Source organism: Rhamphochromis sp. 'chilingali' (assembly GCF_963969265.1).
Source record: "Rhamphochromis sp. 'chilingali' genome assembly, chromosome: 12".
Taxonomy (NCBI): Eukaryota; Metazoa; Chordata; class Actinopteri; order Cichliformes; family Cichlidae; genus Rhamphochromis; species Rhamphochromis sp. 'chilingali'.
Window position 1 is genome coordinate 29,912,012 of NC_137939.1, and position 123,539 is coordinate 30,035,550.

A 123,539-nucleotide genomic window follows, 5' to 3' on the forward strand; every position below is an offset into this window, starting at 1 on the left:
CACACACACACACACACACACACACACACACACACACACACACACTCTGACTCACTCACTGGCCTGCACCAGTTACCAGTCACTTTGTGGAGCATTGGACTGCCACCACCTCATAAGACTTTGTTGTTATACTATCTCTTACTGTACATTACTAAATCTCCATTTGCACTATTTGCCTATTTGCACTACTCTGCCTGGTTTACACTCAATGTCATTTACCCTTACCTGAATACTGTATATTGTATATTGTATAGCTTTCTTGTTAATTTGTATTGTATTTATTTAAATTTTTACTTTTTAATTATTTTATTTGCATTTTTTAATCACTCTCTTATATTTAAATGTTCATTGCTATTTCATCTAGGGTTTGAGAGTAACGAAATTTCTATTCTCTGTATGTCCTGTACATGTGGCAGAATTGACAAATAAAGTTGACTTTGACTTTGACTTTTTGACTTTAACATTTAAGTCTTCACAATGTTAATAAGTGGTATTCAGATAAAAGGACAACAGCAACATAGTGTGATTTTTCTCATTTGACTGCCTCCTTTAAAGGTTCCCACATCTACCTATAGCTACCCCAACCCTAGCATTGTGCTATGTCCTCCTTTTACCCATGAGTCTCCTCTGTGGTATTCTTCATTTCCTCCTTCCTGGGAGCTCCATCTTCAACATCCTTTATCCACTGTACCCAGCATTCCTCACTACAGGTGTATAAAAAATAATCTCAACCTTGCCTCTCAAATTTGTCTCCGAACTACTTTACCTGAGCTGTCCTGTTTACTCTTGCTGCTATTCTTCTGTCACAAATCATCCCGACACTCATCTCCAACTGCTCCATCCTGCCTGCACTTCTCTTCACCCATCTCATGCACAGTCTGTTGTTCTGGGTGGTTGACCCAAGTTATTTAAACTCATCTAGCTTCACTTCCTGCTCTTTGCATCTTTAAATTTCAATCTGTTACCCTCCCATTCATGCACACCTATACTGTCATGTTTATACTGGCTTTCATTCTTCTTCTCTTCAGGGCATACCTCCACCTCTCCAGGCTCTCTTCCACCTGCTCACTACTCTCAAGACAGATCACAGTGTCGTCTTTGAACATCATAATTCAAACACCCTTCCTGCTTCCATCCTTCCCACTTCATCCTTCCTGACCTCATCTGTCAACCTATCCAACACCACTGCAAACAAAAAGCCAATCCTTGAAGTAATCCCACCCCACCCCACCTTAAACTATCTATCACTCCTGCTACATACCTCACCACTGTCTCGCTGTCTTCATGTGTTCTTCACCACCCTCAAATGCTTCTTTCCCACTATTGACTTCCAGATGCAGTACCATAGTCCCTGTCTGTCATATACTTACTCCAGATTCACAAAAGCACTCCTTCTGACCTCCTCTATTCTTCTCTAGCAACAATCTGAGATCAACCATGTCATCTGTACTGTTCTTTCTCTGCATGAAGCCATACTGCTGCTCACTAATCGTCACCTCTCTTCTAAATCTAGCCTTCTCATGTCTTCATGGTGTAGCTCATCAGCTTTATCCCTCCGCAGTTACTTTACAATACACTACACTACCCATGTTCTTTAAACTCTATACCAGTAGCTATTCTCATTTCCTCCAGGATCCTCTCACTCCCTAACATTAGAAATACTCCACACTGCCCTCTCTCCCAGTCTTCTTCCATACCCCCCACATGTGTGTAATCTGGAACAACCTGCTTTCCACTCTTCATCCCCTTTATCACTGCCCTTACTTCCTCATTACAAGCAAAGAAAGAAAAATGTATTTTCACTGTAAAATGGGAAACTTTATTTTCAAGGATTTATGGGGAAAGGAATAGCTGGTTGTCTACAATCAATGGCATTCTTTTCATACCAACTGCATGCATGGTTGACAGACTGATGGTCAGGCCCAGCATCTGTGGACTGTGACATAATGGCTCAACAGTTTGTTTCAAGGAATAGTTTAACTGTGCAATACACAAGAAATGGTTAAAATGTATCAAAACAGAAATGTACTGCACTTCCAAATACAGTACACAGGCCTACAGTTGTTTTCATTCTTAAACTGGAGCATTTAGTATAAATACGCTCAGCCTCAAAGTCATTCATAATCACAAAATGCAAACAAAACTAGTGGATAAAGTCCACAAAATGTATTTGGCACACTAAAAATGATCCTTATCTTAGTTTATTTAAGCCGGGAACACACTACATAAAAAAAGAACTTGAAATAACTGATTTTACAGTGAAACCTCAAATACTGTGCAGAGTATGCATAGCTCAGTGACCAGTGGTGACAGCTTGTGTTGTAACTTAACTTTTGTGATGCAGACATCTTGCATCACAGCTGTCCCAAATATTTGGTTTTGTAAGACTCGACTCGTTCAGATGGGGTGATTTTAAGCCTTTTAACGGCATTTTATGCAAATCACTAAACATGCAAGGCTGATTCATCTCTTACACTGAGTTTCCTTTAAAGTGCGTCGTGTATTCCCGGCTGTTGGCAGATTTTGCCTTTGCAGGCAAGATTTAAAATCAGCAAAACACCCAAAATGCAATGTAAACTAATCCACATCATGCAGCCATTACGACATGCATGTTTTAAAATCTTTGTAAACTCTCAGCAGAATCATTAGCTGTCTAGTAGTCCACATCTTCTAAAGTGAATTTTGTAAACAAATAGGGCCTCAAACATACATTAAAACAGCAGGAACTGTGCAACACATTATACAGTACATCAATGTTTCCAGAAGTTATAAGAGGTGATCTGATGCGATTGGTCCCCACTCCTGTGCTCTTGCGCCTGATATCCGACTCAAGGTAATGCATTAGATGGCATACAATCCTTAGAGTGTCCCTTCAGAAGAAAGAAAGGGGAACGCTGGGCTCAGTTATCTTCCTCCTCTTCATCCTCTATGGAATCTAGGAGGGGCCTGTGCTTCAAGCAGGTCTGGAGGTAGTTCACCACTGTCCGCTGGAAGTGTTTGATGCTGCGGGGCTCTCTCAGGATGTGGCCTTCATCTGGGTACAGCTGCAGAGAGTAGTTGGCCTCCACCTTTACCAGACGGCTCAGGAGCTCAGCGCTGTGCTGGAAGTGTACTCTTGCTTTGGATGAATACACACAAACCCACAAATAATGTAAGGAAAATTTACCCCTCAAAAATATAGCTGTCACATTTTTCATAAAATGAACATGATCTCACCGTCTGCAGTTCCATGCAGAATGAGGAAGTTCTCATCTTTCAGCTTGTTAACCTCCTCCAGCATGGAGGCAGTCTGAAAAGATTGCAAAAGGGGATGAGATATTGGGTACACCTAAGCGAAATAATAGCAGTCTATCACACTGGCTCCGCAGTAAATCCCTCCTTGACAAAAAAAAGTTTCAATGTTTAGTATTGGTTTAACTCTCTACCCCTTGAAAGTAGACTAGAAGTAACCCTTAAACGACCTAAGCTCTTTTCTGAACCGAACAATCAGTTTCTGGGTTTCTGTCATATTTCAGGGTTGCTTACATAGCAAAATTACTGTGTCTATATGAGAAGTAAGTGAGGGTGGTCTTGACGGCTATCTTTGAAAAAAACAAACAGTAAAAACTAATCTAATGGTCATCAAATCATGTATTTATTGATACATATCATATACTGAAATGTCAAAACTCATAATTAAGGTTACTGGTGAGGTCGTTAAATGTCGTCTTAATAGGGTAAAAAGTTAAAGGGTGGTTATTCAAGTTTGAAATCTTACATGAGGCTGTGGTTTTTTGTTCAGGACAATTCTATCATCAATGTATTTATAATATTTCGCACCATTCATAAATCAGTGAGGGAACACAGTACAATTCAACAGCTCTGCAAACTAAAGTCTCAAAAATGACCATAAATTGTTATTAACAACTTGGTAAAATGGTTTAGTTATTAGTGATTAACTTGCAATCAACTTCAAGTTATCTCTTAACCCATCAAAACACACTGAGACTCCTGAATGTCTCAGTTCTAGACTAACTTTAGAGTCTCACCAAGTAAGCATGTTCCTCCTTTGCAGGAAGTCCAAGGTACCTCTCCGAGAATGCAGCACCTTCAAACAGTAGAAAATTTTTTCTCTGATAAATTAACAGCCTCTGAGCTGTGACACAATTTTCGTAGCCCGGTTACATGAATAGTTAATGACAAGATCTCTGCTCACTGTAAAGCCTGAAGTCAGTTATTGGTGCCACAGCAGCTGAGCACTGGAAGAGCTTATCTGTTGCTGCCAACATCTTGAGAGTTAAATAACCACCAAATGCCTGTATTGAGAAAATGAAATGTGTTAACATCAATTATATCTGCGATGAGTTTCATCCAAAGGAAATAAATGTCTAAAATGAAAAGTGCCATAACCTTTCCATAGAGGGCCATCCGGCGATCGTCTATATAAGGCAGCTGCATTAACAACCTGCGGAAACAACGTAAAAGACCTTTAGTTTTTCAATTACCAAGATTTATTTTTATATTTAATCTATAAATGCTTCTGTTTTAGCATAACTGGACTGACTCTATAACTGCCAGATAATCTTTGACTCTCATTGAGCCAAGTTTGCGCGGATCCACAGCAGTGGTCTTCTGTCCACGGCCAACCCCGCTCCTGCCATCCACCCGGGCCAAGGCCACATTGTGCATGCTGGAGAAGACCTGAGGCCAGTCGAGGGCAAACTCCTCCGTTACAGACTGACTGCCAGGAATGCCATCTCTGAACAACAAGAGGAATAAGATCAGCAAGTGTGGCGAAATCTGTTAGTCTCGGACGAGCGATCAAAAGATTAGGGGTCACAGGTTGCAAAACAAATGGCAGCTGACATTTATCAAGCTTGTTTAATGATACTTACACAATGATGAGGAGAGGGTGCAGGTTGGCCTCATACCCCTGAGGCAGAGATAGCTTCAGGTGCAGATCTACAGAAAGGAAACGGGGCTTGAAGAAACACATTTGTCTGCATTTATTTTTTTAGTTACTAATTACATCCCAACCGAAGGACATTTTTACTATCACTCACAAACAATTAAAACGAATTACTGCTTTGGTCAATACTTAACTACAGTTGTCCCTTCCAGGCTGAGATTCTTGTTCTGCCAGTGCTCCATTGTTTCTAATGATATTAACTGATTGCTTAAGTATACTTCTTCAAACAGAGTTTAACAAATAAGTGCAGCGGTGTCTTTGCGGTACCATGGTTATCTGCTGAGAGTGTCCTGAACAGAGTCTCAGGGAGTCGTTTGTCCTCCAGAGCTTTAGACAGACGGCTGTTATCTTCCAAGACGACATACCCTGTGGAGATTAAAAGACAAACAAACCCCCCCCCCCAATACTGTCTTAATGTTTTTCCCCCATCAAGACAGCCGCAGCATGCCACCTGGTTCCATATCATCTTCACATAAATGGCTCTAACTGAGAGCCACAAGCAGAGGGCAGTGTTCACAAGCATGACAGTAATGGATTTACACTTAGGCTCTGCTTGAATGTATTGCTCTCTGTAGGCTGTCTGGGGAAACTGCAGACAGCCGGTGTGTATGTGTATATGTGTGTATTACTTTACCATTACTGAGACAAGAAGATCTAACACTCACTGGAGGGTTCCTTTGTACTGTGAACCGTCACTTTAGGGATTCCCGGGCCTGTGGATTTTTCAAATTGACATTATAAAACCAACTGTCTGAGCAATGCAAGCCTGTATGTGTATAAATATGCACGTGCGTGGGTGATTTACCCAAACAGTAGAGTGTAAAGTGGGTTTGATTGGGGCTGAAAACGGCTTTATAGAAACGGCATCCATCTATGAGGTTACAGGTAATGCACTGGCGCTGAAACACTCCATCTAAGTCCACGCTTTGAAAAAAAGAGAAGAGATTATTGATCACACTTCAAAAGAACAGGAAAGTCTAAAGCAGTTTGATTTGCTCCAGGAGTGGGACAAATGACTGGGGCAATATAAAGGAAAATGTCAATGTCAAGAGACAGACTGTTCACAGAGTTGACTTTTCAGAAACAAATGGGGTTCAATAAGGTTAGACGTAAAAGTCGTTATACAGATTGCTCTGTTAGGCAGTGTTGAGTCTCTAAATGTCTCTCCACCACAGTGCTTACAAATTTCATACAGTATTAATCATAGACAAAGTTTAAGCAAGCCATCTTCCCTTCTCTATAATGGTGAAGCATTTCCCCAAGCCCGAAGGTATGTAAGCTCATAAAAAAGATATGAAAGCTAGGAGGCTGATGAGGGAACAGACAAGTGGTTTACCATAGGTGAGATCATCTGTCTTAAATGACTCTGGCCCAAGCAGCTGGTGTGGCTCATATACAGCTGATGCAAAAATGTGCAGCTACTCTTTCTTAGCTTTATTTGATAATTTTATAGAAACATTAATGACCCCCACATGATATCCTGCTAACATTCCCACTAAACATCACACCACTTTCTTTGGTTTTAAGTAAAGTATCTTGACAGCTATTGCCCGGATTGTGATAAAGTTGGCTTAGACATTTATGTTGCATTTGAGATAAATTAAAATTACTTTGGTCATCCTCTAATTTCTCATTTAGCAACATCCTGAGGCAAAAATAAAAAATTAAGTCTGTCACGGTTTATGGCCAAGTTCCCAGAGCATTAATGACATTTCCATCAGCCTCAGCTGCACTTTGTGTTATCTTCTAATTAGCAAATGTTAGCAAATAAGAACAGCCTCACAGAGCTGCTAACAGAGCAGCAGACTATAGGTCTAATTATATGTTAGAACAAGTAATGTTAATAAGCTAAATATCTAATTACCCTGACTACTGCCACAATGTTGCACAAAATCTGCATCAGGTCAGTGTCTATGACAAGCAATTTTAACACTTAAGTGACCTTTTTGTAGTTTCATTTTATGTATCAATAACTGCATTTCTCCTAATGCAACGTTTAATCTTGAAGGTTCCACAATAACATGACTTGCTATAGCAATATAAAGTACTGTAAAGTAACTTTTATATTTTTGGGTGTATTTTCGACATCCTGAATTAACATTCTGTACCTAGACATAGAAAAACAGGTCTTTGGGCAAGAGTCAGGTACTTATTTTTAAGCACTTTGAAAAACAACAGAAGTTGACCAATATGCCCTCCAGCTGAAAGAGCAACAGTAATGAATAATAAGAAAAAAGTAAAACAAAGGTCTGATGGGAGTTAAAAGATCAGAGAGGTTAGGAGGTGCTAATTCATACAGTGATTTTACAAACAGGCAATAAAATCTTTACATCAATACTAAGATCACCTGTGAGGAAATGCAGAGAGGTGAATATAGATAATACGTCTTAATTAAATATGCATTTTTTAGGTGACTGCAAAGACTAGCTGCCACGTACATAAAGAATTATACAGCCAGTGTGAAATGAATGAGGGAACCACCTTCTTAAAGTCAGAGAAGGAAATGAAGCTAAGAAAATGATTCTGACAACTGATAAGTTTATTTTCATTAAATGAAAATATTTTTTTTTGCAAAGGATTAATGGTAGCCAAGGTCACCACAAGGCATGAGACAACAAACAATGTTAAAAGCAGGTTATTCAAAACAGCCAGAAGTGAGGCTGCGAAATTTTAGTTGGTTTTGGAGTACATCTCTAATTAGTAGTTGAGCTGAGAACTACTCTTTGTGTTTTTGGAGTGGTTTTTAATCTTTCATTCATCTTTCAATGGTTTCAAACATCACTTTAAACAGAGGCTCCGTATCAAGGTCTGCCTACCCTTTGGGTCCCTGGGCCTTTACCCCCATTCAAACCATTATATATCATAATCCATTACAAACCATAATTACAATTTCAGATCAAACATTACCTGTAAAGGTGTCTGCTCTGTCTGGATTCCTCTGTGCTCAGGAAATAGCTGAGGAGGACAAAAACAAATCATAGTTATAGCACGTTACTCACAGTATAGTCCTAGCACTGCAGATAACATCTGAGAGCCCCTGCTTCATCCTAATTATTCCAGATATCAATAATTCATGACAAAAATCTATTTACAGCTATTTACATACTCCAGCATGTAATAAAAAATCAGCCATATTTATTTTCTAAGGCAGAATTAGAAATGATGATTTTTCTCACAGTACAGTATTTCTCATGCTTACCATCCACTCCTGTATAAATGTAATCATAGGATTGTACACTTGTGTCAAATGTAAGTAGAACACTGTAAGTCAGAACTACTTGTCTTCAGGCACAAAGCAGCTACCTGGGGGCTTTGAGACTGAAAATAACTGCCTTTCTTTGCTTGTCTGCCATGCTCACACCTCAGTCAATCAGCTCATGTGGGGTTTCTGGCCCCAGCAGGATAAAGACAGATTTAAGCCATAATCTGCTCTGGTCCAGTCTAAGTAAACCTTTACGCTCTTCAGATTCGATGCAATGCCTTCCAAAGTCAGAGTTAAAGCTGTTTCCTTTGGGGTATTTAACCGAGATCAATCCTACATGTTAAAATGGCATTTTAGTTATTTTTAATTACAATCACGTGTGTTTAGCCTGATAAAAGAGCCTGCTCCCCAGAGGTTGACACATCTAGAACTTATTCTCAGCTCACAGAGCATAATTATGGCCAGTGTTCGACTCTACTATACCCGCTGTCACTTCATGGTAAGAAACAGAGCACTGATAAAGCCGTATTCGCCCCAGCACCACACACTGTGGCTCACACATACATTTTTCCAGCCTTCTCGTCTAGGGCGCAGAGCATGGTGACGTCCCAGCTCCCTGATGTCAAGAAGCGAGGAGGGACAGAGGGGATGGCAAGCTGCGTTAGACAGAGACACAGAGATGAAGAAGTAGACACCTTCGCTGACTAAAAATAGGCAGAAGGATACAGCAAGAATGCGCCAGAAGACGACAACAAACACGAAGAAAGGGTCATGAAGTTCAATCGAAGAAACTGACACAGAGGGAGGTGCAGGCAGAGTACTTATAATTATTACGTTTTTTTGGGGAACTAAAGTTAAAGAGATATAGGAGAGAAACCTCAGAATATGAGCCCAAAAACTACAAAGGTGTTAACTTTGAAAAGATAATTTTCTCCTGCATAGTTTATGTTTCTTATAAAGCATCATTAAACATGTTTAATTACCCTGCTCAAGATGAATGAGCTGTAAAATGGAAATAAACTGCAAAGATAAAAACAGCGAAGGACCAAGAAAATATTAATCTGCAAAATCACTCCGGGGATAAAGACTCAATTGTTTGTATAATTAGGGGGAAAATAAATGCAATCAAATAGCTTTGCCTGTGAAAGAAATGGAGGAGACGGTGAGAAAAACACACTTTAGCTTCTATGCTGAAGAGATTAGCAATCACAGTGCGTTTATGTGACCTCCCCCAAAATGTTAACAACAGCTTATTTTAAAAACCTCCCAAAACTGACCTGGGCTGCAAGACCAGCAATGTGGCGAAACTCTCCACGAGCACCTTGTTTTGCTGGCAGGATGGTATAGAAAACAGAGCCGTCTGCTGAAAACAGTGGCACATCCTGCCAAGGAAAGGACATAGTCAAAAGAGAGACAGAAGAAGAGGAGTGAACAGATTTCATAGGACAAAAGAACAACATACCTGTCGCTGGTTTTGCATTATGTCCATGGCCATCTTGTGTTTCTGTGAATTTTAATTTCAGATAAGGTAGAAAAACATTAGTTATATGAGTTATAAAGTGCTTTATACCAATAAAAGTGAACTAAAGCAAATGAAAATAGCGTAAAAATAGAAATTGTTGTGGGTTAGGGTTCAGCTTTTATTCTTTAGACTTTTTAATTGAATAGAGTTACCCGAGGCTCTCAGTGTAGAGATAGATAATAGTAGAGGAGAGGGCAGTAAACACTGAACAAATATGGATTCCATTCTTTCAACTTTTCTCTAATGTTTACTGTTTTTTCTTCAGCCTTCAGGATTAGTCAATTCTGTTAATGTGTTTTTATTATTGGGCTCCAGTACAGCGTGCTTTAGCGCAACCTCTGATAACACATCGTCTGACTGTCACACACAAGTCATTCTAGCTCCCTTTCCTCTTCCTTTAAGCCAGCTTTCTTTTGATTGCTTGCCCCTCACAAACACAGGGTCTGAACTGTATGGGCGGGGCTTTTGTGCTCACACAGAAAAAAAACTTCGAGAAACCAAGCATTTAGAGCACTCTAGTACGTCAGGATTTGGCTTCCAGGGCTATGCAAAAGTCTTGAGCCACCCCTCAATTCCTCATATTTTTCTGGGAAAATGGGAAATAGATGCAGCAATGTACTGAAACATGCAAACATAAATAGAAATACAGTATATATGTCAAAAACATAATTTGTTCTGTTATTGAATGGTGGATCAAAATCTGTACTTTTCTGTGTTCATAATTCATTTTCGATAAGATCTCCAACAACCCTGGCTGAAGGGCAGCCCAAAACCATGACGAGGCCTTCACTGTGTTTTATAGCTGCAGACAGTCACTGTTTGATCTCTCACATGACCCCTTCTATACATACTGATGACAATACAAACCAAATATTTTGAATTTGTCTTCATCAGTCCACAACATGTTCTCACTCCCAAAGCTTAACATTTTACGCTAGGTGACAAATCGTCAATATATTACGCTTCTGGCCACCCAACACGTCCCTGGATTACGTGACTGGAAAAATGAGGAAACATGAGAACCGCTTGGAATGAATCTACACATTTACATTTGTTTTACTTAAATGGCTTTGGGAAACACTATCTAACATCGTTAAAGTGCTGTTTAAGGTTAAGGATAAGGTTATGGTAAGGGCTGGAATACATGGCTGGAACGTATATTACTGCGGAGTGTCATTCTACTGGATTACATCCATAACTCGGCGCGTAGCCTGAGAACGCGGACGGACACCTTTCACGTTCCTCAGGAACACCACGGGACGTGACAAATCGTCATTATATTACACCTTGGGAGTGAGTCCCATTTCTTCTATAACTATCAGACTGTAGTGATGATGATTTGAACCAAAATTTTCAAAATCGAATCCACTGGTTGTAACTTGACAAACCTCAGACTTTTTCCTCTTTTTCTGTTTCCTTTCCTTAAAAAAAAACTCTTGACAGCCACCCTTCCACTGAGACCATTTCTGATGAAGCTTCAGTGAACAGTAGATGGATGAACTGAAGGGCCAGATAGATCTCTTAAGTCCTGTGTCAGGAGTTTGCTGGATTTTTCCCCACAATTTCCTAAGTACATGACTTTCTGTTCATCTTCTGTAGATGGGAAATGAGAACAAATTGTGCTTCTCGGGACAGGCTGCTAGTAGGAAAGTCCCCAGAGATACAAGTAAATTTGTTTATTTGCTAAGTTGTATGCTATGTGTAGACACAGCAGTGGTTCATCCCTTGAATTAGATGCCGCTTTTATGCTCGAATGATTCATCGTTCTGTGTTACTTGCCTTAACAAACAAACAGAGATTCTTCTGAAAACGGTCAGGTACAAGGATCGAACGGAAAATGAGGGAAAAAGCCGCCAATGTCCAAAGAAAAACTTTAAAAGACATTACTTTGAAAACCTGGAGAACTCTTGCTCAAGACCTCTTCAAAAAGGTACAAGCGAGTCTGGCGCCTTGGAAGCAAAATGAGGCCTCGCTTAACATTTTTTTCACAGTACTGTATACATGACAAGAAGGAAATATTAAAATAGGTCCCCTTTAATATAATATTTTGGAATATTGAAGTGAGATCTGTGAGGATTTATAGAAGAGCAGCAGGACTAAAATACTGCAGTACATCACTGAATATTCTTCTCATGCAGCAAATGACCTTAAATATTAATCCAGTCAGTGGAGATTTGGGAGCTTAAGGAAATCAATCTTAACTCCCAACACTGTGTAAATGAAGCAAAAAATTCTATTACAGCTGTATATTGCAGCAGAAGGTGCTCAGATTACTAATGTGGAACAAGTGATGACCGCTCACCTCTGAGCATGCCCCTGTGGTAGCCTCGCAAACACAGAGCACAGATTGGTTCTGTGCACGATTCAGCCAACGAACTGCGAGCCGGGTGCTGCTGATCCAAGTCACCATGGATATGTAGTTGTCTCTGAAGAAAAAAAAAAGGATACATGAAGAAAGTATTAGAAAGTGGTGCAAAGAAACTGAAAGAAAAAGGAAAACAAGCAAGAAAACTTTGGACACGTGTAGTAATTTCAGGTGTGCTTTGAATCCTTTAAGGCTTATTCTGTTTCAGCATTTACGAAGGTGTGCTACCTGGCTCTGAGGGAGTCCGGAGGCATCATTTCCAGAGTGTGAGCTGGACCATACAGATTCACCACAAACAGACTGACTGATGGGATACTTGAGCCAGCCTGTGAAGAAAACCCCCCCCAGATAAAATAAACTTAAAAAATATGAAATGAATGCTCTTTATAAAAGCAAATCTTTTTAGTCATGCAAACAGCAAGAGACCTACTGCACTACTTGTCAGTCCGCTATTTTGGTTCAGGCTGAGGCACAGCTGCTTCAGAAAGACCCTTTGTTTTCCCCTTTATAGTTTATTTTATAGTTTTGCGAACTCAACTTCAAATGATGAAACAGTGGCATTTTTCTAAACTGCCTACACTTGGTGACTGCAAAGTGCTTAGCTGTTTTCACCTTAGGGTAAGGGAAGAGCACATTGGAGGGGTAGAGACCACCTAAGAAATGAGTTATTTCCATCACAGGTGTAACAGAGTTGTTGATGCTGAGGTATGCAAGGCGGGCACCATCCACAGACCACCAGTGGGTGGCATATTGTAGCAGCACCTCCTCTGTTTTGGAAGAAAGAACTATTGTAATATCAAAGTAAAAGTATGAATCTGGAGAGTCAGCAGATGAACTACATTTTACCTTCATAAGTCCAGTCAGAGAGGCCGTTCACCACGTATTGCTCCTGGTCAGTGGATGTAAGACGCAGGGGTTCGCTGGTCACACTTGGTTTGTAGTAGATATCTCCGTCAAACACAAAGGCCTGGCATGAGCAGCACAGACAGAAAGCACCGCCAATCCATTATCAAAGACAGCAAGGTTGCAGACTTCATTGCTGGCTCCATGATTCGAGAAGCGGACACCCTCCAAGAATGAATGAATCATTGGCTAGCACACACACGGGTGGGAGCCAATACATCTTCACTTGCCAGTTAATAAGCTGCAGATGAGCACTGACATAGCAGCAAAAGCCAATTACATTGCAGGTCAGGTAGATGAATTATATATGTATTATGAGCACAAAACCCCATTACAGTGCAACAGCCACTTCAGGTGGAGTTCATTGTATAAGATATTGTACCTTTGACGTTATGATGAATAAAATTATGTCAAATGGAGGAGGCATTCAGCATTATTATGGATTTTAAAGGGTGATAAACACTTCCACCATACTGACAGTTTTAATTGATGCAGATGACAACACATGAGTAAGGCCCTCACTTACCAGCTGGTTCCCCTGAGGTCCCCAGGAAGCGTACTGTAATGCTGCCTTCTGCCCCTCTGGAGGGCTGAGTTCAAGCAGATCCCTGAAACACATACAAAAACTCAAACATAAGCCCTCCATTAGGGAACACTCTCCTCTTTGAAGCCATCCAAGGTCCATCCAAGCCCTGCCCTTGAGGGAGCTACTGCACTGTGAGAACAAAGGGGCAAGATGCAGAGAGGGAAAATGAAACAGAGAACGGGGCTGATTCATGCAAGAGTGCAACATTTCTTTTTCTATATTTCTAGCCACAATTTTTTTTTTATTTCCTTAGGACAGGCAAACATTTTTCTCCAAGGCATACTCGGGCAATATTGCAGGTCCTCCAGAAATCCTTTTCAGAATAACTCCTTAGAATTTCAAGGGATCACTCACAGCTACCAAAGAGTTTTTTTTCCCAGAGATAATGCTGAATATGATTCTCAGGCAGTGAAATCTGAAGTACAATACAAACCTTATAGAGCCTGGAAAGAACACTGACAAATGAATGGACGTCTGAAAGAAACATGAAATACTGATTCAAATGAAACACGCTTTGGGGAAAGTTTTTTTTTTTTTTCCAATCTGCAGGTCTGCTTGCATTGGTAACGCTCATGCCCAGTGCAGCCCATGCATTAGCAGTGATGATTCCACCTACCCATTAGCCACACTGTAGATAGCATAGGAGGCAGTGAAGGACTGAGAGAACACCTGAAAAAGGTAGAGGATATCATGCACAAAGGTGTGCCGCACATAGATGAAAACACATACTTTAGTGCTCACACATGCACCTGAGCATGTACAATTAAGGTTAAATGCAAATGAGACAAATATTATGACAAAAAAATTTACAGTTAAGCATAAGCAACAAGGAGCTGTGTTTGCATCATCTAAGTGCTTCTGAAATCACTGCAAAGACTGAGTCGAGTGGCTTATTACCTGGCAAAAAGGAGCAGCATAATTTTATTCCAAAATTACAAAGGTAAAGGTTTAGTGAGCCTATAAATATTTCACTGATAATAGTTATATTTAATATTATTCTTTCACCTAAGCTAGAATGGAAGTGGAAAATTGCTTCGTGCTGTAAGTATTTGCATATGCAATCATTTTTAGTAGATGGTATTTTAACACTCCCCTACTTTTTATTGAGCCAATCACATCTTTACGTCTTAGTGATATTGCCTTAATTTGCAGGAGTCATTAAACTACTGGCAGCAATTTCATCCATATTACATCATAACTGAGATCTCAAGTGAATAAGAGAAAGTTGGACCTTCAAGACTGAGCAAAAGAGACAAAACCAAAGACATGGCATGTGAAAGAAAAGCACAAAAAATGAAGACAGACATTCCCATTAAACAGCATCGTTAAGGTTAATATCCTTCACACTGAGCTCTATAGTGGCTGGCAGCTGTGTCGCAAACCTTAGAAAAGCATCAGAAGCTCTGAATAATTAAATTAACACGTGTGTGAACGAATTTGTGCATGTAAGTGTGTCTCTTAACTGCAACTGATCAAAGCAATAGCTAATGAATTCAAGGCAAAATATTGATTTGCACACCTCTTTTTTCAAGCAAAGAGTTGGAAGCAGCATTTGCCCACTGGCCACTAAGGGCCCCAGCCACCTGGAAAACCAATCCCTAAAGAAATTAAATGTCACATCCTCTATACAACACATTTAGTAGTGAAATTGGATTTTTTTTTCCCCCTTCTTCAGTGCTGTCTGTTGTTAGAAAATGCATGAATGGAATGACACAGCGCTAAAGCTGCAGGGATAAAGGAGTGGAAATAAATTTTAAGGCTATCTAAATGAAATCGAAATCTGATTGTAGCATAACGGCTGCGCATGAGGGGCTATGCATTAGGTGGAGCAGAAAAAGAGCTGTTCACAACACAAAACAGGAGCAAGAAAAGGAAGAGGATAACATGAAGTGGTGGACACAAAAGGGAAAGTGAGGGAAGAAGATAGAGTGAAAGGAGCCGCGACAGGACGTTAAAGGGGGGTATCAGTCTTCAAGACCAAAGGGGGCAGCACTGCTGTCAGCACCATACCAAATCAGCTATTTGTGATTTGTTTAGAAACCAAAAGATTCTGCTTGTGATTTAACATCACTGGCAGATTCTGTGTTATTGTGTGTTTGTGTGATAAATAGAAAGAGAGAGTGAGAGCATCTGTCATAAAGAGGCAGAGTGAATTCTAATGTGGTTGCCAGTAACATATCATAAATCCTCCAGATCGTGCTGCCTGTCAGCCTCCCTTTTACTACCCACCCCCTCCATGCTGCCAAATAGGGGGGTATGGGCACAACACATGATTACATTCTCAGAAGATATTGCTGGATAATGTGACAAAGACTGCGTATAGAGATTACAGCACCCTTTGCAGGAGCACAGTTATTAGAGGCTTTTGTACAACGTAAAACTCACAATGCGGAGATAATAGCATCCTTCCTTCTCAACATTGTTCCTGCCTCACATGCATTACTTAGCAGCCCCACAATGCGCTGCCTTTGATACAAGCACCCATCAGGGTTTGCTGCAGAGTGCAGACCCAACTCCCTTTGCTTTTTATTTGTCCCGAAACTACACTGTCTTGGCAGGCACCGGTTCATTTGCCTCCGCTCATCAATCCTGGTAACCTCCACCGCCGCTGAACTATTTCAACATCACTCATTTGAAAATATGTACGTCCTCTCTTTTTTGCCTTTCTGCTCTCACACACACAGAAAAGAAACTCTTAAGGCAAACCTCTTTAATTCAAATAAGCTTTAAGAAAAGATATTTTCCTGTAGGAAACCTGCTTTCTCTTGTTCCTATGTGTGGAAAAATTCCCTAACTGACTTATGCACATACTCTCTTATCAAAATCCATTTATTTTCACTCACGGGGCACAACTCTCCCCTAAAGCCTCTAGAGGTAGTACAAAATCCAAAGAAGCCTTTTAACTTTACACATAGCCTGCACACACATTTCTCTCTCTACTACAGCTCTCTCCTTCTAGTATCTCGGACATTTTTGGGTATTCTTTCTGACTAATTTCAACTGGGCATTGTATCTAAGGTCAAGCGATGCATATCCCATTTGCAAACTCCTCCATCGTTACTGCCTTTCCCCACTGCTTTCTGTGTTTTTTCCTCTCATTCCCTACCACTATCTGCTCTTCTGAACGGCAAAGCCGCTGCCTGGCGCAAACTGCTTCAGTCAGCACAAATCCCCCCAGAGATAGACAGAAAAAAGTGAGTGAGAGTGAGGAAGATGAAGCAGGAGAAAGAAGGAGGCAGCCACAGAAAAGAGGAGCATGGAGGAGGAATAGCCCCCGCGCACACTGACAATATGCCAGCCATGCTAACACAGAAATTTATTTCTAAATAAACAAACGATTCCAGGTGCCATGCCTATTGTCTCTGATTTCTTCGAGTATGCGCACACTCTGAGCATACAGATTAGACAGGACATTTCCTGCTGATATCAAAGGAAGTATGCTAATGACATAGAGTACGATCAACCAAAGCAACCCACAATCTGGGCACGGATCTGAGCCCTTTCTCTATAGAAATGTGTGAAAGCTGATTGAATCCCCACTAACCGCTCAATAATTTAGTTAGAATGGATGCACTGTGTTTGTGATGATGCTGTAACACAGCAACAGGCTCATTCGTTCCCCCCACACAGAGAAAATATGATACGCAGTGATTAGAGCAAAAGCAGGTCTCTAAAGGAAACCCAGAGAAATGGAAAAGGCTGTGAGATTGAATAAAGAAGAGACCGAGAAAGCATAAAAATCTGTTTAAAGATTGTTAATAAAAACTCAGGGAAATGTGCTGAGAGCCTTCATTTCCTCCTAATTCTGTTTTCTTGCCTCATCGATTACTTGCACATTACACAACTTGCCTTCCCTTTGAAGAAAGATTCACCTATTTATTAACCATGAGGGCATTTAGAGAGCGAGGTGGCTGGTGGGGGGTGGAGACACAGAGCTACGCGGTGTTAAAAGTAAAGTGAGCAAAAGATCTGTGTTTTGTCCACCCCAGCGCTGATCTGAAACCACCTGCAATCGAGATTCTCGTCAGATTCTCATTAAAATTCCCCCCCCCCCGAACAGGCAGAGGTGATTTCATTACTGCAGCTCCAACTTCACCTCTTCATCTCCTTGATCTCCCCATCCCCCATTTGCACTTGTGTGCTAAACTCTTCACGGCAATCACATTCAAAGCTTTCGTCAACTCCCTGCACGTCGTGCCATCAGCCAGTTTAAATATTCAGCCCCTCATATGTTAACCCAGTCATCGAGCAAGTGGTGTTATGGAGCTGAAGATTGCTGCAGTTGCATAAATGAGCTCACTCACACGCTCTTTTCTCCTCACACTCCTTCTGTTCTTGCTCTTCTCCTCGTTTTTTCATTGAGGCTCTGATCAGGATGCATGTCACAATTGTTTTGCTTGTCACTAGTGGCCTGTCAGACATATGGTGGTCTGTGAGTCATAACAGCTTGTCTTTGATACTAGTGGATAATTCATGACCCTGGATAATTTCTGGATAAGATTGATGATTCTTTCTGGGGAAGTCTGAGCCCACTTGTCATTCAAAGGCAACTTACCGGTCGAATGTTATATGCCAAGAGGACAAACCTCTTGTCTGCAGACACTTGGAACTGAGTAGTGGTCAGGTCCTACAGAAAAAAAGACAACAACGCTTTATTAGAAAATCTTCTTTTTCATTCCAAAATGTTTTAGAATATTTAGTATGATAATTCCACTTTTAACTGCCTTCTATCATTTCAAATAAAGCCTGTGACTGTTATTCTCTGATGTCGAGTTTTTCCTCAAGAATCATGTCTGTCTTGTACTTTCTATAGCTGCTTTACTGGAAACATAAGCAGCCCATTATTATGATGCCGATGATGCATTTATAATTTTGTGATTTCTGCACATCTTGCAAATGCCACATAAAGTCACAGAGGAAAGAATATGATGTAAATAACGTGGAAATAACGTGTATTTCCAAGTGACATTGAATAAACTGAGCCACACACACACATTAAACTTAATAACCGTCATATATCCTGTAATTTTTGTTTCCTCTGTTGTGTATGGGGTCTCCAGCCTTTCATGTATCCAGAACAAAGCCAAAGACCATCAAATATAAATCACTGCCGACAGAATATCAGTCTTCTTTTCACTATTGTGGTATTCACTAAAACAAAGATTTCTTCAGTCCTTTTATTCAGTGTGTAACAAGATATACACAGAAAACTCACAAATAACCAAAACTACTGTTTGTTCTTCAGTGCTATAAAAAAGCTACATACCTTCAAACATTAATCTACTGTTCTCCTTCACATTTCGACAGTTTTAATGTTTTATATTCTAGTTTAAACCAAGTAGCTGTGGGACGATTATAGTTTAGTTTAAAATTCTCGAGGACATTTTCTAGCTAAAACTCCATGTCACACTAATTCCTTCTTCAGATTACTGACTTCCTCCATAATTCATGACTTAATTAAAAATCCCTCTTACAAGCCAGTTTTGTGTCATGAGAACATGTGCCATGTGTTTAAGGCTTGTGGTGATCTAGCTTTTGCTTCCCATGTTTTTGCTTTCATTAAAATCTTCATTCACTCGTTCTTCATTGTCTCTTATACAGGTACGAAACTCTTGGAAATAAAGTTTTACTGATTTAATGTGAATTTTTTATCTTAAGGATAGACACTATATTTAGGTGGATCTGTCTCAGCGATTCATTTATTTAAGGAAATCCTGTATACTTCTTCATACCAAAAAAAAAATCTTTTTCTGGAATTGGAAACAGCAGCAAAGATGAAAAAACGCTCTATCCCAAAACCGAGGAGTGACTTCTCAACCTGACAGCACAGCCCTGCTTTAAGCTCCTCGGCAATGACCCACATAAGTCTGTCAGTGTCGTGCAGAGGCGGCGTTCAAAATGATGCCCCTGCTTGGGAAATTCTTTTTGAAGGCTCGTATTGAGGGCTCACAGAGCAGCCAGATTGGGGGGGAAATTAGACGATGCTGTCACTCTTCCAAATCTTTTTTTGTCTGAAGTGTGGGATGTGGAGCAGTGGGAAATACAGCATACTCCTCTTAATCTGTCTATTTGAGCATCAGTGTGCCCAGGCCTCTGTGGATATGATCAATTGTGTATACTGAAATCTATTCTCTAAAAGTTTAGTGTTCCTGTTACTCACCAGGGAGCTGTTGTCCAGCAGAGTTGTGGTTATGTTGCTGGTGAGGCTGAACGACAGGACATGTCCCTCTCTGGTGCGAAGAGCAACTTCGTTCTCTAAAAAAGGTTGAGTTCACAGAAGAAGGTCTTGTGCTATTAGAATGAAAGAACAGAACCAGTGGCTGCTGCTGCAAACCAGTGGCTCAGTCGTAGGTGACCTCATTAAAGAGGCGTCAGACTGTTATGAGGACTTTATCAATGAAGAGTGATTTGTGAGTGAGAATATGGATCCTTACCATTCAGCCATGCCACACAGGGGTTATGAATCTTAAATTCTTCACTCTCGAGGTCCTCCATCGTGAGATGGGAGCGAAGTAACAAGTGAGACTCGTCTTTAAAAGCAAAGAGACAGCGATAACTAGCACATCAAAAACTCTCCTTTGTTTACAGAAATGCAAAGTCTGAGGCTTTTCGCAACTTGGCCTACATTCCTGCTTCATCTTGGATTCATATTTTGCATACTCAAAGTTACTGTTATTACTTTGCAACACTCAGTGGAATATTTTTCTATAAAGTAAAGATGTGGGGGGGGGGGGGAGTACCACTGCGAGCTTGCCTAAAATTATCAGTAGTAAAACAGACATCTCAGTTCTTTAAAGGGACTCAGTATGGCATCAAGCACAGTACAGCTACAGGAGCATTGGTGCATTTAATATTTGTACGTGTCATTACCATATTATGAGCACAGGGCAGATGTCTCATTACCACATAAGTCTCAGTTATGGAGCCATGTTGCTATTTAAATTTAATAATAATTCTCCTCTCTTGAAGAAGAACATTAAGAGTTTCATGAGACTCCAGAGCTGTCCACGCAGAACTGTCAGTAGCCCAAAGAAGCCACCTCACTCAGTCATTGAATTCAGTATCTGAGTGTGTGAACTAATCTATTATTAACCATCACAAAGTCGGACTTTTAAATCATAGCACGGTGCTTTAAGGGATATTTTGGCATTTGAGTCAACTCATTTTATGATTTCCCATTAAACATTTTCCACGTTATTAAATACCTACCACTACTAAAATGCAATTTACAACAACGCCCTTTTCCTTTTTTTGGACTCCTTGGATCTGAATTTATATTCACTGAGCAGCCTTGGGGGAACCGCTAACCTGGCCTGACAATAACAATCTACCAGCAGCTCTAATTAACAGAATATATCCTGTTTGTTTAATCTTTACTGAATCTAAAATGTGAACCCAAGAAGTCACTTTTGGAGGTTTTTATGTTCTCTCTAGTTTGGCTGTATAGCTTCCTGAATTTGTCCTTGGTTGCCTGGCAACTGCTCAGGGCCAAGAAATTGTCACCTAAATTAAAAGCCCATAAACGGTTGTATTTACACTGTGTTTTTTTGTCAGGATTAAACAAACAGGAGAGACAGCGTTAATTAGTGAGCTTTAGAGGTGCTGGTAGCAGGATCCTGTTACTTCTGGAAAGAAGGCAGCTGGTTCCCTCTGTTTCCAGTCTTTATGCAACTAAGCTAAGCTGCCTGGCTGCTGGCCTCATATATTCCCTGCCCTACTATAGACTTATGAGGAGTGTATGCAATCAGCACTGCATTAGAGGTTCTTCAGTGCTCCTTAAAACATCTCCTCTCTGCTATGATACTTTTACTTTCCCCAACATCTTTCCCACTATTTTAACCATTTTCTTTGTCAACATTCTTACCAGGTGTGAGGAGGATGACGGAGAGAATGACCAGAGACATAACAGCCAGGATCACCACCATGGCGATCCCTATGCCCTTCCAGTTCCTCGGAGGACCATCTGTACTGCCCAGGTCCTTATGTTGAAGAGTACACAAACACACAAACACTGTGATGAATGCGAGAACAGCTGAGGAGGAGGACATTAGTGCTGCTTCATTTCCACAGTCACAGAAATTTCTCCCCGACAGGCTCAGGGGGCTAAGACCAGCCTTCAGCATCGTAGGGCTCTCACTGAATTACACCAATTTTCCATATGAGAACAGCACAAAATTGCTGCATATGAGAGATATGTCTTTAATTGCGGCACCAATTTTAGCCACGCCGTAATTTTTTCTTTTTTTTTTTTTTTATCTCTGCTTCATTTCACCTGTTACATGACTGATGGGCCATGTGGTACAGCTAAAACAGAGGGGGATGAGTTAAAGAGTTGTTGAGAAATGTGTTGTTCTTGTGTGCATTTATAGAAAAAAAAAAGCTATCTCATACTTCACCTCCAAAGAGCTGCTTTGTGTGTCGGGATTTAAACAACAGCACTGGATGAAATTGTTAAAAAGGCAATAAAAGGAAGAAGAAGATAATATGATGAGCAACAAACAACAAGCAATTACCAAGAGAAAAAAATTTCAAACTTTAGATTCTAGTCCTCGTGTACCCTCCGAATGCAATCAGGGGAAACTGATAGAATGAGCCTGCATCAGTATCAGTCACAATTAAACACAATTGTGTGTGATTCCCAGGCTGTGCCCTGCTCCCCTCATAATGAGTTGCTGGCACTGCTGGAGCCGCGCGTCTGCTGGAGTGTGAAAGTTCAGTCACAAAGCAGCCATAAAACTCAGGCTTCATTATTTCTGTTCACCCCTTTGACTTGGCCCTCAAAACCTCGCTGGTCCTGATCACTTTCCACCAGGCTGTCAAGAGGAGGGCAGCGGAAGAAGGGCATATGGGGTGCACTGGTCAACAGATTGCTGCTCTTCCGTGCTCCCTGCATGACACCAGATGCCCCAGTTCTGTGCCATACTATCCTTGACATCAGCCTTTAATATCTTAGTACTTTCTCTCCCCCACACATGTGCCCTTACCTCTCTTCACTGTCTGATTTAAAGCCCCCGATACTTAGTCTATTAAAGTGCTGAAAACTGACGATGTACTTATATAGCTGGAGTTAAAATGTCTGGAAAAACTCATTTCCATGTGTGTTTCTTTATGGGTCCAACTGCATCAAAAGTTTAGTTCTGAGACACATTTTTTACCACTTTCTAAAACATTACATGTTTTCACACTCAGGGCCTGCCAGCACAAAACTCCTGCCAAGGTCTCATCTTTAATAGATCTGCTCGGCTGCAGTATCGTAACATGTTCAAAATTAAAACCAGTTACACCTGAAGGGACAACTTGTAAGCGATGTTTGAACTTTCTGTGCAGGCCAGAGCTAGGAGATTAATGTTGAAGGCTGTGTATCTCCTGCCTGGTCTAACACTGTTTTATCACATTTTCCTGCCCTCTTGGTTAACAATTGCTCCCCAGTCTGCTTCTGGTAGATAAAAAACCTATAGTATGTGAAGACTTTGGTAGAGTACAGTTACTGAATCATATTGCACAGTTAGCACTTTTGGCTAAAAGTTTGAAAAACTGCTATAAAAAAAATTGAAGGTCTATAAGAAAACAGTGGATATGCTGTAAAATGCAGTCATTATTAAGCATAAAATAAAACTGCATTGTTATTTCAGTCAAAACAGGCATTTTCAACTAAAGTCTTCACTTAACTGATACCACTACACTTGCACGTCCTTTCTCTCTTTATATGAGCAATATGAGACCTGGAACATCTGCCTAATGAGATGCACAGCTCTTATTATTCTCCTGAGCACAGACATTAAGCTATACTTCCAATTAAGGTCGCGCTGTTGTTAAGGCAGACAGGGAGAATCCCAGATTTCAGTATATAAGGAGTTTTGTCACGCTTGTAAATGAGGTACAGAGCAGACAGACTGAGCAGAATCCCCAGAGTGAACATTGGCGAAGCTGCTAGTGCCTACTGGCTGCTGGTCACAAAGCATGTGGGAACCTAATGCAGCACAAACTGCTGTCACAGTCGAACAGATGACAAGCTGTATGACAGACCAGGTTTATCTCAGTCAGCACCCTGACGGACAAGCAAAAATATCTCCATGTGGGTTTTCTGCTGAGCCAAACCACAACTGAATCACACATAGACAGTCTTTTTATTCAGCCTGCGTGATCCCACACGAGCTGGAGTGGAATCCGGGATGTGGTGTCAGTCAAACACCAGAGGGTGCAAGATTGCAAATCAAAGGCAATACCTCTGTGGATAACTCATCCTGAAGGCATCCCCGTGAGAGGAGTTTTGGCGAACCATGCAGAACTGAATTTGAAGAGAGAGAGAGGTCTTACATTTGCCAGCAGAGCCACAGGCTTTTCATTCAGCCAAATCATAGAATCAATAATGTGTACAAGGTCCAATGGGAAACAATTAACAGTGGGAATACAGCCACTGAGAAAACTTTTAGATAGACACTCTTCCTTAAACACTGTTTCCTGCAATATATGACAGCTCCTAGTGGAAGAACCTCACAAAAACTAAGCCTGTTTTGTGCCTTCTACCATTTCGACTTAGAATTTACACTAAATAGAAGCAATTGCTTATTTACCTGCACACAAACAAACTGGCCCCCTTTCCTCAATGAAGTGCACACAAAATCAGACAATTTGAACTGTATTGATCGAGTTTGCACACTACAAAAGCAAGTCACGCCAAACACAATTACTCAGTCTGCACAGCCATGCACCACAACTGGGTTGCGCAGAATCCAGGCGGCGCTCAGAATTCATAAATTAGGCTCAGGAGACCTCCTTAACTCCATCTTCTGTGTCTTTGCGGCATCCAACAATAAATCACATGCAGGGGAATGAAGAAACCAATGCAGGCTGTTCAGGGATTCTGCTTGTAGATTTGCATACCTCCGGGCACCCACCCTACTCCACCCCATCCCTTAATACTGGCCAGTAATGTTTATTGCACACAAAACATTGGAGAAGGCATCAACGAAATAACTACCAACATATAAAAGGGAGAGATGTATTGGCAGTCACATACAGCCCTCGATATAAACAAAAGCTTCCTGATTTTAAGGATTCACAATAACAGGTTGCAAGGGACATCTGCAGATAACCCACATATGCATTATCTTGTCAATATTTCCCCTTCCCTTCATTAAAAATGAAAGTCATCATTAGAGCAGACTGCTAACTTTAGCATAGTTTGAATAAATGGTAACCAAACTGCTGTAGTAATGACATCAAGACTGATCCGTATCTAAGGCTGTCTTTCATGAACTTCAGTGCTCTAACTCACTGCACCAGAATTATGATTTTTAGTTTCTTATCCCCCCCCACAAAAAAACCCCCACAAAAAAAACAGTAGGTGGTAGGACACCATATGGAACAGGGCAGTTCTTTTTGCCCTCGAGGCTATTACCAGACAATGCAGCAAAAGCCTTAGTGAAATGAAAGGCTGCTTTAGCCTCTACTGCTGCAAGGCTGCCCTGTCTTCTTTTCATGCTCCCCATCACACGCACGAAAATTACTGTACAAAAGGTTGCTGTACAAGGGAGCTTTTCCTCAGCGTGTCCAGCCACTCAAAGTGGCCAAGCTCCTGCCTTAGGAAATAAGCAGCATCAGTAGAAACACATGTGGGAGAGCTACGGGTGAGATATAGAGTTACAGTACAAATAAAAAAAACGAACATGCCATTTTTTAGCAAGCTCTAAAGGGATACCAGCAAATGATATACACGTAATAGGTTCAGTGTAAGAGCTCCCAGTGTCATGCTGGCACTTAACCAGCGTTAAGGATAAAAAATATTGCTGTCACTGCTAGTTGCATTCCTTAATGGCAGGGATTTACTGAACCACAAACAAAGCGCTGTGTTTTTCTGACACAAATATGCTTTATTTTGTTGATGATTGTCACATTAAGTGGAATCCACAATCCACTTTGTACATTCTCTATCTAATATTTTGACACACCAACACACGACACAAGTCATTTTCACTTTTTTCTTTTCTGGTCCAAAGGCCAAGAGACAGGTGGTGCCTCGTGAGGCTGTAGATTGCAGTCTTGTAATACTAGGCTTTATATAGTGTCAATAGTATTTGAACTTCGCTGACTTGAGACAGGTGAGAGTCTATAACCCAGTGAAGCAGCAACAAACCCTCTTATTGAAAATGAACAAATATTATTGTCTCATTAATTGCTTCGCATATTGATTGGAGACTGCACTGAGATGCTGTGTCACTTGCAGCTAATGGAATATTTATAAGCCTCACAGCCGTTTGTGGCCCTCTGAAAGAGACAAAAGTGCAGAAGGATTATAATAACAGATTCTTTTAGACTATGATTTCATTAATACTTCCTCTCATCAGCTTGTAAGTAAAAGACTTAAATATTAGTGTGTCATTTAATGCCAGACATCTCTGTGATCTGTATCACAAATAGGCTACGTACTAATTAGATATAATTAGACTACTCAATCTAGTCTCTTGAACACTTTCACCTTCAGGGTAGCCCTGTTCTAATGACCACTTGATTGAAACCCTTTCCCAAGAAGAGTGACAGTTTGACCTGTTCATTATTTGACTTGCCAAGATTTAAAAATGGACTCTGCTGAAGAGCAGCCAATAAAAATTCCTGAATAATTCAAGATTTATTTTTTAATTTAAGGGTTAAATTCAGAGTTTACAAATGATGCCACCTAACTTACCTGTATTTTCAATTTTACATTAAACCATTTATAATGCAACCACACTTACACACCATCGGTGAATGAAAGGCAGAAATGAATCTTGCAGATCACATCCTGTGCAATAACATTACATGTAAATGCATATCAGTGAGCTCACAAGTTGTTTAGAGGCAAAACTGTCTACTCATGAAAATACATGAATGTTACATTTGAATAGGGAATCTGTATGGAATCAGAATTACAGATATTATGGAGTATGTGCCATAACTAGCAAGGGTTTAAAGTGTAAAAAGAAGATATTGGCTCATAATCTTTGCTCATTGACAAGACATCTATGCAGCAGAGGGCTGATCAATCATACAGCGCAGCCTGCCTCTTTATCACTGTGCAGGTCCACGCTGGAGGGGACAGTCTCTTAGAACAAATTCTCACGTCTGACTGTTGGAGGAATGGGCATTGTTTCTGGTGCAGATATTTTGCTGAAAAAGTCTGCATGGGACAGAAAGACAATGTAGGAGTGACAACGACCGGACGTTAGCCCAGCCTGCACCGCAGTGCACAGAGTCAAGCCTGTCCAGGTGATGGATATTAACGAAGAAAAGTGTGAACGGGCGAAAAGGCAAAAACACCAATTCCTCACTGCACATCACAAAACACCCCCTTCTCTCACACACATACACGTGCTCTGAATCTAAAAAGAAAGAAAAAAAAGTGCGGACAAAACAAAAGAAAATGCACACATACCAGATCCGTGGTCATATTTTGTTGAGTTGTTGCAATCATTGTTATCCGCTGCAAGCTCTGCTCTGCCTCTGTAGCCTCAAAACTCGCCGAGCTGCTGCACTGTTGTCTTGCGGAGCCTTTTCTGTATCCTCTGCTTCTTGCAAGTTTGTCCTCGGTGGGCTGGTGGTCCCCCTCCCCACACTCAACCAACCCACTCCCTCTAAACGTCTCTCTCCGCCTCAGTTTCTCTCTGGTTGGGTGCCTTTCGTTCATTCACTCATCTGTTTTTAGGCTATTAATCATGATAAAACATTGTTGGGCATGTAAATACAACCGTAGGCGACTCCAGCTGTTCAGCTTTTCCAGTCCCCCTTTAAAATGCGTAATTATAAAACAATAAAACATGTTGGAGGTGATATAAGCCAGATTAACGTAAAAGCACAGGTAAAGGTTAGTGCTATAATTTAATAGCGTGACTATTGCCTCTATAAGTAAATTAAAGCGCAGTGAACGCCTATTTTAATATAAGGAGAACCACAATAGGCAAGGACCTTTCTATAGACACATTTAGCCCATCTGTCATGACTTGATTAGCTCATACACAATTATGAATATAATATGGCCAGAGAAGAATAGTATTGCTTTAAAAGTATGATTGGAAAAGTTAAAAGTTAAGGATGTGTGTTTTAGGGGGTCGAACAGAACACATTTATTATGGAAAAAGGGAAACTATTTGCACTCCTGTCGAATAGAAACATACCCATATTATAAGGTGAAGATAGTTATTTTTATAGGTTTATTTAAAAAAATTTCAATAATAAATTATGCATAAAAATTAATAAACACAGTCTAAGCGAAAGCCCTTTGGGACGTTATGCTCTAAAAACATTAAAATATATAATTAATTTCAAGCAAAGCAATAATCAAAAATTGACACGGAAGAGTTTGATATACAGTGTAAAATTCTTAGCTGCCCTGCTGTGATCCTGGTTGTGCAGAAGGGTTCGTCCTGTTAAAAGGGAGTTGTTGTTTTTTTCTTTAAAGTGCTTGCACAAATTGGGCTGCCTGATTTGGGGGATTTTCTCCAGAAAGCTATAGGGTCTTTACTTTACGGTATAAAGCGCCTTGAGGCGACTCTTGTCGCGAACTGGTGCTATATTAAAAACAAAACTTTAACTGAATTATGACCTCTGTTGGACACAAACAGGTTAAGGATGGTAATTATAGTTTTTGGTGTATCCGTGGCCCTGCAGATTCTGGCCATATTACTTGCTGGCATGAGCAGTATATGTTTTATAGAGTGTCTGTGTTTTGACAGCCGCAGCATAACGGCATTAACAGTCCAAACTCGGAAGTCGTTATTTTTCCACTTACGTGCTCTTGGGAAAAAGCACGGGTCTCTATTTTTGAAAGATATGACCGGAAGTATTACTTTTTATTCTCATTTCTTCTTTGTTATAAATTTATTCGCTTATTTGATTGCTAAATATTAAATGTATTATCATTAGGGTTAACACTGGATCAGTTCTACCCATTCTGACGCAAATCTACTCGCTTACCTGTGAAGCGACTGGCCGTTACGGGGGTTTTACTTTGAAAATACAAACACGGAAGTTGCATCTATTTTTTGCGTTCACACCCGAGCCGTCTTCATCTCTCATTGGGTAGCGGTGAAATTTGAAATGCAACCCGCTCAGTGTGGCAGTAGCTGCCGAAGGATGTGGACAAAGGTTCGAAAAACTAACAGCTAAAAAAAAAAGGAAACGGAAAAAGAGCAGTGTGGTGGCTAAATATCACCGAAAGGCTTTTTTGTACAACGCCTCTCCAGGTATGTAGGTAACTGTTGCTTTCTGAATTTTGCAAATGGAGGAGATACACCACCTAAACTCAGAGCCATCGTAAACGCCATGTTGTTTAGGCAGTGTGCGGTTAATAGAGCGTTTAGTCTTTCCTGGCGTCAGAAGAAAAGCAAAATAAGCCAGCGTGTTCAACATAACGGCAAACACATATTTGCGTGAGCATACCAATACAGCAAGTTATCTGTTTTGGTTAAAATACTTGCAAAACTGAAAGGCGGCTAGCAAAAAATCTAGATAATCCACGGTATTCTGTGTGGTTGAACTTTAAAATGTATTTCTTCTCAGAGGGCCTTAAATTGTAAGACACCATGGAGACTGCGGTGCTGAACCTCCAGAGCTTATATGAAAGGATGAGGACGCAAGTTGACCTTCTCAGTGAGAACATTGAACCCAGTGAGTATATCATGGCTACAGGTTCTGTTGTCTTTACCTTCTGTTAATTCACACAGGCACTTCAGGCCCCTATAGACTATACTAATGCTCCCATTTTTCCCCCTAGACTTTATTCAGATGGCACAAAACTTTGATGACTGCCGTCGCAAATGGCTAAAGACTGAGCATGAACTGGGGTCATGCAAAGAGATGCTGAGAAAAACGGAGACTGAGAGGGGAGCCTTGGAGGTCAAACTGAAGCATGCCCGCAACCAGGTAGACGTGGAGATACGGCGCAGACAAAAGGCTGAGGCAGACTGTGAGACACTGGTAGGAAGGATGACTAGACCCTCATTGCCAACCCTTCTTTGTTGTTGGTGTCAATTTAGGCTACAGTGTGATTTCAATTGACTCATTTTTGTGTCGTGCTTGGATTTCTATGATACAGGACCGTCAAATTCAGTTGATCCGGGACCTCTTGACCTGTGAGGGATCCAGTAACAGCATCCAGTTGAGTGCAGAACAGCGCTCAGCTCTGGCTTTCCTGAACACAAACTGTCAGGCAACAACCAACCTTAATACCAGCCGAAGGTAAGTAACTCAAGATGTTTTATGTTAAATTCAAGCTGTTTAATGTAAAGCTCTTATTTCTGATTACTGATTGTTTGATTTTAAGGTACTTTCTCTTACACATGGGTACATCTAAACATTTCAGCCTTTTTACTGAATTACTACTTAGAGTTTTGAATCAGCCATTAAGTTAGGTGGGACACATGTGAGTAAAAGAACAGCATTAGCTGATCTGATGCATATTTTCTGTTGCTCTTGATAGACTGATGACGATAGATGAATCAGGCTCCATCTTGTCAGATATCAGCTATGACAAAACAGATGACTCTCTTGTAAGTATTTCTCTTTTACAAGTTAGAACTTGAATGTATGGGGAAAAAAACCCTTTAATTTTGAAACCTTTTTTTTTTTTACTTTATTTTTAGCACTTTGTTTCAAAGGAGCAGACATAACAGAGCAAAATAAAACAGGTCACAAGGGGTAGGTAATACAATAAAGCACACAGTTACTGTGTACTTTATTGTATTACTGCTTTACTGTGCTATTTTATTGTTTTTTGAACGTTATTTTTATCATTGCGTTTCAAAGAAGCAAACAGATTTCACAAGACAGAGCAGATCAAAACAGGTCACCTGGGGTAATACATGAAGCACACAGTGGCTAGTTAAGTACACGATAGTGATTGTTTTTTGAATTAATCCCAGGGGTCTACCCACGCACCTGTGGAAAATCAACAAAAGAAAATGAATGGAAGTCCAGACTAGTCCATCAAGTCCTTCCAGACCCCAGATCAAGCCAGATGTTCACGCATGAAAAAATCGATTATGATCAGTGCACAATGTTCAAAACTATGGTTACCACAGGAAGAATTGTCTAATATGATATAGTTATTATATAATTATCAGTCAATCTTCTCCTTATCTCATATATAACAGCCATTTTAATCAATACTTCTGAAATGTATCTCTACAAACTCTTTTCATTTCTTTTACAAGGCCAGCCACATTCTCAAATTTAGTGTCTTCAATTTATGATACTATCTCTGAGCAGTAAGATTGGACTGCTGGACATTTCCAAGATAGTGGTCAGCCAATTTATAATTACATTGTCAGGTCCATGAGAATTCTCTCCACTGGCTACGACTGGAGGTGCTGACATTTATTTCACATATATTTTAGCGATCCTCATTTGTTGGTGTTATATTTGCTTCCTTCTCCCATTTAACTTTGAAATATAAGGTGAAGTGTTTCCTGAGAAATTGCATACACTAATACATTGTAGATACCAGATTGTTGTGGATGTTGTCCCTGTCGGTATCAATGAAAATAATTGAAATCTGTTAATGACATGCTCGATCTTGACAGGATTGGGATTCCTCCACTGTGAGGACAGTGCGACTCAAGAAACGAGAAAAAAGGGTGTGTTACTTCTGCTCTTTCAAATTTGAGAAGTGATGACATTGTTTTATATGTAATGGAAACGAGAGTGTTAAAGTTCTGTTTTGATTTTAGCGCTCCTCGAGAAATCATGTTGATGGTCCTCCAGTTGCCTCCAAAAGGTCTCGATCAACAGGAAAAACTTCAGAGATGGTAGGTTATTTATTTAGCTCTGGGTATTGCTTTCATATATCATACATGATCTTAATCATTCATCATTTTTGTTAGCTTTGGCAACCAAATGCTGATGGCAGATTGCAGCCAAGTCTTGCAGCTCATTGCTGTGCCCTGATGTAGTTTGGCTGTATTTGGATATTCTGACTGTTCTTATGTGTTGTGACAGGGAAATGAGGCCATTGTGACAAAGACCACAGTGACTGTTCCTGCAAATGGAGGATCTGTTGAGGCGGTTTCTACCATTGAGACTGTTCCATACTGGACCCGCAGCAGGAGAAAGACTGGTAAGATGTCTGTTATGAGGTAGTATACAGCTAAAATATCTGTGGACGCTGCTTTTATATATGGCTTATCTATGCTGGAGTTATATTCCAGCCTGCTCAAATGATTGTTCTTAGTTTCATCCAGCTAACTTTGTTCTTCAGTAAGTAAAATCATCTACTCGGCTAACAAGATAACAACATGGGGCTCTGTTGGGTTTTAGCAAAAGTAATAACACATAATTTAATGGAAAAACAATGTTGGATGTGTTGGAAAAAAAACTTCATTATGCAGTAGGAGTGATTCAGAACTGCACGATGAAGGTTTGTGCTATTTTACAAGCAGGTATTTATTTTCTATCTCTCCTGTTCAGCTGCTATGGAATGGGACTCTGAATCTGTCAAGTCTGAGGATGTCTTCAAGCAGCCTGCCAACCCTGAGCTAGAGATGAAAGCTGCGCCTAGTACTCCACAAAGCAATGGAGGCGTCCGCCTTCATGAGTTTGTCTCCAAAACTGTAAGAATGACATTAATGCGAAAGAACAGCACTGACTGAATGTAACTAGAAACGCACATTTTCCTTTCAGATCAAAGGAGTGTTCTCTTTATCTCCAAATTAAATATGTTTTGCCATTATACAGCAATAGCTGAAAAAGTAAAAGGGATATTTACTTATATATTTTAAGAATTGAATATGTTAAATTATTTTTTTTTTTATTGGCTTAATTTAGTGTTGCTATAGCAAGGGTGCACAATTAATTTCCCCAAGGGGCCACATGAGAGACTGGGGCTATTGTGGTGACCTCCACTAACATGCTTGTGAAAAGATAAAATTAATATTGAACAGAATTGAGTTCAGCTTATTGGTACCCCCCTCAACAATAGTCCCAGTTTCTCTTGCGGCCCCATGGGAAATAAATTACCCAGCCCTGCGCTTCAAAAAAAATGTTGGCATCCATATTGACAGTGTTGTTTGCTCATTTGTATCGCTATTAAACAAAGTGTCTCTGCTTCTTTAGCTGCATATATATGGTAGATAACTTCACAGTCTCCTGTGGAATGTCTTTATAGGTCATTAAGCCTGAATCCTGTGTGCCCTGCGGAAAGAGGATCAAGTTTGGCAAGATTTCACTGAAGTGCAGGGACTGCAGGGTGGTCTCGCACCCCGAGTGTCGTGAGCGCTGCCCTCTACCATGCATCCCCAACCTGGGTGGCACACCAGTCAAAATTGGGGAGGTATGTAATACAATTTTTACTCTTCATGTGCAGGTGGATCCACTGAAATTTAATCACAGTTCTGGCTGCTTAACCCATATCCTGTCTTTGTTTTTGTTTTGTTTTTTCAGGGTGTTCTCGCAGACTACGTCCCAGACACATCACCCATGATCCCTCCCATTGTGGTCCACTGTATCAGTGAGATCGAGCAAAGGGGACTGCATGAAGTGAGTGCTATTTCACTGTCCTAATATTATGCAGAAATGTGAAGAACAGTAAAGCCTCAAGCCCCAGTAGTTATTTTTAATGTCTTCCCCTTACGCTGAGACAGAGCTGTAACTAAGATTTTACAATCTGTTACTGGGAGCTTAAGTTTGTAATTGGGCTATGGAAAGGCTCCAGATCTGCTGATTGCTGTTTGACTTTGATGCCATCTCTTCTTTCTGGGTTGTTTATTTAGCACTTGTCTTACTTGCCTTTTTTGTGCATAACTCAATTTCATGTGAAAATTGTTGAGTTTTCCTACCCGAGTTTCTTGCCTTTTCTGTTCTTATTAGATATCCTTTATCTTAACAAGATGAGTTGTGGACTCATCAAACCCTCTTATTTGCAGAAATTTTGCTAAAATTAATGTTGAAATGGAGCTAAAGTCTGACTGACTGACAGATCTGCTGATGCAAGCTGATTAAGCTGTTTTGTTATTGTTCTCATTTAAATGCATTATTATTATTATTATTATTATTATTGCTTGTAGCTACTCTGTGTGATTTCATGTGCTATTCTTTGCTATTTATCAGTAAATATTTAGTTGAACCATTTCTATGAAAGGGTGAAAGAGGAAGGCAGAAAATTAAGGGAATCAGAGCTAGCAAATGTCCTGGGGATGTTGTCTTTTGGATATTGGATTTTTTTTTTATTCGCATAGTACTAAATCACAGCAATAACAGAGTTAAGACACTTTATATTGAAAGATAAAGACCCTACAATAATAGAGAGAAATCCCCAACAATTGGACATTGCCTTATAAATAAGCACTTGGCACTTATCTAAGATAAGATGGGGCCTTAATATTCCAGACCTCTTGTTTCTGGATTTTAGTACCTTGCTGCAGAGGTGCCCCTTCATATCAAACAGTACGTTACAGATAACAGCTACAGTAATTTTCCCTAGAAACAATATCAGTATAATTCAGATTAAAAAAAAATGTTTTTCCCCTTACTCAGGCTGGACTGTACCGTCTTTCTGGTGCTGAGCGCACTGTGAAGGAGCTGAAGGAAAAGTTTCTCCGTAGCAAAACTGTTCCTGTGCTCAGTAAGGTGGATGATATCCATGCCGTCACTGGCCTCCTCAAGGACTTTTTGAGGAACCTTAAGGAGCCTCTTCTCACCTTCCGCCTCAACCGTTCCTTCATGGACGCAGCTGGTAAGAGTGTGTTTACTAGTCTAGGGTTTTGGCACAAAGCAATGTCTATTTGAAATAACTGCAGTGTTGAAAGTTAAGCAATTTATCCAACACATGATTAAATACAGGTTTCATAAGTGCTTTTGCTTTACATTTGTGATTTGTTTTGATGAGCGATGAAAACCTCTGGTGGGAATTTGCCTGGAACAAAAACAAAGGATCGATCTCTAAGTCTGTTAGCATTTTTAGTGTTTGTTTTCTACTGTAGTCAGATGCATTTTCCTTCTAGCCGCTAATAAATCCACAGAAGTCACAACACCCTATTTCTTGGTCTGTACTGAAAAAATGTGTTTTCCTTGTTTTCCCACAGAGATTTCAGATGACGACAACAGCATAGCTCTGATGTACCAAACCATTGGTGACCTGCCACAGCCCAACAGAGACACGCTGGCTTTCGTAATCCTTCACCTTCAGAGGTTTGCACCTACTCTTCTCTCACCGCATAAGTCATATATACATCATGTAAAAGAAAGAAAGTTTATTCTCTCTAAAAAGAACATAGCAGCGCAGTTTTGGTTTGCGAAGTTGCATCTTAACATCATCTGTCTTTATGGCAGATGAGACCAAAGTTTTTGGCCATGATGCACGGCATCACATTTGGTGAAACCCAAACAGCACAAATTATGTCAGCACAAATACATCATGAAGCACTGTGGGTGATGTCTGATGATTTAGACTCGTTTTGGACACCTTGCCAGCATGGAGTGGAGCATAAACTCCTCTTTATACCAAAGTTATTCCAGAGTCAAATGTTATGCATTCTGCCCCACAGCTAAAGCTTGGGCCAAATTGATTAATACAACAACAACAAAAAAAATCTAAAACTGAATGGCTGAAAAAGAAGAATCAAGGTGTTGCAATGGGCCAGTCAAAGTCCAGATTTGAACCAAAATGAAATGGTGTGGCATGACGTTGAGAGCTGCGGATAAATGAATGCCCCACAAACCTCAATGAACTGAAGCAGCACTGTAAGAAGTTGGCCAGAATTCCTCCACAATAGTGTGAGAGCCTGATAAAAGTTATTACTTCTAAGTTATTGCTGCTAAAAGTGATTCTACAAGATATTGAATTATGGAGTATACTTAGTATTTCACAGGCTTTCAGAGTCCTGTGGTAAATTTCCTTTTCAAGCGACTGTATTTGTGCTTTGGTAGATACATTTTAACTCTAGTCTCTTTGTACCTCACCTTTATAGAATATCGATATGCATTCTCTAATTCTAATATCGGTCGAGCTACGTCTAGGAAAAAAAGTGCAGAATTGCATAAACAACCTGAACTTTTTACTTTATATTTATTTCTGCTGTTAAACTTAAAATGAACTTTTTTTTTAAAGGATGCTCTTGTTTTTACTTTTTATTATATTTATTCAAAAACCGGTGGATGCTCATTTTTTAAAATGTTTCAAATCAGCACATGTACTATTGTACCTGTGAGCCAAAAGCGCTGTTTGAGTTTTCTAAACTAAGTCAAAAGGCTTAAAGGCAGAGAGGGGCTGCTCCAAGGACTGTATACTATAAATGATTATTTTAAGCAGTGAATGATGCAAAACAACTTTCTGCAGGCACCAAATTAACATTTTGGAGCTGGACATGGGCATTAAAATATCAGTGTAATCTCTCGGGAGTTATTTTCATATATATATTTCATATGTCGTTGATTATACATCAGCTGGTCAGTACTGAATCTAATCAATTCTTTCAGAGTTGCTGACAGTTTGGACACCAAGATGGACATCAGTAACCTGTCCCGAGTTTTTGGTCCAACAATTGTGGGACACGCAGTTCCCAATCCTGACCCTATGACAATCCTACAGGATACCAAACGACAGCCTAAGGTAAGCTTGGAAGATGAGACGCAGCTCTTGCATACCTGTCCTAGTGTGCACTTGTTGAGCGCCTGCTGCAAAAATAAACTAAAGAAGAGCAGCGGATGCCTCTCTTTAAGGTGTAGTTGCACACACTTTACAACTGCACAGTTTCCTTTGCCTTAAACTGAAGCAATCTTAAATGCTGAGAACAGCTCTTCATCTTTTTCAATTACTCTTGGATTATTTATAACTGATTCTCTGACAAAAGTGACCATAATAAACCAAGTCTGTGGCAAACACAATTGGCTCATTTTAATGTGTTCGCTGCAGGCATCAACAAAACGTGTAATTTGCCCAGGGGTAGCCAGACTTCTTGCAGCTGTTCCCTTCATTACACTTGTGGTTAGAGTCTCCTTCCACATTTGCTGGTTGAATACCTTTAATGTGAAATACCAAGTTGATGAAATCACAAATTTATCTCAATGACACAAAATGACATGCAGGTTTCCTGTGAATCCCTGTGAGCTGTTATTATATAGAGATGTACCCCCACAATGTAAAGATTGTTTAATAGTTAGTGCTGGAAAAGAATGCATAAATAATTTTTAAGATGTCTTAAATCTCACAGATTATAAATGCATTATACTTTCACTAGAATTTGCAGCAAAAGCTGCCATTTCTTAAACATTTACTTCTAATATTTATAACATATTAAAGTGTTTGTTTGTTTGTTTGTTTGTTTGTTTTTTAAAAAAAATCTTAATTCTGATGCATTTTGCTATTTATCAGGATGACAGTGTCTGGCAACAGATTTAATATACATTATGTGGAATGGCTAAATCTAGGAGACTGAGCACACACAACAGCTGGAGGCCACAAAAAATCTTACAGTGTAATATTGCACAGAAGAAGAGCATAACACCATTATTTTTTTTTCTATTTTTTTCTTTTCTTTTTTTAGTAACTCCCCTCAATCTTGCTTAAGGCAAACCTAACTAGCGTAGCACGGGCGGAAGTGGATTAGGCAATACTCTGAAATAACCCTGATCTTTTTCCATTTTTTACTAATCCCTTTCTGTTCAGGTTGTGGAGCGTCTGTTGGCTCTGCCGGTGGATTTCTGGGCCCAGTTTGTGATGGCAGCAGAACACGAGCAGCCGAACTTGGAGCATTTGATCATTGAAAATGCAAACTGCTACGCCACCCCTGAGAGAGCTGGAGGTTTGTTAAAACTTTTTGTTATTGCCGTATGAGTGTGGGCGCAGTCGTTTCAACAGCCTGACATTTCATGGGAGGCTGAGATTGTAAATGTTAACTGTTTGTGATATTTCAGTGAGCATACTGGGACCTCTGACCACTCCGGAGTACCAGCTCAATAAAACCCCCTCCTCCAGCTCTCTGTCTCAGCGCATGAAGTCCTCTCTGACACCCAGGTAATCACATGAGCACAGTCCTCCCGGCCCTGCTGGCATTATAATCAATGATCTCATGATTAATTGAGAAGATAAAGCTACAAAGTGTTTTCTCTCCTAATTTACATAAATGCTGACTTCTTCTGACTTTCATATAACTTAATCTACTGTGTAATATCTCATTATCATTCATCAGCTCTGTTTTATTGACTATAGCTCCTAATTAATAATTCCATCATGTTTTTTTTTAAAAAAAATTTATGTATGCTGTTTGTTGCAGATTTGGGTCAAAGAGCAAATCGGCAGTGGGATTTTCTCGCCAAGGAAAGTTCTTTTCTTCTCCGCTCCTCAAATAATATCAAAGCAGCTGCATTTAATCCTTTATTCTTACTGCAATAACAGCGACTAGTTTGTTTTATGAATAACATTTAATTGCATCTATAAACACCTCCAATGTAGTCTTCCTCTGCATTCTTAAAAATTCTGTTTCTGAATGTTAGTTTTTATTGTTTTGTTTGTTTTGTTTTGTTTTTAACATTTGTAAAATGGGAATTTTTTTTTTAAAACAACTAGTTTTTTCTGTCTGTGCACACTTGTGTCTTTAGGACTGTTGCTCCTAATAAATGTCCAGTGTGGCATTCTCATTTCAGATGACAACACACGAAAATGCACTGTCTATTCACTCTTAGATAAGTGTGCTCATAGATGAAAATATGTACTGTATATGAACAGTTTTATTGTGACCCGCTTCTAAATGTAATTGTTTCCCTTTAATAGTTTTTCAGCTCATGTGTCACTCAGAAGTTGAGAAACTTATTTTTTTTATTATTATTTTTTTGGTATTTCATTCTAGGTTGTAGTTGATTGTGTGGCTGATGTTTGTATTTCATTTGTTTTTATTTTAATTTGAATTGTCCCACAGTATTTTGTTTAGTGAATATAATTTAGAAGTGTGCATACCTTTTTCCTTCTTGTTTAATAACAAACTGTAGTAATAAGAACTCAACTTTCAACCAGATCTACTTGGTCATCGTCTACAAGCTTCACTAGGTGTGGATCGTTTTAGTAAATGTCAATGATCTCATTGTCATTGAAAGGCAACAAAGCTTTTACCAGGAGTTTTGGTCACTGGTTTGTGCTGCAGGCTGTAGCCTCTGCTGCACCAGACCCTCTGGTGTTTATTGATCTGTGTAATATTTGTACTGTGGTAGGTTGCTTATAAGCAGTCCTGCACAAAAGGCAATTACAGTGGGCTATTAGCCTGTTGAATTACTGGGGCATTATTTGATAAACTATAATCACGCAGTTTGAACAAAAATACACTATCTGAATTTCATATAAAATACATTTACAAAAATGTCTCCTGTCCTGTGACTGTTTTGTGTAGCTTCTTTACATTTTGAAAATTAATCAGTAAATGAGGGTGCAATCCCATTTAGTCTACTTTAATATCATTATGTGGGATCATCCTGAAGGGAGGGCTAAAGCTGGTTGAGTATGTGATCCATATTCTCGAAAGCCACTGGAGAGGCTTGTGCTCACATCGTTAGGATGATTAGGTGTACTAAGAGCCAATTTATTTATTTTTTAAATTTTGTATTGGTGGCACGGTGGTTAGCACTGTTGCCTCACAGCAAGAAGGTCCTGAGTTCAATTCCACCATCAGGCCGGGGTCTTTCTGTGTGGAGTTTGCATGTTCTCCCCGTGTTTGCGTGGGTTCTCTCCGGGTACTCCGGCTTCCTCCCACCGTCCAAAGACATGCAGCTTGTGGGGATAGGTTAATTGGATAATCCAAATTGCCACTAGGTGTGAATGTGAGTGTGAATGGTTGTCTGTCCCTATGTGTTAGCCCTGCGACAGACTGGCGACCTGTCCAAGGTGTACCCTGCCTCTCGCCCTATGACAGCTGGGATAGGCTCCAGCGCCCCCCGCGACCCTGAAAAGGATAAGCGGAAGTGAATGGATGGATGGATGGAATTTTGTATTGTTGCAACCAATAATATTGCTAATGTGAGGACTCCATATTTGGATTTTAAGTCTTAAGAGAAACATCGGGAAACCTCAAGAAAAATTCTAACTCCTGTAACTGATACCACCTCCTGGTATTTCCACTTTGATGCCCATTATCATGTTTCACTCTTAATGCCAATAACGCCTGAATAGCTCAAAATTATTACCAGCACTCAAAGTAGAAACATTGAATGTAAAAACAGAGGTGACTTTATACTCAACAAAAATGTATATATTCAGATATTGATCAAAGCCCCAACAAAATATTTAATGTGACTTTTATGTAAATGGTGTATGTGAAAAATTTACATTTAAAAATTGCAGACACCAAAAGTAAATTACAAAAAACCTCACTCATTTTCAGTGATTTGAACGTGCGTAGCTTCTTTGTGAGAGGTAACTCTTGTTCAGTGTTCAAACATTATAAAAGTGACATCAAAATTTAGGGAGTGGCCACAGAAGGGGGGTATTTTTCACATAGTTCTGGAAGGCGGGGTCAGATCCCCACTTCCTCATGGCCTGCTTCTCTAAGATGGGGATACCGCTAACGTAACGTAGCAGGAACCAGACGAATAGAGGGGAGACCACACTGAGATACTGGGAACCCTGCATCGCTGAGGAGGCTGAGAGCCAGAGACCTGACCACTGCAGGATTTCTCCAAAGTAGTTAGGATGTCTACTGTAAGCCCAGAGTCCACTCTGGATGAACTTCCCCTGGAGGTGAGAAAGTAAATTGGACAGTACAGTTACAACACTCGGTGAGTGAGACATTAATACAGTTTAGGGTTATCCTCACTTACAGCATTATCTGGGTCACGCTTGAAAACCCATTTCTGCTGGTCAGCAATAGCTTCTGTAGCAAAGCCAAGGCCCCAAATGGTCCAGCCAATGTAGTCCCTCGTTCCCAGAGGCACATTTCGCTTCTCACTGTTCAGCATGAGGGTGGGCAGGAGGGTCATAAATACCCACACAGCTGAAAGAATGGAGCAAAAAATGTATGATTTTCAAACAGCATAACCTTAATACTTCCATGAAATAAATGTGACTGTAACCAACAGCTCTTGCCTAGAATAAATACATATAAAGAGCCAGAAACTAGACAGTGATTTATTTGTGCAAAGTCTCCCTTCACTTGGGTGCAGTTGGTCAAGGACTCTGGTAACAAGAAAGAGGTGTTTACATTACTTCCAAGTACCTTGAACAGTCCAATACACAAAGAATGTCCCAGGGCTGTCTCTAACATTGTTAAACCTGCGATCATGACCGTCCTTCAAGATTCGCATGAAGAGGAATGTCCCCAGCCTGCAGAAAAAACATACTTAAAGTCTTTTCACATTAACCAAGCCATTATTCATTAACTTGAGTTACCTGGCTTTAAAGTCTCACATGCATTAGTTCCTCTGACCTCACCAATGACCCTCTAGGACTAAAATTACACAAAACTCTGATAAAAAAAACATATAACCTGCTCATATCTCTGTTTAGTTTTCTAGCGTAGCAGAGCGGTCAAGAGGTGTTTGGCACTTGGCATCAATACTGACTGCCTTACCTGAGTCCCCATGCTGTTACCAACCCTGTCTGCACCTTCTGCCGGGTATGACTGGCCCCTCCCCAGATACGACTCAGGTGTGCAAGTAGTATAAATGTGCCAGAGCCTGGAAAATTGTAGAGAGAGACAGAGTTGTAGAGTGAGGGTGGTTTGAAAGTGGGCACGGCTGGTGGCTGTACTTGTTGCAGACTAAGGTGTGTCCGATAAATCTTTTACTCAGGATACTGCAGACAATTGGTTCCAAAGTTCAAGGGTACAAATACACAAGAGAACAGCGCGGAGTTGGAAAACCAGAAGAAGACGAGTAAAAGAGAAGTGTCAAGGTGATTAATTTGGGATTTCTTTTTTTCTAATTCAGTCACTGGCGTGAACAGGTAAGCAACGTCAGTCTATATCTGACAAATGTTTGAGAACTAACTTTAGGCAGACTATGTTCATTTCTATACTTCCTTATTGATTGTGAGCTTACGTTTTTTTTTAATAGATAGATATCACAGGCAGATTCAAAGTCACACCAGGCTGCAACTAACATTTATTTTTTAATAATTTGTACATCTTAGTTATTTTCTCAGGTAGAAAGTTTGTAATGTGTGTTATTGATAATAATATGGGCTACATGATGCTGTATTAACCTGCACAAAATCCAATAACATTCAGTTCTTTCTGTAAACTAGCTTACTGACTCATTGGGTAATTCTGTCAGCTGTGCAGTAACAAAATGCAAAAATGATTAAATATGACACTAATATCCCCCTACAGCCATATGAAATGCTGTTAAGCTTTCTCTCTGTCTCTCTCTCTTTTAACCACTGCATGATTAAAACTAATTACAAATTGTTTAATGGGGGCCCTTAAAAAGCGCCCTTTTTGATTCAACCCAGGATAGCTGTGCACGCCCCTGCTGACACATGCGCCTGTTAAGCCGAAGGAGGAGCTCCTTCCGCGCTGTTTCACAACAAAGCTGTTTTAGATAATGCAGGTTTTGTAATGATCAGTCTTCTTTAAGTGCAAAACACGCTTTTACAGATTAAATCAGTCTACACGGATCAGACATATCGACTGTTCCCCCTTTAGATGTATTTCGCTTTCAGTCGAGTTCGAGCACTTTTTAGTTGCAGTTCTTCACTGACAGACAAGCAAAGCTGCAAAAGCAGTCAGTACAGGGTCGTAAATTACTGTTTAGGAAACGGGTTTTCAGATTACCTGCCAAGTCATAAAACTTCTCGGTTTTGAAAGCCGCAGCCAGAGCCCAGCCAGCCCACTGGATGCCCAGGTCGGTGATGGCACATTTGGCCAGAACGCTCCCCATGATCATGTCCTGCAGCTCGGCGAGTAGCAAGGGAATCCGCGACTCTGTCATAAGACCACTCCTCCTACGCCAAAAGTAATAAAAACACTCCGTGTAGGCGAAAGTTCACCAATATCACACTGCTGGAAGTGGGTTGCCGCAGGGATTTCTGGGTATTGTCGTTCTAAGAGGTGATGTAAGCAAGTTCCATAAGCTGCTGCCCTGTATGGAAGACTCCGAGTGCCAAACAAGTTAAGTCAATGCATTAATAAATAATTAATTACATTTGACATAATAAATTAGTTATATACAATGTTAACTAGATATCAATTTAATTTATTTAAATCATTTCACAAGTTATTTATTTATTTCTGATTTCAATTAATAATGACGCAGTTAGTATGAATTAAATGCATTTATGTTGAGCTAGTTAATAGGTATGCCCTCGTTGTCATCTGTTGTGATTTTATTTTGAAAGGATGCTTCCTGTTATGCTGCAGAGTGCACGCGAGAGTTCAATAATAAAAACTAAGTGTTGTTCCGGTGAAAAGCCGATGCCCCACGTGTGATTATTCCTCCGTCTAGACAATATAAGTATCTTCAATATTCATGCAGATTCCGCTGGAAGACCCGTCTCTGCTAACAGGTTATGGGCCCAGGAAAACATTGAAGCTACGCCAGGGGAAAGTTTACCACCAGAAAAGTCGCAAAGTACAGCGTGTTCGGTGAGGGCTAGCGTGCTAAGTTAGCACCATGAATAAGCGTGCTGGTGAACCCAGTGGCCGATGGGCAAGGTTGGTTTTTGACGGAGATGAGAAGAATTATGAACTGTGGGAGACAAAATTTTTGGGACATCTTAGATTACAAGGTCTAAAAGACACAATATTGAAAAGTGATGACGACGATGAGGACGACGAAGATAAGAATGCCCAGGCCTATGCAGAGTTAATACAGTTCCTGGATGATAAGAGTTTATCGCTCGTGATGAGAGAAGCTGCCGATGATGGACGCGAGGCACTGAAAATTTTAAGAGACTATTATGCAGGAAAAGGTAAACCAAGAATTATCAGCCTTTATACCGAACTGACTTCTCTGAAGAAAGCAAGCAGTGAGAGCGTCACTGAGTACATCATACGCGCAGAGACATTTATTACAGCCCTGAGAAATGCTGGAGAGACACTTAGTGATGGTCTGCTTGTAGCGATGGTGTTAAAAGGTTTACCAGAAACATTTAAACCTTTTTCCGTTCACATTACGCAAAGTGAATCAGAAATCAAGTTTGCGGAATTTAAAACGAAACTCCGCAGCTATGAGGACACTGAGAAAATGCGCTTAATGGAACAAGAGGATAACATCATGAAGGCGAGAGTGCAACCCAGCGTGAGACCCGCAGCAGCTGCTAATGACCACAGGAGAGACATGTCAGACATAGTCTGTTTTAAGTGTGGCCAACGGGGACACAAGGCCAGAGCATGCCGCTACAGACAGTGGTGCGGTCACTGTAGGAGCAACACCCATCGAGAGTCGACTTGCAGGAGACGACAACGGAATGATGAAGCACGCACAGCCTCGGAGGAGGGCGACAACGCAGAGAGCGACGACACCTATGTCTTCCGGATGAGCGATGACTACGCGGCACCTCAACAGCCACAAGACATCAGGACCAAAGGCCTAATGGTGGATACTGGCGCAACATCACACATCCTGAATGATAAAACAGCGTTCAAGAAATTTAATGACGACTTCCAGCCGGGAACGCACTGTGTGGAATTAGCTGATGGCACCAGGTGTAAAGGAGTGGCTGAAGGCAGAGGAGATGCAGAGGTGTGCTTGATTGACAGCAGAGGGAGACAGTGTAAAACAACACTGAAAGACGCCCTATGCATTCCCTCATTTCCACAGAATATCTTCTCTGTGAGAGCGGCCACCACGAACGGAGCCACTATCATCTTTAAGAAAGGAAGGAACGTCCTTCAACACAGAGACGGTACAAAGTTTCACATCCATGAGCACAACAGACTTTATTACCTTGAGACTGTAAGTGAGTATGATGATAAGTGTAATAATTGTTTTGATGTGCAGACATGGCATGAAATTTTGGGACATTGCAATCATAGTGACATTCTGAAGCTACAAAATGTGGTTGAAGGTATGAAAATCAAAGGGAAAACTGACAAAGAAAGTTTGAACTGTGAGGTGTGTATTCAGGGAAAATTTGTCCAGACTAGGAATAGAAACCCTGACAGGAGAGCTGAGAAACCTCTCGAGCTGGTACATACGGATCTAGCAGGGCCGATAGATCCAGAATCACGAGATGGACACAGATATGCATTATTGTTTACCGATGACTTTTCCGGTGCAGTATTTGTATATTTTCTCAAAAACAAAAGTGAAACAATGCAAGCAACTGAAATCTTTTTGGCCGATACAGCCCCACTCGGGAAGGTAAAGTGTATCAGGTCAGACAACGGCACAGAGTTCATAGCAAAGAGTTACCAGGTATTGTTAAACAAACATGGAATAAGACATGAAACTTCAGCCCCATATTCCCCTCACCAGAATGGTACAGCGGAACGTGGCTGGAGAACACTTTTTGATATGGGGAGGTGCATGCTTATTGAGAGTGCCATACCAAAGGAATTATGGACGTATGCAGTTCAAACAGCGGCTATCGTGAGAAACAGATGCTTTAACAACCGGACAGGGCAGACACCTTACTTTTTGCTGACTGGGCGGAAGCCCAATCTATCCAGAATGCGAAAGTTTGGGTGTGAGTGTTATGCTTACAAGCAAAACAAGGGTAAGCTGGATTCTAAGTGTACAAAAGGGATTTTTGTAGGCTACGACAAAAACAGTCCAGCATACAAGGTTTATTTCCCAGACAGCGCCAAAGTGCAAAAGTTTAGGCTGGTTAAGTTTGTAACCAAACACAATGAGGAAAAGCAAACACAAACTGATACGACATCTGAGGATGAAGACATACAGGTGAGGGAGAGACCAAACGTGAACAGGGAAAGCCCCAGTACCAGTTCACAGGAACCAGATACTGACAACCAACCAGAAGTGAACAGTCAGATGCCACTTAGTGATGAGACTGAAAACTCCAGAAGGTATCCTTCTAGAACAAGAAAGAAACCAGATTATCTAAATGAATATGAGTCAGGAGAAGACATTGATGATCAAGTGCTGACTAACATAGACTACTGTTACAGACTGATAAGTAACTCACCCGTGACATTCAGTGAAGCTGCAAGGTCACCCAACTCTAGAGAGTGGAAAGCAGCTATGGATGAAGAAATGCAATCCTTAAAAGAGAACAACACCTTTACCCTAACAATCTTACCTGAGGGAAAGAAAGCAGTGGGGGGTAGATGGGTATATGTAAAAGGAAAAACAGATGAGAAACTGGTCTACAAGCTGGAAAAGTCACTTTATGGGCTTAAACAGTCAGGCCGAAACTGGAACAGGACATTACATGACTATTTGATAGAGAACGGTTTCATGCAGAGTCCTGTAGATCATTGTGTTTACACAAGGAAAACAGGAAAAGAAAAAGTGATCATGATCATATGGGTTGATGATATTATTATTGCAGCCAGTGATGAAAGGGTTTTGAAAACTGTGAAGGAAATGCTAACTGCAAGATTCAAAATGAAAGATATGGGGAAACTCAAACATTTTCTTGGTATTGATTTTGAGCAAACCCAAGATTGTGTAAAAATGTTACAAGAGAGATATGTAGAAAACATACTGGAAAGATTTCAAATGCAAGACTGTAAACCAAGATCAACTCCTTGTGAACAAAGGTTGAACTACAATGATGATGCTGAGAAAATGAACAATGTCAGAATGTACAGAGAGGCAGTAGGTAGCCTTATTTACTTGACCTCTTGCACACGACCAGATTTGAGTTTTGTTGTAAGTAAGCTGTCACAGCACTTCAAAGAACCAGCTGTGGAACATTGGACTACTGTGAAACATGTTCTAAGGTACCTGAAACAATCAAAAGACAAGACATTGTGCTACAGGAAAAGTGACAAAGATTTGAGAGTACAAGGTCACAGTGACTCAGACTGGGCTGCGGATGTGACTGACAGGAGGAGTACTACAGGTTACTGCGTAAGCCTGAATGAAGGAGGTACTTTGGTGTCATGGCGAACAAAGAAGCAGCCAACTGTTGCCTTGTCAACTTGTGAAGCAGAGTACATAGCTTTGGCAGCAACAACACAAGAATGTTTGTACTTGACACAACTGTTGCAAAGCATGTATGAGCATCAAAAGAGACCGCCAAAGATTTTTGAGGACAATCAAGGGACTATTGCATTGGCAAAGAATCCTGTTAACAGACAGAGGTGTAAGCATATCGATATCAAATATCATTTTGTGAGATCAACAGTTAATGCTGGAAATTTGATATTGGAGTATTGTCCGACAGGTCTGATGGTGGCCGATGTTATGACAAAGCCAGCAACAAAGGGGAAGTTATTGAAGTTTGAGAAATATATGTTTGGAGTGTAAACAAATAGTAAAGAAACTGTTTCTTTTGGAATGCATGTAAAGCTGACAACGTGAGTGCAAGTGGGGGTGTTGAGCTAGTTAATAGGTATGCCCTCGTTGTCATCTGTTGTGATTTTATTTTGAAAGGATGCTTCCTGTTATGCTGCAGAGTGCACGCGAGAGTTCAATAATAAAAACTAAGTGTTGTTCCGGTGAAAAGCCGATGCCCCACGTGTGATTATTCCTCCGTCTAGACAATATAAGTATCTTCAATATTCATGCAGATTCCGCTGGAAGACCCGTCTCTGCTAACAATTTATTTAATTCATTTTGTCACTTGAGGCCTTCTATAATCCCCCAGTGGAATCAGGGGCGTTTCCAGGATTTTTTCAAAAGGCCCAGAAAAGTCAAGAGTCCTCAGAGAGCACAACTTCCCCCGAAGGGTAACACTAAACACTAAAATGTTGAGTTTTACAATACGATGATGTCAACTTGTGACGACGCAGGGTGTCAGACTGGAAAAATGCGAAGTGCATTTTATTCTCTCCATGCCCTTTCATAGTCAATACATTTCCTTGAAATTATTTTTCAAGGTCAACTTTGACCTTAAGTGCTAACAATGAAGGTGAAGGTAAAATACTAACCCTAGGTACTCATATCACCAAGGCCTAGTATATTGTTGTGAAGTTTGAAGATATTTTAAAAGTTTTTACTCATTTTCACGTTGCTTGTGACCTTGACACAATTTTCACCAACATTAAATCAGCTTGAGCTGTTATTGGTATTTACTGTCACAAAGAATTTAAACATTATATCTTGGAAACCGTGATACATTAATGTGTATGTGACTTAAATGCCGCTAATCTGGAGATTATTTTAATGACTTGTTGCTCTGTCTGCTGACACACAGACTCAGCTTTGTATTGGCCACTATTGTTTATTTGCAAAAACTGTTCGCACTTTAGCACTGTGGGTTTTTTTTCCAGTCGTGCACATTGTGACAACCCTGCACTGCCATGTGCAGGGTTAGATTTCTCAGTTGGTTTCCAGCTATTGTCTGTGCTTCCATCCTGCGTTGGTGCCAGCGTGCTGCTGCATAAGTAGAAAAGACTTATTAGTCCATGTGCAACAGCTGTCCCAGTCAGCCTCTCCTCTGCAGTGAACCTTGAACTTCCTGCTTCATCTCTCCCCCACAGCTGAGCCAAAACCAGAACCACACCCTGCTGCCACACATATATACAGTAGCTTTATTTATATGTGGCTCCTGCCAATGTAGCAAGGGTCCTGCAATTTAGTTTTAGGCACATGGTCAATGATCTGTTAAAACAAAAAATTGCAGAGGCACATCAGACTTGTACATAAGGCCATAAAAAGGAAGAATACATACAGTAATTTTAAAGAGTAATCTGCCAAGTGCCAAATAACAGTACTTCAGCTGTTTTGTGATTAAAAAAAGAGAAGACAACGCATGAATGTTTAACTAATTGTCCCACACAATATAAAACATTGTGTCTTTGTTCCACATTTAGTCTGTTGATTTCTTGTTACTAATGCAAGTGTCATCAGTGTGTGTTGCCTACAAATACGGCTAGGAATTAAATGTATCCTGTATCATTCTATTAACTGTAGTTATGCACATTTTAAACCTGATTTTACCTATTTTATTCTCTTATATTAATACTATATTGGTGTGCATTAATTTCCCAACCTGTGATTTCCATCTTGTGTGTTTCCATCACTTGTAATCACTTGAATTGCATTTAATTTGTATGGAAGGTGCAACAAATTGAAATTAATACTGTGATATAACAGCCACAATGGTAACAATGCTTTCAGGCAAAATATATTTGAACCAGACATTCTGCAGAAGTACACCTAGTAATTGTGATGTTGCAGGAAAGTGTTGTGATATTTTTTCTCTTTTTCCTCTTAGGAATAAACACAGACAAGACAAAATATGGCAGACAAGACAAGTCCGAGAGGCAATTCTGGTGACTTTGCTAAAAAAGTCCAAAGACAGCTGAGCAGAGGCAAAGAAAAGGTACATAGTCTGCAAGTTCCTGTTTCCCCTATGGCAAGAAAGACAAATTTATTGCCATTTAATTGCTGTTACTTTGAGATTTAGCTTTTTTCTGTGCTTTATCTGCAGGTAATGCAAAGGCTGGGAAAGTCAATGGAGACCAGAGATGACCTTTTTGAACATTGTCTCCAAAACTTTAGTGACCAGCAGGTAATCATCCCCCAGCATTGTTTTTATTATGGGAGTTGAAAAAGACTTTGAGCAGAAAGTTTTTCATATCTGTCTTAACACATTTTGCAGTATATGCAAACACAGGGTTATTGAGTAAAAGCAGTGAATCAAACATCATAAAAGTTAATAAAGGTAAGCAAGATAATCACGTGTATACTTATGCTTTATTTGCAGACTGATGGGAACCGAATATACAAGGACTTGAGGGTCTACGTTAATGCAGTTAGAGGTGAAAATAGTCTTTGTTTGAAGATGCTGTAGAACTGTAGATTTGTGCCCTCTGCAGGTCTCAAATAGTCGATTCTGCTTTATACAGACATGCGTGAAGCTTCAAGACGCCTTTCCCAGTCTCTGTTTGATGTTTATGAATCTGACTGGGCTGGAGAGGAAGATTTAGGAGCCATTGTTGAGGTCAGTGGTACTAAAAAAAAGACCTATTGCAGCACATTTTAATTCCACAAGTGCAAAAACAGCGAAATGCATGCATCACCAGGGGAACAAGACCCCACATTTTTTCCCCTTGTTATGCATAATTAATGCAATATTTATGCTGTACTTGTGATGCAGGGGGAGGACCTCCTGTGGAATGACTACGAGGTGAAGCTATTAGACCAGGCCGTGCGCACCATGGAGTCCTACGTGAGCCAATTCCCTGATGTTAGGGTAAGGCAAACAAGTATGCAAGCAAACATAAGTCAATATGCAGACAGACAAAGAGCCTGAGAGCAAATGCACAAAACTAAGTTAAGACAAACATGTAGTATAATTCACTTACATATACATAGACAATATGTATGACTCTGTTTTGCTCCATTGTAAAAACTGTAGGACAAAATTGCCAAGAGGGGAAGAAAGCTGGTTGACTACGACTCCTCCCTTCACCAGCTAGAGGCACTGCAGACTGCGAAAAAGAGGGATGATGTCAAGATAAGCAAGGTAATTAGAATAACATCAATATCTCTTTGTAATCAACCCTAATTTGTTATAACACATGCATTGAAATTGACTTGCTTTGTCATTCTGCAGGCAAAAGAAGAGATGAATACTGCCAAAGTTATCTATGAGGGGATCAATAACGATCTGAAAGAGGAGCTCCCAGTTCTCTTTGACAGGTCTGACAGTATATATTTATTCTGTCAGAATGAATATGAAGATTATTCAGTATTGCATATTATTCAAATATTCACTGAATTTGCAACAATTTATCTTTTTTTAAACATTACTTGTCAATGTTTGTCTCCTTTAGTCGTATTGGATGCTACGTAGCTGTCTTCTCAGCTGTGTCAAATTTACGAGACATCTTCCACAAGGAAATGAGTACGGTATGTTTGCTCCCTTATGTGTGACCCAATATTGATTGTCCTGAGTTTTTTGTTTTAACCATCCATCTTCTATTTTAGCTCAATCAAGATCTACAAAATGTGATAAAGGAGCTGCAGGCTCAGCATCCAGACAAAGCATTTGCTGTAAAGGGATTGTCCCGGTGAGAGTTTTTTAATTCTTAACTTTAAAGCTTGAAGGCAATTTCCAAATGAAAAACATTTTTAATTTCTCATTACAGTTTCAGAAAAATGTGGAAATTACCCGCCATAGTCACATCTTCTCCTAGAGTAATAATACAAGCAGCATTTTCTTTTAATTATTACTTTTGCAGATTCAGAAAGCATTTAATTGTGCTTTATGGCTAAATGCACTGTTGTTATAAAGCTTCATTCATTTATTCATTTGTTCCACCATATTCTGGCAATACTCCACAGTACTGAACTGCATTCTTATCTCCATGATTTGATCTTTCTCTATCTCACTCCCTCTCTCTCACTATATATTCCAGGTATGGCTCACTGAAAAGACGAAGTCTGATCTCTCCAAAGGCTTGGAAGGCCAGCTTTTCTGAGGTTCACAGGAGCTTCAGTCCTAGAACGAGCCAGCGGTTTAGTTTCAGATCCCCGGAAAAACCTCGACACAGCACCTTGTCCAGAGAAGGCAGCATGCTTAGAGGGTCTTTAGTCGAGTCCAGGGAACTGGATGTAGGGTCGTACCAAAGTGAGGTCCACAGCCCTTCTGCACAGGAAGATGCTGTAGAGAGTGCATCAGGAAGTGAGCTGAAGTCGGGAGACAACAACAATCAAGTTGAAGGAGAAAAGGCTGTGAAAGAAGAAGAGCCCAAGCCGCCCGTAGAATCGGAAAATAAAGGAGATGGAAAAAAAGATCTACCAAGTGCAAGCAGCTCTGAACAAAATAACTCCTATGAATCAGATAGCTTGGAGCTCCAGCTGTCTGCAGCAGACAATGGCCCACTGCACATTGAAGAGACGGACGACAGCCCGGTAACCCTTGAAACTCCAAAACTGAACAGACTGGAGAATGGTGACGCTTCTGGCTTGAATTCTGACGCCAAGGATCTGAGCATTCCTCAGAAGGTTTGTCACTCGAGTAGCACACATGTTGTGCAGCTGTCCTTTTTTTATGCATATTGTGTCATAACTCTCTTTTTTTTTGGGTGTGCTATGTAGGACGTCCCTGCAGAGAAAGAGATATCCTCGAACTCAAAAAACACAATGGTTTAAAGTTTTCATAATAAAACAAAAGGTTTGTGTGTTTCATTTTGTTCTACAAGATGCCATATTATTATTTCTCTTCTTTCTTTGTCTGCGTTTCTTCATTTGGCTCACTTTATCATCAACCTTTGAACGCCAGAACCAAACAGCGCCGAACTGACTGAAGTCAACAGCTGCAGAAGAAAGAAAAAAAGACAGGGCGACAGTTGCAACTGACAAGTTCAACTGTGATTTCACAACTGACGAACTGTTGCTGTTAGTTTTCTTATTTATCTTTTAAGGAAATCAACTTTACATATGTATTGGTGTCTTTGGGAAAACCTATATTTTCATAAACTCACTCACTGCATTATTAAAGCAAATACATTTTAAAATGAGGGATTTATACAACTAATGCTAGCAAAGACAGAAGCTCTACATAGGTTTACACTGCTAAAAAGATACTGACCACAGAATGGTTAATCTACACAGATATGATATGTTTCTGTCTTTGTGTAAACGTGAAGAGAATGCCACTCCACTCTTATTGTGGAACCAACAAGGAGGCGTTTTAATCATTTTAGCCTTTTAGTCTGTTTTATTATTTCTTTTTATTTGTTTTTGATTAGATTTTATTAATTATGCCTGCAGTGTGAGGACAAACTTTGTAATTCTGAAAAATAAACATAGTTCAAATTTTGTTTATACTAAAGCTGAATTTCTGACTTTTTAATTTTTGGGTTATTCGATGTATATGTGCACAGGATATAAGAACATTGTGTAAACGGCAATAAAAACTGGGTAATGTCACCATTTTGTCTCTCTGCTAGTAGATGTTTAAGATGATGGGGTGGAAAATGGTGAGCGCTCACTCAGCCTGGACTTCAGTACTCATCAGATGTATACAACATTGCTTGCTTAATGATTTGACTGTCATGACAAATTATCTGTGAAATAACATAATTGATTAGACAGTATTGGAAAGGTTTGATTATATATACACACGTTTTAGCTTATGTTTCTTTTATTATAACGAAACAACATGAAGGGACAGCTTCCTGAAATTTCTTGTGGTCATCTGAGCCCAATGTGTGTCTCACTTCTTGATGTGGAACGACAAGCAGTTTTGTTTTCAGTTAGACAGCTGCTAACTTACTTACTGGATTTTACTGGTGACCGTTACACATGACAAATGAATGCTTACGTGTAAGAACGCTTACCAAGCGCAACTACATCTACAGAGGTTTTCAATCTGGCTATTTCAGCTTAAGATTGTTCCTGCTGTATGTGCAAACAATGTGAACTTTGTCACATATTTAAATAATCTGTCATGACTCAGCCCCCCATATTTATGCATAATGTAAAATAAAATTGCTTTAAGGAGATACACCTACACCTATGTAATAAAGAACCCCAGACATAACTAGGATTCTTTATTACATAGATTTCTACACTAGGGCCAGCTAACCAGGGCCATCTTTGTCACAAGTAAAATTATGTTCAGGATTAGTAAAATATTTTTAGAGTACATGTTGTCATAAGAATTTTTTTTTTTACTTCACTTAATCGATGTATGTTCTGGCATTCTTTAAGAATTAAAACAATGTTAAATAATACTACTACTAATACTACTACTACTAATAATAATGACCCAAATGTATTTCAACAGGTAATAGTTTATAATACCATTGTAATAATGAAATAGTTAAATTTATTTCAACTATTAGTTATTTTCTGATTGTTGGATATGTACTAGAACACTGTCTGCAAAGTTAAAACACTTGATAATGTCATAGTGTGTCATTTATAAAGTCTTTGTAAATGATTAATACATACCATAAACATAAAGAGCCATAAACATTACAGGCGTGGCTAGCTATTAAGTTGAAAGTAATGCTCATAAATCTTGTTTGCAAGGAGTGTGAAGTAGGCCGGTGGGGAGGCGACTGAAGCTGCAAATCAAACACGTAAACCTGGAGAGCTGGTTTGTGTCCTTTCCTACTCACTGTTGACTCTGTTTTCACTTACTCTTTGGTTGGGTTAGCAAAGGATTGTGGTTTACGTTCAAATACCACGAGTTAACGCGTACACTAAACCAAATATCTTGTCATCTGTGACACCATACACAAAACTATGCTGTATATAATTCATAACTAATGACATATGTAACCCATTGCATAAGTAATTATTATTAAACCATAGTAATTAGTCATCATTATCATCGGTTTACCCTTATTAAAGGGGTTCGTGGTGGAAGTGATACAGCTTGATGAGAGACGATCTTTGACATGGAGGAAAGGGAGGGGAGGCGGAAACTGAGCGCGTGTGCTTTATGACTCACGAGTGCTGGAAGGAAAACTGTGACTAGTTAACTGTATTCAACAGACGCAGATTCAGACCCCTTACCAGAGCCGCACGCCGGTTAGATTACCAGACTTAAAAAAGGCAGTGGGCGTTAGTTTTCTCCACCATAAAAGCTCTCCCAGGAGGGGGGGAAACTCAGTGAATTTGTCCGGTTTTGTGACGCGCTCCTCCGCTGCGCTGCGCCCAGACAGGTAAGCTCACTCAACAGCTGCGATGAACAATGCCTGATTGATCAGCTCGAGTTTGAGAAGTGTAAAAACTTCTTCTGGAAGTGTGTGTTACTCACTCGTCGGTTTTTGCCCCGGGCTTTAAGTGGATTTGTACCAAACAAGTACATTTTCAGTTGAGGGCTCCTTAAAAAACAGTCAGATGGTTGACTGTGATAAAAAAAAGACAGCTGGGCTGCGAAACGCGTTGGTAACAAAGCCGAGGAACGAGGTGTTGACCGGTTTGAGAAAACATGTGTGACAGATTCACATCAACATGTTGGAAAAGCTCTGAGCGGAAATCACCATGAGCTCGTTGTCTGTTTTTACAGTTTGTGTTTTTCTTTCAGGTATAACCGGTGAGAACAATAACCAACCATGAATCGTAAGCTCTATCTTTTTTTTCTTTTCTTTTTGTACTATATAGCCTTTTATTGTTTTCTTCCTGTTTTGTTACAGGTGTCATCTGACAGTTTGATATATTGTTGCGTTTTGGAGAAGTAAAGTTTCAATATACTTTTACTCGAGTAGTTCTTGTTGGCTAACATTTCAACTTAACCATCGTAGAGCTTCCACTCTGGTCGATTAACCGATCACTTCAGTGAAAGTTAGTTGGCAGCTATTATGTAAATACAAGATTGCTTTCCTTTTCCTGGTCTTATATTACACTATATTGTAAATTCTTTGTGTTCAGTTTTGACTTGTTGAATGAAACAAACCATGTGTAATGGGAATTTAAAAAGTCTTCTTTAAATGTGAAAATATTATTGAAATAACTATATAGTAAAGCTGCATTTAATAGTTTCTTTGTATTTTCTTTTTTACAAGATATAAAAATCCATATATGTCTTTTTTATGTTTTTATTACTGACCATTCTCACAAGTACTATAAACTTTTATTGATTAAAGCTGCCTATAAGTCTGTAATAACATAGAACCCAAAATGACATCTTTATTTGTCTTGCTTTAACCACAAAATTTAAATTTGCTGCAATGCAAAGCTCGGAAAGAAAAAAAAAAGGGGCCCAAAGCGATGGCGCTTTTGCTGTTTCTGTTAAATCTGTGATTATTGCAGCTCTGAGTTTTTATATTACAGTTACTAGTAACGTGTTTCTCTTTTCCGTGCTCTGACTAATACCATTGCATCACAGCTATTCAGAAAAATAGGAGTTGGACAGGTTTGTTTCAGTCCCAGCCCTTAATAATAATCAGATTACTGTCTCAACAGTGAATATTCCCTCCTCAGCCAGCAGCTGTGGTGTTACACAAGCCACTCTCAGTAGACTGGGAGCTGAAGATAGAGCGCTGTGACATTTTTAACATGCTTTTTTTATCTTCCAGATACAGATAGCGAGAATTTGACAACAGCCTTTACCACCACATATAAAAGCAATAAAGTGTGTAAGTACATTTGTCTTTCACTACGATTGTTTTTACTTTGCTTAGACACAACCAACAAATGTTCTGATATTGTGACCTTTAGTTATAGTTTTTCTTATTTTAATAAATAATGTTTATATTTTTTTCTTCCCCCATTTATTTTCAGCCCCAGATGTGGCACTTGTTGAATCACTTCCCACACAAACAGAATCCACTACCATTCAGGGTATGCTCGAAAGCTTTTTGTTTTATGTTTTCCTTTACTGGTTGTCTCTTTCTGAACCCACAGCATTACAAATGACAACATTTACTCAAAGTAGAAGTATATCCTGGTGATGCACGTCTACTTAGCTCTTGTTGTGTGACTTTTTTCTTCAACGAAATACTTCAAAATCAAGAATCGAACTGTTCACTAGTACAAATCATTTTGAAAGTGCCCTAGGTTCCTTGTCTGCTAATTTGATGCCTTCAGCGTGAAATTATTGCAGTTTGAATCCCTCCCAACCTTTAAACAACACATAAAAAAAGCTGTCCAATTCTGCTTCTTTCAAATAAAAATCCACTCTCTCAAAACCGAAGGGGAAAAAAAAATCTCCTGGGCTCTCTGTATACTTTAGAATTGGTTTTAGGATTTTACTGATCCTTTTTAACATATGTCTGTTATTGGTCCCAAAATGCATAGAAGATTTTACTCTGCATTAGCCAGTTCTGGACCTTAGGTCCTCCAATATGGCTTTACTGGCTGTTCCAAAATTGATGAAGACAATGCAGCTTAATGAACTGCTCATCAGCAAGTCTAGACACGTATATAAACACGTATGCTTTGGTAGCTTGCTGTCTGGAGCATTCAGGTGTGTGTGCAAGTGTGTGGGGAGAGCTGCCAATCTTCTCAGGAGTTGACATCCCACCAAATTCACCGTCATACTGTGCAATGATTAGAAAACCTACAGAAAACAAACCAGATTCTACAAGCTCCAGTTAGCACCCTAAAGTTAATGAAAGTACAATTAGAAAAAGACTGAACAAGTATGACTTCTTTGAAAGTTTTGCCAGGAGAAAGCCTTTTTTCTCTAAACAAACATGGCAGCAAAGCTTAGGTTTGCAAAGTTCTCAACAAACCCCATATCATTTTGAAATGGTGTCCTTCTAGATAGACAAGACCACGCTGAGTATGTTTGACCATAATGCAGAGCACCATGTTTGGTGAAAACTAAACACAGTATATCAGCACAAACACCTCATACCAGCTGTAAAGCACGGTGGTGGAGGGGGTGATGATTTGGTTTTGTTACACAGCCACAGGATCTGGGCCCATCTGTCCGACAGCTAAAGTTTGGCCAAAAATGGGCCATGCGACAGGACAATAATCCTAAGCACAGGAGCAAATCTACAAAAGAAATAGCTGAAAGAGAAAAGATTCAAGGTGTTGCAGTGGCCCAGTCAAAGTCCAGACCTCGACCCAAATGAAACGCTATGGTGGGACCCTAAGAGACCCCCAACACTGAACTGAAGCAACACTGTGCCAAAAGTGAGATAATGACAGTGAAATAAAAAATAATTGCTTATTGTTGCCAAAGTTTGTTCCACAAACCGATGAATCACGCATGCCATATAATTAGTTCTTCCACATACTGCTTCTGCATTTTGGCTCAGTTTATGCTAAATGCTGACACGGTGTAACATGTCATGTGTTGTTCTTCACAGGTTGTTTTTAAAGATCTTGTAAGGACTACATAGTGTTTCATGTACTGATTCGTAAAACCTTAGAAATGAAAGCAGATGTAACTTATTACATACTTGCTTATTTTTATTATTATTTTTTGATGGTGCTTTAGGGGTCTCTTGACTTCTTAGATCACTTCTGAAAATACATTTTTGTAGACTTTGTGTGGCAGCTTTTTATAACACTTCTTTAAGCATTTGTTTATCCTTTTTTTCAAGTTTTGTGTATTTCTGTTGTACTTTTATTCCTTTAGTAGCATTAATTTGTTGAATTGTATTTATTTTGGTATTTACTATTGTACATTTGATTTTCAGAGTATTTGGTAAACTCTTTTTAAATGTTCTATTTTCTTTCCCTCAGTGTTAACAACAGTTGCTCCCACAAGTTCAGACTCTGCAGTTATTGCAGGTAACTGTTTGCACTTTATCTTGAGATTTATTTCTTCTTCTTCTTCTTTTTTTTGCTGCAGTTCAAAGTGTCTTCTAAACCTGCCTTTCCCCCCCACAGTTGTTGTTATTCTCATTCTGCTGACACTAGCTGCTTTGAGCTTTGTGCTCTGCCGGTATCTGTACCACAACAGAGGGGACTACAGGACGACAGGGGAGCTGGCTCCAGGAGAGGACCCTGATGAAGAGGACAATAACAAGCCTGCACCCGAAAAGAAGGAATACTTTATATGAACCTGGTGGAAGACTTATAGCGAGTTAGTTGAGCTTAAGAAAATGATCTGTGGAAGTGTGATAAGAAGGAAAACTATTTCCTTGCGTGTGTGTTTTGAGGGAAACCCGTTACTGGCAGCACACTGTGCAGAGAAAAAAAACACCTTGTTGAAGATATTTTTCTTTAAAAATGCAAGTGAAACCAAAGAAAAGAGTACCACTGTGAGGGTGAATGTTGATTGGCTGAAGGAGGTGAAAGCTGAAGTTGTGCACAGGTTAGCAGAGCTAAGCACAACATAGTTACATGATCAGTAAATGCAAAACAGTCAAATCAAAGGAGCGCCTTGAATGTAATATTTATCATCCACATTTAAATTTCTCTTTATTTGCCATTTCAGTTAGTTACCGTACTTTTCTCAAACTATGTTTAAGATGATTTCTGGTGCTATTATGGGCTGTTACTTTCATATTCATTTGCTTTTAAGAAATACTTTTTTATGCAATTCTTTTATTATAAGCTGGTCAAAGAAAGTGGTTATCTTTCAATAGAACAGGACAGCTACACAATATTTCTTGTTCTTGGTTGTGTTTTGTATACCTGAAATGGTTGCTGGTTACTTCCTTATTTATGATAAATGTGGAAGTCAATTAAACTTGTTTTTGGACGAGTTTTATTACCGTGTGACAGTGTGTGAATGTTTTAATGCATTGCTGCCCCCAGTCTGACATTGCAGACAATGCACTAGCACACTGCACATTAGACTGAATAGGTACACTTGGCTACATCCAATGTAATGTAAAACCTGCTCAAACCAATATGTTGTTATGCTGTTTAGTCAGGAAAGAAATTCCTTAATTTACAAGCCATCTATGTCCACTGTGAGCGACCATCTTTGAACAGAGAGGGTGGTTTACGACACTGTCTGCCACCTGTAATCCAGTTTTAACATCCCTTCCCAGACGCCTTAACGCCCACTCACATCCTGGGCCTTTTGACCTCAGGAAATCACATGATAGGGTGGGGCTAGGTTTCACAGCGGGTTCACCCGAAACCTTACCTTGGCTGATTGTGACCTACACCCGTTTTCACATCTTGCATCGTTTGATTAGGAAGAGGATCAACAGGGCTCCATGTCCCTGTTGGGGGAACACTCCCATTGGGCTTAAATCTGGGACTCGCCACCATTTGACCCTAGAATTGAAGAAGCTTCTTGGATGAGAGGTGAAACGTTTTCAAGCAACTTAAAGAAGTCCAGACACTTTTCTTCCTAAGCTTCTTAGCCGACGATGACCTGGATGACTTTAGAACCTTCACAGACGTATTTCTTAATTTACAATAACCAGAATCGCAATATTTTCCATTCTTATAGGACAGTACAGAAATAATTGGCCTGATGTTGTAATGCATCATAAATGTGTAAGAACAATGAACTGAAAGCAGTGGATTTGCTTCATTTTGGTTTGGGAGTTTAAGTATTCTGGGATCTTGTTAGTGTGTAATGTAAAATGGAGCATGAGATGGACAGGTGGATCAGTGCAGCATCAGCAGTAATGCAGGTAGTACGCCATACCATTATGGTGAGGACAGCTGAGCCTATGGCCATTAGCTCTGGGTATCAAAAGAAGGAATGAGGTTGTGGACACATGGCTGAATCAAATATCCTATGCAGGGTGCCTGGTCCTGGACATAAGATCAGAAGCTCAGACATCCAAACTTATACTAGAGGAGCGAGTTGATCGCAACACCTAATTGGATGCTTCCTGGGCACCTTGCTTTGGAGGATTTCCTGGTACGTCCAGCTGGTAGGAGACCCATAATACACTAGAGAGAAAATACATCTCACCTGATCTGGGAATGTGTTAGGATCTCTGAAGATGAAGTGAAAAATGTTGCGGGGAGAAGAACATCTGGAATACTCTGGTTAGCCTGCTTCGATTCAGAAAATGGAGTGACTGATGCACAAAAGGAAGACTTCGCTATGTTTCAAATTTCCAAAATAACCTTTATTCTAAACTTACATTTTAAATTTTAAGTTTAGTATAAAAAAGTTAAGTGCACCTAAGTTCTTTTTTCAAAGTATTCCATCTTTGACATGTCTCAGCAAACTGTAGTGACACTCATCTCCTTTAGTAATCTTAAAAGATAGAATGTGTACCAAAGTCCATCACATCACTTTAGTACATACATCTATTTTAGAAAATATTGTAAAGAGAATCCCTGAACTATAAATGTCCATAATCCTTCAACAAAGAGTGCTCCTTTTGCTGGCTGTGGTTGGCATAGCATCTACTGGTCAGCTGTAAATTACAGTACTTCATATTGCTGGGACAAAGCCACTGTTATGCTGCTTTACAAACAATCAGAGCATAGATGGGAAAAAAAGATAACGTTTGTACAGTTTCTAAGTTTTGATAGCTGTGGCCTCCTTTTCCAATGAAGCTGTATGAAATGACAGCATGAGCGGGTAAATAAATGGACATGGAGATGACTGTCACATCTGGTGCTGCAGCTTTATGTATGAGCTGCGGAGGAGAGGTTTATTAGAAGAGTGATGCAGGTTTCCAGACAGATGATTCTTCTGACTTAAATAACACTTGAAAACACTAAATGTTGGTTGACAAGAAAACAGGTTTTGTTTTCTGGCGGCCACAGCTGTTAAAACTTGATATGCTATGTCGGATACCCAGTGACACATTGACGCTTGACACAAATGAACAAGTCTACAAATATTAGCTGATGGTATCCATACAGGCAACTTGCCTATGTTTAGCAGTCTTCTTTCAGTTTGCCAGATTATGTAAGATGTAACGACCCTAAGGAAACGAGTTTAAACAGCATTAAATTTTTTTCTTTTTAAAAATCCTGGAAATTAAACATTATGCCGACAGTCATTTAGCCTCTTTGCAAAAGGTTTGCATACACGTGCAGGCAACTGAACAATGTGACATGTCAAAAGTTTCAAAATTGTTTAGACTGGATGAATTTTAAAATGTGAAAAGTGCTAAAAAACAAAAACCCACCCACACAAAAAAAATAAAATAAAAATCCCCAAAACATCACAGCTTTCTTAAAAGCATGAAAACTGATTTAAAAAAAAAAAAAAAAAAAAGCCCCTTGTCTGCAACTCCTCCGTTTTGCTTAGCAGTGCATTTCAGATAAAAAGTATTTTAATCTAACTTGTACATAGCAAAGGTGCAAAAGTATGCAGCAACTCAAAGATGCAGTTTACCCACATTAACTAACAATTGCAGTCACATCAGACCAAAGGTTCCAATGGCCAACAGTGTCACAAATTCTTGTCCAAGGAAAAGTTTGCTTTTAAATTGTGACATTTCAAATATGACGTCATAACCAAACATAAGTGCATTGTAGACCAGATCTTTGGTACAACCAGCTCATTGGTTATACTAACAAATTTATTAGCCTAACTACTTGCGTAAGTCACTTAAATGTGGAAAAGTAAAGAAACACTGAAATATAAGTCTCAGTAACTTTGCTGAAAATGTTACCTAGAAATGAACGCTATCACAAAAGGTGACATTTTTCTGTGGAGAATAAATACTTGATGATCTAAGATATACTGCGTGAAAAGGAAATAATGAAAAGTAGTTTAAATCTGTACAATAAAACATTTAGTGTATAAACTCTGGGTATCCGACTGTGAAATAGAAACAGGAGACAAAAAAGCTAAAATGTTACACCAACCACCCCTTCCCATCCATCTTTCTATTTGGATTTACTTTAATTTTTCTTTCCTTTAAGTTTACTGAAGTTAATTTGCTTAAATTTAGGGCTATCCCCAGTGCTCTTTGGCACTTGACTATGTTCATCTACAAGTTGCCCAACAAGGTACAGTAAACCACTTTCATATTGCAGTAAATCTTTTGATTTTTTTATTCTTTTTGCTTTAATTTCTTTAATTTACATGTGATTTAAATAGAACAATCTCTCAGAAAGTTCACTGTGCAACAAATTTTCCGTGGTATTTTGGATACTGTGCAAAAGACAAGACATTTCTAGCTAAAAGCATCCAGGATGCTGACTTTTTTTTTCTTCCTTTTTTTTTTTTTTTTTAAATAGTTGAGATGTAATTTCTCATAATCATACTGGTACTTACATGGAACTACTAGACACCTATTAATTGAACTACACTAAAAGTTTCAAAAAAAGACAAGTGGATGTTTTTTTTTCTTTTTTACTGCAACTTTGTAACTGCGTTTCACTTTCACCATAAAGCAGCTAAACTATATTTATGCGGGTCTGATATTTCAATATTTCATTAAAGTATTTTTACAGGAGTACAAGAACATCTCAGTGTAATTTGCGACCATTCAATCAAAGGAGAGAAGATCTTGTTGACAAATAAAGATGCCTGAAAGAGGTCAGATCTGGAATGACCAAAAAGGTTAGACCCAATGAAGAACTATGGAATGGATTCTGTAACATTACAATTTTCACTTGTCCTCTTCAGGCAATGGAGTTTATCATTTCATCTCTAGGTCAGAAGTGGAGTACTGTACCTTTCACAAGGGCTCTAAAATATTACATTCCGTTAGGTGATATCAGTATTGTGGCATGGCCAAGCAGCCTGAAGAGGGAGGCATATGGGATGGGGAAGAACTGGGGCATCATCTGGGATGGGGACATGGTTTAGGCATGAAGGAGCTGCTGTTACCAGATGGTATAACCTCCACTGGATCCACCCAGGAAGAAGTTATTCTTGCGCTGTGTCATTACAACATTGGCACCTTGCATGGCAGCCAGCTGAGCGGCATTAGGGGGGTGTCCAGGAGGTGGGGGCTAGAAAAGGAAAGAAACAAGCACAAACACAGTTAAAGAGTTCCTCATTTTAAAGTGCATCTCATCTAAGGTGGATATGACTTCTTGGGATGGACACTCACTGGGATGGAAACACTGCTGCCGGCTGTGAAGCGAGCACCAGCATCATAGCCGCTCTCCACCATCACAGTTGAACCATGCGGGTAGACTGCTCCCATTGGATAATAAGCCATGGGGACATTCTGGCCCACTGGCCCAACTGGCATATGTGGCTGCATGGGCATATACACCTGAGCACCAGGATAGGGAGAGGACATCTGAGGCACCTGACCAGGCACCTGAGGTGGAAGCACATATCTGGGCTGGTATATCTGGAGACACAGAGAACAAAACAGATTTTTCTTTTGTTTATAAATGTAAGTGCGAGTTTTAACTCTGCTCATCATTTGACTTAAATACGGATTGGTTACCTCAGAATATGCAGGTGGTGTGTCTGTGTAAGGAGGTGCCTGAGGAGACATTTGCATAGCAGGAGGGTATACAGGTGCAGTGCTCTGCTGAGGGTACACAGCCTGCTGTGGATATGAACCTGCAATAAAAGATTTTACATTAAAGGAAATAATTAAGAAAGAACAAAACTCTTAGGGACCAAACATTCCTCTGTCGTGCCTAGTGGTATTAATACATTTTCTACTGTAATAAAAATGTCATTTTGTTTAAATGTGGACAATAGAGGAATGCAACACATTCAATTTTGCTTATGGGGTCAATGTCCATTGTCCAGTGAACTTGAAGATGGCTCCTGAGAGCCTATTAGTAAGATGTAAACTTCCCCAAATATATTTTTTTCCCCAATAGTTACATATTCATAATCACAGAAAACCACAAAAAACAAAACAAACCCCCAACAAACTGTTTCTTCGGGAGCAGATTATAACAACTCACAGTACACAGGAGAAAAATGAATATATAAAAAAATAAGATTCAGGGTTTCTTGGCTACACAAGTTATGTTAAGTAAAATTTGTTTTATTATTACTATTATAAGAAAAGAAAAAAAATAACGCCATTTAAAAAAAAAAGGGGGGGGGGGACACTACAAGTGATCAATTAGTAAATCAATAGGGAATTAATTAATTCTGATATGCAAAATAATATTTAAAAGTAAGAACTGCACTTCTCCAGTTTTAACTTAACAAGTGTGACTGGTGGATATTTTTTTTTCATACTTACTGCTCTTCTTAAACCGAAACTGTAACTAAGGCAATAATAGGCAAATTAAAAATACTTTATGTATGTCTGTTGTGAAACTCTAGGCCAATACAAACGCAGACACGGAAAATAAAAACCTGTCTGACTGGAATTTATTCATTTATTTTGCTTTTATCGTTGTTGTTATTTTTGTAACTTTTCCGGACAAAGGAAAAAAAGAAAGAAATCCTCCTATCCCCCGATGTCGATATCGTTCTCCTCTTAAATTACACAATTACATATTATTTCCTCGATACAGATGGCCGATACATCTTTTTAGTCAACTACAATCATAACCATCAAAAAGCTAAAGAGTTAAAATGTACAGATACGAACGAAACTGGGGACAAAAGAAATGTGTTTAAATAAAATAGTCAAATAATATATGAGGATATAATACGTAAATTGTCAACAAAAGAAAACAAATATTACTAAAATGAGCCTCACGATTATATTTATATGATGGGTCCTACAAAAGAGAAGGAAAGAGTCACGTCAGCTGTGCCTTTAAAATGTGCCTGTCTACAGAGATATTAGCTACCTAGAAAACATGTGACCTGCCCACTAATGGTATACGAATATAGAGAGACAGTAAATGTAAGATTTCACTGTAAACAGCTTCACTACTAACAATATAGCCGCCTTGGTTCAGAGTAGGAGCCACACTGTTACCCAGGAAGCGTCGGGTTATTGTTATGTACGTGGCTAAACGTGAAGTCCGCTTCGGATAGCCATAACGGCAGCTCTTCGTCTCTAGTTAATCACGTCAGCGTCGTATAGCGAACAGCTGACTAATTACCTAAACGAGGTCTGGAGAAATACCTTTGTTGTTCATTGTCGTGTTATAATTCAGAAGCTGAAGAATATCAGGTTAAACGGAGCTCTGCGTATCTTCTCACGGCCTTAGTTCAGGTCACGGCTTCACACAATCGTCCACTTCCTTGTTTTTCAGCTTCTTGTTGTTGTGGAAGTGGTGACGTCACCCGTTCTCTATCTATCTGCGGTTGCACGCACGGTTTTACGTGCACGCCCGCGCCCCCTACTGGTAAAAATGGAGCAGAGGTTAGCCGCCAGCTGGAAGGAAAAATGATTGTCTTGGTTTTAAGGCAGAGGGCGTCAAATTTACTTTTAATAACGCCCACACTGATAAAGTTGGGCTCACATCAAGGGTCATGCATACCTAGTTGCTTCTTTTTCTTTTTCATCTTCGGGATACTCGATGTACGAGCTGGACACCACCTTATCTGCCCCCATCTCACCATGTCCCTGCCATCCTCCTCTGTTACACCAACCCTCTGAATGTCCTGCTTCACTACATCTATGACTCTCCGCTGTGGTCTTCCTCTTTTCCTCCTGCTTGGCAGCTTACAAACCACCCATTCCACCCTACCTGCACTCTTTTCTTCACCTCTGCACTGCACTGCATTGTTTTGGATAGTTGACTCAAGGTAGTTAAACACATGAACCATTTTTCCTGATACATCCCTGATGTAATCCTACCCTGACCTTGAACCCATCAGTCACTCTTGCCATACAATCAATCCTACCATAAAATTATCCTGGATAATGCTGGTGCATGTCCCATACAGTAATATCAAACACAATTCGGTCCGCATGAAGGCCTCAAAAAAATCAGCAGAATTTCATGCTATTTACCTCCTTTTTATATCGTTTAATCAATCACAACAATAATAAAAATAAATCTAATCTTTGGGAAGTTCACATGTACCACATGTAAACTGCCTTCTAATAAGAAAATATATGGACATAGACATTTATGCAGGTTAATCTACATTTATTGCTGGGCACAATTTGCAAAGGGCCCTGGACCTTGGGTTTGACATATGTACTTTAGGGCCAGTAAAATATAACAGAAATATACAATATTATAACACCATCATTGCTATTTTCTTGTGTGTCCTTAATATACTCTTGCACGTCCTATACAGCATCCTCATATACAATTTGGTCCAGATAAAGACATCAACAAATCAACAAAAATTAATAAATCAATTATGTTAAGGTCATTTCAGCTATTCATGTTCATAAACATGAACATTATTCATGTTCATGTTTATGAACATGAATAGCTCATAAACATGAAACACTCTACACAAGCTGTCTTGTGTAGAGTGTTTACTAAAACTTGCTTACTAATTAACTCTTATCAGTTATATCCTGTTTTACTTTTATATTTAGTTGTCTTTTAGGTATTATTTTAAGTTTTATTTCCTCCCCTGTCTAGTGATCTTGATTATCTGCACCCTTAGCTTGTTTTCCCCAGGTGTCTCCACTCTGTCCCGATTAGCCTTCTGAGTATGTGTGTATGTATACAATTAATCTCAGTCAGTAAAACTCCCGAAAATCATTGGGATGGCAAACCAAGCCGATAAAAAATATAAATTTTCGGCATTTGTTTATCCTGATGGGTTACCTAAAAATTTACATTATTAAAATGGTTAGTTTTGTGTGAGTCAACTAATTTATTCATCAACTAAATGATGACCTTTGATCTCAGAACTACACATTCATTCCTTATGTATCACATTCAGAATTAACACGGGATTATTCAAAATAGCACGACTGTCTACACCATGATCAAAGGTTATATATTATCTTCCAATTTAAAAAATATGCTATGACAATCATCAGTCAGAAATGTTTTAATCCAGTGAGAAACACATATAAAGCAACCACAAAAAACATATCTACGTCATTTTAAGAAGAGAGCCCACAAGTCTCCATAATTATTTCTGCTATATTAAATAATTTAATTCTCGTTCACATAAACGCAAAAACGATGCGAATATCGTGATATTACAGACAAACAGCGGTGTTGGGAAATTGAAACGTATCGGCACAGTGTTTCATGAAAGCGTCTCCATTGCTCGTCTTTGTGTGCGCTACTTCCCCTTTAAGAGAACCATGGCACCTCTGAAGTCGAGGCAGACATTTTTCAATGCAAGATTTTTTTCTTGCATAAATTATGTTCATGACGTAGTGCAAAAGGCCAATTTTGTAGCAATTTTGTCCGACTTTACAGCTCAAATAGGATTCTGTGAGACACCTCAAGGATTTTTGATTATCTGAACTGTTGCAGAAAGGGCATCGTCATTAAATATTAAGAGACAGGAGATCCTAACATTGCAAGCCTCCTTATCAATGCAAATACCTCTTTTGTGTGCAGTCACAGCGCCTGTCTGGGAGCTGAGATGAATTTTTAATTATGTGTGACTGAAACAAACTGTGACAAGGACCTTTTTAAGAGCCGGGGATTACAGAAAATAAGCTGCATATACGCGGTAAGTTGAATATAATAACCGGACCGTATTCTGGCTTGCGCTTCGCGCATAGCAGCGAAATGGCGAGAGGAAATGAGTTTTGGTTAATATGCAATGTTCGTAATTAGCATAATTTATATATTTATGATAAAGAGAGGGAAATACATAATATTCGGTCTCTTGGCACGGATCGAGATGATTTCCGTCGCCTGTGCTCCGTGCTTGCTGCTTGTCCTCAAAAGTGGCCGACGCGGCGAGACTTTTATTGGCCAGGATGGGGGTGGGGAGCCCATCAACACCCGCTGAAGTTTTTGACAGATCCTCATATCTAACGGGGCATTGCAGCAGGAAACGCACCGTCTCGAGTCTTTTTGTGATCCGTGGTGGACGGGTAACCACTTAACGTCCACGACCAGCGTGTTTGATCACGTTTTCTGCTGCTTAAGTGCAAAACAGTATGGCCTGTTTACAGGCCCCTTTCAAATAGTCTACTCGTGCAATGACTATAATAGCAATGAATTGAAAAGAAAGAAAAAACCCTGTCCTCTGCATTTGGTTCTGTTTAAGCTGGGTTTGTCATTAAAGTGCAGACACTGTGGGCTTATCCGGGAAACTTGATACATATTTTAATTTCTAAAATGGTTCTACATTTTTTAAATCACTTTTTTTTTCTTCTTTTTTGTTAACCCAGAATGCCAGGAAGACAGTGATTGTGGTGGTGCAGCAAGCCATGAACTCCCAGGATCTGCCTGCCAAAGATGCCCCACTTACTGTCAATGAGCAGGTAACACTCATGTGTTTGTTAGGGAGAAGTGGACCCCCCCCTCCTTCCCAACCTACTCTTGCAGTGAGCTTAACTAAACATAACTTTGCCTTCGACTTGTTTGCTGCTGTTTGCTCCTGTCACCCTCCATGCGCCATCGTGCCACTTCATAATGGAATGATTAACAGTCACACAGCAGACCACTGAGATCCCGATGCACTTTTGTGTTTTATAGACTAATAATACCTATGCTTGTGTTGGAAACAGTCTTTGAATTGCCATGCTTAATAATTAATTGTGGTTTTTCTCTCTCTAGTAACATTGTGTCTAGACATAGTCAGCAAACAAAAGCAATGCTCTTCACAGAAGCACAAAGGCAACCTTTAAGAAAGCATTGCTTGAACTGCTTGTTGGCTGATGCTCTTATCATTGTTTATGTGTACTCATGCTCTTTTCATTTATGTCTCTTTTTTTTGTTTTGTTTTTTTGTTTGGTTCATTTTGTCCTAACATGTGTTCGGCTTCTCTGTTCTCCTTAGCCATTCACTGTCTGACTGCAGAAGTCTTTTTTCAGCCATTTAAATCCTGCACTTTGAAATTCCCTGCCAAAGACAACCAGGTATGCATCCTCCTCTCTCTTCCTGCATTGTCTCTCTGCACCTTGTCCTCCAGCCCAGGTTGTCTTGCTGCCCCTCCACTAGGTCTGTCATTATTGCATACCATGAGTCATCAGCTAAGTTCTTCCAGAGGGAATTGACAAGGTGGAGAAATACTGAATTTACAGAATTTTTGTTTTACACCCCTCTGGTGCTAGGTCAGATGAGAATTATCTCCTGTTGTTTCATAAAATAATTGCACATAACTATTTTATTACATTTTTAATACAAACTCAAAGAAAAGCAGAGGCCTTCTTTGCATTTGAGTCCTCTTAGATTAAAATCCTGATCGCTGTGCAGGTCATTGTGATGTCTGGCCATGAAACCATTCGTGTGCTAGAAGTAGAAGTCGATGCGTCTTCAGCCTCTTCAGCAGCTGATGGGAAGAGCGAATGCAAAACTGATGAGGGCGTGGCTGAAGCTGGAGAGCAACCTGATGCCAGCAGCACCCAGGACAGCCCCACAGTGCCCCAGAGCACAGGGGGTGGTGTAGGTAAATCATTGTCATCCTTGATAATGCTGGATAGCAGAGAACTCACTTCTCATATATCCAGACTTGTAGTGAATTCCTAATAACATCTGTGTGATTTAAAAAAAAAAATCAACAACTTAAAATGTAATTAATAACCAACTCTGGCTGTGCTCCTGCAGTGCTGGGTGAGCAGCAGGTGGTGTCTGTGGAGCCTCCAGCTCCTACGGTCCAAACTCTGACCCCTGCTGTTCCCATCAGCGTGTCTCTGCCCCAGCACCAGGCCGCCATGCCCATCACTGTGCAAGGCTGTCCACAGGTCTGACTTTTTGAGATGCACACACACTGCACCTCATATTCATATTTAACCATCTGAGAAACAAAGTAGTTTTGCTGTCTGATTTTAAAGGTCGGTAGAAAGAGCTCAGAGTGGGTGGGAAAGCCATTTGGATTTTTCTCATTTTACATATTATTCTTGTAGAAAACGAATGCACCAGAGAGCCAAGTGTCAGTATTATTACATTAAAAAAAATCATTGTAGGTGATTTAGTGAGGTTGTATACCGATGCCATTGTGCACTGTGAAAGTAAAAAGGATGAGCAGTTTAATCCAAGTTGCTGAACACATAGCCTGAGGCTATTAGCACAACATTTTCAGCAATTTCAGCAGTCAAAAGTAAAACCCCTAACATGCTTTTTTAAAAAAAAAAGCTTAATAGTGGAGTTTTCAGTCCACACACAGTAACCGAAGTATGACTATTTAGTTTCACTGTGTAAAAACACAACATTAAAAATAATAAGGAGACAAAATAGTCCACTGAAAGCACATTGAATACCTCGCAGGCATAAATGTTGATGGAATTTTTTTCACTAGGTGCTGACCCAGGAAAGTCTGGCCACTCTGATGACTGGTATGATGGCACAGACGGGGTCACTGGGTCAGCCGCTGCTCATTCCTCTCAGCATGCCAGGTGCCATCGGTGGCCAGGGCGGTTTGGCTGTTCTCACTCTTCCTACCACCAATGTAGCTACTCTCCCTGGTTTCACAGCGGCTAACCCAGCTGGAAGTCTCCTCAAACTGCCATTTGCTGGCTTTCAAGGTAAAACAACGTGAATGCCTGCTTTTATTTGACCTCCTATATCTTCAATATGTCTGCATTTGTGTTGACAAGATTACAATTAAAAAATTCAACAACAAATGCAGACATCATTATCTTCACCAGCTTTTTTTATTGAATCTTATGACCTTTTGTACATTTGATTGTGATATGAGAATAATAGTGCTTGCTTAAAGGGAATTGTTGAGTTTCAGCTCAATGAAATATGCTCTGTAATGACCTATACTGTGATTTCAGCCTCTTTGAATGAAATAAAACGAAATTACTAAGTTAATATATCTGATGAAGTAAACTGTCTAAACGGCATAAACATCTATGTCCTCCTATTATACTTGTAAATGTGTAATTGATGTTTCAGGTCAGATTTTCCATCAGCTATTATAAATTGGTGTGGTAAACACTAAACAATTAACCCAAGTAGTGTCATTGTGAAGTATCAAGCTGAAAGTTTTCTTTTCCTCAAGCTTAGCTTTTTTTTTAAAGTAGTCATCACAAATACAGATAAGATGCAAACCAGTGGAAACTGCATGCTCATTGGTTAACTACTTGTCAGTGATACAGTTAAGCATACTTTGCTCTATCCTCCTTTTTGACTCTATTTTGGAACGTCATCTATAAAATGATAATCTTGCTGTGTTCAGACAGACTTGTATCTGGTGATAAACTTATCAGGAAAGTCTAAATCAAGGCCATAGATCATGACAGGGCTGTTTTCCCATAAAATCCTATGCAACTACACTAATTTTTGCAAGCACAGTCGCCCTCTGTTGACCACTAGAAAGACTGCAGATTTAAAGGCAATTTTGCATTGGCTTGACTTTCCATTACTAGCTGCTACATCGGACTGTACTAAGTACACAGAGCTGCTAGTATAGCTGTAGACTTGACAACATACTGTATATGTAAAAAAGTACTGCACTACCTGCCATGGATGCTCCAAGTGCACAGTTTCTATGCTGATGTTAATGTCAGAGGAAGTTTGGAGTTCTTCAGTTACTGAGTCAGCAAAGAGCTGGCTGCCTTTATTGACTATTTGCTTCAGCACACTGTAACTTTACCTTGTCTACAACTTTGTGCTGAGCTGCTGTGGTTGTCAATCTTTGCAGTTATACCCCTTGCACATAATCATGGAATATAGGTGGGCAGAAATTCCACAAACTTACTTGTTATACTGTTGGTAATCTATCTATCTATCTATCTATCTATCTATCTATCTATCTATCTATCTATCTATCTATCTATCTATCTATCTATCTATCTATCTATCTATCTATCTATCTATCTATCTATCTATCTATCTATCTATCTATCTATCTATCTATCTATCTAAACTTCATTGCAGAACATTAGAATGTTGCATAATATCTTTCTCAGCTGCAACTGTCCTGAACTCAGTCCAGCCTCAGCTGCAAGCCAATGCACAGGCGGTGTTCCAGTCTCAGTCAGCACCCATTCAGCAGGTGCAAGCAGCCATGCAGCAGGTGACACCTCAGGCACCGCAGGTAACCGGTGCACAGATTACTGTTGCTCAGGTGGGAACAGCCCAGACGACCACTGCCACCAACACCATCTCTCCGTCCAACTTGTCAGTGGCAGCACTTCAGACTGCAGGACTCTCCATTAACCCCGCTATTGTAAGAAATCTCTTCCTCTGTTCATACCATTCTTCATTTGTCATCTTTCAAATACACAATGAACATGTTATGATCTTTGTGCCTAGATCAATGCTGCTTCCTTGGGAGCGCAACCACAGTTCCTCAGTTCCCTTACATCCACTCCCATCATTAACAGTGCCATGTCCAGCATGGCTGGAATCACCAGTCAGATCATCACAAATGCCCAGGGCCAGGTGAGTGCCATAAAATACTGCTGCTGTAATAATATTATGTCAGTGAGCTTAGATTTGAGTAATGACCTTGTCCTGTTCTCATCCTGTTACCCGCCTTTCTTCTCTCTACTTGATTGTTTCAGCTAACAGGAAAATGCCTTTAATAAAATGAAAGCAATCCTGGCAGCAACACCATTGTCCTTGCAGTAGGAGCTAGACAAAACGCAGACTAGAGCACATATTGGACGCCATTAAAAAGAGAAATGAGACAAATAAGGGATTGGAAGACAGTGTTGTTTACTTACTTAATGTGGCTCACACTTTTGCAAAACTTTTAAAATGATGCATAGTGAACTATAATCATTCCAAAGACAATTATATTGTTTTCATGCATGTCTGTTATGGAAAAATTGCATCCAGCCTCCAGTTTACATTAGTTCACAGTGCTATTTCAAGGCAGTAGAGCATCAGACAATTTCAACTGAAACTGCTTGACCTCTAAATAGTTTCATTACTCACTCCCACCATTATTGCAGCCTTTTGGACTTGTGTAGTGTTTAATATTGAAAAATACAAGGCTTCTGTGACAGAACCTCTAATAGGATGTACTTATTCCCCAGTAGCAAAAACACGAGCATATCAGGATACTGAATGTCCTAAAAGCGGATTTAAGTGAAAATCAGCTGAGAAGTTTATATTTAAATGTTTGTTTGGATTTCATTTTTAACAATGTTTTTAGGTCATAGGGACACTCCCACTTTTAGTGAATCCAGCCTCTCTGGCTGGAGGAGCTGCAACTCCCACGCTTCCGCTCCAGGGTCTCCAGGTCCAGACTGTGGCCCCACAGCTGCTTTTTAACACACAGGGACAAATCATTGCCACTGTAGGGAATGGTCCTGCTGCAGTCGCAACTTCTGCAGCAGTTCTGCCTAAAACCACAGCTCCTCCAACACTTACCAAACCTTGCACACAGGTAGGAAATAACAAAAAGTACTGCTTGAGGTTATGACAAATTAAAATATTGTTGAACATTTAAATATTGGGGATTTGTTTTTGTAAAATTGGATTATAACACATTGAATCTAACAATTATTTTTATTAAAAATCCTCCCAGGCTTCAGTAACAACTGTCACCCAGTCACCGGTTGTCATTGCCCCACAGCCAACTGTACTAAAGACCGCCACCACACTCTCCCCCTCAGTTCCCATCACCTGTGGAGACACAGCAAAAGTGGGCCAGCTTGTCAGCAGTATGTACACCTGCTTCTCCTTCCCAGCCACTGATCTGTTTTAAGTAAGTAGATATTTTTAACCAGATTCTTCTGAATTGTAGAACCCCAGCAGGCAGTCAGCACAGAGGAGGGCATTAATCTGGAGGAAATTCGAGAGTTTGCCAAGAATTTCAAGATCCGTCGGCTGTCCTTGGGGCTTACTCAGACACAAGTAGGGCAGGCTCTCACTGCAACTGAAGGTCCAGCTTACAGCCAGTCTGCCATTTGCAGGTATTACCCTCCTGTTTTTGTTGCTCTCCACGCAGATGCTTTTTTTCTTCTACTTTTTTGTAATTCTTGTGATTGTAATTCATCTGCAGCCTTCATTTTATGCAGCTCACTCATCTGTCTTTTATGTAAGAGAAATGAAAATGTAACTACAAGGGAAAAGCAAAGACGCTTAGTAAAATTAGTCCTGATATTCTAACTACATACAAGCAGTTTTCTTTTAATATATATGCTCACACTTTATTGTTTAGAAAGTTGCAAGTATATCTGTCAACGCGCTTTTCAACAGTCATTAAATAAGAAAAACAATAGTAATAATAATTTGGTATTATAATTATTGTTATATAAATAAGGAAAACTAATTATATTAATGGAGAGTCCTGCAGTCTGATATATCTATTATATTCTGATATAATAGAACAGGACATTACAACGTTACAACTCACACTCATTTTTCTTGGTTTTCTTTTTACACCCGTATTGTCTGTTTGCACATGTTTATATTAATTTATGGACCTCTCTTCCATTTTACTAACAAAATATAAAAAAATGAGGGTAGATTTAACACTACTGTACATATAGTCAACCAAGGTTATCAAGAACCTAGTAAATTTGTCTGGTTGCAGTCTGCAATAAATAGCCAGCTTCGCTAAGAGGTACACAGTATATTATGCATTACATTTATTCAGTTCTCAGCGTCAGTTACAACTCTTTCTTCTGCCATGTTTGAGTAATGGCTTTTCGGCTTGCAGTCGGCATAATCCTAAACATAAATTTGTCTCCAGGGCTTTTAAGTCTTTTGTTAATTTGTCCTCAAATATATTACCTCTGGATTTTACCCCTGTAGAGTACTGTAAAAATACTTTATTTCACCTTATATCACTGCTGAATCAATGACAGGGATCATTCACACACCAACATTAACCGCTCCAATGTGACATGAATAAAAACAAACCTACAAACACCCTGCAAATCTTAAAGCCATTATTACAGGTAACTGAATTATACCTGTCCATTTGCTTCGGCACAGGTCTGTTTGTGCATAAATTGGACTTATGCACAGCTCATTAAGCATGCATCCAGGTTTACCGTGGAGCTGCGTAACATACCACGTATTCCCATTACTGATGTGATGATCACAGTAATTAATTTGTGTATTGGATAAAAATTAACATTCTCAATAACAGCAGATGGGTTGCAGGGGGTTGATATAATACATAATTAATGATGATGGCTCCATTTATTTTCATTTGAAACCAGCCAAATGTCTTTGAAATGTTACTGTATCATATCATCAGGCTTACATATATATCCCACTGAGAAATAATGGCAATGCATGTTAGGGCCTCTAATTTGGAGATACTAATTAGTTTGGGCATGTGCAGTTTAGTGGTTTGTTTGTGCATGCACATTCAGATAATGTCTGAGCCATTTCTTGCATCCCTAATCCCTCTGAAAAAGTTCAGATTGAACTTTCTTTTCTTTTGCAGGTTTGAAAAGCTGGATATCACCCCTAAAAGCGCTCAGAAACTAAAGCCTGTGTTGGAAAAGTGGCTGGCTGAAGCCGAGCATTGGAACCAGAAAGGCCAGCAAAATCTGATGGAGTTTGTCGGTGGGGAACCTTCCAAAAAACGCAAGAGGCGTACTAGTTTCACACCTCAGGCAATAGAAGTACTCAATTCCTACTTTGAGAAGAATGCTCTGCCAACAGGACAGGAGATTACAGAGATTGCAAGAGAGCTAAACTATGACCGAGAGGTTGTGCGTGTATGGTTCTGCAACCGGAGACAGACACTGAAAAACACAAGCAAGATCAACGTTTTCCAGGTTCAGTAGTGACCTCATTCTGGGAGATTTTCTAACCGATCTTTTATCCTTTTGGGAATTTGAACATGTAATTCAGCAGCACAGAAGTGAATTGTGTTGTAAATATGACTGAAAGATTAGCAACTTTTTGAGAAAATTAAGAAATTACAAAGATCTTTTGAAAGAGTGCTAAAACTGAAGTATAATTGTGTTCTACTTGTTTACACTACTTTTGTGTGGTGCATACTAAGTCAAACTGCATGGTCCTCTTACCTTATACAGTGATATTAACATGTTATATTTAAAACAGTTCATGAACTTTTATACAAGTGGTTTTATAGGCTATCCCTCTGACTTATGTTAAGTGGTTATGTATTAAGTCACATTGAGTTTAGTTACATGTATGTCACGCTGCGACAATGGCTTGATGTTTGAATACGAATATGCTTGGGTCAGAATGGATAATGTGAAATTTCTAGCTGCATTAATTTATATCCAGAAAGTATTTGTCCTGCATGAGCAGCTCTGCGAACATAAATGCAATGTTGACTGACTGACATAGGACTCTGCAGAGTAGTGGTTTACACATTTTGCCTAACAGGAGAAAGATCCGGAGTCCTCACAAGGAGGACACACAGATCTCTTTGGGGTTGCATTGGGAGGGCATCCAGCATGAAAAATCCAAATCAAACACGTGGAGCTACTTGCTTAGGTGACCTCCTGTGAGTAAAGGAGAGGCTGAAAGTAGCTTCTTTTTCTATAAGACTTTACAGACTATATTAACATTAATTTCATCAGATTTATTAGGTCCAATAAGCCCTAAAAGTTACAGACTCCTGATTGTGTTTTGGGACAATCATAACTTTGATATATTTAGTTGCTCATCATAAAGGTGAGCTTAAAATCTGTGCTCATCCTGTCTTTAATGGATGTAAGTTTTTTTTTTCTTTTTTCTTTTTTGCACCTGTGTGAAGTGTGTGACGCTGCTCCATGTCCATGGGTAACAAGTTAAGTTATCAAACTAGTATTATAGCAGTCATCTATGGTGCCACAAGTGTAAACATCTTTTTTTTCGTGACGCTTTGTTTGTTTGTGACTAACTGATTGTGCAAATGCTCATAACATTTCTATGTGAATTCACGATCGTCTGACCTATTTTTAAACTTTTTTTTCTTTACTCTTTTTTTCATTCGGCTTTTAGGTGCTCATATTACTCTGAGTGTCTTTTGCTTTCTCTTTGCTCATTGCTTTGACTGTTACATTTTTCATCTTGAGTTTGATTAAGTATATTTGGAAAATGGGAGCTTAATTGGTCTATTATGAAGTCGATTTAAAGCGGTGTCATGCCGTTTGAAACATTAGTAGCATTTTTGGGCACTCTTAATAAGCCTAATGTCAATCAAATTGATTAAGTAAATTTAAAAAAAAAAGTGTGTAATTAACTGTTCAGTGAAGGAAAGCAGTTTGTGGTTTGGTGCTTTATGATATTCAGCCTAAGCGCTTTGTGAACACTTTGCACATGCAGTATAAAGCTACTTTCTGATTGGAAGAAAACAAAGAAAAACAGTTGGCGCCTTCTGTACCGATGTTTCAAGGATTCTTTGCACTTTAGTGACAGTGAAGGGTTATGAATGGTTAATCTACCGTCAAGGTTTCAGTTTTGATTTTGAAAGAATTCTCTTTGCTTTTTAATGTGCTTGAACAGTAGGAAGCTTTGCAAAATGTAGCAGTACTTGCAACAGTGCAGCCATCAACCTGACAAGCAACATCTATTATTAAGATTCTCTTCCTTTTTATGCAGATAAAATGTCAAATACTGCAAAGTATAAAGGCTATTATTATTCTGTTATGAGTTTGTGAAACGAATAATACATTTTATGTTCCAGCTAATATTTACCTTTTGAATGACGGTATGAAGGCCTTTGTTGCGGTGGACATGTACCTAACCATAAAGTAATAAATATTACAAAGGTTTTGTTTTCCTTGGTGATCAAAAAGGGAAGGCAATATATCATATTGATTAATATAAGTTGTCCAATAAGATAAATTAGATTAATAATATGAAAGTTATATTAATTTGATTCAACAACAAACATAAAGCTTTGTGTTTTTGGAGGATAAGGGAAAAAGAAAATTGGAAGCTGTTGTGTTTTTTTTTTTATATATATAATTTTTTTTGTCAAATAAATAAACCCATCTTTATTACTTACTGATTGTTGTCTGCTGATATACATGACTCAAAAAAGGAGAAAAAGAGTGCCTTTATTAATATACATTGTGGGCCAGTCATCTTCCAAGAATTGCCCACACACTCTGGTCACAGAAGGCTGAGCATTGTCCTGTACCCGAAGGAGCCCGGGGCCCACTCCACCAGCAAAAGGTCTGACAGTGGGCCTGAGGATTTCATCCTGATACCACAGTTCATGACATTCAGTACAGTGTCTCCAGTCTTTATTATGTGTATTACATGTGGTCAGTGTGAATTTGCTCTAAATTATAACGACAACAGGGCACCAGTGGCGGACCTGCGAGTTTTGATGTTCTCGAGTGAATGCCAGTTAAGCTGCATGGTGCTAGGCTGATAGCACAGGTTCTCACTGAAGGATATTGGGCCTCTGTGCCATACTCAGTGTGTTTTTGACAGTTTGCTTAGAAAAATACATCTTAGTACCCTGCTAGAGGTCATTTTGTAGGACTCTGGCAGTTCTCCTCCTGTTCCCCCTCACCCAAAGGAACAGATACCAGTCCTGCTGCTGGGTTGATGTGCTTATTCAGCCCTGAGCTGTCCTTGTGAAGTGGCCCATTTCCAGCTATGTCCTCCACACTCTTCAGACTATGATGGGAAACAACAAACTTTCCTATGGTGGTACAGATGGCTGTGTCATCCTAAAGGAGCTGGACTACCTGTGTAACTTGAATAGGCTGCAGAAACAAGACAATACCTACAGGACACTGACAAAAAGCAAAATTAGACCAAAATCAGTGAGGACACTGGTCAGATCACCTGTTAAACCATTTATTTTCTGGGGAGTTGGTTTGTTGTTGTTTTTCCAGAGGACCTGTTGTGACTTTCTTTTGGTGAAATTGATTCACAGTGGTTTTTACTCTCTGGACAGACTTATATGGCTGAAATGTAACTGAATTTGTGTTATACTGTGAAAATGACGCGTTCCCTTATTTTTTTCAGCAGTGCATATTCTTTCTAGGTAGCTGAATGTGAACGATGAAATGTGCTTTTCAACAGAGATATACAATTTTTTAAAAAGGTTTTCTTTGGATCCCTGTGACACAGACTGAACAACAGAAAATGGATAGTTACAGTAGATGTTACAGTCTATCAGTTTATGTATTCATTTTAGTTTTTTGGGTATAACATGGATGCTATGAACAAAGGGCAAAATTTAGGAAGTTTAGATTACATGTTACAATAGAAGCTTAATTCTCTGTGAAGGTTTTGTTCACAGCCTCAATAAACATATTCTTGCTGTGTTGGACAGGTTGACAAACTGAATGTGACCACCTTTATTCCCGCTTTTAAAAATAATTTTGTTGATTAGTTTAATTAATTATTAATTAATGATTTTTGTTTTAAAGCTTGCTTGGTTGGAGACCTTTCTTTATGGAAAAAGAAATGAGGCGCATAGTAGAAAAGGATCCTTGGGGATTTTGTGACAGAATTTATTGGTGTGGTTGGTCAAGTAAAATGATTTTTAATTTGGTGAGTGATTTTAAATATTGAGAAAAAAAAAGAAACAAAAACTTGTGATGGGTATCCTGCAGAGCTCAAAAAAATTAAAAACAAAAGGATATCCAAGGAGATGAGAGATGAGTGGAGGAGGTGGTTGATCTCTCTCAGAAAACTTCTGGTGACAGCTACTTTGCCTTGGAGTTGTTATGTGACAGCTAAAAAGCGTGCTATAGTGCCATATTTGCAGTGAAGAGGAATCACAACAGCATATTTTATTGGACTGTTTCAGAGTTCAGGATAACAATGTGGGACTTTGGTGTAAGATTCCACCTGAATTATAAATCTCTAATTTATGGTTTGTTGGATAACAATTTGCCAGCATCTTTTCAATTGATAATGTGTGTTGTATGCTTTAAATTAAAGAAAACTACACAAGCCATTGGATTAAATCAGGTCTTTTATGACAGTGCTATGGTAATTAAACAGATTCTTGGTGAAAGGAAAATCTTTAGACCATAAAGACGGATGAAATGCCCTGTGGATATTTGTCATTTAGGAATCCAGCTGAGTGGAATGGTCTTGTGTGGTAAATGACATTATGTTTTATTCTGGTTGTTGTATATGGTTTATTTTAAGGAAAATGCCCCAGTAAAGGGAGCTGCCGAAAAAAGTAAAAGAAGAAAAGCATTATTTGTCGTCACTGACACGTTATAAGCAACAGTCATTGGTTATTTCAGCCATGACCTCAGCGGAGGGTGGCGGTAATGAGTCACAACGGTGTTTGCTAGCACTCTGAGACGATACAAAGAAGGAGACGGAACGGAAATTACGGCAGCTCCTTTCCCGAGGAAGCTAGATAAACAAACAAAAGCAAGACATTATAATACATATATTTAAACATCTCGTGCGATTTTGACCACTTTTTACGTATAGATATGCTAACCACAAATAAACCGAACCACAGAATAAGCTAGAGAAGGGCTAGCATCCCGGGACGTTTTAATGATTTCTAGCATCCTGCTAGCTGAACGAACTGGCAGGCTACGCAGCTAAGGTGTTAGCTCGACATGTTTATTTTAGCGCTTGGGCGAAGGAGCGTGACATGATGGCGTAAAACTTGCAGTTATTACCAAATAGTCACACTTCCCACCTAAAGGTAAGCTTTGCAGTTCCAATGACTTACTTACTATGTGAATAAAAAAAAAAGGTAAAGACATAAAGTGTATTTTAGCGTGACACAAGTTTGTGTGTGTAAGCAATACACAGTTACATAAAACGTGTGTTAACGACTACCGTTATCTTTAACCACGGGAACGCTGCTTTCCTTAATGACACCTGACTGGTTCGTGTTTTTAACATGTTTGGGGGAATGTCCTGCTAATAAACACAGAAATATCCACTGTTTTTTAAACATCAGAGCCACACTCACGCTTTTTTTTACTTTCTCTTCTAAATCTTGAAAGGCTGTGAGAAACTGATAACGTTTGCCTCGAGTTTCAACCGGAACTGCACTCCGTTAAAATCTCCACACCGTCACCATGGCGTGGGCTCTGAAACTGCCTCTCACGGATGAAGTGATTGAGTCCGGACTGGTCCAGGACTTTGATGCCAGTCTGTCCGGCATTGGCCAGGAACTCGGTGCGGGGGCGTACAGTATGAGGTACAGTATGAGTTTTGGACGGGTAAGGCCTTTTACTGAATGCAGCCAGTGCTACATTTATAATGGGCCATATGGTAATTTATTAGATTAAACAGTGTTGAACAGTGTTTTGGTTTCTTTATTTTTTTAAAGATGTAAGCTATCTTGTAGTTTGTCTTCAGACAGCTGCTCATGTCAAATTCATTTGGACATTTTGCGTAATTTAAAGATGAGTGATTAGGTGCATCCATTATGTGCAGTGTTTCCCATTTTCTGACTGCTACGTGGGCAGTTTGAGTGGCAAAATCTCTTCATGCTGGCAGACGTGCGAATTAAATGCCATGTGCAGATAAAGTGAAAAGCCAAAACATTACTTGGAGAATATTAGCTGGAGTCTAATAGTCTTTGAAGAAAATAGTTCCCTGGGGCATTTGATCTATCTTATCACTCTGTAGCATATCCTGAATTCATTAGTGTAATTATCTGCAGACACTTCTGTGCTTTTTCATTTGCTGTAGCTCATCTAAAAGTTTAAAGAAAATATTTTTTGCTGATTGAAGTACTTTGCACCAACCCCCATCTGTTTTTGTATGCTTTTCTGGCTCATTAAAACTGTTGAAAGTGGTGGCTTGTTTCAGAAATTCTTGTGTGGAGAGGAACAGTGACATGTAGACTGGATACCTTGGTATTTGGTAGTGTTGCCTCCATTGTAGTTACTGAGCTGTGAAGCTAGAGAACACCATAATTCTCCAGCCAGTTTTAAGTGTTGTCTAGTAATGACAGGGAGACCTTTTGTATCATGAGGCTGAAGGTCGTATCGAATCAGTAAGTATAAGTGTTTAGACTGGTTTTCTGTAAAATCTTTGAAAGAAGCCCTGTTTGAATAAAAGATGTTCTGTATTGCATAATGAAGTGATAAGAATTTGGCGGCTTACCGAGTTTGTTTTTCTTTTGTCTCTGCAGCGATGTACTTGCCCTTCCCATTTTCAAACAGGAGGAGTCCAACCTCCCACCGGACAGTGACAACAAGATCCTACCCTTTCAGTATGTTCTGTGTGCACCTACCTCGCCAGCCGTTAAACTGCATGATGAAACACTCACCTACCTCAACCAAGGTCAGCATCAGGATCCCAGCTGCTGTGTACTTTTCAACTTTGTGCAAATTTAATGATATCTAAGAGTTCAAAGTCAAAAGCTGCTGAGAGAAAATTCAGCTGCCTACATATATATTTATTTTTTATGTGGACTTGTCATTGCAGGGCAATCCTATGAAATTAGAATGCTTGACAATCGGAAAATTGGGGAACTTCCAGAAATCACTGGCAAAATGGTGAAGGTAAGAAAATCTTTAAAAATATATTTGCATAATCCAGCAGCTGCTAGTGTAAACCTGTATAAATATTATTGGAAAAGCTCCAGCCAATGGCTCATCTTGCATCCAGCCATGCTTCACAAAATCCCAGGGGGCTGCGAGTAGAATGGAATAAGTAACTCCAGGGTTAGATGAAATTAATGGATGATTCATTTTTGTGTGATTACATTTCTTATATTCAGTGTAATATGAATTTTAATCAACTTTTACTTTGAAGGTTTCTTCAGTGTGTCAGAAGCATCTCTTCAGTGGTGTAAAATACAGATTGTGTGTGTCTCAGCCAACTTCTCAGCCAGTTGTCTGTAGTCTCAAAGACATTTTCTTAGCATTAAAACTATACCTAGAGATTAAAAACAGTCTAACAGCTAAGATCTGTTTTATTGTTTATTGCTGAAGTGTTTATGGGGAATGAAATGGCCACTAGGGAAAGGTTTTGGGACAAAGACCACATCTGGATGAATCTCCTTCACACCAGCCTTTTGTAAATTGCTTAGAATCTTATATTGTGTAGTAGTTAGGCAAGCTAATCACATCGCTTTATTGCAAGGCTGAACTAAGCCCTTGTGCTGGGGTACCAGGGTAACGATAGTGTATGTTCTCTTTAATCCTTCAGTAAAAATTACTTTCTCTGAATTTCAGAGCATAATTCGTGTGGTGTTTCATGACCGACGACTTCAATACACAGAGCACCAGCAGCTGGAAGGCTGGCGCTGGAACAGGCCAGGGGATCGCATTCTCGACCTGGGTGAGCATTAAAAATATTTTTAAAAAGCTAACAGAAAGATCAGGTATTTATTATACTGAATTTGTGCTTTGCAAGGTGGTTGCTGTGTAGCCCTGTATGTGTGCTAACAATGAAATAGTTTTTGCAGAAAGTAAATTCAGGATACCAACTGTTAACCAAAACCGGAAATTCATACTCATGGTTGCAATAACGAGAAGATGGTGTATATCAAAAGCATCTTTGATAACTGCTTGTTTTGCTTTGATCCATTGCAGATATCCCGATGTCAGTGGGGATAATTGACCCCAGGGCTAACCCCACTCAGCTTAACACGGTGGAGTTCCTTTGGGACCCATCAAAACGAACCTCAGTTTTTATCCAGGTAGCTTGATGGGCAACACATAGTAATGATTGTGTCATTAATTCTTATTCTCTGTATTATTAAATTAAAATGAACAATAGTGATATGAGGCAGTTTAGAGTGCTTTGGCGTGACGGAGATGAGCCTATTTACATTTGGTTTACTCATTTATTGCACAAGTAAACTGAATGTCAGTCTGCACTTACTAATGTTACACTTTTGGCATGATTTGTTGATATTACAGTTAGGTCATCAGTCTTGTGTAGATTTTGTTTTCATATTCCTTTCCTTTTTAGGTTCACTGCATTAGCACAGAATTCACCATGCGGAAGCATGGCGGAGAAAAGGGCGTGCCTTTCCGCATCCAGATTGACACGTTTAAGGAGAACGAGAATGGAGAGTACACAGAACATCTTCACTCTGCCTCCTGTCAGGTCAAAGTCTTCAAGGTCAGAGGAATGACATGGAAAAAGAGAAAATCTGAAATAAAATCTATAATGCACCCCAGTGCAAATGTTGTATTTGGTCCCTGTGGTAGTACTGTCCATATTCACCATCTTTATTTCCTCCACTTGACGTGTTCTAGCCTAAAGGTGCAGACAGAAAGCAGAAGACAGACAGGGAGAAGATGGAGAAGAGGGCGCCACAGGAAAAGGAAAAGTACCAGCCTTCCTATGAAACCACAATCCTGACAGAGGTAAGCATATAAGAGCTCAAAGCAGTAATCACTGCTTGGATAAAAGTAGTTTAAAGGAAATCAAAATGAATTTTAACTTAATCTAATTAACTAGACTGCTGATGTTAGCCTACTGTCAAACTATATTATGTACTTATTTTAAAAAAAGTAACAAAACATTTTTTCTAAGCATAACCAGAGAATGTTTTTGTGATAAATCGGTTATCAAAAGAAATAACTCTTAGTTTGTTTTTTTTCTTGAAGTGACTAATGAGCTTGTCATTTTAACCTCAGATTTTAAAAAGTATTTACTAGGAAATAACAGGTGATTTGACACTTGCGGAAGAGACGCAGACACAGCGAGACACAAAGGATGTGGAATCATCCATCTTTTAAATCCATTTTCCTAAGCACTTAAGGAGTTTGGCTCAAATTCAGTTTAATTGAAACCTAAGATCAAATCTACTGGCAGCAAAAATACTGGTGATGTATGTAGACGCTACAGTAACACAAATGTTGGGTCTTTTATAGTGCTCTCCCTGGCCTGAGGTCACATATGTCAACAACTCCCCATCTCCTGGCTTCAATAGCACCCACAACAGCTTTCCAGTGGCTGAAGGGTATGCTGCCTGGATTACTTTAAAAATCACTATGAAATCCATGTAGTGGCCTTATTTGTTTAGTAAGGGCAACACATGAGGTCTACGTTTTTCTTAATGTGGAGTTTGTTTTTATTGCTTCTTTCTAACTGATAAATTTTTCATCCTTTGTAGAAACGGGTCACCAAACCACCAGCCTGAGCCTGTTGTTCAGGTGGCAGATGTAAGTTCATTTTTAGTTTGTGGATTTATTTGGATTTATTTTACCGGCTGCTTACCTCCCGCCACACCAAGCAACTGCATTTTAATAAGCTCAAATGCAAAGCTGACATCTGGGTGTTAAACTTCTGCCTGGGATGAGATTCATTAGCAAGTATAAAATATGACTCAGTGTGTAACTAGAATGCATTTGATATATATCTGATTTGAGTCATATATATGTCAGATTCAGATATGATGTAGCTCATCGTGCTTATATCTAAATAGTTTTTGAAATGAGTTTTACCTGTCTCTAAAATCCTGCCTTTTAAGGTAAAATCCAGCAGCTCTTGATAATCTTCATTGATGTGTGTTTACAATTTTAATATTTTTTATGTTTTACAAATTGACTTGATGGGGTAACCATGGTGACACGGTCTCTGACACGGTTGCTTATGTCAGAGTATTTTGATGAATTCTTTTTTCTTTTTCAGAATTTGTTACCAACAGCAACACCACAGGATGCACAACAGTGGCTTCATAGAAACCGCTTCTCCCCTTTCTGTCGACTCTTCACTAACTTCTCAGGTAATATGGTTACCTCTTTGGCCATATCATAAGATAAAAGGCTGCACTTTAATGTGAAACTAGAAAGATATTTTCTGGAAATGTACTCATTTATTTAAGTAGCACCTTGTTATATCCAGAGGTTATTCAGAGTGCTTTACTGAAGGAGACATGAGAATTAAAATCAGGTAAAAGATGACAAGACAAATTTGAATCATAATTCGTTGATTTAAAAACGAATTATGTAAAAGCAACCGTGTGTTTGTAGAGACTGAGAATAGGATCTGCTTTTGTGTACCAGGGGTAGACCTGTTGAAGCTGACCAGGGAGGATGTTATTCAGATCTGTGGGCCAGCTGATGGTATAAGACTCTTCAATGCACTTAAAGGACGGTGGGTTATATTAAATTTTCCTACCTTCTTAGGATATATAATTTACCTAATTTATAAAAAAAAAAGAGTATGAATGTTTTTAGGCATCTGCATTTTAGTTGTTTCTCTCTTTGAATTCAGGGTGGTACGTCCAAGACTCACCATCTATGTTTGCCAGGAATCTCAGCAGGCACGGGAACAGCATCCGAAACATGAAAATGGAGATGCTGCTGCCAGCGCTTTCTTTGGTCAGTGTATGTTCATTTAATTTATGTTAATTTAATCATTATCTTTGTTGACGTCCAAACGTTTTTTTTAATCTAATGAATTTCCCTTTGGGGTTAATAAAGTTTTTCTTATTCTCTTTTTTTAATTTTTATTTTGAGGGGCCTCAGTCACACTAGAGTAAAGCTAGGATTGCAACCTCCTTGTAAACAGGAAAAACTGGTGGTTGGCGAGTGATTGCATTAAAAAAAATTTTTATGTCTGGGACTGTTGCAAGTAGTTGTCACAACCAACTGTTGACCACTTTAATTCAAGGCAAATGGAAATGTTGCCAGGTGGGAGGAGGCCTTCTTCCAAACCATCTTTGTCGGACTCATACTAACTGGAGAGTCTCTAAAGATTGGCAAGGATGTGCAAAAAATTGTTGTCTAAATTTTAAATGCAGACAGAATGCTAACACAGTGATCTCAAACCTGGTCTGTCTGTTCAAAATGACCATTTCCATAAGCAGGCTGATAACAAGTTGATTGCACGTGGTGACAAAACTTTTGGTCATGTCTGTCCAGTGTTATTCTAGTCTACTGTAGTGACTGTAGCCTAATATTAAGGATCTAAACCATTCACAGGTGCCCAGCCAGGAAATAGCCCCGCACTATTATTCTTCTGAAGGCTAAGCAACAATTATGATTTAGTTTCGCTATAATTGAGTATGCCTAATATCTAGTGAGCGTCCTTTGTTGTTTAGCTTGTGTTAACCTTTCTGTTTCTCTCTCTGCAGTATATCACGCCATTTACCTGGAGGAACTCACGGTTACAGAACTGACAGAGAAAATTGCTCATCTGTTCAGCATCTCACCTAGGCAGATCAATCAGATCTTTAAACAAGGCCCTACTGGCATCCATGTGCTGGTTAGTGATGAGGTAAGGCAATCCCCCTCTTATGATCTTACTGTGAGTTGAAGATTTGCACTTTTTGAATCAGTAGAGACTTGCTGTTATTATATATGAATTCAAGCACAGGGTTTCCCCAGGAAAACTGGTAGATCTTGCGCCTGGGGTGGGTTGGGTGGATTGATTTGGTAAAATTAAATGTTGCGCTGGATCCATGTAGCTAACTCTGATGTTAATTGCTAATAGTGCAGTTGCACAGACAGAATAGTGGAGCTATGTAAATGTACCTATATTCACAGGAGAGAGGAACAGGAGGATGCAGGAGTTTTCCTGCATGAAAATATATATGCACACACCATTAGGAGAGCAACAAATCACATTTAGTCTGCCTTAATTAGTGGATCGTAGAGCTGGGCGATAGAACGATAACGATATGTATCGCGATATAACTTTTACTCGATAGAGAAATTAAGCTATCGCGATAGACTTCGCCGCTCTTGTCCTCTTAAAATAAAAAAAAAATAAAAAAAAAAAGGTCAGCCAATCCAAACTAAGTAGCGCAGAGCCGAACCAATCACAGCCGCAGCGTCACGTCGCGTGACTTGTTACGTACAGCACAAGTGCCAAGCCGCACGTGTGTTTGTTTGGGAAGCAGGCAGTGGGTAATAATAATAATAATAATAATAATAGATTGGATTTATATAGCGCTTTTCAAGGCACCCAAAGCGCTTTACAATGCCACTATTCATTCACTCTCACATTCATACACTGGTGGAGGCAAGCTACGGTTGTAGCCACAGCTGCCCTGGGTAATGGAGCCAGCGTGTAATGGAGGAAATGAGTGTGCCGACTAGAAAAATCTACCGAGCGTGACCGAAGAGAAAACAGATGACGGTTCCAATGCCGGAGAGATTGTCGAAGGGAAGAGCCATAGAAGTTCCGTAGTGTGAAGGTATTTCGGCTATTTCAAGTCTGACAAAAAACAGAGTAGCGTGCACTGTACATTGTGCCGAAAGCAAGTCTGGAAATACAATAAACTGGTGCATGCGTCACACTGTGCGCCACGTTATTGTTTCGGTGAAATGAATTTCTACAATACTGTTACTGTTAATTCTACTCTCTGCAGTGTTTAAATGCTTACATATACACACAGTTACTGTCCGTCCACACATACGACTCGGGTCTGCTTCTATGCCCCAGCTTTGTTTACTTTTTCCCACCGAGGCTTCTAGACTTCTGATTGGCCAACATTTCTGCACGGTTAGGAATCTAGCGCCACCTGCTGCTTTGGCATGTTCATAGCAGCGTTTTCCTTCATTTCTGCCTTTATGTGTGTACGGGATTATTTTTTAAAACGAAAACGGAAAATCTCAGTTTTCAAAAACACCCGTGTACGTGTGGACGTAGCCTCAGTCTCTGACTGGAAGCGCTAATTCGTCATTCGGCTGTTGTCAGACTAAAGTAACTGTTAAAACTGTTTGAAAAGCTCAGCTATACAACAAAGAGAGATTGAGAATTTCCTTTTAGTTCTCAGTTTATTTGATACTGACAAAAGTTAGTTTTGTCTGTTCTTCTGTAAAACAAAATAAGATTTATTTTTAGAATTAATATTTTGTTTCTAAGTGGAATTGACAATTTAGTCTGTTTTTGTTTGTTCTGTTTTGAAACTTAAACGCTTTAGCGGCTGCCTTTTGTGTAGTTTGCAATATTTGCCTTTATTTATCTGAAAAAGTCTCATGTTCCTTAAGTACATCTACCCTGTTGAACTTATTATGGGAAATAAATATTTAAATAAAAACAAGCTGCTGATTATTTCACATTTTACTTGTGAGCAACGGCACATTTAAATCTTACAAATATAGTTATTTGGCTTATATCGTGATAGATATCGTTATCGCCTGAAATGAAAAAAACATATCGTGATATGAAAAAATCTCATATCGCCCAGCTCTAGTGGATCGATATCAACAGGACAGGCAAATGTTTTTAAAAAAGTAGAAAAGAACCAGAAGATAATAACACGACTTGTTAACTTCTTTAAAGTTTTTGTTCTCATACTTTTATACAGTTTTTTGTTTTTTGTTTTTTAATGCTGCCTGGCTCAAACGACAGTCATTTGTGAGTTTCAACATGGGGTTATTTACCCCATGTTAGAAGACATCCTGTTATTATGGAAATTTGTTAGGAAATGTTGGATCACGTTATTGGCAAACAAAGAAAACAACCAAGGATACTGCTTAAACTACTAAAAGTGGGTTAAAACCTGTGCAACGCTTTGTTAAAAACTGGAAGGATAGTGGTGAACCACCATCTTGGAGAAAGAAGTGTGGTTGGAATAAATCCTGAATGTTTGAAGATCAATGGGGGGAAAAACAGCAGTGGAATAGACAGCTATGTTTTAATAGTGAAAGTAAAAGCATTTTCCCACAATGCAAAGAGAACTCAAGGAGTTATAACTGAACAGCTGTGTAGCCTTAAAATAACTACTCAGTAGTAATGCTAATTAGTAGGGCTGCAACTAAAGATTATTTTGGTAGTTGACTAATCTGCCAATTTCTTTAATTAGTCAATTAGCCAATGATTATAACTCTTATCTCCACTAAACTAAACTAAAATTGGCTTCAGTCTATATGTTCAAATAAAGCTTCGAATTAAATTAAAAAGTTTGTTTTCCAGTCCAAAAAAACAGTTTCCCAAGTTTACAGATGATTCGGTTCATGAATTCATGATTGCAGTGGACATGATCTGGAGTGAGGCTTGCTCTTGTTTTTGAGATGATGATCTCAGCTGCAGCTGATACCATGCGGCCATTTGAGAGGTGCACGAGCCTCTTTTAAGGACAAACTCGTCTATACGCCTGTGCTTAATACTAGTAAAACAGAATTAGAAAAGACTGTTATGTCATAGTTTCTCAGATGGTGTAGTACTCAATGCCAATGAACCTGGTAGGAAGACATGTGGATGAAGTGATGCACCGATCAAGACTAGTGCCTACATTACAAGCTTGTGGATTTGGGATTTAGGTCCAGAGTCAGCTGACTACCTGAATCTATTGAATGACTAAATTTGTTTTCATCAGCAGATTTTGTTTTTTCATCTCTCTGATAGTACAGCATATTCTGAGATGACAATGCCAGTATTCATGAGGCTCAAATTGTGAAAGAGTGGTTCAGGCAGCGTGACACATCATTTTCACACTCATCCACATCTTAACCCGAGTGAGAATCTTTGGGATATGCTGGGGAAGACTTCACACAGCGGTCCGACTCTCTCATCATCCATACAAGTTAAAAAAATGAATCCAACTCAGGACAAAACTAAATGTTGCATTACTTAACCCGATCGAAATGATACCACAGTAAATATGTGTCGTTATAAAAGCTAAAAGTTGCCCAATTCATTTTTAGACTATGACTTTTTCCCCCCTTTTGTTGAGGGAGCCAGGCAGTACATATGTAAAAACAGCCAATTGAAACAGTTGGCTAACGACTTGTCAGTTGTAGCTTTTTGTATGTCTTAAAAGATTTTCAAAGAAAGACAGAAATATGGTCAACTTACGGTCTCAAGAGCTTACACAAGCATAAACCTGCAAACGATATTGTTGTTTTCCCACCTGCATAATCATTTCCTCTCCTCTCAACAGATGATTCAGAATTTCCAAGATGAAGTTTGTTTTGTTTTGGACACAATGAAAGGTATGACTATGGCAGCAAAAAATGATAGTGTGGTAGTGGTAGTGTAACGGTATTTAGCGTTATAGTCTTGCTGCAAGTTTATCTTAGTATGTTTCCCTGATATTTTTTATTTTTATTTTGATTCCTATTCCTTTCTTTTTCAGATGACACAAGTGACGGCTACCATATAATCTTAAAGTGAATCCCAGGCAGGAGAGTTGTCGAGTCCTTCTCTCTTGTTTAGTCCTGGTTCAGTCAGCCCCTCTAGAGCTCTAGAGCTTTGTACTTTTTGCTGTTCCTTTATGGAGATGCACCCCCCCCCCCCCCCCCCAAAAAAAAAAACCAAACAAACAACAACCCCAAAACAAAAACCTTGTGAGGCAGCTAGGAGGAGGATGCGACTGAAGCAGTTGCCCCTCTTTTAACTTTACCTTATCGTCTGACTTTTGAGGGAGTGACTCTGATTCCACAGTGAAGTCTTACCCTGCCGTTTGCTCACTTAAATGGTTGCATTTCCCTCTGTTGGTTACATCTCAAGAAGGAGGTTAATGGCACTACATCTGCTGTTGTTTGTTACCTGACCATCTGGCGTGCCAAGACTCTTTGCTTCGAGTTCAGCCGTTTGTTCTCTCTTTAAAAAAAACAAAAGAAATGATGACTGTTAAGATGACAGTACTTGACTTTCAGCCTGCAATTCAGCATGAGTCCTCCTCTTCATGCGCGGTTGCCTTATCGAATCCAAGCCAGTCTGCAAGAAACACAACCACTCAGTTGAATCATAGTACAACAGGTATTAAAATTAACAACTGGACAATTAAGGGAAACCGTTAGAATCCAGCTGCCCTTCCAAATATCCGAGGTTCCTTTGAAAGCTAACAATGTCTGCCTGTTACTTCTGTGGAAAAAAAGGCTACTAAACACTGTTAGATTGTCACAGTTTGTTTAGAATGCTTACTGGCACATGTGATTGTTACTTAATCGTCTTAAAAGATGATAAGCACTGTCTGTGTTAGTGATCTCCGTGGTAACACCAGCAAATTGTCTCCATCTGCTTCCTGTATCTATGAGCTTGTTTAGCACACCGGCGTTTTATTGTTTGTTTTTTGGTCATTTCCATCATAATTTTGAAATAGATCATTGTTTTAAAATAATTTAAAAATAATGAATCATGTTTTTTTTGACATTTAAAAAAATTATTTTTTACGTACTTACATCTACTCTGCTTCCTTTTTTTGGATGTTACAAATGCTAATAAATAAGTTTTGCGGCAGGACAGAGCTTAATGTGAATAATATGGTTTATGTTGAGTATTTTGTAAATGGAATTGATGGCTCGATAGCCGTATTTGCCCCTCATCTCATTGGCATTATTAAAACTTAACCATGTACTGGCTGCTATTTGCTGTCTTTCTTTAAAAATATGAAATAGTGTTAAACTAAATGTTTTGAAGCTTTCCTAAAAAAGGAGACATGATATTTTATTGGCACTATCTAGCACAGGCTCCACATCTGTCCCTTTGGTGTACAGATGTGGATGCCTAGTCACTTACATTTGACTAGACTTTAGCATGTCATATACTGTTAACCAAATTAAGCTTAAATGCAGGTTAATTTAGCGCACTACGGTTTCGTGCTTTGCACATCTGCTTCTGCACAATATGAACAAAGAAACAGGAAAAAAACTGAATAGATACTTCATTTCCCAGCATACCCCGGCGCAGGACATGCCCGTGATGTCACAATAAGTATATATACAGCTACAGGGAAGAATTTCTACCTCCATTGTTACATTGTAACAAACGGGGCCGGGGCGAAGCGGGGAGAAAGGCGTCTTCTCGCTAGAAAACCTGCAAGATTTTGACACCAAACGATAAAGAGCAGAGCGCACCGTTATTGCGAGAAGACGGCGAAGTAAGCCCAGACGACTGAACCCGCCCCGGCGAGAAGAAAAGGATAAACGAACACAGATGTCAGCGGATTTCTCCATTACACCCATTTAAAGGCTTACATCAGGAAGACAAGACACTGAGGGTCTTACATTATTCATGCTGCACCGAAAAATGTTGGAGAATAAAGCGCAGCTAACCCTATGACGCCCCTTCTTCCTATCGTCTGTCCTTTAAATAGATAGGAATGCATCATTTAAATAAAACCCGCCGGTCTTGCACAGCTCCCGTTTTCTTCGTCATCTTTCAGTGTGCAGAACAATGAGCATGAAGCCTAAGTAGCCTGAAATAGCCAAATATAAGTGTTGCAAATTGACAATCACGCAAGCTTTCATCCAGATTACTTCGGCTCCACGGTTGCAGTCTGGATACTCGTTCAGGGATCTCGGTTTTGGCATAAAAGAGCGTCTCATAGGGCGTTGAAAGATTGATGTGCAGCTCCTATTGGAAACAGAAACGACCTACGAGTTGGTTGGAATAAGGGTCCCTGTTTCTGCCCCAGGTAAGTGGGTTTAGTGTTTCATTAACCGGGCGGTTTGCCATTGTGTCTCTGTGTGGCTCTTTTTCTCTGTGTGTGTGTGTGAAATGGAAAGAGAGAGAGACAGATAGAGAGCCTTGCCTTGTCAGACTGGCAATATCTAACCTCCCCCAACACAGTCAGTCTGTATGTCCACATTTAAACAAATAGCTCCTCTAAACTGCGTGTCCCTGACGGGTAATATACCGTGAAGTCACACCTGTCGGTAAACATCCTGTAACATGTCAAAGGCAAACTTAAGTCCTGAAAGAAAAGCCTTAAATTCCTAAACTGAAATAAACATTTAATGTCAGATGTGTTACTCTGGTTTTTAAAAAAGGGCACACATTTGGTGTCATAACCACAGCTGCATCTTTACAGGTTAGGCCCTGTCCCTTACAGCCCGTCAAGGTGGGTAATTTTGTTGAAATTAGGTCAAGGTATTAGTCTTTAATGGTCATAATTATTATTAGGACATAGATTAGATAATTTTGGACTTTCCCCCCCTCAGAAGTAGTTCCAGGAAAGATCACTTAGACTGCATTTGAGCAGCTTTTTGGTATCAGCACATCCCTTTTCTCTTTTTAGCTGAAGGACAAATTTAATTGTGTAGTTATTACATAAATTATGCTATAAATGTACGTGTCAGTTTGAACATTCTCCTGCAAGCACTTAAAAAAAACTGAATGAAAAACTACAGAATGGGAGTTGCTCCATTTGGTATGACATTACAATATGTTGCAGGCAGTAGCATGCTGCATAGTAAAATATGAATTACCTTGAGAAGTAGCTGGTTCACACTATAGGATGTATGGTAGTAATATGGTAGGTTTAAGGTAGATGGATATAGTGTCTCTATGGGACATAATCATCGGTGTTAATATTGATGTATAATTATTTGGAATGTATCTGTGTGAATGCAGATGCCTGTGTAATGCACAGGACATAACACAGTGTAACATCAGACATGTATTTAGCTGCTTTCATTCACCTTGTTTGACCTCTCCTACAGATGCAAGTGATCAGCTCCCTCCTTCAAATTCACCCATATCCATCCCTCCCCCTACACTCAGTTTATAGCAGATTTTCTTTAGGGGTAAAAACAGATTGTGAAGCCACAGACATTATTTGCTTCAAGGCTGCTTGCATAAACTGTGCTTGCCTAGTTGCCATGGTTACATTTTCAGACTTGATAATTTCAAAGTCGGATTTCATGTGAGATGGGAGCCACACAGACGAAATGATGGAGCTGGAATACAGATGAAAGGAGGCAGGAGCGAGCAGATGTCACCTTTTTGTTCTGTTTGTGTTGTCAAGGGCTGACCTTACACAGGAACAGTTTGATAAAAAAAATTAGCTCATTCTCTAAGTGACAACACGAGCATTTTGTTTCTGTGGTAGTAAATCACAATGTGTCATGTGTTCACATCTTTTGAAACACATTTACTGGTGCCGGGTATGTTTTTTTGTGCTCCTCTGTGCCCCCAGATACTTAAGTTTCCATGGAGGCAGGTTCGTCCCTCAGCCTCAAACGAAGATATGAAGAGGTGGACAACAGCTCTCCATTCTCTACACCTAAGGACTCTGACGATGACATCTCCAGCAGTGACAGTGCTGACAGCTGTGACAGCCTCAACCCTCCCTCTAGCACTGCATTTACCCGTAAGAATCTCATTAAAGGAAGTCGAAAGAAACTGAACAGTTAATCAACGCAAGTATTTAGTATTTGGTGTGTAAGACTGTACTGAAAATCTTTCTCCCTTTTTCCCCGCTTTAGCCACCTCTATCCTCAGGCAGCACAAGCCGTCACCAGGGGGGAAACGTGTACGTTTTGATTTGGTGACGGTGTATTACTTCCCCCGGCGGCAGGGCTTCACCAGCGTGCCCAGCCAAGGGGGCAGCTCCCTGGGTATGGCCCGTCACCACTCCTCCATCAGACACTACACACTGGGGGAGTTTGCACGCGAACAGGAAACCAGTCACCGGCACACTTTGCAACAGCACCTGCGCCAGGAGAAGCTGAATGCCCGCAAGATGAAGGTAGATTAGATGTATCAGTCGTGCCCCAAGAGGGTCAAAATTCAAGGCACAGTAGTATCTTCCAGCTGTGGGCACTTTGCATGTCTCCACTTGCAGTAGTGACTCAGTACATGTACTTCCGCTCTGTCCTTCAAGACTTTACAAAACTTTCTGCTTTGTGACCCCGTACAAAAACAGTCGAGCTGGGGCCCCTTTCCACAGTTCCCATGCCTGTGAGTTGCTAGGTGTCCTGCTGAAGACTAATTACCCCCATTAAACTCCTGAAACAATTTTACTTCAATAACTGTTTGAGGCCACTGATGTTTCAAACAAATTCACACAGATTAAAGAGCGATACAAAAGATGCGTATGTGTTTATTTAGTGAAACTTAGTTTTTTCTTCTTTCCTCCCCCACAAATCAAGTCATAATCCCCTCAGATTTATCTTGTGACCCATTGGAGGGCTCCGGCCTCCAGGCTGGGAACCAGTGAACCAAACTACCAAAATAGAAAGTATTTAAAAGGAGTTCAGTTTGGACCAGCTGTAAAATGACGCTTACATACAAGCTAATGTGTATGTAACACTTAACCAATGTAATACAGCAAGTAGTTACTAATTTTCTCATGATAGCTTATTTTCATTAAATCATATCTGGGTTTGTGTCCTTTAATTTATGCAGGAGTTTTAGTTTTTTGAGGCCTTTTCTTAAATAAAGATCGCAGTACTTCCTTCACCATTCTCCGTTTGAAAACCCTTTGTTCAAAATGCTAAATCAGCTGCAAATATAATTGTTTTTGAAGTATCACTCTTCAGGATACTTATCTACCACTTGAGCTTAAAATAGGCAATCAGTTCCTTTTTCACCTCAGCTCACAGTTCCACGCTGTCGTCCACAGCTGACAAGGAACGGCACGGTGGAGTGCGCTCAGGCGGAGCTGCTGACTCTGGACGATGTGTCGGATGAGGACGTGGACGGCGTGGAAGTGGACGACTGTTTCTTCCTTCAGCCGCTGCCCACCAAACGGCGTCGAGCCCTCCTGCGAGCCTCCGGCATCACCCGCATCGATGCGCGTGAGAAAGCTGAGCTCCGAGCTATCCGCCTCTCTCGGGAGGAATGCGGCTGCGACTGCCGTTTGTACTGTGACCCTCGCCATTGTGGCTGCAGCCAGGCTGGTATTAAGTGCCAGGTAAGAGCTGTTGAAAGCGAGTTGGGTGCATTTGCAGAAAGAGGAGAGCTTCTTTGCAGTTTGCTGAGACTAAAAACTTCAAAAACACATTTGCAGTATTTGAATTGTCTTTTATTTGAATTGAACTCTTGAATTAAACTGTGAGTGACATTTTGCTGCTTGTACGCTAAGAGGGAAGTTTCACTGCAAATCAAGCCAAAGTTGCTCTGAGTGATCCTGAAACATTTCTATCCTGAGAGAAGTGGTCTCCTCCATGATTACAATGGCCCCCTTTGAGTTCAATTACACGCTGTTGCCATTACAGCCTACAGATCTCAACCCAGCTGAAGACCTGTGGGACATTTTGGTCAGATGTGTTGCAGAGCATCACCACCATCATCATCATTATGACCCCAAATGAGGGAATATCTTTTTGAAGAATGGTGTTCATCCCCTCAGGAGAGTTCAGTAGCACTGATGCATGTAGATGCCCAACAATTGACTAAAACAGTTTATGCTGGTTTTCAGTGTTTCTCCCCTAAGATAAAATAAATAACAATAAATACAAAATATTTGGTTGTTCCGTAACAGTGTCTCCCCTCATTTACGGCCACGCTAGTTCCTGTCATCCTGTTTCTCTGCCGGCAGACTTCAGCCTATGTCTGTCAGAGAAAAAACATGTAGCGCAGTAGCAGAAGAGAAGATTGTGACAACTTGTTAGCCTGCAGCGCACACTTCCCCACAAAAAAGCCAAAGACAGGGCGTCAGATGACTTCAACCTCCTTTCCTTTCAATTTGTTTTTCACTCACTTGTAGGTGTTTTGACATTTCACAGGGGGAGGGAAGCGCATTAGTAAATAAATAATAGAAACGAATGATGACTGACTCCTGTTTTGTTGCTTCTGTTTAAGTGTGCTGGTTTCGTGGAAGGCTGCGTGCCGGCTCGCTGTCACATTGTCATGGCGTTCTGGGGCTCTCGAGTATAACAGAGCCATTGTTAATATTATTAATAACACTGGTGCTCTCCCTACGATAGCTTAAAATGTCTGCTATGAAAAAAGCCTATTCATCTGATTTTATGTGGGGTTTTTTTCTCTCTCTTTTCTCGGCTAAGGCGAGTGCTGAGGCGAAGAGATGTGATCAGAGCTGGGGTTTTTTTCTTAAATCTTCTCTTCTTTTTAGCACGATCATGAAAAAAACAACCAAAAAACAAAATACAAAGCCAGTTTCTAGCACTTTTCATGAAATCTGGTGGTTAGATGGAACACGGGGAAAGGAAGGTCCCCTTTAATTGGGGAGCAGATATATGTCAGCTAAATAAACCAGTTCAGTGATTCTAATAAGAATATCTTTATTCTTTGGTCATTTTTAAGCAGCAAGTTAAACAGTGTGAATGCATAGGCAAGCTGTGTTGAGCAACTTTGTTAAAGTTTTGAGAATTTACTCACTTGATGTGTTTTATAGAGGCAGATGCTTTATTCTGCTTGCTCTGTTATCTCTTTCCTCACTATTACAATGCTGTTATCTGATCCAGAACCGGCTGCACGCTTTTATTGATCAGTGCAGTGAAATCAGAATTCATAAAACATCGGAATGAAGCAGTAAATCAGACATTGTGTTATCATTTATTTATACACCTGGTGTATAAATAATAACCTGAATCTTTTGTCTCATTTGCTTATATTTTTACCTGTTAGGAGGAAGTACATCTCTGTCTCAGCCTGACTTGTTGCACAGTAACCAGATTATCTCTTGATTGCCATGATTTCCTAGATTTTCCTAGATCTCCTGAACAACCGTAAACACTTTCATAACTTATGTAAATTTAATCAGTATTTAAGCATTTTACTTTCAAGATGAAATGAGAGTAAACTACCTCTGCCTTATTCTTCAGGTGGATCGAATGTCTTTCCCGTGTGGCTGCTCTAGGGATGGCTGCGGCAACGTAGCAGGTCGTATTGAATTCAACCCTCTACGTGTCAGAACTCACTACCTGCACACCATCATGAAGCTGGACGTGGAGAAGAGGAGGATGCTCATACAAGGAATGGGAGACCAGTATGCTGAATCAGACCCGCTGTCTTCCCCCTCCTCCACGTGTCCCACTTCACCGGACCTTTCTTCAGTCGCTGGCCTGGACTCTGAGCTGGAGGAGAGCGAAGTGCAGTCGGTCGTGGAGGTTCAGGATCTTCTGGCGGAGCAGGATATACTGGAGAGGGAGAACGAGACAGCCGTGCTGCACCTGCAGAGCGCAGAGGAGCAGGAGAGGAGGGAGAGGGAGGAGGCTGAAGGGGAAGCAGTGCAGCCAGAGCTGAGTGCTGATGGGCTCACAGAGCAGCCTCTTTGCCTCCTACCCAGTGCCTTGGGAGGGGAGCTGCCTGAGCAGGCAGAAGTTCCAGGTGTTGAGCAGGTCCTCCTGCAGGGGCCTTTCCCTACAGGGGCTACGGTCTTGTGCATCACTGACAACCAGGAGGAGAGCCCCTCTGACCTCCTCAAAGACTCCTCTTCCCTGCTCTACTATCAACTCAGTCCCATAGAGCCTGGAGCCTTTGAGACGCTGCCCAGAACAGAGGAAGCTGAACAGGAGGAGCCTTTGGTGAGGGAACAAGATGCAAGAGAAGACGAGTTTGCGGAAAGGAAACAAGAAGGAGGAGAGGAGCTGAAGGAAGATAAGCATGAAGACAAGCCTTTGACCGATGTTATTCTGTGCTCAGAGGAATGCGTGGCAGCAGTGGAGGAGAGGCCTGCGAGTCCTCAGCAGAAGATCCCGGAAGAACAGTGCCAAGAGCAGTCGTGCATGAAGAAAGAAGTAGATCCACTGCCTCCTGAAGTTTAGTACTAGCGTCTCTGCAGATAATTTGCACAATAGCTTCATCTAAGATGAGTAAATTACACATTTTACATGTATTACTGCTATTATCATAAATAACTACAGGTCTCCTATAGTGAGTGTCAATAAAATATGTGAAGAATGAGCTTGAGTGTTACACAAAGGAGGAGAGATGCTGAAAGCACATACAGATCACTCCCCAGAAGTAATATGGATGCAGTTCAAAGACAACATTGTAGGTAATTCTGTTGGGGGTGATGAATGCGGCCTTAATGGAAAAAAACACGGAAACACTTGTGCGTAGGAGTCAATTAGGAGTACAGCGAGTAGTGTTTTGTTCATTTCCAGCGCAGCAAACAGAAAATACAGTGTGTGAATGCTGACATAAGCCTTTTGTTTTGTGATGTATAAAGGTGTCAACACTAAACACAAATTGTCTTTTCAGCGCGCAGGAAGCTGGTGTATTTTGATACTTTACCGGCTCACTTTCCATTACAGCAATCTCACACTGTAATCAAGCCAAATGAAGGCCTCCGATCCAACCTTCCCCTGAAAATAGACCTAATAATCCTGGAAATACTTGTTTTTGTGTACTGTATATGCATTTGCAATGTGCAGGACAGAGATGAAGTTTCTTTGATCTGTATGCACATTGCGAAATGAGGGCAGCAAACGTCGTGGCTCTGTCGCATTGAGAGGAGGAGGAAAAATAATTTTAAAAAAGAGCAGAAATTAGCACTGGCTGTAGTTGTTACTCACTTCGGACTGCTCGTACAAATGCAGTCGATTTGTCAAACAAAAAAAAAAAGTTTACTTGTAGTTGCAATGCCTATGACATTATTTCTTCGAGTAATGTGTCATTTGTGGATACTATACTATTGGTTTTGAAGTTGAAGTCGTTGCAGTTCGTTTTCTTTGGGAATGAAAGGAAATGTAATTTCTTTTCATACTGCTACATTATAATGTCATGTTATGATGAGTTGCCAGAATAGCGCTTCCTAGTCTTTTTTTAATTGATGTTCTATAAGAAAGCGAGGATTTTGAATCAAGTCAAATTTCCCAAGAAGAAAACAGCAGTAAGAGTCAAAGTCAAACTGAGGCCTGTGCTGTTGGAAGTAGTTATTATATGAAACAATGTGATGCTAGTAATTTATGGATCAGATTGACATCGACCTGAATCTGCGTGTTTTATGTTCCGTCTGTATGTGTGCGAGTGTGTGTACATCTACTTTACATTTGTACGTCTGAGTGAGGGAGGAGGGTATGTACTGTATTAGAGATTGGGAGGTGCTGGCAAGGACACGCATTTCATTCATGACAGGTGCTGATGTTACAGATTTACAGTTTACAGGATCTCCTCCCCATTACCACGAGAAACAATGTTTCTCCACTTGATTGATGTAAGAAGTACCAGAGAGCCTCTCGTAGGAATGCAATAGCTACTGCACTGCAAAAATCATTAATGTGGTGATTATGGAATGAGGTGTCTCATGATTATGTAAATGCAATCGTACCGCATTTCTGCTCTTTCAGTGTCTTTTTTTCTAATCTCGGTCTGATTAGTACTGATCTGCGTAAGCGTGCCGACTCTTCTTACACAAAATCAGTCCTTTGTTTTGTTGCCTATAATTACAGCTGTTGCTTTGTGTAACTGCTCGCCAAACACAGGATGTGCTGCCGTGTATCAGATGTCTGATGTGTTTCTTTGCCTTTTTTGTTTTGAAATTGTCTTAATCTAAATCTGCTTACAAGTTGCACCAAAGCAGTGGTTTCAAACCTAATTAAATGATGCTTTCATCCATCAGATTCTAACAAAGCAGTCTCCTCTAGTTATTGTGAGGCTGCAGATTTATTGTGGCTCTTTGTGTTTGCGTGACTTGCCTTGATATAGTACCATCTTTGAAGTGATGATGATTACAAGCTGCCTATTGTTGAGCTTTTGTCCTCGGCTTTCTACTAATAAACTTAGGTTTGGGACCACTGCACTGAATTAACTCCAGTACACTATGTGATTGTGTGTTTTCTCTGCGTGAATGGGGTGTGTGATTGTTGAGAAGACTGATAAGTTTAGACTTCATCTAACAGCTGTGAGAACTACTCTCATGCTAACTGTTGCCTAAAGTGGACACAAAAGATTTTATACAAAAGTAAAAACAATAAATTACTCATTGCAAAAAGGATCAATGTTTCTGTGTGTTTTTTAATAAAGAATAATAAGTCTCCTATCATTCCTGAGTATTTGTAATCGCAGTAATTCAGACAGATTATGTAGAATCGATTAGTATAAAAATATTACACAATGAAAGGTTTGATATTATCAGCACGCAATTATGTATCAATTTAGTTCACAAAAATACATTTTTACTTATTTTTTTAAATACTTAATTTTTGTTGCATGCACATAAAACACAGACATGACTGTAAAAACAGAAATACACAACTAAGTATATCACATTTTTCTTAATAGTTTGCACTGAAACAATCTACAGTTCAATGAAACACAGTCCATTCATTGTTTTGCAATGCAAAATTGAGTGATTTCATTATTAGTGCCTATTTTAAATTTTTTGCCTTTACCATTGTTATATTTTTAGAAAATTGACTGAAGAATGCGTGAAAATAGCAGGTAATATGTCGTAATATGTATTATTGAAAATGAAGTAGAAGTGGAAAACGAAAAGCCTTTCTTCTCATTTAGTTAAGTGTTAGGACTTATGGGTGTCCACGGTGCAATATGATGTGTCACCGCTAGATGGCGGCATAAAATCAGTACAGTATCTGTGATACGGCTTCCATTCTCTGCAGTTACCGTTAAGAAATCTAAGGCGCCACATGTTAACTATGGCTCCGAATTGTAGTTTTAATCGACTTAACAGATATTTAAAAAATTAATATGTATAATAAGTATGCCAGCTAGGTTAACGGGTTTCCTCTTTTACAATCATCATTATTTTTATTTTAAATGTCATTGATACGGGTTTAAGTATTCAAACTGACCATTTCAGCATTGCCCTGCCTATGCCTCTTGACGTTTTCTTACATTTACAGTTCAGTGGATGTTCCAGCCAATTGTGGAACAAAAAATATTTGCCCTTTCCTACCTTTAGTTGCAGGAAAATGTGAGCTAGATAAGCTATCGCCTCTGTTTTCCATTGGCTGCTAATATAATAAGCTCTTCTAACGGATACAAGTGTAAGCAAGTGTACAGCTCTGAGGTCTTTGCTCTGGGATCCAGGATGCCACTGCACTTACATTCACTATCTGGCAAACAGCTCTGCAAGCCAGTCACTGGTAACTCTGGTGCAGACAGAAATCATACAGTGACTGTGTGAGTCTTTCAAAGATTGCTATAATGTAATTATATATCAAACAGCTCCATTTTTAGACATGAACTTCATTTTCAAGTTGAGTTTACTCCTCAGCTTGTGAAAACAGCAGGTCTACAAGAGGTGTGTCCAGTCTATGAAAATAACCCTAACTTCCAAGACTAACATTATGTGACCATAGTGATAAAACTTTAAAACATAGCCTGTAATTAAATGTGCACGTCTGCAGCAAGATATTACTTATAATTACTTATGAAGTAATTATAAGTAGTGCTAAATTAAATCGTGATTCTAAATCAGCTATTGCTGTGAATGTGAGCGAGAATGCTTGTCTGTCTGTGTGTTGGCCCTGAAATAGACTGGCAGCATGTCCAGGGTTAAACCTCGGTTTTACCCTATGCCTGGTGCCCCTGTGACCCTGGAATGAATAATCAGTTCAGAAAATGGACAGATTTACAAAGTTACTGTTAATATTTGTATTTCTTTTTCATTATTTTGGCCACAACTGTGAGCAGGCAACTTGAATAGCTGGATGCATAAAAGAGAACCTGCTGAGCCTTTATTTAATGTGGGCTGGAACTGATATGAAGTGATTTGCTGAGGTCTGCTAGAATCAGTGGTATGCTCAATTTATCTGAAATAAATTCCCCTCTTTTTGTGCTTGTCACTGTGTGCTTGTGTTTTTATGTGTAGAATCCAGGATTGAGACTAAAACAACAAGCATATTACATCGGGAACAATTGTGGCAGTGGTCCATGGCTCTGAGAGCTATACATCATCTGTTTAGCCTTTCCGGCCTCTGGCTTTGCATTGTTGAACTTCTCCAGTGGCCGGAAGAACTGATAGCTTTCAGGATGATGATGGAGTCCATCATGAACCTGTGGAAAGACGTAAAGAAAACAGTTAAAAAAACATTGTAATCAGAGAGAATCACTCCCACAGTCATCTCAGAGCGTGTTGACATATGTGCTAAATCGCCAGCTTTATCTAGGCTTTAATTTTACTGTTGTGACTGGACAGATCCATGAAGAGCAGCTGGGTGTTATGAGTGATGTATGTGACATGGAAAATTGCCACACCATCTCACTCCAGCCTCCCAGTCTGAAAGTGCTGCTCCAGCGCCTGGAAAGAATGCTCTCTGTCCCCCCCACCCCCCGTCTGTGACGCCAGCGCTATGGCATCATTAGTCCTTCACCGAAACCGGTCCGTTTTAAATGGAACTATTCATAAAACTGGCTCATGTTATTTTCACTAGTCTGCCCCGCTCGTCACATGCTGGCTGAACTGAAGAGGGAAATCCAGACCCTCTTGTGCAAAGTTCATTCTGTGCACTCGGGAGAGAAGATCGCAATAACCTTCTGAATGCAGGAAGAAGGAAACAATGGGGGCAGTGAAGGTAAAAACAATACTGTGGCTGCTCAAACTTTCCCTCTTTGCCCACTGGTGAAAATACAATATATCTTCCTGAAGTTCCATCCATTCGCGTCCGCTTATGTCATAGGGCGAGAGGCGGGGTACACCCTGGACAGGTCGCCAATCTGTCGCAGGGCCAACACACAGAGCCAGACAACCATTTGCACTCACATTCACTCGCACATTCACACCTATTGGCAATTTGGATTAACCAATTAACCTATCCCCACTAAGTGCATGTCTTTGGACAGTGGGAGGAAGCCGGAGCGCCCGGAGAGAACCCACGCAAACACGGGGAGAACATGCAAACTCCACACAGAAAGACCCTGGCCTGATGGTGGAATTGAACTCAGGACCTTCTTCTTCTTCCTGTGTGGCAACAGTGCTAACCACCGTTCCACCGTGCTGCCCCATCTTCCCGAACTTGTCGCGCATTTTATGCTGATGTGTTAGAAACTCCAGTCTCTATACTTACCATTATACATATATTTATATATTTTGTTAAGCTCTTATTAAACGTAAGTTTGCCTAAAGGTAACAAAATCCCCCCAAAAGCAAGGAATCTGAAAACTCCTGGGACATATAGCAACAACTTCAATTTTTAAACACCTTATTTTTTTTTAAACTTAAAGGTACTGCTGAAAGGTACTGATAGCTGATATGTTACTTTTGCAGGAACCAGAGAGTAATCCTGTTTTTCTGATACGATGCCAACACAACAATAAATGAAAGATAATAAATGATACATTTGTATTGTCACCTTTTAAATTTAGCAAGGCAGTTGACATGCAGTTAGAAATAACAAAAATAAAAATGTATACATTACTTTATAATTCTGTTGTTCTTTTTGTAAAAAGATTGTGTTTTAATAATTTCTGGTAATTGACTTTGTCGTACTGGAAAAAAAACACAGCAGCCCAAAGCTCTGGGTATGGGATGGCACTGACAGAACTAGCAGATAAAAACAAAACAATGCAAGTCGACGAAAGCCAAACGACTCTCACCAGAACCAGAAAAACAGCTGTGGACACACAGCTGTGTGAAATATGGTTTGTCTTGCACTGACTGCTGGTCCCCAAGGACATGTTCGTCATAGCTATCCAACTTCCCTAACAACAGCCCTAAAACACCACAAATTGTGGAAGTAAGTTAAAAAAATAGCAGCATGTAGTTTCAGTCTTGTGCATGTTTCCCTTTGTTTTTTCTTAAATGTTCCATGTTCTTCCTTCCTTTCAGTCTTATAATAAAAACCATCCCATTAGCTAAGCACCTGGCGGCATGCCCAGCTTCCCTCGAGGTGGAATAAATATCTATATGCTTACAAAGTCTCTTAACAAAAGCCAGTATGGATAACCTCATTTGAATGTTTTCTATTTTACCCAATGAGGAATAAGAGGTGACTTCATATCAGAGGCATCTGGAGGAAGAGGAATCTCTTGGCTTGACCTTTGCAGCTGTCAGGATGCGTTCAATTTGTGTAAACAAAAAAGGGGCCTTTAAATTGCCTGTTGTTAATTGGTCGGTAAAAGTGGTGCTCAATTTTGGTGGTTAGTGTCTTTGCTTGCTGAGACTTCTCTTCATGTTTATTTCAAGTCTCGAGAGGCAGCTGAATGGTCGCAGTGGTTGATGGTAATGAGAGAAACGCAAGTTTCAGGGAATGTCTGGTGAATGATGACATCGTCTTTGTGTGTGATAATATGTCGTTAAAATAAGGTTCTGACCCATCAAACCACATTTTAGCCACATCTACACCGCGGCTCTGGGGATGGGAGTGTCAGTCGGCCCATAACGCTGTTTCACGTTGAAATATATCAGCACTAATTTGATGGATTGCATGAAACGTCGCAAATATGAATGTGTCACAAAGCCAGGCGTCCTTTTTGTTATAAATAGTTTGTCATGTTGGAAAAATCTTTTTTAAAAAAAAAGAAAATTACAGCTTCGCTCTGAGAGTTAAATGTAATGTAACACACGAGAGGCCCAAAATGATGCCGTGTTGTGCATGAAAAAAAAAGTTACGCTTTTCTAAGCATGCATTTTCTATCAGTACTGTTGTGGCTCTGTTCATCTGTTGATTGCTGCTGATATGTGTCCAAACTTCTTTAATCTTAAAGTACTTACTTAATAATGACAACTGATTCTAGTTGCACTGTACAGCTGTACTAACTGGTAGATTAAGCCACATGTAGTAATCTCGGTACATACATGTCTTCTTTATGTCTTCCTGTTATTTCAGTGTTCTTCATAACTTCTTCTTCTCTTTCTCTCTGTTTTGTCTGATTTTATATTTGTTGTTTTACCCTTTTTTCTCTTTTAATACACGACTTTCCCTGTTTTTAGTATGTTATTTTTATGCACATGAAGCCCTTTGAACCTTTACATTTGCTACTGGCGTAACAAATAAAACTGACTGGACTTGACACAATCTGCTGGGGTGGTCCTAGTTTCACAGAGGTGGTGGGAACAGGAGATAACTGTGCTTTCAGAAATCTGGGAAAGGATACAGAGTCACTTCCTGTCCATGTGCCCTATTCCCTAATGGACAATTAAGTGAATCATGTAAAAGTCCCCACTTGTGGCAAATGTCTAACCCCCATTACAGCGGCCAAGTCACTTAGCTTAATTAAAACCATGCCCCAACTTCATATTTTTTGTGTTTCTCCCATTCTCATAAAAAACCTAGCAATGATAGTCATCCTCAGCAGGGGCCAGGCTGTGCTGACTTTTATAGCAGCTCAGTTTTCAGTAGTGGTATTGTACACTGATGCTTTAATCGAATGACCTCATTTCCTGTAACAAAGGGGTTCATTGGCCTACCTGTAAAAACAATGCGCTGCCTTGCTGCCTCTGCGGGTAAGACTTTCCATACTGTGTGTGCTGAGCTGTGTGTGTGTGTGTGTGTGTGTGTGTGTGTGTGTGTGTGTGTGTTTAGGGCAGTGATGACTTTCCATACTGTGTGTGCTGAGCTATGTATGTGCAGTGTGGAGTGTGTGTGTGTGTGTGTGTGTGTGTGTGTGTGTGTGTGTGTGTGTGTGTGTGTGTGTGTGTGTGTGTGTGTGTGTTTAGGGCAGTGATGTTGGTAGGACTGAGGGTGATTTCCAATGTGGAATAATCTGCAGGGTTGCAGGAAACATATTGCATTAAGGGGGTTGCAGGTGCAGTTGAGTTTGAAACTGATAAGAAATATTATGTTTTATATGATTGTTTTTTGTTTTTTTCTCCCCCCAACACACTTATTGGAGGGATTCTGTTAGGGGCTATATTCAACTAATGCAGTGCCTGTTTGAGTAACGTGCAACACATGCTACAATTTACAAGTGTTTCCTAAATGCATCACTGGAGGCATTCATTAAGTTCCTATATGACAAAAGGATAGATTTAGGGAATCACTCACTGAATGCATGTATTTAACAGTTTTTTTAAGTCTTGGTTTTTACGGGTTAAAATTGTTTAGGATAACGATTTGGCCCTTAGTTTTGTTGGTTAAACTTAAAAGGCTTTAAAGACTTGGGTAGCTTGTCCTCATAAAGACAGCCAAATAAACATGTCTGTGTATATTTATGCCCCATCACACAGAAAATCCTATCCATGACTCAACACCTTATCACAGTGGAGGCATTTTTGTACCTCAGTGATTCTAGGATCTATGTTGCTGAGGGCAATTTACCCCTTCTTTCAAGGCAATTTTGTTCTAGGTGAAGGGCCAGACTATGTGCGACAGTGGTTGTACATTCTGGACAGTCACATGATGAGAAGAGCAGAACTGCAAACTAATCACCACCTGGAGGTGAGTTGGATTAGGTGGTGGGCAGAGAGTGCTGGACAGGCCTGGCATACTCAAACATACAGTGTTTGCAGCATAGCTTCAACAGCATTCCACAAAAAGGAGCTTTGGCCTATTTTTGTGAACTATCTAATCCATGTACAGATCCTGCCAGAGCTTGGTCTGCAGTGCAGCAAGTCAGATTTGTTCTTGGTTGGTGTTGGACTCTGTCAGGATTGTCTGTCATGGTCAAGAGCTGGAGGAAGTGGCTGAGGATCGGCAGGTCTGGGTGTCTTTACTTAGACTGCTGCCCCCATGACCCACACCTGGATAAGTAGAAGATGGATAGTTGGATGGATGGATACAGGGTGGAGCGGGCAGCAGTCATTCTGGGGGAAACATTGCTCATCTAACTTGAAAATCAGCAATGCATTTTATGCTTTCTAGCTGACAAAAAAAAAAACCAGACACAGAATGAGTTGGAGACATAGAAAGCATAAAAAGATTGACATAACCACCATGAATCCGCCCACTGGTTTTGGACTCCGCATTTAATGCTTCAAACTTAGCATTTTTGCAGACATCATTTTGCTTTTTGGGACCAGTAATTACCTTTATGCATGAAAGGGTGGAATACTCATTTCCCAGCTAACACTTTTAGCTTTGTTAGGATGCTGAATTCCCAATTTATGTGAGTGCATCATACAGACACACATTACTAGTAAGTAATAAGTAAAGGACTTTTAAAATACCAAAACTGAAGCACAAAGTTTTTTGATGGTCTGTGTCACACAACAAGCCATATATTAGTAAGCTAATCCATTAAAATTCTCCCAAAGGCACCAAAAGTCTAGACACAGGTCCAGTTTAATGACTCAAAATAGTGGATGAGGCCTAACAGAGTAACTTCAGCTGTCTGTCAGGATTCATGTCAGTCAGTGCGACAACGCCCCCAACTCGGTTATCCAGTTGGATAAGTTATTAAAAACACACTCAAAGATGTTTGCAGTGGAAACAATCCACAGGAGATCAAATCATTTTCTGATCCGTAGACTCATTTTTAAGCTCTGGAGGTTGCCCATAGGAGTAAAAAGAAATAGATATGCTGATTAAAGTTATTACCGGCTACATCGATGCAATGTGGAGTTACTTTTCCAGGTTGGTCTAGGTTACAGCATCAGTTATGGCGTAGAATTACAGAAAGGTTTGGAATTACAACACACCTATGGTGTAGATTTAATACAGAAGTATAAATCCAAAATTATTCAGGTCCTTGGCAATACACATGCACAGACTTGTCACGACAGTGACAGGACTGAGAGACCTTTTAGATTGTTAGTATGATATTAATTGTGAACACCACTTGCTTTTTTGTTGCATTGTTACTGCTTTAAAGAAATTGGGACAAAGAAAAAAAACATTCCTAAATATAAAAATATGTACTTTTTTGGTTTTAAATAAACCTCCTGTCTTACTGGTGCCCCAGAGTGTGCTGGGAATAGAGACTTGGTCTCAAGTTACAGCTGGGAAAACAAGTGTAGTATGAGTCCAACAGGTGATGGGCTTGATGGAAAGGCTTGTCATAACACTGCAGTGCTCCACCACTGCAGGCCTTCTCCTGGAAATTAATTACACATCAGGGGTGACTTCAGATGATTATTTATAGCCCATCTTGGGGGGTTTAGTGGAAAGGGGAGCTGCTTAGAAAGAATGGAAGTATCAGAGAGCTGCTCCACTGGACACTGAGTGACATCCCTTTGACTTGTGGGCTAAATAAAGTAATGCGAGGTCATTCAAAGTTTGACTCTTTAAAGACCCGCTCTGCATCTGCGAACTGCTGTCAAATTTTAAATGTTGGCAATCAGTAACAGATAACAGATCAGTTCAACCAAATGAACATGAGGTTAAGCTGGCTAATGCTCTGGAATGTGGAGTGAGTTTTGTTTACTCTGTCCTACCTTCCTTTTGGATTATTTTTAGTTCATGTTCATTCAAGTTCATGTTCCATATAAATCACTGAGAAGCAGGACAGGCAGAAAAAATGCATTTAACCTACGATTCAGATTCAAAAGACTTCAGTGCAAGCATGCTGCGTCATCTGAGCTGTGCAAAGCTGTGCAAAGATAGAAGATGATGCACCATCAAGAGGGTAGTCTAAGAAGGTCACAATAGTGCTGAATGTCAATTTGATCTCCTGCTTCTCTCTTTAATGACCACACACTCCCAGCTGCTCCCGGAGAAAATGTTATGGTTCAGCACTTCCATGAGATGTGATGGCTTTCCCACCAGTCCCCCTGAAGGGAATCACAAAGAAATCAGATTAACTGGGATCTTCATCTGTCTGGGTTTGTAAGAGTTAACAGAGACTGATGAGGCGTTCCTAAAAAAACATCAGAGGATGCTTCTGTGATCTTGGTACAGATTTACTCCACTCCCATGTCAGACAGCATCCTGGGAGCTGATAAAATATTTCAGTAGAAACCCAAAACGCCTTTCCCTGAGATTAAACTCCAGGGAGGAGAGAACAAGATGTATGGAAAGACACAAGGAGCTCTAGCTGCTATAAATCCTAGGCATAGTAACATGAACTGGAGAGCAGCGACATGGTTAATGAATATGTCCTGATCCGCTTCACTTCACTCTCTAGTGCCTTTTCCCACAGGCCACCACTTTTCCTTCTGGTCAAAACTAAGGCACTGAGAGTAACTGCTGACAGAACAAAGACATATAAATAGATGCAATCAATGTACGTCTTCCTGGCACAATGAAACAAAGCGAAATGTGCATTGTGGGCACCGACTTCTCTTGGATGTTTTGGCTACTGTATGTGAGCGGATACACTCATTGTACTGTATGCTGACTCTTTTCTGAGCAGGCGCCATGGCTTCCATCCCAGTGAGTGATGGGTAAACCCAATATTTTATATCCCTAGCCAACAAAATTTCCCCCTTGTTTTTCCACTACTGAAGTGCTTCCCTCTTTAAAGGCTTCAGAGTACCCTTTTAAAGTGGGAAAGTCTCACGTGACCTGCTGCTCGTGCTGGCACTGGCATAGTAAAAAGAATGAACTGATGAAGAGGATCCAAAAGTGACTCCAGTCCTGGAGTCCATTTCTGACATTTCTGACTCCAAGCAAACACAGCATTGTGTATTTACGGTGAACCTTTTAAGAGGCACTTCAGCTAAATCAAATTCACACAAACCCACACACCCACTCGACACCCCCCTGGACAGATACACACACAAATCTCTGGGCTCCTACACTCTGTGTTGGGTGTCACCGAATTAGAGGGTAGGGTAGTTTCTCATTGACATCAGCCTCTGACCCTGTGGGGCTTTCTTTGCCTTCAGGCCCCTTCATTAGGCTCCTGCAGAGTGTGAGCACTCACCCGGGGAGAGGAGGTCGTCTCTCAGCTTTTTACTAATCACTATCTCCCTTTCTGAGCAGGGAGACCCCCTCACCAGCAGCTGGCAGGTGAATCAACACACTCTTTGTCAAATCACCTGAAGGCCTGTTCTTCTTCTTCTTCTTCTTCTTTCTTCTGTTGTGGTTGATTATGGGAAAAAGATCAGAGAATTATCATTGTTGGTTTAGAATAAGTAGCTCCTAAATAAATTGAATGAACAGGACTACATTTAAGAGAATGATAAAAGAATTGTGGGGGCTGCACAGGGTGGGGCGGATGGGGGAAGGACATGGGTGGAGATGTGTGATAAAAGTGATATGATAATGTGGAAGCCCTTGGAGTTAACGCTTGGCTTTAACTCACTGTTAGAGCAGGGTGTGCCCATGTTAATGAAGGAGGCATGTTATAGCCCCAAGCTGTGCTAATAAGGGTACCTGTTGCTTTATCCCAGCATGCATGCATATGCATGTGGGGGAGGTTGCGGGAAAATGGAGCTGCAGAGTCAGAAAGTCTACTGGATATGAGTGGAAAAAGTCACACTAAGAAGAAAGGTTCCACATCTGATGAAAGAAATCATGCACAAACTTATGGATGGTTGGGTCAAAGACTTTTAATGCTTATCTGCAGCTATTAAGGAAGCTGAGACTATTGGTTAGTTCAGATTTGCACAAATTAGGGGGGAAAGCATTCTTAAAGGTAAATAATTAACACAAGTTATCATGCTGAGCTAATGTAGAGCTTTAGAGCTGCTAGTAATGGCCTAGATTTTATTCTCTTTATATGGGCAAAGCTGGGCTAGCTGTTTTCCATTGTCTAACTCTTTTTGTGAAAGCTAAGTCTTTCACCAGATTGTTGCATTTGTACTTTAAATAAATGTCATTTGGGTATTTCTTGATCCTTCACTTCCTTAGCTACTGTATATGTATATAAAGAAACCTGTATAAAAGTCCCATCATTCAATCTGTGACTTTGCAGCAGGAGATAAGCTTCACTGCATTTTTATCTCACTTTATGTAAATTTCAGTGTAGTGAGTTACATTTAAGTATCTGTAATTCTAAAGAAAGAGCTCTTTTTTACTGCAGCATTTTCTCTTGATGTCTTCAGATAATGGGAAATGTTTTAAATAGCTTTAAGCAAAAATAATGAACTGTGGGGCACGAATAGGTCTTAATCCTTTGTTCAGTGTAGCAACATGTCAATAGAAACTGCTATATTTACAACTTCTTCAAAATGTTTCCTTAACAAGATGTGTGAAAACCTCAAACTGACATTTTCCACAGCTGTTCCACACACTGACAGGTTTTGTTGTTTATCTATAAACCACAATGACAACACATTGCTTTTCAGTTTTTACATGTGCTTATAACCACCTACAAAGCAACAACACTTTCAAAAATACATATTCAATCCCCTTTCTTACTGAGTCAAATAAAATAATCAGTATGACTTTCATGCCTGTAGGATGTCTGCAGGAAATCTCCAGCCAACAAGTTTAGAATAATGTTTGGAAACCTCGAGCTTGGCCCTGAATAAAGTTGACACAGGCTGCCTACCAGCACATCTAAACATTAAAGTGCATCTATCTTATCAATTCAAGGTTAGATAGCAAACATCTGTGTTTTTCTTAAAATGTGACTATTCTTTTAAGTAACCTGTGCACACATACTGGTGATAAGTTCTCGCTGTTTTCCCACTAAGGCATTGTAGATGCTTTTTGGCACCAATGTGTATCTTATGTGGGAATGCCTTTCTGTCAGATCACTTGATCTTTTCTCTAACATTTTCCATGACTAAAGACTTTGCCAAGTATGTTTTAAAGACAACTGGAATGGAAGAAAAGCTGCAGTCTAGCAGTCATAACCAAACCCCTCAAAATTACAATCTCTTTTCAGGAAATAGTTACAGCATGTAACTCCGTGTAAAACCACAGCTTGTTTGCGTTGCATCACCGATGTCCGACTCAGCAGTCTCCCCACAGAACAGATGTCTCCCGAACTTGATCTTTGCATGGTTGAGTCACCGACTAAAGATACAGATTCAATTCTTCATTTTTTACAGCAATACTTCTTCATTTGTAAGGACTCTTTTTGCCTGAAAGCCCTTTACAATACATGCAATTGTTTCATTAACAGATGATGTAAATGTGAAACTTTTGCGGTAAAGATGAAGAAAAAAAAAAGAGTGGGCCACCCTCAGATAATTCCACTATGATGAATAAAGATTTGGATCCCAGGGCTGGAGAACAATCAGCTGCTGTTCTCACGAGTACAGCTAGACTTGCCTTCAGTTCCTCTGTGATGTGGGGTGAGAAAGAGGCTGCTGCCTGTGAATCATTTCATATTCATTTTTGCTGCTATATAAATATACAGATGTTTGTCCTGATATCACCTCAGTTTTCTGCTCACTGAGATCTTCAGAGGGATGCGAGCAGCTGGAAGACTGAGACCAGAGGAACCAGATGGTACTTGTGGAGTGCAGCCTCTTCCATTGCTATAGGGTTGTGGACCCTCCAAACACCTGGAAATAGTGTGGGCATAGAATTGCAGTGTTTGCCAGAAAATATCTGGCATTGACTGTTGGTCTGAAGTTTCATTAGATTGACATGTGTTGAGAAGTGAAAAAAAAAATCACATCTTTAGAAGTTTCTGTAGTTTTCCATCAGCGCCTTGGATGAAAGAGATTTCTTTAACTCAGAACATAATGATTTATGAATAGTTTCCAATGTGTTTTGTATGAAAATATCTCATCTTTTACAGTTAAAAGGCTCCAATAGATTGCATGCTCTGAATTTATCTCATTTCTCTTTTGCTAGGCGTGTGGTGGTTTTAATTGGCTGCAGGAGGTTCGCCTGACATGACTGCTGTGGAAATAGCACATTACGAGCAAAGGAAAGCCTTACTCATACAGCGCACACATAGAAGTCTCAGTAACTGTGTCATCAGTGAGCAGGCAACTCAGCTGAGAGAATGAGCTCCCCACAGCCAGTAAATGACTCCACCCAGCTGGTCTCTGTTGTCTTTATCCAAAAACTCCCCTCTGCACCTCATACTAACATCATCTACATGGCCTGCACCACAACTGAGAGACATGGAAGCAATTAGCAGCAAGCACAGAAACATATTGTATAGGCAGGGTAAAGTCCAGTCTGAGCTTCCTAAGACAAGCACTGGCTCTGTTTTAGCTTGCAAGCAAACTGATCACTGCTGTCAGGAGTGGTGTAAGGAAAACGGAAACTCTTTATGGATGTCTTATTCCAAAAATGAGTAGAAATTCCCACATGGAAAAGACATAAAAAAAACTTGTTGACAAGCTGACTTGATTCATATTTAATTCTTAGAATTATTTTGGCTCAAAAATATGCTTTTGGGCTGCATTCCTGGCTAAATAACACTCTGAACCATATTAGTTTCACAAGTAATAGAAAGTAGTCTCATTATGGGTTAGGTTTAAGACTGTTAACGGAAAAAACAATTAATGAGCCAGGGAATGGATTTTGGGGAAAAAGACGGAGTAGTAAAGAGACGTTTAATGAAAGCTGCAATCAGATTAAATGAATCAGGACTTTACATTTTTGGACTAGCTGACTAAATGTCAGAATATTTCAAAATCTGTTGAATGTAAATTGTTTTCTTCGATGCCTCCTAACATTATGAACGTGGACTGTTTATTTGCTCCATACCAACAGTATATATATGAAGTTTTTGTACTTTTTTTTAGCCTTTTAAATGATTGCTTTCTCATTTTCAAAGTGTGTCTTAAAGTGGGCGAGAGACCCATTCTGCATGTAATGATTCAAAACCCTAGGTTCTTTGTGAAAACATTTTCATGGAAGAAATCACCAGATTACAGATTTTACAACTTTTTGTTTCTGGGGTTTTGAATTTAGTTCCAGGAGTTAATTCTCGGATGTCAGAGCAGTTTGGATGCAACTAAAATATATTTTTCCAAACCAGTCAATTGTAATATTTGCATGACCAGACTGGTTAACAGTGTGTTGCCTTGGTTAAAGGTTGTTCATAGTGCAAAAAGAAAACTAACTGGAATACTTTATAAATGGTCAGCACTAGTGTGAAATATATGCAGTTTATAGTAATTAGTTTATAGTTAATATATGCAGTTTATAGTGGTCTTTATCCGTCTAATTAATTCTGAATCCTGATGATATTTATTTTCACCACTCAATGCAACATTTCCTGTGATCCTCCCATCGTATCAGTGCTTTTCTTTCTTGTTACTCCGTCCTTCCACCCAGCCGGAGGTCATTATCATTCATATGGGGTATTACATAGTCAACAAGTTATTTCTTCCAAAAGTAAACCAACTCCTTAGTGACTGTGGTTCTGCCAGGTCCTGATGAACGGAGGTGGATCTGTCCAGAAAAGCTGGACGCGCCCATGACAGCAGCTCCTCAGAGAATCCAGCTCTTCTTGTTACTCATGGAAACCAACATGTTAATACACACAACTTTGCTGCAAGACTCAAATGTTCCGGGTTGTCTTCTCCTTCTTACAGGGGTGGGACAGTGGGGGGGTAGCTGTGCTTTGATACATTCTTTACACTATAATTGCATCAGTCAAAATGACAGAGGCAGACAGAGGGATTTCTTGTAAAAGAGAGTTTTTTGTCCTCATAACAGCTCCTTTACCTAGGCAAAATGTGCACAGTGATCTGTGCCAAATCCCTAATAAAAGCCAGGCACATGGTGCATGACGAGTGAGGCTTTCACCGCAAAACTCCAGAGGGAAGCGCAGCAAGAGCGACGAAGAAAAAGGAGGAGAAGGTGGGATGTAGGCAAAACTTCCCAAGATCTGGAGAGATAACAAACTTTAACCATTACACGCCCCGTGTAGTCAGGCTGAGCTATGCAAGCATTAAATCCTTATTTGTTTCTGGGATTTCTCCATTCTTTCGCAAGATGAGTACTACTGACTGATAAGAGGAAAGTCAGCAAAACACTTTACTGAGATAATTCTTTAAAACAGAGCCAGCTGCACTTTTGAGAAAATTATCTCCCGCTTGACATCTTATTGATTTGGCTTAATGGATAAAGCACCTAACTGCAACCACATGCGCGCACACACAGATAACCACCCAGCATCAACTTTGAACTCACTGACAGTTTACTGAAACGCTGCCAGAAATATTTTAGAAGATAAGCAAGTGCTGAGAAAATGTTAAAAACTAAGAATGGTGTAATACTGTTTTTTTTAAATCACTTTGTCTGAAATGGAAAAAGAGGGGAAAACGGTGGGATAGTTGGGTAATTTAGGACACTGAGACCTCAGATTAGGTGATTCATCATCATAGTTTTGTGAATCAGAAGTTTTATCAAGACCACCAGACTTTTTACCCTCCTCTGCTGGTCATGTGTGAGACATCGGGCAACTAAGAACAGAGGCTCCACTTTAGTTTAGCTTGTACTCAAATCAGGTCATAAGCTTAAACACTGAGTACTAGTACTGTGTGATGAATGGTACACAGAAGTCTGCTGCCTTATTTAGAATTGTACTTGGAAGAGAGTTTGAGTCACAAGACATTGACGGCACAGTCTCTCCCAAGGGAATTCATTACAGAGAATGAATCAGCATTTTATACAAACACAAGGTGTTGGTGTTTATGCTCAGTAGAATTTGCGTGAGTTCGATATTACCATGAATGGTCAGTCTCTCCTTAGAGTGAGACATTTGGTCTCCAGGTTGTTCAACATGAATCAGCATTTAGAACAATGCTGTGACTTCCTGAAGGATGCTGGAAATGGAAAAGTCATCTTTCAGTGAATTTTTCATTGGACAATGATATGAACTGAAATGAAACTGTAGAGGAGACATAACCTCAACTTATGTTTTCATTATTGTTTTATTTCATAAATGAGCATCATGACAGATATTTAGACATTAGCTTTTTATTCTAGTTACCTCATCAAAAATGGGCGTGACCCTTCAAATCAGGCTCTATTAAAAACAGCTGTACTTAGTTTGTCATGTTTCTCTGGAAAAATGTTGGAGAACCCATAACCACAATAACTAGAGAAAGACTATTTACAGAACATTGTTTGTTTCATTTAGAGGAGACCTTAAAGCTCATACTCCTTAACAAGGATGTCCAAGTATTTCCAAAAATAACATTAACAGCTATCAATAGGTGTACAACTTATCCCTGTTAGATGTCATGAAAAAAAAAGTTTTGCAGTTTTGCTGTGTTAAAAAAAATCCGTTAAAGTGTTAAAAAATTAATAAAACAAAATGGTTTGTTCAGCTGTCTGATGCAAGCCTTCCGTCTCCTGTTTTATGAGAACTTTTACGAGAGGTTGGCAAATGGCAAGATAATGTTTTCCAATTGTTTTCTACCTGGGTGTTCCACTATAAAGAATTTATTTAAAGTGAAATAAGAGTTGAAGCTCTGTTGTTAAAAATGTATGTTTTGTCATTTTCCCCACAGGGCAGAAGCTACAGCTGTAGCAGAGAGTAGGTGGTCTTTCTCTAAAAGCCCGGAGCTGCGTTATATTCCATTACTGGTCAGGCCACAGTTATGTGTGGCCAGGAAAATGCATTTTAGCCATAAAGCAATTAATGTAATAACAAGGGTTTTACATAAATTCCAAATGAAAGTAAAATGGGTGCTTTTATAGTGACAGAATTCATTGCGGTCTCAGATTCAGTAACAGGAATGAAGACATCAACACAATTGCATAAACAACATGTGACGTTAAGTAAGCTGTGAAGTGAGTTTCCGTTCCCCTGAGGTGAAGGAGATTCATTAGCGGCACGAACAAGCAACATTCCTTAAGACAAATGCAGGAAGACTGGGAATTGTTTGACTTCAATGCTTGACTGTGCTGGCGACCTGGCACTCTCCTAATAATGCAACACAAACTCCCTGATAAAATGTGCCAGGATGTAACAATCATTAAGATTTACACAAATTATGCTAATACATAGAACCAGGCTTCATGCAACGGATAAACCTGTATTTTCTAAGCAAAACAAAAGGCAAAATGAAAAAGTTTGAATTATGGATTCTTTAAAGACCCATCATAAAAGCTGTGGCAGATTCAGTATCAAGTCTCAGTGATGGTCTTAAAAGCGCAGGCCTTTGTAAAAAAAAAAAGATTTTCCATGGAAATGTACCAGAGCGGGATGCAGCAGCAATAAAATACCTGCCTGTGTGGTTTTTCCTGCTCTTTGATACGTGCTATTGTTTGAATTTGAATTGACTCACAATGCGGTGATCTGCTGCTTACAACACCTGCTTATTTATTTAAAGGCTTATCATATCACTGAAGAAATAAACTCAGAGAACAGGTGGAGATGTTTAAATGATAACACATAAACTTTGGCGACGAGTCAGATTTCAACTGGAGGAAAAACCTGCAGTTGAACCATAATATTACTACAAACCCTGAATCCTTTCATTAGAGAGGACACTTCATTTCCACTCTACTCTACTCTGTTTGCTTGTGTGCACGGGTTGGTTTGTTTGTATCCCCTCCACCAAATATTTCATTGAATTCCTCATCAATAGAAGCACCAAAAGCTGATTGGGTTTCCCATTACCTCTCGTCCTGTGCCTCCTTTACTCCTATAAGGGTAAGAGCTATTACTAAAGAGCTTCAGACACACTGCACATAACCTTGCTCTGACTTGTACATTAGCAAGCTGACAGCATACCCTCTTCATGTTGGTTCAGACCAGCTGATACTAATAATGCACTGATCATAAACCTCAGAGGGCTTCTATATAAGGCTGCACAAGCATTCATGACACCTCGGTGGTCTGCACAGCATTGACATCAACATTGACTTATAAGGAGGAGCCGCACAGATTAAGGGGAGTCAAGGGATACTACATTTTTAATGGGCATTTGTTAGTCACCATACCGAGTAGTGTCTTCTTAAGGTTTCCAAAGGGTGACACGACTGAAATATGGTACATTCTTTTGAGGCCGCCACATAGTTTACGACCTACTGTGTTGTTCATCAGCCCCAGTAAGCAAAGTCTGCACAGGAAATAACACACAATACATCAGGAAGTTGACAGAGATGACAGATAGGGTAGAATTAATGGCATTTTACCCTGGCAAGTGGCAAAACTGTAATGTTGGCCATATTGGAGTAAAAGCTAATCTATTCTAAAGTATCTCAAAGCAGAAATTCATGTTATCCACATGACGGATGTGAATCATCCCCTAGGTTTTCCTCCTGTGTCACCGTGAAATAAGTATTTCTTACTAGTTTGGTGATTACTTAAGTTTCAGAAGAACCTTTAGCAACAATAATAACGGTAATTATTTTTTGTAAGACTTATTCAACTTATTCAATCTTGTGGCTGCAAAACAAGCCTGAATCATCACCCCTTCACCACCATGCTTGACAGTTGGAATGAGGTGTTTGTGGGCGTTTGTTTTGTCAAATGCGGTGCTGCTTTATGGCCACAGTCTGCACTTTGCTCTTGTCCATCCAAAAGGATTGTTCCAGAATTCTTAGAATTCTTGTTGCTTGTTCAGATGCAGCTTTGCGAGTCTTAGGTGTGCTGCCATGTTCGTTTTAGGGAGAAAAGGCTTTCTCCTGGTAACCTCTTCAAAAAAACCCATGCTTGTTCAATCCTATTCTAATTGTACTGTAATGAACTTGAACATTTATCATGCAAACTGAAGCCTGTTTAGTCTGAGTGGAGCTCCTTTTTGCAATTTCACAGGAGTTGCAGTCTGGCGTCGGGGTGAATTTGTTGGGAAGACTGTGGCTTTTTGTTAACACAAACCTGAATGCTCCAGACCAGCAAACTGCCAAAACTTCAGCTTTTATAGAGGTGGTTATTATAGAGGTGCGTTTTTCACAGGATTGCGTAGAAACCTGTGAAAACTTTCTTATCACTCATGATTTAAGACCCGTTTTTCCTTGTCCAATAATTTGATTTATGACCACATATCAACAAAAAACATAAACTTATCATATATGCTTCCATTTTAGTATTTTAAAACATATTTAGTAGGGTATTTTATTCGTGAAGAAATCAAGTGAACATTGCACTTGGGTATATACACAGTAGCCTTTGAAAAAAAATCATTAATCAGCCTTATATCTGCTGAGCCAAAATTTTAAACAAGCACTGCTGTGTCTATGTGAAGCCTCACAGAGCTGCTGAGCTGTAAATTAGTTGCTATGAATCAAAAAGACAACAGTTAAAATGCTATAAGCACAGAGGAGGTTGTTTTAATGATTCTGCACTGCATGGTTCTGTGTAAAGAGAGTGATAAATGTGAGCTTACACTTCAGGAAGGAAGCACCAACCTGAAAGCATTAACCAGAAACATTCAGGAAACTATGAACATATTTTGCCCCTTATATTGGTGTAGATGATGATAGTAAATGTAAAGATCACCCTTGGTGTATTCTTCATCTGTCAAATTAAAAGCAAAACGATGTGAACTTCATTATTTTCATGAGTTGTATTTAGAATTTTTCCATCAGTGAAATAAAATACATGTCTTCATTAAGTTGAAGAAGTGCTGAATGTCACTGCATTAGAGTGTCATGCATAAGAGTTCTGATGTCTCTATTAATGAAGTATCTGAAAGCACGATTATGCACGCGCTTAAACTGGCAGTGGGTGCTCTTAATTTTCCTGATATTGCAACAGTAACATGAGGCTATAAAAAATGAGCATATTTTTTCTTTGTCTGTGAGTAAAAGAAGAAACCGTAGCTCTATATATATATATATATGTATATATATGTATGTATATATATATATGTATATATATGTATGTATATATATATATATATATATATATATATATATATATATGTATATATATATATATATATATATATATATATATATATAGAGAGAGAGAGAGAGAGAGAGAGATAGAGAGAGAGATAGATAGATTTTTACTCTAGTGCAGTTTGTTTTTGTTCCCGCAAAGCCGGGTGCGTCTGTTTCCATATGAGCTCTATCAAACATATTTAGCCGAGGGAGTGGGTGTGGGAAGCAAATCGGAGGGAATGTGTGAATGGTTATGTGTGTGTGTGTGTGTGTGTGTTAAACAATACCCTGAGGCTCTCTCAGTGCTCACACTGATTCAGTGCCCTCTCCTGCTGTACCCCCAGATCCACACATTTTAACAGTCGCATTCCTTCGCACAGGGGCCTGGCGGCAGCCCTGTAGTGCGCCTGCCCCAATAGCAAAACACAGAAGGGGGTCAGGGGGCATATCATTACTCTGTGAGACAAATAGACCATCCAAACAAAACATGACACCCTGAACGTGAATGCAAAATTGTCCAAAGGGCAGTGCACACATTTTTTTTTGTTCAATATTGTGTTTTAATTCAAATTCTGCAGTTTTGAGACCTCAACAGTCAGTGTCTTCTTCTTTTTAATGTAATAACATATAAATGTTGCTTCCTGAGTCCAGCTTGAAGTATTTAAGCACTATTAAGCTTCACTGCTGATACCAGTATTAAAGTGCGTTTTCACTCTCTTGCCAGTCTTGTTCAATGCTCCATAGCCAGGTGCTGGCATTTTGTCTCACTTTATCAGCCTGGACACTCTGAATCAGTGACCTTTCTCTAAAGGATGTCAAGTATTTTATGCAGCCTCTTAAAAAGTTGTGTATTTAGGCAAACATGTCAATTGAGGGACCACAGAGACTAAACACTCCATGAAGCGCAGTGAGCTGTAAATGCAGGCAGGTTAGAGAGGCTTTGTGTGTGTGTGTTATGGATCGTAGAACAAGGCTGGTGGAGTTGATAGTGGGGTCGTTTCCCCGCTTTAGTACCCTGCTTCCTTAAACTGATTTGCAGATGCACATAAAAACCAAAATTGCTCATTTTCAGCCATTTTATGACTCTTTTAAAAAAGGCAACAAAACAACGGACACTTTGAGTTATCTTACTACCCACACAAGTTGTCTCAATTTGTTTGTATTGACAGTAAAAGCTCATAAGAGGAAACCATAATGCACCAGGGTGGGTAAACTTTCCCTTGTAAGGAGCCTCCGGAAAGATTTCAACATCTGAAACAATCATATGATTCAGCCACTGTGTTGCTAAGAGCTTGTGTTGAAAACAATAGACGGGCTTCTCAGCAACACGGGCCGGCTCAGGACTTCCACCCCATCATGACAAATCTGTCATCCAGTATGAAGTGTCTCATACTAGTGGGAGATATCAGCAACACTCACCACCCTTCTATTATAAACATGGGGAATGTTACAGAGTGCAGATGGGAAAGCAAAGCTGATAGGAACTGACTGCGCATATATTCAAGGTGTGTTTGCGAGTGAAGTGTAACAGAGTGAACAGTATGAACCCAGTGAAACAGGAAAACCAGGCAGGCTTTTACACTAGAGGAATTTCCTGCCTGTAAGATGTGTGTCATTGTGTTTCTCCTGCTTAGGAGAAACAGACAGACAGCTTTTAGGCTTACCATTTACATTAGCTGAAGAATCTAATTTCAGTGTCCTATTCCTCTCAAAGTCTTTGTTAGGTTTTACACAATAATATAGCCCTCTATTCAAAAACCACATTCTCCATCATTGGCATCATTTTTCTTGATTAGAAAAACTTTTTATTCTGAGCAAAATTCCACTAAATGTTAAAAACACAAGAAACAAACAGAAGTTAAACTTCTTAATCATTGTCACTCGTGACCTGTCTGGGTTTGAACTACTGAGTTATCTGTTGTGGCCTTTATTTACTGTCTGTTTCCCGGTGGTAAAATGGTGTTTACTCTGTGACTTAAAAGCAAAACAGTTACCGTCAGGGTGTCTCTCCAGCCCCGTGGAGCCTATCAGTATCATCTCACAGTTGGTGACACAAAGAGAAATGAGATCAGGAGGTGGGATGGAGGTCGGTGTCTTCTGGAACAAAGATTAATAGCTGGTAATGACTGTTTGCTGAATTAGAGCTGGAGATTACCTTTATTTTGAAACTTCGAGTATTTTACAAAACTGTCTTCTTTGCCACAGTACACCTACAGTACAACCTAATTTCGGTTGGGGATTTGAGTGTTTGTGGTATTAGAAACTAATGTAGTGTTAAGCTGGTAGACACAAACTGCTTAGGAGGTCTGGGAAGCCTGATTCCTTCTCACTTCACACTCCAACATTTTTCATCTTTAAATGTAAAGTTTAGTCTTTGCATCCCAAAGCACTCTTCACAGAGCTCCCTCTATTTAACAAAGCTTAAATGATTTTATTCACTGTGAATATATTTTTTACAGTTGAAGTGCACTGCTCTATTGCAGATCCACTTTAAAAGGGAGAACAAAAGAAATAACTGTTATTTATTAGTAACAGTCTTATATCTAAGCTGGGGCCACCACACCCTTAGCTTAAGACAGTGGTTTTCAAACTGGGGGATGAGCCCACCTGGAGGGTCACATAGTCTTTGCAGGGGGTCATTGAATACCAAGGAGTGAAAATAACCAGAACAAATGTGATTTATTTAAGGAGAATAAAAAGTGAGAGTTTTCTGATGCTATTAGACTAACCTTTCATCAGAAATTTCTTTGGATTTATTTTAACTTAATCATTAATTGAAAACGATGTCTGTTCTTTCTTTGCCTTTGGGGGGAGACCTCGACCTTGTTGCACTGTGTAAACCAACCGAGAAACAGAACTTACCCATGTGAAAGCATGATTTCACACCTTCACATCTTGATATAGCTGTCCTAACATGTGATAGATGCTTGTTTGTTGTAAAGCATATCCTCAGTTATTACAGAGAAAGAGTCAAGAGACACTATACGTGTGTATGCATGGGTTCGCA

The 123,539-nt window shown here is 39.7% G+C and overlaps 9 protein-coding genes across 16 annotated transcripts; 6 read left to right on the forward strand and 3 right to left on the reverse strand.

Moving 5' to 3' along the window:
* Positions 1-1,804: 1,804 nt before the first annotated feature.
* On the reverse strand, positions 1,805-27,386 carry LOC308407801 (inactive dipeptidyl peptidase 10). The gene is made up of 25 exons (XM_080899680.1): positions 26,938-27,386; positions 21,391-21,505; positions 19,961-20,056; positions 19,687-19,781; positions 18,082-18,153; positions 14,143-14,195; positions 13,467-13,548; positions 12,884-13,004; positions 12,650-12,804; positions 12,266-12,363; positions 11,975-12,098; positions 9,613-9,654; positions 9,428-9,532; positions 8,715-8,806; positions 7,856-7,903; positions 5,754-5,872; positions 5,614-5,661; positions 5,216-5,314; positions 4,875-4,941; positions 4,544-4,738; positions 4,390-4,444; positions 4,196-4,295; positions 4,029-4,087; positions 3,217-3,289; positions 1,805-3,118 (listed from the first exon to the last, which is right to left on the reverse strand). The coding sequence occupies exons 1-25, from the start codon at positions 27,187-27,189 to the stop codon at positions 2,901-2,903; spliced, it is 2,583 nt and encodes an 860-aa protein (XP_080755806.1). The 5' UTR covers positions 27,190-27,386; the 3' UTR covers positions 1,805-2,900.
* Positions 27,387-28,576: 1,190 nt separating this feature from the next.
* On the forward strand, positions 28,577-38,846 carry racgap1 (Rac GTPase activating protein 1). 2 transcript variants are annotated; one of them, XM_080899674.1, is made up of 17 exons: positions 28,577-28,752; positions 29,061-29,168; positions 29,275-29,477; positions 29,596-29,738; positions 29,980-30,049; positions 31,082-31,135; positions 31,229-31,306; positions 31,497-31,614; positions 31,965-32,107; positions 32,662-32,826; positions 32,937-33,032; positions 34,029-34,227; positions 34,577-34,682; positions 35,970-36,102; positions 37,159-37,294; positions 37,407-37,506; positions 37,766-38,846. In XM_080899674.1, exons 2-17 carry the CDS (start codon positions 29,084-29,086, stop codon positions 37,839-37,841), a joined length of 1,905 nt encoding a protein of 634 aa, XP_080755800.1. In that variant the 5' UTR covers positions 28,577-28,752; positions 29,061-29,083; the 3' UTR covers positions 37,842-38,846. The 2 variants fall into 2 exon arrangements, with proteins under 2 accessions (XP_080755800.1, XP_080755799.1); XM_080899673.1 differs by having other exon boundaries at positions 28,578-28,744.
* A 912-nt stretch (positions 38,847-39,758) lies between these two features.
* Positions 39,759-42,513, reverse strand: LOC308407800 (uncharacterized protein). The gene is made up of 5 exons (XM_080899679.1): positions 42,248-42,513; positions 41,045-41,150; positions 40,691-40,797; positions 40,296-40,468; positions 39,759-40,209 (listed from the first exon to the last, which is right to left on the reverse strand). The coding sequence occupies exons 1-5, from the start codon at positions 42,402-42,404 to the stop codon at positions 39,931-39,933; spliced, it is 822 nt and encodes a 273-aa protein (XP_080755805.1). The 5' UTR covers positions 42,405-42,513; the 3' UTR covers positions 39,759-39,930.
* On the forward strand, positions 41,159-52,891 carry bin2a (bridging integrator 2a). Of its 4 annotated transcripts, XM_080899677.1 has the most exons (13): positions 41,159-41,418; positions 48,763-48,870; positions 48,979-49,059; positions 49,255-49,309; positions 49,397-49,491; positions 49,648-49,743; positions 49,909-50,016; positions 50,107-50,192; positions 50,327-50,402; positions 50,481-50,563; positions 50,912-51,500; positions 51,594-51,669; positions 51,778-52,886. In XM_080899677.1, the coding sequence occupies exons 2-12, from the start codon at positions 48,787-48,789 to the stop codon at positions 51,645-51,647; spliced, it is 1,407 nt and encodes a 468-aa protein (XP_080755803.1). In that variant the 5' UTR covers positions 41,159-41,418; positions 48,763-48,786; the 3' UTR covers positions 51,648-51,669; positions 51,778-52,886. The 4 variants fall into 4 exon arrangements, with proteins under 4 accessions (XP_080755803.1, XP_080755801.1, XP_080755802.1 ...); XM_080899675.1 differs by having other exon boundaries at positions 51,594-52,888; XM_080899676.1 differs by having other exon boundaries at positions 41,159-41,367; positions 51,594-52,887.
* Positions 52,892-53,934: 1,043 nt separating this feature from the next.
* Positions 53,935-58,610, forward strand: LOC308406769 (uncharacterized protein). The gene is made up of 6 exons (XM_080897974.1): positions 53,935-54,172; positions 54,538-54,572; positions 55,529-55,588; positions 55,734-55,793; positions 57,651-57,698; positions 57,798-58,610. The coding sequence occupies exons 2-6, from the start codon at positions 54,566-54,568 to the stop codon at positions 57,968-57,970; spliced, it is 348 nt and encodes a 115-aa protein (XP_080754100.1). The 5' UTR covers positions 53,935-54,172; positions 54,538-54,565; the 3' UTR covers positions 57,971-58,610.
* A 1,363-nt stretch (positions 58,611-59,973) lies between these two features.
* dazap2 (DAZ associated protein 2) lies at positions 59,974-64,951 on the reverse strand. Its single transcript, XM_080898664.1, has 4 exons — positions 64,802-64,951; positions 63,200-63,318; positions 62,852-63,100; positions 59,974-62,750 (listed from the first exon to the last, which is right to left on the reverse strand). Exons 1-4 carry the CDS (start codon positions 64,812-64,814, stop codon positions 62,622-62,624), a joined length of 510 nt encoding a protein of 169 aa, XP_080754790.1. The 5' UTR covers positions 64,815-64,951; the 3' UTR covers positions 59,974-62,621.
* Positions 64,952-66,739: 1,788 nt separating this feature from the next.
* On the forward strand, positions 66,740-77,587 carry pou6f1 (POU class 6 homeobox 1). Of its 3 annotated transcripts, none has more exons than XM_080900161.1 (11): positions 66,740-67,281; positions 67,952-68,044; positions 68,979-69,171; positions 69,330-69,466; positions 70,021-70,246; positions 71,639-71,898; positions 71,985-72,113; positions 72,832-73,065; positions 73,207-73,342; positions 73,426-73,594; positions 75,082-77,587. In XM_080900161.1, exons 2-11 carry the CDS (start codon positions 67,991-67,993, stop codon positions 75,425-75,427), a joined length of 1,884 nt encoding a protein of 627 aa, XP_080756287.1. In that variant the 5' UTR covers positions 66,740-67,281; positions 67,952-67,990; the 3' UTR covers positions 75,428-77,587. The 3 variants fall into 3 exon arrangements, with proteins under 3 accessions (XP_080756287.1, XP_080756288.1, XP_080756286.1); XM_080900162.1 differs by lacking the exon at positions 66,740-67,281 and adding an exon at positions 68,562-68,641 and having other exon boundaries at positions 67,990-68,044; XM_080900160.1 differs by lacking the exons at positions 66,740-67,281; positions 67,952-68,044 and adding an exon at positions 68,231-68,641.
* Positions 77,588-79,887: 2,300 nt separating this feature from the next.
* tfcp2 (transcription factor CP2) lies at positions 79,888-91,495 on the forward strand. 2 transcript variants are annotated; one of them, XM_080899682.1, is made up of 16 exons: positions 79,888-80,241; positions 80,549-80,745; positions 81,688-81,839; positions 81,984-82,060; positions 82,736-82,841; positions 83,096-83,202; positions 83,478-83,630; positions 83,768-83,878; positions 84,389-84,477; positions 84,631-84,679; positions 85,149-85,242; positions 85,523-85,613; positions 85,734-85,846; positions 86,596-86,738; positions 90,352-90,403; positions 90,547-91,495. In XM_080899682.1, exons 2-16 carry the CDS (start codon positions 80,624-80,626, stop codon positions 90,582-90,584), a joined length of 1,497 nt encoding a protein of 498 aa, XP_080755808.1. In that variant the 5' UTR covers positions 79,888-80,241; positions 80,549-80,623; the 3' UTR covers positions 90,585-91,495. The 2 variants fall into 2 exon arrangements, with proteins under 2 accessions (XP_080755808.1, XP_080755809.1); XM_080899683.1 differs by having other exon boundaries at positions 85,734-85,840.
* Positions 91,496-92,121: 626 nt separating this feature from the next.
* On the forward strand, positions 92,122-101,040 carry csrnp2 (cysteine-serine-rich nuclear protein 2). The gene is made up of 5 exons (XM_080899681.1): positions 92,122-92,829; positions 94,333-94,506; positions 94,622-94,884; positions 95,761-96,051; positions 97,925-101,040. Exons 2-5 carry the CDS (start codon positions 94,347-94,349, stop codon positions 98,864-98,866), a joined length of 1,656 nt encoding a protein of 551 aa, XP_080755807.1. The 5' UTR covers positions 92,122-92,829; positions 94,333-94,346; the 3' UTR covers positions 98,867-101,040.
* Positions 101,041-123,539: the final 22,499 nt, after the last annotated feature.

What these genes read in the sequence shown, in the direction of transcription:
- LOC308407801 (XM_080899680.1), bottom strand. Translation starts at nt 27,189, where the DNA reads ATGAACGAAAGGCACCCAACCAGAGAGAAACTGAGGCGGAGAGAGACG. An exon ending in CAGTACAAAGGAACCCTCCA is followed by an intron (nt 5,315 to 5,613) that starts GTGAGTGTTAGA and finishes TAATCTCCACAG; the next exon opens with GGTATGTCGTCTTGGAAGAT. An exon ending in GATTATCTGGCAGTTATAGA is followed by an intron (nt 4,445 to 4,543) that starts GTCAGTCCAGTT and finishes TTGTTTCCGCAG; the next exon opens with GTTGTTAATGCAGCTGCCTT.
- racgap1 (XM_080899674.1), top strand. Translation starts at nt 29,084, where the DNA reads ATGGAGACTGCGGTGCTGAACCTCCAGAGCTTATATGAAAGGATGAGG. An exon ending in ACAAAACAGATGACTCTCTT is followed by an intron (nt 30,050 to 31,081) that starts GTAAGTATTTCT and finishes CGATCTTGACAG; the next exon opens with GATTGGGATTCCTCCACTGT. An exon ending in GTAATCCTTCACCTTCAGAG is followed by an intron (nt 34,683 to 35,969) that starts GTTTGCACCTAC and finishes CAATTCTTTCAG; the next exon opens with AGTTGCTGACAGTTTGGACA.
- LOC308407800 (XM_080899679.1), bottom strand. Translation starts at nt 42,404, where the DNA reads ATGACAGAGTCGCGGATTCCCTTGCTACTCGCCGAGCTGCAGGACATG. An exon ending in GAAGTTTTATGACTTGGCAG is followed by an intron (nt 41,151 to 42,247) that starts GTAATCTGAAAA and finishes ACAATTTTCCAG; the next exon opens with GCTCTGGCACATTTATACTA. An exon ending in TGTGTATTGGACTGTTCAAG is followed by an intron (nt 40,469 to 40,690) that starts GTACTTGGAAGT and finishes CCATTCTTTCAG; the next exon opens with CTGTGTGGGTATTTATGACC.
- bin2a (XM_080899675.1), top strand. Translation starts at nt 48,787, where the DNA reads ATGGCAGACAAGACAAGTCCGAGAGGCAATTCTGGTGACTTTGCTAAA. An exon ending in GCCAATTCCCTGATGTTAGG is followed by an intron (nt 49,744 to 49,908) that starts GTAAGGCAAACA and finishes TAAAAACTGTAG; the next exon opens with GACAAAATTGCCAAGAGGGG. An exon ending in TCCACAAGGAAATGAGTACG is followed by an intron (nt 50,403 to 50,480) that starts GTATGTTTGCTC and finishes CTTCTATTTTAG; the next exon opens with CTCAATCAAGATCTACAAAA.
- LOC308406769 (XM_080897974.1), top strand. An exon ending in ATATAAAAGCAATAAAGTGT is followed by an intron (nt 55,589 to 55,733) that starts GTAAGTACATTT and finishes ATTTATTTTCAG; the next exon opens with CCCCAGATGTGGCACTTGTT. An exon ending in AGAATCCACTACCATTCAGG is followed by an intron (nt 55,794 to 57,650) that starts GTATGCTCGAAA and finishes TCTTTCCCTCAG; the next exon opens with TGTTAACAACAGTTGCTCCC.
- dazap2 (XM_080898664.1), bottom strand. An exon ending in CACCACCTGCATATTCTGAG is followed by an intron (nt 63,101 to 63,199) that starts GTAACCAATCCG and finishes CTGTGTCTCCAG; the next exon opens with ATATACCAGCCCAGATATGT. An exon ending in GCAGCAGTGTTTCCATCCCA is followed by an intron (nt 62,751 to 62,851) that starts GTGAGTGTCCAT and finishes TTCCTTTTCTAG; the next exon opens with CCCCCACCTCCTGGACACCC.
- pou6f1 (XM_080900160.1), top strand. Translation starts at nt 68,441, where the DNA reads ATGCTCTTATCATTGTTTATGTGTACTCATGCTCTTTTCATTTATGTC. An exon ending in TCTCCATTAACCCCGCTATT is followed by an intron (nt 71,899 to 71,984) that starts GTAAGAAATCTC and finishes CTTTGTGCCTAG; the next exon opens with ATCAATGCTGCTTCCTTGGG. An exon ending in AGTGGGCCAGCTTGTCAGCA is followed by an intron (nt 73,343 to 73,425) that starts GTATGTACACCT and finishes TCTGAATTGTAG; the next exon opens with AACCCCAGCAGGCAGTCAGC.
- tfcp2 (XM_080899682.1), top strand. Translation starts at nt 80,624, where the DNA reads ATGGCGTGGGCTCTGAAACTGCCTCTCACGGATGAAGTGATTGAGTCC. An exon ending in TCACTGGCAAAATGGTGAAG is followed by an intron (nt 82,061 to 82,735) that starts GTAAGAAAATCT and finishes TCTGAATTTCAG; the next exon opens with AGCATAATTCGTGTGGTGTT. An exon ending in GTCAGGTCAAAGTCTTCAAG is followed by an intron (nt 83,631 to 83,767) that starts GTCAGAGGAATG and finishes GACGTGTTCTAG; the next exon opens with CCTAAAGGTGCAGACAGAAA.
- csrnp2 (XM_080899681.1), top strand. Translation starts at nt 94,347, where the DNA reads ATGGAGGCAGGTTCGTCCCTCAGCCTCAAACGAAGATATGAAGAGGTG. An exon ending in CTCTAGCACTGCATTTACCC is followed by an intron (nt 94,507 to 94,621) that starts GTAAGAATCTCA and finishes TCCCCGCTTTAG; the next exon opens with CCACCTCTATCCTCAGGCAG. An exon ending in TGAATGCCCGCAAGATGAAG is followed by an intron (nt 94,885 to 95,760) that starts GTAGATTAGATG and finishes TGTCGTCCACAG; the next exon opens with CTGACAAGGAACGGCACGGT.